The sequence below is a fragment of the Schistocerca piceifrons genome, chromosome X, assembly GCF_021461385.2.
Source record: "Schistocerca piceifrons isolate TAMUIC-IGC-003096 chromosome X, iqSchPice1.1, whole genome shotgun sequence".
Classification (NCBI taxonomy): domain Eukaryota; kingdom Metazoa; phylum Arthropoda; class Insecta; order Orthoptera; family Acrididae; genus Schistocerca; species Schistocerca piceifrons.
Window position 1 is genome coordinate 369,128,852 of NC_060149.1, and position 121,896 is coordinate 369,250,747.

Here is a 121,896-nt window from a genome sequence, read left to right on the forward strand (position 1 = left end):
TGGACATGTAATGGCATTATACTTTTGTGAAGAAGACATAACTGATGGCTGTATTTTATTCTGAAATATATTTAGATTGTGGTATAATTTTATTTTTACTCATTCTTGCTGCATATTTCTTTACACAGTGTATTGTATTTCATCAGGCTGACTTTCTTTATTTATAGATGGTACAGAAACGTTCGAAACGTCATTATCTTTACAGAAGAAACTCTCTTCGAATTTTCTTTTTGTAGATATTGAAGAGACTAGAATCGTGCCTACAAGAAGTTCTTGATGATGATATGGAAGTAATTGTTTCTCAGTCTCTAGATTCTATTCATTTGAATTCAGCATGGTATGCAAAGCTTCACTTTCTTGCTTGATGTGCTCAGCAGTAATTTATAACTGGTTGATCATTTTTTTGAATGTCTTGTACTTTGTCTTACTCAATACCATATCCTTCCCTTTCATGTTGATCATCATATTTGGGTTCATATTCGTGTTTATTTTGTTGTGTTAAAATAATTTTAATCTTGTTATGACATTTCTCATTATTATATTTTCTCTTCTGGTTTATTCTAAGCAGTTCTAACTCATCTTTCTAGCCCTTACTGTACATATTCTTTAATTTTCCGGATGATTTATCAGCAAGTAAAAATTTATTATAGGCATAATTCTGGTTGATCTAATCTTGCTTAAATATGTTACGTAAATGGAGAATCCCCAAGTAAAGTTGTTTCGCACAATGTCTTCCAGAACACATTCATCGAGCGAATCATTATACGCTGAAGGTTTCATATTATCATGATATTTTTTTTTATTATTTCTGTCTTTTGTCTTATTTTTAGTCTTTTATCTTGACGATCTAATCTCTTGGAGTTTACGCATAGGTGTTTAATTTTATTCCAAGTCAATGAAACCAGAGTTGTAATCGCAATTGAGTTCCATCCATGCTGTCTAATTATTGCCAGCTTACTGAATACGTTTCGATGGATAGTTCTGCCATGGACCTCAATATCTGACCTGCAATGAAAGTTGTCTGCAATAGCTGTCAAGTATGCCAGAATACAACACACTGAAGGCTTCGAAGGTCACTACCAAATAATTTCTTATGCCTATCAGACTAGTGATTGGCTTTAGTACCATCTTCACATTTCCCTGTCAAAATAACATCGTTAACTGTGGAACTAGGCATACGTAAGTTTTGTTAACTCCGTCTGACGGAATGCCCGAACTGACATACGAGTATCCTTACCGCTTTAGCTCACTCAGTTTTTCCCGCTGATTCATTGCGACAGAAATTTTTATATGACGTGTCTGCACTGATATTCTCTCAAATACAAAGGAAATCACATCGTGTATGAACATTGGAATAGCAGGAATTGTGTATCCACATTGTGAATATGGACACCCAGTTTATTATCAAGTGACATTCGAGAGCCTGTTGATGTTTTCTGCCAGTATGTAGGATTGTTTCTGAACCTCGGATGGGAAAAAAACTGTGTTAATATTAGTTTTTTTCACCGTACGTTATCAGTGGCTACTTCTCTGTTAACAGACTGTAAATTTAAAACTATTTCATGCAACGTTTTATTTTATTATTTGACACTCTAATGACTGTTAAAATTTAGCCATCATGTTGCGAAAACCCTTTACTCATCTTTTTTATGTCGTTATAAAATGTTGTATCTAGAAACAAGTTGTCGATGGCTGTCTTATCTAGTTTTAATTCAACTATTTTTTTGAAGAACTCGGCGAAGGAAGATACCATTAAATCCAGTTTCTGTCAACAGTGTTCAAATAGTCTGTCACTGTTTCTCATGAGATACTCGAGTACTTTTCCAGACTACGATAGGCACACACATGAAGATGGAGCTCCACAGTTCCATGGCTAACATTCCACATAGAAAACACAGATTATCATATAGACGAATCCTTACATAAGCAGATCTTTTGCAGACGGCATTACATAAAACATTCAGTCATAATGGATGCCAGTTGTTCGAATCACTATACTTCACTGTAATAATATTCGTATTGTATTTGTTGTGGTATTTACTAAACCCTGATAGTGTCAAACGTAGATAGTTTGCTAATGAATAGAAGTCTGTCATTCCTAATCCACAGCACAATAAATCAAATCTTTTTGTCCCTTTTAGTGCATATATGTGGCGAAGCTATTTCAGTAAGACAAAAGTATATCTAGCAAAACCTGGACCCGCTAATAGGTTTAATGAAATTGCAATTTAAAAAACGAGGCTCTGGCAACACTGTAACTGTGTACAGCGTGGCCAAGATCAGGTAGCATGAACTCTGCGCCGTGTTGGAGCTGTCCCTTTAGCTCAGCAAGGCGAGGCAATGCCGTGCGCAAAGTGCATGCAGATTCGTAAATACTCGAGTCTTCTTCGCGTTAATTTTTTTTCAGTTAAAGCATGAAACTGTATCCAGTTTACACCTCCACAATGCGGTGTCTTGTGTATTTCTTTCTGTTACTGTCGCCTTTACTTAAACATAAAGAGTCGGCCGATGTGGACGAGCGGTTCTAGGCGCTTCAGTTCGGAACCACGCGGCTGCTACGGTCACAGGTTCGAATCCTGCCTCGGGCATGAATGTGTGTGATGTCCTTAGGTTAGTTAGGTTTAAGTAGTTCTAAGTTCTAGGGGACTGATGACCTCAGATGTTAAGTCCCATAGTGCCCAGAGCCATTTGAAACATTCAGACATAACATGAACTTCTTCCAGAAGTAAACGACCATTTTGTTCCGTCCATAACACAAATAAAACCAATAGAAAATAATAGTGGATACAGCAACATTGTCTGTATCTAATGAGGTACAAAAAACACAACAGGTAGGCTAGATCAGATTGTACATCATGCTACGCATAATATTTCCATTCGGTACATCTGAGGTCCAGCCTTATCGTCAAAGGACTGGTATCTATAAGTAAAAGCAATACTCACTTTAGAGAATATGTTCATTTGCAAACACTTCGCCACTCACTGGATCATACTTTGCTGGGTCCTATGCAACACACCTGCATCCACCCTTGCAGAAGAGGCATGCATGCGATCTATTAGGCCGTGTACATCCATGGGTGAAGTACTATAAACTTATTACTTTTAGCGTCCCCATAAATAAAGATCTTGTGCATTTAAATCCAGGGAACGTGGAGGGCAAAACATTGGACCTTCACTACCAATCCATTTCCCTGGAAACGCTTCAAAAAAAATGGTTCAAATGCCTCTGAGCACTATGGGACTTAACATCTATGGTCATCAGTCCCCTAGAACTTAGAACTACTTAAACCTAACTAACCTAAGGACATCACACAACACCCCGTCATCACGAGGCAGAGAAAATCTCTGACCCCGCCGGAAACGCTTCATTTAAATAGTTACACAGATTCATTCCAAGGTGTGATTTGCAACATCATGCTGAAACCATAGCTGTCGCCGAACACCAAAGCGTTAGGCAAAGTGTTGCAAAGAAACGTACCATACATGGGCACATTCAACTCGTCCGACGATAGGTAAGGGCCCTAAACACTCCTCCCACGATTCCAGCCCACAGGTTTATGCCAAAGCGTGCCTGAAAGCCACGTTTACTGGTAATTTGTGGCTTGTGTTCCAACCGATAATGGCTATTGCGTAGATTGAAAATACCTTCGTGGATGGAGCTAGATTTTTCAGTCCATATCACGTTATTTATAAAATATCCGTTATCTTCCATTTGATACTAAAGCCATTCACAAAATTGTAGTCGTTTTAGACGGTCTTCTAGCCGCTGGCGTTGTGCTAACGGCGTATAATGACATGGATGCAGTTCTTCGCCGTGCAACATTTCAAGAAACAGTCTTTGAGGTATTTAGAATTGCCCTGGAATATCACGGGTACTTCACCAAAGTGACTGGTGAACGGTTTCAAGAATCACGCCATCTGTTTGTGGAGTGCGCCTAGTACTTGCACCTCCTCTGTCCATTACTTGCGAATGAAGACGTTGCTCCAGGCGACGAAAAACATTCTTATCGTGATGGCAGCTTTCAGGGCACCGTGCAGCATTCGCACGAGCAGTAGCAGTTGCAGCAGCAGCAGCAGCTTGATTATCGGAGGAGGAGGAGGAGGAGGAGATTAGCGTTTAACGTCCCGTCGACAACGACGTCATTAGAGACGGAGCACAAGCTCGGATTAGGGAAGGATGGGGAAGGAAATCGTCCGTGTCCTTTCGAAGGAACCATCCCGGCATTTGCCTGAAGTGATCTAGGGAAATCACGGAAAACCTAAATCAGGATGGCCGGACGCGGGATTTAACCGTCGTCCTCACGAATGCGAGTCCAGTAAGTTAACCACTGCGACACCTCGCTCGGTTTGGTTATCGGATGCACCCAGCACCAAATGCATATCGACGTATTCATCGTTTGTGTACTCCATCGGGAAGCTGCTTTACATCAACTAGACAGGACTATATGTGGTAGTGCATTGCGCAGTTAATAGACACATGTATGCAGCTTAATGGATCCCACTGTCATGTGACAAAATTATGTCCTGCTTATAAACTAAGAGTGCTACAGAACGGATATTAAAAAAGTAACCTGACGAGGATTTGAACCATAGCACCACGGTGGAACTGGGTTTGTTGTCTCAGCAGTCTACTCAGTGAGCTACGACTGCCGGTACAGTAGTTTTACGGAGTAAGTGATTCATGTTACAAAAGTACATACAAATTAAAATCAGCACTCGCTTGATTGGGTTTGACCATGCAACCCATTGACTAGTAAGACAGCTAGCCTGAACAAGAACAGCTTATGAAAACGACTCGCAGTCCATACAAGGTTTATAAATAATGTATGAACTCCATGCGTTTATCACATCACTGTAGATGTTTATAAGTAGCTGGCGTAACCGTGGACGCATTTTTGACGTTATCAGCTGATAATAACTTCTTTCACACCGAACAGCCTGATGCAAAGTACACAATAGCCATGAGCGTTCGTGTTCGCAGGGAGCAATGAACATGTTCCACGTCTATCAGTTTTATCAGCGCGGGGATAACTGCTCGAGTACCTGTCGACCAGGTATGATGGACAACGCTCACCCCTCTGTAATTGTTATTTACGTCAAAAATCCCTACGCTAATGTCTCAGCTGCATATCAATAGCTGCCCATCAACGCTTTGCAGTTTATATCGCACGCGTGAGTTTACGGTTATCTTTATTCAACATCTTTCATTGTTCCATAATGCAACAATTGCTCAGCTTTATCGCTGAAAACGTAAATGTCATGTAATCGTTCGATGTTCTAAACGAAGAGGACATTAGTTTACCGCCTGACAGATCAGACTAATGGCTGTTGAGGGGATTTAATATTCTTGGACATACTAACTATCTCGTTCGACGGATTATAAATACACTTCTTCAGAAGCCAGCATGAATCTCATACCGAAATTAGAATTCAGTCTTGTCTAGCGTTACATTTTCCTGTTCCCGTTTTCGCTTTAACTTCTCACCGACACCGGGGTTTTTAGAAACGCGCACTAGCTCAGTTAGAAGGGAAGTAGTAGGGGCTGATTGTGTAGTTTTTTGACACAGGAGCTCGGTTAAATTATTTCGAGTAACCAGTCATCTTAATCAAGATGGGCGGAAGGGAATTCATTCCTGCTCCTAACCAATATGAGTTCATCGTCTTAATCAGTCATCTACCTACCTCGTTATAAATCTTTTCTCCCGGATCAATCTGTTTCTGGCTTTAAAATTACTCAGAATACGTGTATAAATAGGACAAATTCTAAAACCATTTCATCAACTCTCGACACAATGTCTCATCCTTCGAAGCCACTTATACACTCCTGGAAATTGAAATAAGAAGGGGAAACTTTATTGACACATTCCTGGGGTCAGATACATCACATGATCACACTGACAGAACCACAGGCACATAGACACAGGCAACAGAGCATGCACAATGTCGGCACTAGTACAGTGTATATCCACCTTTCGCAGCAATGCAGGCTGCTATTCTCCCATGGAGACGATCGTAGAGATGCTGGATGTAGTCCTGTGGAACGGCTTGCCATGTCATTTCCACCTGGCGCCTCAGTTGGACCAGCGTTCGTGCTGGACGTGCAGACCGCGTGAGACGACGCTTCATCCAGTCCCAAACATGCTCAATGGGGGACAGATCCGGAGATCTTGCTGGCCAGGGTAGTTGACTTACACCTTCTAGAGCACGTTGGGTGGCACGGGATACATGCGGACGTGCATTGTCCTGTTGGAACAGCAAGTTCCCTTGCCGGTCTAGGAATGGTAGAACGATGGGTTCGATGACGGTTTGGATGTACCGTGCACTATTCAGTGTCCCCTCGACGATCACCAGTGGTGTACGGCCAGTGTAGGAGATCGCTCCCCACACCATGATGCCGGGTGTTGGCCCTGTGTGCCTCGGTCGTATGCAGTCGTGATTGTGGCGCTCACCTGCACGGCGCCAAACACGCATACGACCATCATTGGCACCAAGGCAGAAGCGACTCTCATCGCTGAAGACGACACGTCTCCATTCGTCCCTCCATTCACGCCTGTCGCGACACCACTGGAGGCGGGCTGCACGATGTTGGGGCGTGAGCGGAAGACGGCCTAACGGTGTGCGGGACCGTAGCCCAGCTTCATGGAGACGGTTGCGAATGGTCCTCGCCGATACCCCAGGAGCAACAGTGTCTCTAATTTGCTGGGAAGTGGCGGTGCGGTCCCCTACGGCACTGCGTAGGATCCTACGGTCTTGGCGTGCATCCGTGCGTCGCTGCGGTCCGGTCCCAGGTCGACGGGCACGTGCACCTTCCGCCGACCACTGGCGACAACATCGATGTACTGTGGAGACCTCACGCCCCACGTGTTGAGCAATTCGGCGGTACGTCCACCCGGCCTCCCGCATGCCCACTATACGCCCTCGCTCAAAGTCCGTCAACTGCACATACGGTTCACGTCCACGCTGTCGCGGCATGCTACCAGTGTTAAAGACTGCGATGGAGCTCCGTATGCCACGGCAAACTGGCTGACACTGACGGCGGCGGTGCACAAATGCTGCGCAGCTAGCGCCATTCGACAGCCAACACCGCGGTTCCTGGTGTGTCCGCTGTGCCGTGCGTGTGATCATTGCTTGTACATCCCTCTCGCAGTGTCCGGAGCAAGTATGGTGGGTCTGACACACCGGTGTCAATGTGTTCTTTTTTCCATTTCCAGGAGTGTATAACGATTTTTTTCAGTATATTTAGATAGTTGGTCATATTAAACGTCATCTGTGGCAAATTGGCATCCAGTCAGCTGCGATTTCGTTTGTGGAAACAAGACACGGTGTTATTGCACTGAGTAATAAAGGAGCATGTTCAGTACTTTAGGGACTACCACAGCGAAATGTTCAGTACATTACTGTCTTAATCTATATACAAGACACAGTGCAATTGCACTGAGTAATAAAGGAGCATGTTGAGTAGTTTACGGGCTACCACAGCGAAATGTGCAGTACATTACTGTCTTAATCTTTATTCTGGAGCCTTGTCTAGATCAAAGAACCAACTGTCGGATCTCGATGATGGGTGGTTTAGTCATGTGTACAACTGGAAATGGATATTCCTCCTAGTCACTATTTCTAGAGACCAGAGAACCGCATGTTCCATTATTTCTCTTACCTCAAATTTAAAAAAGTATTCTATTGACAGACCAAGATTTTCTGTCAGTGACTACTGCACTCTCCTCGTCATACATTAACACTAATAGTCTAGCAACATGGTTGGAAGACTGTACTAGTGAATTTAGGTATGGTACCCACATCTGTAACAATTCCTATCATATTGCGAGATGTGCCACTTCGATTTTATTTTTTGCTCCGCCAGACAAGACGCAGCATCAGCTCCTGCGCCAAGAAATGTAGTAACTTCAAATAATAGAACATTCTAACTTAAAATGAGGTACTACCAAACGCAGATTAAGGCCTATAAACCGTAGCTTCACTCACATCGGTCATCCTCCACTTGTTTCAACGTCGCAGTGCAACTCTTTAGTGGACGATGAAATATTCGAGCTGAGCGGAGAATATGCTCAAAAATGAGTTACCCTCCTGAAACATCTGAACACGATACGACTGATGCACCCAGTCTTATCCACACACCAGGAGACTTTTCCTGGAACCACTGATCCACTGTCAGCCCTCGAGAAAAGCTGTGCTGCAGTAATGATCGCCGCTCTCGTTCCCTGCACTACATTTCTTATCCATGTGCACTTACGTACATACACAATATTTCTTCCCCTCCAGTAGAATGAAGCAAGAGAAAACTGTTTGCTTGCATGCCTTTGTGCGAGTAGATATTAGTGTAACTCACCTTCACAGCTTCTATGGAAGCGATATGTTGACTGCTGATGAATGTTCGCAGATTCAGTTCAAATGGTTCAAATGGCTCTGAGCACTATGCGACTTAACTCTTGAGGTCATCAGTCGCCTAGAACTTAGAACTAATTAAACCTAACTAACCTAAGGACATCACACACATCCATGTCCGAGGCAGGATTCGAACCTGCGACCGTAGCGGTCGCCCGTTTCCAGACTGTAGCGCCTAGAACCGCACGGCCACTCCGGCCGGCGCAGATTCAGTGTTGCAAATCTGTTCTCAGATGATATTAGGCGTATTTCTCCAATTGTCTGCCAGTTGCAATTTTTCAGTATTTCTGTAGCACTCTCTCGCTGGGTAAGATGCCTGTGACCACTCGTTCTGCATTTCCTTGTGTAAGTTTGATATCCCCCTTCAGTACGTCGTGATATACACGGTGAATACCGGCCGTATTTCATTGGTGCTAACATATGTACTTTTGCTTTCGCAGAGAAAAAGCGTATTCACAGTATCTGCACGAATGGAGGAAGTAACTGCCATGTGTGATGGGACACTAATGTATTATGATGCTCAAAACTATCTGGACGACTTCAATTGCATTCCTCCTGATATGTCTGCAACCCACATAACATAACTTCCTTGTACTTCCTGCAACCTCTTTTCGGTACAGTTGTTTGACTACACAAAATGGCTACTACAAGAAACCACAAGAGAACATTAGTCTATATGCCAGTTAACCCAGATGCAAACTAATACGACGATACAGCAAATATCTGGATACATGTTATTAGAGGTGACACAGTTTTTAACTCTCGTAAAATCAAATTTATTACTAAACTGACATACTGAACCAGAACTCGGGACTCCTATCCAGCAACTATTGTCAAATGGTTCAAATGGCTCTGAGCACCATGGGACTTAACATCTGTGGTCATTAGTCCCCTAGAACTTAGAACTACTTAAACCTAACTAACCTAAGGACATCACACACATCCATGCCCGAGGCAGGATTCGAACCTGCGACCGTAGCAGTCGCGCGGTTCCGGACTGAGCGCCTAGAACCGCTAGACCACCGCGGCCGGCAACTATTGTCCCTATTAATTAAAACCAAATACATTAAATATTGTTTCATTCACAAATAACAAAGCGTGTGCATGTTTAAATTTGAAATGATGTGACATAAACAACCGAGTTGGATGGGGATTCGAACCCATCACCTAATCGGATTGTTAACTTAGCACAGTCAAATATTAGATAGCATATTTTTTCACCAGTAGCGACGTCACTGAAGCAGCAATGATGAAACGAAAAATCGTTACCTTAACGAGATTCGATTCCGGCATCTACCGCCCTTGTTTTCTAGCCACAAATAGACGATAAATATCAATTTATTTCATCAGTAGCGAAATGTGCGCATGACTGAACCACAATTCACGTGATTGAAAGTTCCGTGCTGACTTGGAGTCGAAACCTGTATATGTAGTCATCGTTGACTGCACACGAAGAGACTTTAACTATTGAATTATTTTTCACCAGTAGCTAGGAGTAGCATGTATGAACCTGAAATGATGCAATGAAAAGTTTCGTGTTTGACTAGGAATCGAAACTGGCACGAAGAGACATTAAAAATCGTAATTATTGAATCTTTCTGGCAAATTAAAACTTTGTACTGGAACGGAACTCGGATTCCGAGCCTTTGCGGTTTGCGGGAAAGTGCTCTACCGACTGAGCTACCCAAGGATGACTCAGGACAGGCCCCCTCTCACTCCCCCGTTCACCTCAAAGCTTATTAACTTCCAAAATGCCTTCTTAATCATAATTATTTGCACCAGTAGTTTGGTGTTCTGATACTACAGCTTGAAATTATATAACGAAAATTTTCATGCGGCACCAGGATTCGAACCCAGAGACAATCCTTTCGTGGATGTCTGCCTGTTAAAATGGTTGCGTGGAGTGGGAATTGAACCCAGCTCTTAAAACATACTAAAAATACAATTACTCCAACCACCGAGCTCTGTGTACGGCTCACTCATGATTTTATCGCAGTGGAGTACGCGCAACAATGGCTCAGAATCCTGATTTTCCGGAGGTGGATTACAGCCTGTCAAATATACTGTATGTCATTCCTCGTTCGACCACATCGCTATTCACCAGCTGCCTCGGCGACCAAATGCGTATGTTGCTGCAACACTCCTGTGTGCAGACTTTACAACTCATGGCGAGTTGGGCAAACGAGCTGCCTATGAAATCCTGCTGCCGGAGCTGGAACATTCCCGACTCGCCGCAGTGGCGAGCTGAGTTTGCTCATACTGTCGCCCAACACCTAAATGACCGAAGGTGGTGCCCTATCACAAAAAAAGCTGGGCAGAACCAGTATAAGGACACGCCACTCAGATCCTGGCAGTACCTTCTACATCTATATCTACGTGATTACTCTGCTATTCACAATAAAATGTCTCGCAGAGGGTTCAGTGAACCACCTTCAAGCTGTCTCTCTACCGTTCCACTCTCGAACGGCGCGCGCGAAAAACGAGCACTTCAATTTTTCTGTGTGAGCCCTGATTTCTCTTATTTTATCGCGAGGATCATTTCTCCCTATGTAGGTGGGTGCCAACAGAATGTCTGAAAATCACCTTTGTTTTAAAGATTGTCACTCCAATTCACGTATCATGTCTGTGGCACAATCTCCAAAACGAGCCGCCCTTCTTTGAACTTTTTCGATGGCATCCGTCAGTCCCACCTGATGCGCGTCCCACACCACACAGCAATATTCCAGAATAGGGCAGACAAGCGTGGTATAAGCAGTCTCCTTAGTAGACCTGTTGCACCTTCTAAATGTTCTTTCAATGAATCGCGGTCTTTGGTTTGCTCTACCCACAACATTATCTATGTGATCGTTCCAATTTAGGTTACTTGTAATTGTAATCCGTAGGTATTTAGTTGAATTTACAGCCTTAAGATTTGTGTGACTTATCGCGAATCGAAATTTAGCGGATTTCTTTTAGTACTCATGTGAATAACTTCACACTTTTATTTATTCAGGGTCAATTGGCACTTTTCGCACCATACAGATATCTAAAACATTTTGCAAATGACAGCATCATCTGCACCAATCTAATAGGGCTACTCAGATTGTCTCCTATGTCGTTAACACAGATCAGGAACAATAGAGGTATCTATAACACTTCCTTGGGGAAGTCTCGATGACTTTCCATCTATTGCTAAGAACTGTGACCGTTCTGACAGGAAATCACGAATCCAGTCGCACAACTGAGGCGATATTCCATAGCCACGCAGTTTGGTTAGAAAACACTTGTGAAGAACGGTGTCGAAAGCCTTCTGGAAATCTAAAAATATTGAGTCAATTAGACATCCCTTGTCGATAGCACTCATTACTTAATGAGTATAAAGAGCTAGTTGTGTTTCACAAGAACGATGTTTTCTGAAACCGTGCTGACTATGTGTCAATAAATCGTTTTCTTCGAGGTAATTCATAATGTTCGAATACAGTATATGTTCCAAAACCTTACTGCAAATCGACGTTAGTGATATGAGCCTGTAATTCAGCGGATAACTCCTATTTTCCTTTTTGTGTATTGGTGTGACTTGTGCAAATTTCCAGTCCTTAGGTTCGACTACTGCTCAACCTGAGACATACTCCGCGCTAGCCGTCGGTCCTATGTGGCCAAACCATCTTTTTCTACATCTAGCCACATCTTCCACTAGCTGCTCGTCTACGAGACAGTGCTTGACCAGTTGATTCTCGGGCTTGGCTTGATCAACAGGAGCCACCTCCAGGAAGACTTCAGTCGGCCCCTGGACATCCCCAAGGAGTCCTGGTATTGGCGAATGTGCACCGGCGTGCAATGTGCCTGATCAACCACCGAAGTGGCCAGCTGTTCAGCACACACACTTGCCGGACACCTGGCTAAAGTCTCGCATCTGCATGTCACGGCAGCCGCTGTTAACTCGCTGAGTAAGCAATCCTGTCCGGTGTCCGCGCACTGTCGCGGACAAGCACGTCGCTTTGTGCTATGCTGAAGTAGCAAGTGCAGCCCGGGGGTCTAGGAATACCACAAGACGCTACCATCAACCCCTGTATGAGCGTCTCACTGAACAACATAGAATGTTACTGCTAACTGAACTCTTCTGATTCCAGGTTCAAATGTGTGTGAAATCTTATGGGACTTAACTGCTAAGGTCATCAGTCCCTAAGCTTACACATTACTTAACCTAAATTATCCTAAGGACAAACACACACATCCATGCCCGAGGGAGGACTCGAACCTCCGCCGGGACCAGCCGCAAGGTCCATGGCTGCAGCGCCCTAGACCGCTCGGCTAATCCCGCGCGGCGGTGTCAGAAGAAAGCCAGTGACTACAAGCTACATCGTACAACAGCAGTCAGCATTGTCATCTCAACGTGGTAATCAGAATTACCTGTATTGACTTTTTTCCATCCGAGTGTATTGGTAAATGTTTGATTGTTTGGATTGGGTTGGATGATTGACTGGAAGGTGCGACTGGTGAAATAGATTCATTCAGCGATTTGAGTTACTTTACGGGAAGCACTAAAGAAACTGATGATCCAGTTAGGTGTGAGCAGTGTCATTTACTGGGCAAAGTGCACTGTGCGCCCAGTCTATAGCAGTGGCCTGTTTTAAATACAGAGGACCTGAGTATTAAGCCACAGAACGTTCAAAATGCGCACAATTAGCCCTCAGGAGAAGACACTAGAACTGTCTGTAGCAGAAAGTGTTACAATGATATTAGTATTAAGAAATTTCCTGTAGTACTTTCTCTATTATAATTTTCCTATTGTAGACACAGGCTTTACAATGAGCAACCCAGGCAAACTAGGAATTACCACCACTGAGGCAGTTCAGGCTTTTCAAGAACAGATGGTACAACTGTGGGCAGATAATAAGGATTTGCAGAAGCAGGTAGACGCATTAAGAACTCATAGATCCTCGTACAGTATGTCAGTACCCGTCCTAGATGCCAGTACCACTACCCTAGCTCCTCCTTTTTCGGGTAAAGCAGGAGACGATGCGTTAGCGTTTGTGGACATCGTGACAGCTACAAAGTTGAGATGTTGGTCAGAGAAACAATTATTACAAATGACCAGCTTCTGGAACTGTCATCTGCTACGTTGATGACGAGTCGATCAACAACACGAAGACACCCAGGTGCCGCATTTTCTTCTCTTTTTTATGACTTGCCGTTCTATATCCCGCCAGCGTTCGGCAGTGACATGTGTAAAAGCCGTGTGCTTTAGTTCCAGTATGTCTGGCAGCTTAACAGTCTTGTCATTTCTCGCGTCAAAGCCCTTAACTTGACTCCAGATCAGTTCTGTTGGGTTCATATCGTAATGGTACAGTGGCAAATGTAAAAATGCAGCATTTGTGTGGTGCGCTCGGTGCTGTGAAAATGAGTGGAAACATGCCGCAGACATGTCACACCTGTGTCAAATAAAACGTTTATTTCCTTCCATCCACTAAGTCAACTAAGTGAAGTTCCGCCCCGGAACAAGTTTTAGTTGTGCTAAAATTTAATGGGCGCGCCGCTCGCCGTCTCTTAACAGCAGGCTACCATTCGCATTCTTTGCCTTTCTATCAGGCCCCCTATTCGGTCTAGAATTCTGTTCCTCTTGGCTAACTCTTGAACACTTCTTACACTGCAGCCGACAGCAGTCTAGCTGTACGTGGTGTGACTCTGCCTCGTGATGGCTGGGTGTTGTGTGCTGTCCTTAGGTTAGTTAGGTTTAAGTAGTTCTAAGTTCTAGGGGACTGATGACCTAAGATGTTAAGTCCCATAGTGCTCAGAGCCATTTGAACCATTTTTTTGTACGTGGTGTGACTGACCACATCGATAACATCGATGTCATTGGAAAACATCTTCCTCTTATTGCAGACTCCGGTCACCATATCGATCTCCTCCAATGCTGTTGCCATTCCCATGGCTCTAGCAAAGTTTTTCTTAGGAAATTTTGCCGTAAAATTTTTAGACACCGGGTTCCAACCCCCGCAGATATGTGTCTAACGTTCTCTGTTCTGTTACTTGAAGAACGACCTTATTGGGTGGCCCGAGAGAGGTGGCGCAGTGGTTAGCACACTGGACTCGCATTCGGGAGGACAACGGTTCAAACCCGCGTCTGCCCATTCTGATTTAGGTTTTCCGTGATGTCCCTAAATCGCTTCAGGCACATGCAGGGAATAAGCAAGTCCTCAGTACTTTAAATGTCTGAGCACTCCTTAACTCCTCATGATTCATTACATGTCACAGCTTCACGCTGGCGGGATGTAGAAAGGCAAGTCACAAAAAAGAGAAGAAAATGCGGCGCCTGGGTGTCTTCGTGGATTCTGTTGTTGATCGACTCGTCATCAACGTAGTAGATGATAGTTCGAGAACTGAAATGTATTTCTCGGATTCGGATAAGGAAGGGGCTAAGAAAAAAATGTTCAAATGTATGTGAATTCCTAAGGGACCGAACTGCTGAGGTCATCGGTCGCTAGACTTACACACTATTTAAACTAACTTATACTAAGAACAACACACATACCTACGCCCGAGGCAGGACTCGAACCTCCGGCGGGAGACGCCGCGCAATCCTCACATGGTGCCTCAAACCGCGCGGCCACTCCGCGCGGCGAAACAGCTAAGAGATTACCAGATTAACATATTCAGTGCCTTCAGTATTCAGCAATACGGTGGAACACCTGCAGTATGCTTTTGCATCACACATAGTGCGCTCAGAAAAATCACCCTACGTTTAAGTCAGGAATTTTCATCACTCTTGTTTGTAATTAGACTACTGTGTTAGATCAGAATGTGAGCATTTTATGCTTTCCGTCTGGTGACCTAACAAGCGTGCGGTAGTGCTGGAGTTTTTCTGAATATTATTTCATTCTCTTTAAAAATTAAATGATATTCGAAGCTATATTGTTTTTCTGCTCGTCTCTTTTTACGTCTGAACTGCAACTGCTCACATAAATTGCAGGCTAGTTGGACCAGCTGGCAGGCCAGTGTTGTCCAAGTTAAATACGCCAATGATATTCAAGCAAAAGCGGAAGAATACATGGTGTAATGTTTACATAATGTTTATTCTTGTGATAAACGGAGTATAGTAAGCCGTTGGAAAAATTTAGATGAACAGTATAGATCCTTTTCACAGACACCAGCAAAAAAACGTTGTGTGCTGATAACAGTACATCATTTTTTACAGTACTTAGGAATGGTAACTATCTCAAATCATAAATACGATACAGTGGCTCAGGTTCCGGCAAATAATTGGTTGTTGAAGTTAAGTGTTCCATAGACTAAGGTTATGGCTCAAGCCATCAACTTCATTTCACAGTTAATGAAACAGTTTTGTCTTTTACTGCGTAATCGTAAGTTAAGGACAAGCGCGTTACATCCAAAGATGAATGGGAGATCAGAGCTACTTCATCAGCGAATAGGGGAGATGTTCAGTCATTATGTTAAACAGTCATCATAACGATGTTACCATACTTTGTCACAGCATATAATTCTAAGGTTCACGAAAGTACCGGCCTATCACAGTATGAGGTAGTAAATAACCTGAAAATAGGATCACCATTAAAGGTAGTGAAACCTAAAGTAGGGAAGAATTGAGAGTCAGTACGGAATTCCTCAAAAAATTTGTGGTTCGTATGGAAGCGAGTACAAATTCCCAATACAAAAGCCCTCGAACGTCAGGAATGGATAGGACAGTAAAATGCGGAGTTACCTGAATACTGCACAGGACAGTAGTTGATGTTAAAGAGCCCATAAACCCTGGAGGGAGAGAGAAAGAAATTCTTCACTTATTATCAGGGTTCACATGAAGTGATTGAAACTATTTCACCAGTCAACGTGAAGCTACAACTTCCTCTGTTGTACACTTTATTTCGATCCGAAATGCTGTGGTATTGTATCCCAATACATGTGAGCTACTAGTAAAGTTATGGAGATAACAATATAAGAATCGTTTGTAGAGTTTAAAAAATTTGATGGAGTAATAAATAGTAACAAGAATTCGGAAGCTCTCCATAGCTGCCAACAGTCATATTCCAGTAGAGAGCATCTCTGAATGCACAAAAAATTGCCAATATATGTGTGATGTATTAATCACTTTTGGGACACCTCAGACTCTTTACCACCATTACCAGTGCCACTCTCAAAAAGAGAGAGGAGGTAGAAAGAGATAGGCAACATAGGAAGAAGAGCAGTCCATCCCTACACAGTCTATGACACGCAGTGCCTTTTGCATTAAGAACTAGGGCTAGGCCAATGTAAGGAGAAAGGTATAGAGGATTAGGACTTTTAGCGTTTTGTAGTTTCATTCTTTCATGAAGAGTTTTGTTGTTATTTGTGTGTATTTTGGTTGAGATGTTAATTTACAAGTTACAAAGGCTGGATGAATTTCATTCCTGTAATAAGTTAACGGTTATTTGTAGGATATCATGTGTGCTGTTTACTTTAATTAATTTATCGTGTTAGTGTTGCAATTTGGGAGTTTATTTTCTTTTGTAATGAACTCTAGATGATACGAGATGGTGTTTGTTTATTTTTGAATAATTATAGTCCATGTGCTAGTACTCTATGTATACCAATAGTAGGTACCAACACGAGATATGAAAATTATGCGATTCACCTGTATCCCGTACGAAGGGGGCTTTTACGAAAATTCGTAAATATTGGGATGAAGGAAATTTGGATGATCACAACTAACAGGAAGAGCCAGGCATTGATGTCAGCAGAAGGTATGCAGCAATGCCACAGACAGTAGGTTACGGAAATTTTGGAAATTTGTGGTAAGGTACTATGGGACCAAAGTAGAATACGGTATGCCTTTCCAGGGCAGTACAAAGTGTCATGGAAAAATGCGAAATAGAATTGTTTCTCAAGGGGACTAATATAGATTTCTGCCTGTGGGACAACCATGCAATCTAATCATATTTTCAGAAGACAGGACCTCACTGGGTATACTCATTATATGACCCAGATGTAGTTATCAGCACTTGCTACGAGCAGGAATGTTCAAAGCGAACAGAATGTTCAGTACGAGCAGTGGGATACTACTGAATGGGGCAAAGTGTTACATCTCGGGACCTAGGTTTCTGCTTCCAGTAATAATAATGACTACAGTTGTAAACCTAACACATAAACTATCGTATTTGCCCAATAATCCTCTACAAATACTGCCAACTAGGAACCTGACCTACCTGAACAATATCTGGGATCCCACCACACTTGGTTCTCTCGACTTATAGCTATACAGAAGTGGCACATAGGATGGAACAGATGTTCCACCATATTCAACAATACCACAGCACGCACCAGCACAGGGTCATGGTAACAAGAATCTCCTCTTCGGGTACCATCTTAACCCTGGTCTTCACTTGCGCAGCATATGTCTATCAGTGTCAGAAAAGTAGTCACCCTACTGAGATTCCAGTCTATTACATACCGACCGAGTGGATCACCGCTGATGTTTGAACAGTGTGAGATACCAGTCTACATGCATCATGTGATGGAGTGAACAAAGAAGAAAGGTCAGTCAGTATGGAAAGTGTAAATAAGAGTGTAAGAGACTACAAACAGTACTATGTTACTTTAAGTACACGTTACGCAGCGCCCTGGTATTTGATAAGCTGAATTCTCATATGGAGGGAGGAATGTGGCGGCTGCACCCCTCCACGCACAGTTAACAACCCATGGGGAGGCGGGCTGAGTTTCCTCACGTCAAGGCCCAACGCTATGCTACCTTGGCCGCCTACGTGAACGAAGGTGGGACCCTGTCACAAAAAGCTGGGCAGAGCTACTGTTAAAAAACCACCACTCAGATCCTAGCAGTACCTCGTCTTCGACCACTGCTGATGCTAACACATACTCCCCACCAGCTGTTGATTCCATGTGGGCCAATCAGCTTCATCTACATACACCCACATCAACAGCTAGCTGTTGGTCTATGAGTCACTCCTAGATTATTCCGGGGCCCAAGTGGGTGCCACTGTTCGAGTGTGGCTTCACCTATTCTCTGGGCGCCAGCATCTGTGCACCAGGGCACCACGTACCTGGCCGCCTGACGGAGCTACCGGCTGTCCAGCACACACCCATCCCTGCCTCCTGCTGACTTAAACTTCACATCTGCAGTATCGCAACAGCCGCTGCTTATCCACTGAGGCAGCGATTCTGCCCAGCATCCTCAGGCAGCTGTGGCCAAACATGCTGCCGTGTGCTATGCTAAGGTACCAGATGCTGCCTGAGGGTCGACGGATACCACCGAGTCACTGCCATCAATCTCTGTGCGAGGGTCTTACTAAATAAAGACTGTCGTTGCTAACTGAGTTCTTCTGATTCCGTGACAGCCGGGGAGCTGACAGTACGCAAACCATCGTCCTGCACATGCATCCAGAGACGACGATCCTGCCATTAATGCTGTCCGCTCGCCCGACACTACTACAAGTACTTCCGACTTTATTTTGTAATCACTGAGCCGGCCGCGGTGGCCGTGCGGTTCTAGGCGGTGCAGTCCGGAACCGCGGGACAGCTACGGTCGCAGGTTCGAATCCTGCCTCGGGCATGGATGTGTGTGATGTCCTTAGGTTAGTTAGGTTTAAGTAGTTCTAAGTTCTAGGGGACTGATGACCTAAAGATGTTAAGTCCCATAGTGCTCAGAGCCATTTTTTTTTTTTTTTGTAATCACTGAAAAAATCACTTAATGGTCATTTGCATGAAATAACAACTATGAGGAGTGAAAATTTCTACAGAAAGTGTTGCTTTCCACTTGAGCTGTTCAGGTATTGTATCTGCTCGTGGTCTATTGGTAAACGATGCGCAATTTAAATGCAATACCCACGATATCGAACACATTCCTCTCTTTAAAACCGTAGATTATCGGATATACTTGCATAGGCAACAGCGTAGTGACCATTTCTCATGCAGCATTTTATTGTTATGGTCTTCAGTCCAAAGACTGATTTGATGCAGCTCTCCGTGATACTCTCTGCTGAGCAAGCCTCTTCATCTCCGAGTGACTACTGCAATCTACATCCTTCTGAATCTGCTTAGCGTATTCATCTCTTGGTCTCCCTCTACGATTTTTACCCTCCACGCTTGCCTCCAAAACTAAATTTGTGATCCCTTGATGCCTCAGAACGTCTCCTACCAACCGATCCCTTTTTAGTCACGTTGTGCCACGAAGTTCTCTCCCCAATTCTATTCAGTACCTCCCCATTAGTTACGTGATCTACACATCTAATCTTCAGCATTTTTCTATTGCACCACATTTCAAAAGCTTCTGTTTACTTCTTGTCTAAACTGTTTATAGTCCATGTTTAACATCCATACATGGCTATACTCCACGCAAATACTTTCAGAAAAGACTTCCTGACATTTAAATCTATGCACGATGTTAACAAATTTCTCTTCTTCAGAAACGCTTTCCTTGTCATCGCCAGTTTACATTTTACATCCTCTCTACTTCGACCATCTTCATTTCCTAATATAATTCCCTCAGCATGACTTGATTTAATTCGACTACATTCCATTAACCTCGTTTTGTTTTTGTTGATGTTCATCTTATATCCTCCTTTCAAGACAATGTCCATCCCATTCAACTGTTCTTCCCAAATCTTTGCTGTCTCTGACAAAATTACAATATCATCGGCAAACCTCAAAGTTTTTATTTCTTTTCCCTGAATTTTAATTCCTACTCCAAATTTTTATTTGGTTTCCTTTGGTGTTCAATGTACAGATTGAATAACACTGGGGATATGCTAAAACACTGTTTCACTCCCATCTCAACCATTGCTTCCCTTTCGTGCCCCTTGACTCTAATGACTGCCTTCTGGTTTCTGTACAGATTGTAAATAGCCTTTCGCTCCCTGTCTTTCACCCCTGCCACCTTCAGAATTTGAAAGAGAGTATTCCAGTCAACATTGTCAAAAGCTTTCTCTAAGTCTACAAACGCTATAAGCGTAGGTTTGCCTTTCCTTTAGCTTATAAGATAAATCGTAGGGTCAGTACTGCCTCACGTGTTCCTACATTTCTACGGAATCCAAACTGCTCTTCGCCGAGGTCGACTTCTACCATTTTTTCCATTCGCCTGTAAAGAGCTAATGTTAGTATTTTGCAGACGTGACATATTAAACTAATAGTTCGGTAATTTTCACACTTCTCAGCACCTGCTTTCTTTGGAATTGGAATTTTTATATTATTTTTGAACTCTGGGGCTATTTAGCATATCTCATACATCTTGCTCATCAGATGGAAGAGTTTTGTCATGGCTGGCTCTCCCAAGGCTATCAGTAGTTCTAACGGAATGTTGTCTACTCCCGGTGCCTTGTTTCTACTTAGGGCTTTTAGTGCTCTGTCAAATCCTTCACGCAGTATCGTATATCCCATCTCATCTTCATCTACGTCCTCTTCCATTTCCATAATATTTCCCTCGAGTAGATTGTGAGTTAACGAGCATTTCGCTCTCATTTAAGTATATGGCCGAAAGGGTCAGCCCTCGGGAATTGTGAAACGAACCCTGTCGTCCAGGACCGTGTGCCACAAAGAGCGCAGATTCGCTATGAGATGGGGAAATTCACAGACGTCTATTGTGCTGAATGAGGCTTAAGCACTGTAGTTTGCGAGAGGGACAGACGAGAACCTATGTCATAGGGAAATGCCGTAGAAGCCGCTTGTGGCCACGGGACGTAGCAGTGTGAAATATGGCGGACCTAAGATCAGCCATAAAGGGAAATATTCATGAAAAATATTTAATTCTGTAGTAATTCAGTGAATGAAGCGACAGTAATTTTAATCCACCATCTTTCTTAAATTTTCATGGTGATCCCAAAAACTTTATTGATCATATTGATCATATCTATGATAGTTTAGGATTTACTATTAAAATGAAATTTACAAGTTTTGTAACAAAACCTGAATGCTAAATTCTGAACGCTTTGGTCGATCTTAACGATCGACATATCATATGGAAGCTCATCATTAAATTGACATGTTGTAAATATCAACTCTGTAACATCATTTGTTAAAAAGATATAAAAAATTTAAATTATCAGTATTTTCAGTTAAGCATCAGATCATCATTTCCTCCACACAAAACACATTGAACGATGACAGCATGACACCTTATTGAATCATTAGGTAATAGAATATTTGTTGTAAAGTTTAGTGCATAGTAGTTACTTTTGTTCTTTATTTATTTATCAGAAAGCACATTGGTGCAAGACTGCTGGCCGTGACATTCAAAGTTAAAAGGAAAATGTATTGGTTTTATGTAAAAGAATTTGCAGTTTATTAAGTAATGAATATTATTGTTACTTTATTTAGAACGTGAAAGTGGTCAAGCTTTGATTATTTAAATATGTAAAAATGTAAAATAATGTAGAATAAGCTGTAGCCTATCAGATGGACAGCTTCAGAAAAGGGAACTGTCCTAGTCAGTTGAGCGAGGATCTTCGGCGCGCGGGAAACGCGGCCGTAGACGGGCAGAGGGACAGTTCTGGTCTAGACACCAAAGATTACAGTGCTGGTGCAGACGCGAAAGCGGACAGTTCGGCTGGAGACACCAAAGTGGACAGTGCTGGTGGAGACGCGAAAGCCGACGGTGGGACTTTCGGTAACTAGGAAGTAAAACGACTTAGAAAATTTCGCGTTGTGTGGTATCGCGGGAAATTGTCTCTCAGCGGTGAGCAGCCGCGCGCCTGGTGTGAACTCAAACTTTTCGCGTAGATAACTCGTATTTCGCGATGAGATTGTGAACGATCGAACTGTGTCAAATAGATATGCGTTCGAGTGTAATAGTAATTCTAAATACGACCACTTTCGCTATTATTTTGCTTTTTGAATAGACATTATTCTAACCAAATCGCAACTGTATGGCCTACATCATTTATGGGTCGTTAATTTAGTTCCAGATATTATTATTACACTTATTATATGTTATATTAACTTTGTATTTCGCAAACTTGCCATCAGCCAGACAATTTAACCAAAGGGTCACAAGTGTCTAATTTAGGGCGTGTAATACGACACGTTCGGTTCAACCCCTAGACAAGTTTCACCCAAGACAATACGACGAAGGGGAACCATACACGAGCCCGAAAGTATTGCGACAACACCGCTCTCACCCCGAAATACCGTTACCCAAGATGGCGGCGAAGATGTCATCCAACCTCAAGGGCCGGCATCACACCAAAGTAGGTCACTCCAAAGTACCGATATCCAAGATGGCGTCTGTGACGCCAGATAAGATGGTGGATTTTGGTGGTAAGTTTGAATTTTGGAGGGAAAGTGCCACGCCCCCTCCCCCAGAAAAATGGCGCGAAGTTCAAATTCCAATATGATGATGTGTCACACCACACTTATTTCTACCAAGCAAAGAAAATGGCGGGAAAAAGGACTTGTCTTTATTATTTAACCAATTTCAAGCTTGCGTGTTCTCCACTGGGTCTGGACTCCAACTGGCTTAGTTCATATCGTCGCCACCAGAGGTCGCTCTCCTGATGTCAGATCATGACTCAAGTACCGGTATTCAAGAAGACGGCACCCACTGCGTTCGCCGCGAGCTCCAGAGCCCAACTGACTTACTTCATATTATGCCCACCCGACTGCTTACATCACAGCCTCAAGACCGCACCATTATACTCGCGCCGGACATAGTCTTCTGTAAATATGCTAACTAAAGTAACACCCACAGAGCACATCTAACCTATCAATTACACAAGTACTTAATTCCATTTCAATTTCGATCATATTCAATAAGTCAATTTTCAAGATCAAATCAGTGCGGTGTTCATTCATGACCTAGAACCCCCCACCCCTACAATGCTGCACTCCTATTGGCTACTGCATTAGTCACGTGATTCAACTTCATATACGTAAGAAAAGGGGTTCACTATACTTTCAACTACCTAGTCTCAACTACTTTTCAAGGTCCAGACAGCCACCTCTTCCTAGGAACCAGTGCCGAGTTTGAATTCTGGCCATAAAGAAAGGTCACTTGGGCTTTCGCTACCAACCTAAGAAAACTGTTGCAAACAAAGCTCACCCCCACTAACCTAGGGGGTGCTGGTAAAAGGACTCAGCGCGCACTAGGCTGATGGAGAGAGGAAGGAGTATACTTTCTTTATTTGGGATGGAGTATATGTATCACAGCATGGAGTATATGTATCACAGAACACACGCTCTGACATGCCCCACATCATACAGACCTGCAAACTACTCCTACATAACTCATGTATAAAGCTCCACACACACTCTTGCTAATTGTAAACCGTCAAAAATAACGCATTGCACAGCCTACAGACATGCGAACCACTCATAAATAACGCAATACATTTACATCCAGAGAGCCCAACAACTCGTAAATTGTCAAAATAATAATCCATCTAAAAGACTCTACCTGCTAATCGTCAACTGTCGAAATCATACACCAGTCTTTATTTAAACAATTAGAGGCAGCAGCACCACCAAGTATATTCGCCACTGAGTCCATAGCCCAACTGACTTATTTCATATCGATGCCACTAGAGGACGCTGTAGTTACGTCAGGTGATGTCGCAAGTACCGTAATCTAAGAAGGCGCCACCTAGTGAGTTCACCACGAGATTTTTTTTTTTTTTAATATAGTGTGGACTGAAGAGATCATCCTTGATGACTTATTCTTCTAGGATGGGATGTAAGGATAAAAGGAAAACACTTTATTTATTACACATTCAGTTAGGCTTGGGCACGCAATGGGTCCATTAGCCTGCTGTCTTTGATGATGTCTATCTCCTGTGGAGGGTGAAATGTGTCAAGGCTGTTATGTGTGACTGCTTCCTCGTATTATGACAGATTGCCTATGGGAGGTGAAACGTTATTGACTACGGTACTCGATACTTGTGCCATCTTGCATGGTTTACCGTTCCTAGCGATTCTAATTGTCGAACTTCGTCCCTAAGGGCATCGATCTTGTCAAAAACTCGTAGAGCCTTGTCATGGACCTTCTCTTGCATAGTGGTCTCGTGGAGTGCGCTGCTGATGTTGACGTTTCTTGTCCACCACGGAGCTCCTGTGATCCATCGATAGCAAATATTTTGCAGCGCTTGGAGTTTGTTGTAGTTGGAGACGCACGTAGTTCTCCACGAGGTGGAGCCGTACAACATTGTGGTTTCCACCGTTGCCTTATACAATTGGAGTTTAGTCTTAGGGTTGAGACCCTTACTCCTCAGGAACGGAATCAATGACCTGGCCATCTTCTGGGCTGCCGTCTTCTTGTCGTCAATATGCTGCGTAAAGAGTAATTTTTTGTCAAGGTAGACACCGAGATACTTCACTCCCGGCGACCATGGGATAAATTGGTCAGCTATTTGGAGTCTGTCGTTCAGAACTGGTTTCCTCCGTGTGAACAGAACGTCGGGTTGATCGTTATCTTATTTTGCAGCGCCCATCGTTCCATTACAGCAAGTTGCCGTTGCATCCTAGCGATCAGCTGGTCCAAGTGTCGTCCAGTTGTCAGAAAGGCCGTATCGTCCGCATAAAAACTCGCCGTAACAAGGGGGACTGTTAGGGTGTCATTTATATATAAGTTGAAAAGCAGAGGCGAAATGACAGAGCCCTGCGGAATTCCTGCGGAGATCAGTTTCATTTTGGAGTTTTTATCGTCGACTCGGACATACAGTTTCCTGTCCAGCAGAAAGCTGTCTATGAGTCTAATGTAACAATCCGTAATAGGGGTATTGCGATGCAGTTTGACGATAAGGCTGGGCCGCCACACCTTATCGTAAGCTTTTTCGATGTCAAGGAAGACACCAATCGTGAAGTGCTGCTTGTTGTATCCTTCTTGTAGCCGTTCGGTGATCCGTAGAAGTTGAAGTTCGGCAGATAACTTGTCCTTGGAACCGAATTGTTCGGGTCGTATAACATCATGCGCTGTAAGCGTGTCATGGAGCCTCTTCACTCGTGATGGCTGGGTGTTGTGTGCTGTCCTTAGGTTAGTTAGGTTTAAGTAGTTCTAAGTTCTAGGGGACTGATGACCATAGATGTTAAGTCCCATAGTGCTCAGAGCCATTTGAACCATTTTTTGAGTCTCTTCAACAGCACTCTCTCGAGCACCTTGCCAAGGGTCGGCAAGAGGCTAATTGGCCGGTAACTGTTGGGTTCTGCTGGATCTTTACCTGGCTTGGGTATTGGAACTACTCGAGCCGTCTTCCATGCCGTAGGAAAATATCCCTGCAGAAGACAGCTGTTGAGAATTCGGGTAAGGAGCTCAGTTGGCTTCCTGTTTCAAATCGGTGTTGCTTATGGAGTCGTTGCCCGGCGCATTATTCCGAGTCTTCCGGATAATTTAACGGATCTTTGCTGGTGTGGTGAGTTGTGAGCGGCTCTGCACAGGCGCAGCACGAAAAGCAGTCCAGTCTGCTGTAACGACGGCTTTCTGTTCTTGCAGGCGGACGTCGTTCACGGGAGTCGCTGGTGTAGACATCTGTTCTTGGTAAGTCGTAGCATAGAGCTCCGCCTGGGCGAGTTCGTCATAGAGGAGGCCGTCTGGTCCTCTGATGGCTCGTTTAGGTGGCCGCTGGTGTCGTATGTTCTTGATTACCTGCCATTCGTTCTTGGTTCGAAGTAAAAATTCATCCATCTTATCTTCCCAGACCTGCTGTCACCACTCGGCCACTCTCCTGTGCAGTTCTCGTGTTAAGACGTGTGTTTCTCGTCGATCGATCGGGTTTCTATAGCGGAGCCAACGTCGCCTGCTCCTGTTTCTCTGTGTCTTCAGTTCTTGGAGTAGAGGCAGGAACTCGTCGAAAGCTACTACAGGGTAGACCGTGTGAGTAGTTGCCCTCCGTTTGGCTACCTTTATCTTCTGCATCAAAGTTTGTACCGCGATGTCGATGGCTTCCGGTGTTGAAACGTCCTGCGTCGGGCAGATATTGTTGTCAAGATATGTCCGAAATTGACCCCAGTTCAGAGTTTGTGAGGTTGGGGGCGGAAGGTTGTCCGTTGCGTTTTCTACTATGCTGATAACAGGTCGGTAGTCAGACGAAAGATCGTCGACGGCGCGCAGCTGTAGGTTCGTCTCAATATTTTTGATGATAGCAATATCTAGGACGTCTGATTCTTGCCGATCGACGTAAGGAATCCGTGTGGGCTCTCGTGGCCCACAGACTGTGATGCCCAGTACCACGAGCTCCAGACCCCAACTAGCTTAGTACATTTCGTCACCGCCAAAGGACGCCACTGCGACACCAGCTGATAATGCAAGTACAGTTATCCACGATGGCGGCAAACAGTGTGTTCTTCATGAGGTCTAGTACTCAGTACCACCAGCAGAGGACGCTATCGTCCGTTTGAAGACGTAAACCAAGATAGTTACGGAAAATGGTGGCAAGACGACTCAGCCTGCTCTGGGCTGCTGGGGAGAGTAGGGATTGACTGCACTCTATTTATTTTGAAACATCTTATTTAACGATAGAGTATATCTATCACACTCATACAAAAGATCCACCCTGATGAGTCTGTGGCCATGTTGCACAACCCACCCCGCGCCCGGGTTCCCGGGTTCGATTCCCGGCGGGGTCAGGGATTTTCTCTGCCTCGTGATGACTGGGTGTTGTGTGATGTCCTTAGGTTAGTTAGGTTTAAGTAGTTCTAAGTTCTAGGGGACTGATGACCATAGTAGTTAAGTCCCATAGTGCTCAGAGCCATTTGCACAACCCACAGACACGCAACCAACTCCTAATTTCAGTACACAATAGCAAACTGCTCCTAAATAATTCTTCACACTGATGTATACACACGCTCAGTACTCGTAAACTGTCCAAATAGCGCATAGCATAGCCTACAGAGCCGCTCGCGAAATAATGCAATCAACGCGTGAAAGCACAGTCCACCGCCCCTTTCCAGTAGAATACACAGGAGGTAGCGATAAGTGACACATCTCTCAGATGTCAAAGCGTGCACAGCACCTGCTTGGCTTCCGCAAGCATGAGGTGGCGACACCCCCATTGATACATAACAGATGAGAAATTCCTATCCGCTGGACACCAATGATGACCGCGATCCCACGTATGGTCAACGAGGCCACCAACGCACAGGCCCCGCACATGTCCCACAAGCAGCGCCATCCAAATACGTGTTCACGTGCTGACGTGATTGGGCGAGATCGCAGCCACGAGCTGTCCCTGCAAGCAGGCGAAAGTGGTATGTAACCATCGTTGATGACATGACCGGACAGGGGCGCGGGCTTATTTTCATAGCGTGCACTCCAAGCAGAACCACATGCATGGGGCTTTCCTAGCTACCCTCACTCTAACTGCGGTCCGACGAGGACGCTGCAGAATTCCATTCCACAATAGCAAAACCTGCTTTCCCCTTAGCGATTCTAACGGACCGTAAGTGACGTTTGACTGACACTGCACCGCGCGTAGCTACATACCACCACGACTTGAGGCAGCCACAGCTCGGGTCCTCCGTGCTCTGTCACAGTCCCAGAGCCGGCGTTGTCGAACACCAGTGAAAGTTGCATGCCTCTATACAGTCACCGTTATACTGTCATAGCATTCCAAAGCCCGTTCACGCCCGTCTCATATTCGAGGCATCTTCGCATCTCCAGGCGCCACTTGTCTTTACCATTGAAGGCAGAATAGCACAGAGCATGCTGACACACGCGTTCAACCGCACGTACCTGCCCAGAGTGACTGACACGTCGCCATCTAAAACATTCTCAATGTTATTCCTACGTCACAAGTCCAGCTCTGCATAATTTTATAGTGCCCCAGAAATAGTTAACGCTCGCTTTCTTGTTGTCTCAGCTTCTATGTGCCAAAATTCCTACCCTAACAGAACCTGTTTACCAAAATATCGCCTAATCCAGTCTTTCTCCTGGACATAACGTGATAGCCTTCCTGCTCTCAACATACGCAAATGTTCTCACCGTTCCTATATCCCACCACAATCAATCGAGCATTCTCATTGGCTCTTATCGAATTTACCTGTCGAATTACTAACGCCGTCTGTATCGAAGCACCATCCACCTTTTCTTTCTGGGGCTTTCTGTCGTTATTTTGCAAAGATTGCTAAATTGCACACACAGTTCCCTCAATTTATACACCCCCAACCTGTTCTTTCTTTTTACAGACGCTACACTCAGTGGTAATAAACTATTTTACGCTGATCACCATTTTGCACCGACAACTAAACATCGCAAAGTTGTCTACAGGTCATCAAATACAAGCGATACTCGCAAGAATATTGGAGCGTCAAACCGATCTCCAACCAGAGAATATATCGCCGAATACCGTCTAGATCTAGTAAACATGCAATTCATATCCCCCAACATACCAAATCATCTCCTTTACATCAGCAAACCGAAGTCACTCTCAGAACTGATGTGAAAAGACAGGCACAAACGCGTTACTGTTTCCGCTTTCTTGATCGCATTTCTGCAGACATCTCCAGACTCGTCGATTACAAGAACATCTGTTTTTTTGGCCATAATATTAAAGAATTTTCGCCGTACTTCTAGATATCAAGAACACAGCACTAGCATCCCCATCGCTAACGCAACATAATGTACAAGATATAGACTGTAAATTATTTCTCCACAAACGCCAAACTTTAGTGACGTGCAGCGTGCTGTAAACCATTGACTAATTAGAAACAAGTAGAGTAAACTGACATTCGCACTCTCGAATACCGAAGTCGGTGATGTAACATATTCCAGATGATCAATATTATTTACAAACCAACTATGGTCTTTCCCACCTCTAGAGAACAGGCAAACGTGTGTCCAACACACCACAATCGATCTTCCCTCAATTAAATAAAGGTACCAAATGTGCAGAAGCAGTCGACCGGACAATTTACATGGGAGGGAATAACGCTCCACGGCAAACGCACCATCTTCTCAAAGTTACACTTGATCACGAAAGCCGCCCAGCACATATTAAGTATTAGTTCGCTATTCGGTCGACTAGAAGATGGTAAAGTTAACTCTGATACATTCCTACACTCCTAACAGGCCTCTACATTCGGAAGGCAGCAACCATTAACATGGGAACCCGAATCAATACCACCACAGACTTTGCATACACGGACACATTCTATAGAACCCCTAACATATATCTTCTATCATTATACCTACAATTGAATCTTATGACCGCGGTCTCAACTGAATGGTATTCGGCAATGACCGAAATATCGGAAATACACTCTGTTGACCGCTGAAGCTCTGGAAACACCTGTACCTTCCTTACGACTGGACATACTCTTCCCTTCGCTACCACAGTTCTCCAAGTCAAATCCTTACCTTCCCTACAAGAGCAAATCGACATTTCCTTTACACAAACACATATACTTCATAAACCTGGTGCTCAAATGCGAACATATCACGCACCCAGCACTAATACTAAGTATAATATTACCTCGTCAATAACTGGATGCATACGATACCAAATAATACTGACCGAAAATCAACGATCCGTGTGCATGTCTCTTACGTTCTTCCTGCGAGTCATACCACCGTGGCATAGACGTAATCGAGCAGATGTTGAAGAAAAAATCCCGATCCCAACAACTACTGCATGTTACTCTCACAAGCGCTCTTGGTTCTACAGGTGCATCCAAGTATCCATCTTAAAACCTATAACCGCTTTACGAATCGAGGGACGACATTACCTCTGAATGAGGTGGTGTTTTCCGGACAAATACTGTGACGGCGAACGTAGGAATACGTATTATCAGCCAACGATGCAGCCGAGGGATAAAATCACTGAACTTTGAAAGTGATTTGGCTAAGGAACGTGGTATCCACGCGGTATTTGCGACTCCATCAAACCACACCCAACTAGATAATTCATTAGTTTTTGCAACGCATTCTGTCTCGAGACCATATCAGAGGTTCCGCGATATATCCACCGAGTTATAGGCGATGACAGACAGTAGTAGTAGATGATGTGCTGATTGAGGTTGTAAGGAGAAAAATATACACTAACTTCTCAGATCTCTAACGTTACGCTATATGTTAAAAATTACGTCCATTCAAACACATACTTTCATAGGCTCACACCCACAAGTCAATCATATTTCACGCACTCTCATATCTCAAAACGAGTCGGCTTCCTCGAACCTGTTTGCTACAGTAAAACTACAACCTGGTTTTAATCACACCCTACACATCTTGCAGTCACGACCATTTCTACAGCTTTCCACAAGTGCTCATTCCAATTTAAGTCCGAACTGAGCAGAAATCGGAGAAAGACATATCCAACTCCTTCTGCAACCCCTGTAGAAACAGATCGAGCTGATTTACTGCAACAGGACCGTGTTTTGACCATTCGGTGGAAATCCGTGCAATGTAGTACGCCCGCAAACTAGATACAAGCACTGCAGATCCACGTCCGTTCAAATCAATCAGCCCAAGAGATAAAAATTACGAACTATAAAAGCTCATGCGAATTAGAAGACACCAAGGCAGCGATGCGGGGGCAATGACACATAGCTGCGGTCGGCCTCCAGCGCGAAGAGAGAGATTTCACAATACGTCCCCAGAATAGCGTAGCGTGTTGCCATCGAAGCATTCCTAGCAGTATAGCCCCTTCCTCGCCGGCTCTCACCTCAAACTGCTACTGCTACTCCTGCTGTGTCTATGACACGAGTCTATTAAATATACAGACACTGCATAGACCACTTTAAAGTTTCATCACCCATACTCTAAGCGAATTATCGTATGAGACGCTCCCTCTGGTCCTGATTCAAACTGTTTTCTAACGCGCTTTTGTACATTGCCAAACATTTCGTTTTCCGCCACGACTTCGAGGTCTGTGTCACATACTAAACTCATATTAAGATGCTCTGATCCATGACCTCTCACAGAAAACTAGACATCGCAGGGTGTAAATAATATTCTTACGGCCGATAGCATAAGAATCGATCATTTTTAAATGAAACACACTTACAACATGAGGAAACTAGAAGAGGTTGGCAGCGTTGTGGAGAGTTTCCAAACTACTGTCCGAAAGTGATAGATGACCTCTACATTTAAACTCATATGCCACAGTGACGGAATAGATGATGGCTCCACGTTCCATTTCCACTCATACCTCCTGTTGAACTCATGTACGCGATCACTGTTTCGCTGCTAACAAGCCCCGGTAGTTGCCGACAATCCACGAAAACTTTTTCCCCAACTCAAACAAGCCATATCAGTCAATCATTGTCTGCTAACCAATGCAGGGATGCGATGGAAAATACACCATCCATGTACTCTAATAATAAACATGAAACTTGATAGCGTGAACAATTTTAAACTAACTTCAACACCGGCCAAACATGTGACAGCATGTTTCCTCAATTTCACTATCATAACTAAACCATCCGTTCTCTACTTGACGGGTATCATTGCAAACATGGATAGATGACTACTCAGCACGCCCATTCACAGTTAATTCTCGAACACTTAAATCATCAAAGTATACAAAACGGCGCTCTACATATTTCTAAGACCTCGAGCATAGTACTTAATTTACGATCCATCTCTCTGCGTATGGGAGTAACAGAGCATTCTCAACTCTAAATTATTGTCCTCGAGTCTAGGATCTGTACGTGGAAGGTATTGGTAAGAGAGAGAGAACATAAATACACGCACTCCTAATACTACAACGTTCTGCACTTAAAAACCGGCTATAATGTTAGATCGAATACCTTTCCGACCTATCAGACATACATCCTTCTTCACAGTTTCTCTACACTGAACTATCTTATCGAATGGTAAAACGAAAAAACTACTTCCGTAAAACATTTACTTTGCATCATACGAGCACAATATAGCTTTGCGTAGACCTATAGTGGCCGCTGTTCACATCCGACCACAGTTCAGAAACTATACCACGCCTGCATCAGGCCTATATAAAATGATAGTAGCGGTGGATACATCCTACAAGGAAACAGATAAATGCATAGCAGCAGCGTCCGGCATGTGAAAATTACAAGTCATTCCGCCACTAAATCTGTAAACAAAACATATGTCAGGCAAACGTATACACAGGGATTGTAGCATGCCACAAGCTCATACCGATAACTCAGTTATGACGCTGAAGTCTCGATTTTACACACACAAGATGTGACAGGGGCGACTGCATAAATCAAAGCTCGTTTAGAGGAGTGTGTCAAATTTCTTCATACATGAGATGGAAGTCCTCTGATGACAGACAGGTTTACCGTTAACGATCGCAAGTAGACAGTGCTTTAAAACACATACGGAACGGCGGCTCTGCCGTGGTCTAATGGGAGCAGCATTGGGACAACAGGGGTATGAGCGCAAAGTACCGTTATCCAAGATGGCGGCGATGACATCATCCAAGATGACGGCCGTGACGTCAAAGACACACTGCCTGTGACGTCATCCAAGATGGCGGCGGTGACGTCATAGACACACACCGAGTTCGAGCCATATTCAACAGATCTCAATCTATCGGAGGCAGAAGAAGAAGAGCGCATTACGATGGCAGCAACTGTGTACCACCACATGAGACATCCTTCCGGGCTCTTTGGTGACGATGGCCAAGATTCAAACAAGTGGCCGAAGGTATATGAGCGTAGAGCCAAATTTAACAAATGGGATGACACCATGTGTTTGGCTAACGTATTTTTCTACTTGGAGGGCACTGCCAAGAAATGGTATGAGAACAACGAGGAGAAGTTCACAACCTGGGAAGTGTTCCAGGCGGAACTGCGCAAGTATTTCGGCGACACACAACGACAAAAGTGCATGGCTGAAGATAAATTAAAGTGCAGGGCACAGCGTCCAGGAGAAACTACAGCATCCTACATTCAAGACGTCTTGGAGCTGTGTAAATTAGTGGATCCTAAAATGAAGGAGGAAGATAAGGTTGCACATCTCATGAAGGGTGTTGCTGAGGACATGTATCAAGCCCTATTCCTGAAGAAGGTTCCGACAGCAGACGACTTCATAAAACAGTGCCAGTATATCGAGACAATGCATCAAAAAAGAATTACATGAAAGAAGTTTGAACAGCTGCAAAAAGTTGTATCGATGTCTGTGATGGAGGAAGCAACTGATTTCACAAGTGTTCTTCGTCAGATAGTGAGAGAGGAAGTTCAGAAGGCACTTGTTTTGCACGGCGAGCAAAAAACCGAGACATTTCAAGAGGTCATAAGGGGGGAAGTGGAACAGTCATTGAACCCAATCCCTCGCCCTTCATTTCCCTTTAAACCGGTGAAAAAGTCGAGACCCAGGTGGAGTTACGTTCCTACAATGCCCCATGAGAAACCTGTTAGGGCACCAAGGCAGACTGACGTTTGGAGGACCTAGGATAACCAACCAGTATGTTTCCACTGAAGATGACCGGGACATGTGCTGCGCTATTGTCGAGAAAGGCGGCGGATATTTGATGACGCCCGCGCCACAAGACAGCAGACCGACGCCAATTCCGGGACGACGAAGATGAACAAGAAGATGTGGATGCAGGACGATGTAGGTCACCATCGCCGCAAGCTAGCCGCTGAGAGGACGCTCCCCAACACGTCGATCAAGGTCTCCATCGCCGTTTAGAAGCTCCAGCCGATCACCTAGCCGCCACAACCCGGAAAACTAAAGGGTGCGACCTTCCTTGGAGGTGAGGCCGCCGAAGAGAGAAATCCTCCGCCGTCGATCAGTACAAAAATGATAGGAAACTACGTCGATATCCTCATGGATGGCTGACCAGCCGAAGCTCTTGTGGACTCTGGAGCATCATATTCAGTCATTTCGGAGAAGTACCGTCGCCAGTTGCAGAAAACCGTATTCGTCGCCAAAAAACATCTCTGCTGAAGGTGGCTAATGGGAATATGTAAAACCTACAGGAAGATGTACCATTCGTGTGGGTATAAGTGGCCATACACAGCCCTTAAAATTCATCGTCTTACAAGAGTGTAGTCATGACGTCATTCTCGGATGGGACTTTCTGAAAGCTTCTCAGGCAATTATAGATTGTGGTCACTCGAAGATTATGCTAGACGAGATGAGATACTGTGGACAGGAAGATGCGCATCCGAGTGTGTGGAGACTATGTGTGCTGGATGACGTGATCATGCCTGCAGTCAGCGCTTGAAAGGTAACTGTGACGTGTCATGCCATGCATCAACCCATGGATCTTGTAGTGGAATGTAAGAGAAGCATACCACTGAAGAATAACTTGGTCATCCCAGGTTTTGTCGTCTCGTTTAAGAACGGATTCGGTGATTTGTGGATCGTTAACTGTCGCCGAGAACCTCAGATCTGTCCAATACGCATGTGCGTAGCAAACGCTGAGCCGTTAATTGAAGAACAGCTGAGAGTCATAGAAACCTCCCATGCCGAGTCTGTGGGTGAAATTAGTGCTACCACTACGAGACAAGACCTTCTAGCTCGACTATCACCAGATCTCACTAAGGAACAACAGAAGAAGCTACTTGCCATTCTTAAAGAGTTCACTGAATGCTTCAATCCACAGGTGAAGAGCAAATTAGACAAATCGACGGTGAAGCACCGCATTAGCACTGGAGACCATCAACCAATAAGCCAGAGAGCATACCGTGTGTCAGCAACGGTGTGGTATCAACGCTCGATACCACACTTGTTACGCGTTGCAGTTATCGACCGCGGTCCTTATTAGTATCGTTCGACCCCCGAGTCGCGATCAGCACCGCTAGCGCCGCTCCGCGGCTTGTATCAAGTTACTAGAGAGCTTTCGTCCACTCTTGCTCGAGACATCAAGTAGTAAAGTAGCATAGCCTTGAGCTGATATGAAGCAACCTCTAACAAGGCGTTTAGTAACGTATGGCCTATGTGAGGCCTCAACAGCTACCTGTTTATAAATTATATGTATGCAGCCAAGAAGAATCCTGTATAACCAATAAAGTACAATATATATTATTTTTTACCAACGACTTCTAATTATTTTAGTCGCTGCAGATCCAGACCATGCAGCCAGCACCTTATCGACGTTACAGACAAACCTGCTGTGGTCTATGTGTTTCTATTTAACATTGGCCACCAGTCAACATTGGCGACGACTAGTTCGTCGTCATCACAACAAAAATAGAACGTCGAATAATTTCCGACGAGGTAGAGAAAATGATGAAGAATGACAATCATTCAGCCTTCGCAGAGCCAGGTCGTCACCAGTGGTCCTCGTCAGAAAGAAGGATGGCATTTGCCGCTTTTGTGTTGATTACAGGAAGCTTAAGGGGAAGTTTACTGTCTTTGGCCCGAAAAAAGCATGTTCTTTGAAAATTATTTTCTCGGGACGTGTTATAGATATCAATGTCAAACTTGGTCAAAATGTTTACTGATATTTCCTCTACAAACTGGATATTTTTCGACCGGAAATGTGGAAGAGCAAAGGCGGAAGTGCCGTCGGAACGAAACAAAATTTCCATGTAGACCTCCACGCGCGGTATGTCACAGGTCAGCCGGCTCGTCTGAAATCAAAATTGAGTTGACGTTAGCGAAGTATATAAGATTCTTTAAGAGTTGTACCTCGCTTAAGTTATTTGGGCTATAGCAAACAAAATGGCGGCCATTTGAAAAAATAGGGTTTTTTTTCATCGATTTTTCGACTTCGTCGGCCAAGTAAAAATATTTATAGTTGATGGATCGGAATAAAAGTGGTACAAGTCCTAGACAATTTAGTTAGCTTTCTCGGAAACAAAGAATCATCCCAGTCGGTTCAGTATATTTGAAGTTACCATACCGCGCGATAAAAAAAAAGTCATTTCGAGAAAAACGCGTTTGAAGTTTTGACTACATATAAATACAACTTATTTTCAATCTGCTATTCCGGGTCCATTAACTAGTCCTTCCTCTTCCTCGCAGAGGGAGTTCTGCTCGATCTGGACCATCTTGCGCTGCTCCAGAGCCGCTCGTACGGCCGGTGACCAACGGTTTTCGGCCGCTTGAATCCGGTGGTCGTCCGAATGCTTGGCGAACTGCGTCGAATAGAGTCCCAGGGTGACGTCCATCGTTGACATGGTCTTCAGAATTGCTGAATACCCTTCGTTGAAGCTGCTCACTGCCAGGAAAGTCGTAATCTCCACAGTCTTCGCACCAGAATGCAAATGCTTGGGGGCTAACTTCCAAACACACGCGTTCAAACTTTCATTTGAATTTTGTGTGTTTCCTCCCAAACACCGGTACAATAACTCGTCCTCCGATAGAAAAAAAAATGGTGAGTGGAAAAGGACGATTTCAGGCAGGTGCATTTTTTTGCTCAACCGCGAATAACAAATATTTCCGTTCCGTATTCGGGAAAACCGTTTCAGAGGTGGTTTCTAAACACTTTTATGGATTCAAAAATGCAATTTAAAAAAATCTATTTTTTGAACCAACAGATAGTAAACCTCCCCTTAATAAGATGACTAAAAAGGACGTTTACCCTCTTCCACGAATTGACGATACACTAAGTTGTCTGAAGGGGACTAAGTTTTTCTCAACCATGGACATGTACGCGGGATAGTGGCAAATCGAAGTAGATGAGGCTGATCGTGAGAAAGCTGCATTCATCACACCTGATGGCCTGTATGAGTTTAAGGTAAGGCCGTTTGAACGGATGATGGATAATCTTCTAAGGCACCTGAAATGGACGATGTGTCTTTGTTATTGAGATGACATTATAGTGTTCTCAGAGACATTTGATGAACATATAAAAAGACTGAGGGCCGTTCTTAAGTGTCTCCAACAAGGCGGACTGAAACTTAATCTAAAGAAGTGCCTCTTCAGAACAAAAGAAATCAAAATATTTTGACACCTTGTGTCAAACGAAGGTGTGCGGCCACACCCAGAAAAGGTGAGATCTATAATGGAATTTCCTATTCCTAAAAGTATTAGAGATGTGAGAAACTTCCTCGGATTATGTTATTATTACCGTCATTTTATCAAAGACTTTTGTATCAAAGCCAGGCCACTCCAGAGTTGTTAAAAGCTGACGCTAAATTTATCTGGGGTGGTGCTCAACAAGATTCTTTCGATGTGCTGCGAAAATCTCTGACGACTGACCCTGTACTTGGTCTGTATGATGAGAGAGCACCTACATAACTACACATAGATGCCAGCGGGTATGCGATCGGTGCTGATCTGGTGCAAATTTCGGATGGAAAAGAGAATATTATAGCCTATGCTTCTAGGACACTTACAAAAGCCGAGAGAAACTACTCAACTACAGAAAGAGAATGTCTTGCTGTGATCTGGGCCATGTGCAAATTTCGACAGTATCTCTATGGAAGGCCATTCACAGTTGTTGCAGACCATCATTCACTTTGTTGGTTGACAGATCTTAAGGATCCAACAAGACAACTCGCCAGGTGGGCACTATGCCTTCAAGAGTATGACATTACCATAGTGTACAAAAGTGGAATAAAACACCAAGATGCCGACTGTCTCTCAAGAAACCCTGTGCAAGACCATCCAAGACTTTGATGAAGATAGTGACTGTCTCGCTGCACTCCGGGATGTCTCTGCCAAGCAGAAGAAGGACGCAAAGAGATCTCAAATTATGCTTGCCTTAAATCGGTCGGAGGATGTGAAAGGACAATTTAAGGTAGCGAATGGAAAGAGGTGGCTACCAGTGATTCCTAGACACATGCGGTTAGATGTTCCGCAGAAATTCCATGACACACCTGAGGCCAGACATTTAGGATTTGTTAAGACATACGATAGAATCCGCAAGAGATTTTTCTGCCCATGTTTATTTAGGAGAGTCCGCCACTCTGTGTCGCACTGTCGAGAGTGCTAGAGGAGAAAGGCAGTTCCCCAGAAACCACCTGGCCGACTAATACCAATTCCACCAGCCGAAACGCCTTTCCAGCGTGTTGGGATTGACCTCCTCGGACGATTTCCAACGTCTGCTAGTGGCAACAGAAGGATTATTGTTTGCACTGATGATCTGACACGCTATGCCATTACAAAAGCCGTGAAAACAGCAGAAGCATCCGAGGTAGCCAAATTCATCGTGGAAGACATTGTATTAAAACTCGGTGTCCCAGGGTCGTCAATTACGGATCGAGGGAAAGTTTTTCAGTCGAATCTTGTGACAGAAATGAACTGTCGGTGCAACATTACTCATCACATGACGACTGCCTACCATCCGCAAACTAACGGGCTTAATGAACTCCTTAATAAGACCTTGGCAGACATGCTATCAGCGTTCGTCAATGTTGAGCAGAGCAACTGGGATGAGGTGCTACCTTTCGTGACGTTTGCCCACAACACCGCCAAACAAGGCACCACAGGATTTACGCCATTTTTCCTGGTGCATGGGAGTCAGGCGACTACGACGATGGACACTGTGTTTACGTTACATCCTGATGACGCGGACGACGCCTACATCGGCCAGGTGTGTCAATCAGAGCTGAGGAAGCTCGGCAGTTAGCTCGACTCCGCACCCTGCAGGCTCAAGAAAACGATCGCCGAAGGTATGACACCAGCCACCGCCCTGTCGTCTACCGGCCTGGTGACCTCGTTTGGATCTTCACTCCTGTTCGGAAGGTTGGTCTCTCTGAGAAGCTCCTCAGGCGCTACTCTGGACGTTATAAGGTTGTAAGACAGTTGTCTGATGTTACTTATGAAGTTGAAAATTTCGATCCCGACACAAGACGACGAAAGATCAGAGATACGGTCCACGTCCTTCGAATGAAGCCCTATAAGGATCCTGTAACCCAGAGTAAATTCGAAGCTCCAGCGACAGGCAATAAGCGGAAAGGTGACGAAGAGCGTAGCGACAAAGGAAGTTCTAAGAAGATCACCGCCAGGGCGAGAATCAGTCATCGGAAGTCAAGAGTATGCAAGACCGATGACTCGTTCCCGGACTAGGACGACGTAACACCGAGACGCTGTTTTCTCAAGTAGGGAGCAATGTCGCAGAAGAAGCTGAGTAGCACCATGGTGTAGTGGTTATCTGTTGGATGGAGGGTCGTGAATACGAAACTCACGTAGACTGTACAATTTTAGTTTCTATATTCGGTTCGAGTACATTATAGAAGTATCCACAAATGTCAAGAATCATTGTACTGGAATGTTCTGTAGCTGTATATATACTGTATGAGTTCTGGCCGGAGGCAGTTCGCTCCGTGCTGTTGTACGTGCAACTGCTGAATAAATCTTCGTTAAGTGACGTTAGCGATCGTCATTTATCTAATTACACCTTTTTCTACGTGACAATTTTCTTCCTGCTGCTGGTCTAATAGAGACTTAGCAACATTGTAGAACATGTTTGGCAAGTATGTGACCATCGAATTACAGACTCGCGGGGTAGCCGTGCGGTCTAGGGGCGTCTTGCCACGGTTTTCACAGCTTCACCCATCGGAGGTTCGACTCCTCCCTCCGGCATGGCTGTGTGTGTTGTCCTTAGCGTAAGTTAGTTTAAATTAGATTAAGTAGTGTGTAATCCTAGGGACCAATGACCTCAGCAGTTTGGTCCCATAGGAACTTACCACAAATTTCAAATTTTAATCGATTTATTTCCTGGAGTGGTTAAGAATTAAGCTATTACATTCAGTTGCTATTTTCTTGTTCTTTTCGTGAACTAATCTGAATGATTCTCACTTATGTTGTTACATTGAACTATCAAATTTATGATTTCATTCCAGCAATGTCGTATCACACAGAAACTACACTAATCTTATATTTTACATTGCAAATTATCTGTATCATCAATCACTAGGACAATAAGAGTTTATTGCAGGCAGCAATGGCTCCCTTTTCAAAGAAGACAGAGACACTTCGTAGTCTTGTTTGCCTTTTCTCTTACCAATTAGAAGCTCACAGATCGAAAATCCATAAGTAAATATTAACTTCTCTACCTCAAGTCTTCTCGCAATCCCAGTTTAGTACCCCTAAGTCTAAAGATGAAAAACTTTAGAAATTGTGACTTTTACTGTGTCAAAACTTACAGCCTTCTGCTTTTTAATCGAGTTTCTTTTTGGGCATAGTCTCACTGCCAAATTCACGTTCTCGCGTGCTAGTCCTAAAATCTTTCTTGGGTGTGACACAGGACTTCAAATAGACAAAGACCAATTGACGTCTTACCAACTGCAAAGTTTTGGGCAGCCTCATATTACAATACTTTATTTGTCAAAGTATACTCTTCATTTATTGAAGCAAACTTTCATGGAAAGGTTATCATGGTAAGTTATAATTGATATGTATAGAACAGAGCATATTTTGTTGCATTTCTCGTTGATTTATTGAATATAAAGGACTATTAAATAGGAAAACGTTTCCTAGTGTTCAGCAGATTGTATTTATTTGTTAACAAACCGGCTTTCGACTCCTTGGGCCATCTTCAGGTGACAAATGAATGTCGCAAACGGAGACAAAAATGGTGTGTGACTTACACAGATATTATTTGTACAGAACAGGCAAAATTGACATAGATTGTTTGTATAGGAAAACATTACATTTCTGTCACACAGCAATGGCTGTAGCTATGCCCTGACCGATAACATGATACGAAAAATATGCATAAAATTACTCCACGTCTGAACGCTGCGCAACAGCAATCAGTCTGTAGTTACAAAGCCTGGTGCAAAATCCCATATATTGGCCACATTTCAGATAATCTTGCAAAAGAAATTGAAGTCTCGCAACTACAGACCTGCATTTTATCATATCAACAACATATTAAAAAATTTTATTCAGTTGTAAGGACAAATTGTAACCCTTAGCTCAGAGTGGTGTGTACAAAATCACATGCGATCAGTGCGAAAAAGTATATATCTGTCAGTCAGTCAAGCAAAACTATAGCAGTTAGGTTATCTGAACGAGACAAAAGCTGTAGATTAAGAAATATTTATTCAGCTCCTAAATATTTATTCAACTTTTGCTGATTATTTTTTTTACAGAAAACCATTCATATGATGTAGAACGTAAAGTTTTACATTCTGTTAAGAAAATCAGAAGGTGACCCTAGTGGAAATTAACAAACACATGACACAGAATGCCAGTTTATTTTTAAATGATCGGACTCAGTTTCCTTTTTTTTTATCTTTGTTAAGTTTTCGTTAGAAATGCTAGCTTCAGATTTTAAATTCGTGTTAGTTCTCATCGGTCGTTGAACTTATCTCAACTTAATAACTTTGTTTCACGCCCCCACCCCCTCTTTTGTATAATGTAATTATTTCTAACTAAGAAAAATGTAATGTTTTCCTATGTAAACAAGTATTATCTATACAAATAATATCTGTGTTAGACACAAACCATTTTATCTGCGTTTGTGACATTCACTTCTCACCTGAAGATGGCCTAAGAAGCCGAAAGATGGTTTGTGACGAAATAAACATAATATTGCAGAACATTAGGAAGCGTTTTCCCATGTAATATTATCAAGTTCGGCCAAGCACCGACAGCAGTTAATATTAAGAATATAAAAGATACTAACTAAAACAGTTTCATGATCCTCAGATTGTTTATGGATTCCAAGCCCTTAGAAACCAACTGATTCGGAGATAAAGATTTTGTAAGTCTAAGTTTAAAGCGTATTTTCGCCAGCAGTAAAATACTGTTGATAATTGTCCGTTAAGGAGCGAGAAAGATACCCGTTTGAGGCTGCACACTTAGAGGAATAAGTATGACAGAAATAGCTCTCCAGTCAAGTTTCGGGACAGATTCTTTTGTGAAATCAGCAGAGTGCAGACGAGCGTTTTCTTACAATACCAAAGTTTGATTCAATTTCTTTGCTCCTTTTTCTTATATTGCGACTGCAAGGCATCTCAGTAGTTGATAACAGGTGCCAACTGCTATGGAAACACACCTATGATGCAGGTCCTAACACAAAACAACTTCTTTGTGACACCAGATGTGTGACATTACATTTTGTGGAGTCATGCTTGCCTTCGCTTCAGGTACTTTTAGATAGTGCTGACCATTATTTTCTTTTTATGAAGTTAACTCACAGTAGTTCATATCCCTGTCTAGCCGTTCTGATTAAGGTTTTCCATAATTTCCTTAAGCCGGTTAAAGTCAATGCTGCGATCTTACTTTTAAAAACGCACGATTAGTTTGCTGCTCCATTCTCCCCAGTCCTCGCTTCTGCTTCGTTTGTAATCATCTCGTCGTCGATAGGATGTTTAACTCTAATCTTAATCAATTTCCTTTTTCCCTAACATTACTCATTGACTGCAAGCGTGTTACAAAGGTAAAATCATCACACTTTGTTATATTTTCCATAGTGGTAAACTGCAAAAACCTCCTTCATCAAAGCTCGTTGGTCTTTTTGAATGTGGGGCATAGTTCACATTAAACAATACTACTTCAAACGAGAAAACTATTTTCTGACGTGATTTCTTCGACACACGTATCCCATAAACGGCACAAATGTTTGCAGCTACCTCCGCTACCTGTATCACAATATTAAATGAAAAGGGAACAAAATGTCACAGATGTTAGACTTTCTCCTTTCCGTTTTCTAATGCTTAACCAACGTTCCCGATATCCTTCAAATATGAAACATACAGTAAGTCAATGCAAGAACACTTCTAAAACCTCAAATAAAAATGGTAATTGATAAATACAGGGTGGTCCATTGATAATGACCGGACCAAATATCTCACGAAATAAGCATCAAACGAAAAAACTACAAAGAACGAAACTCGTCTAGCTTGAAGGGGGAAACCAGATGGCGTTATCGTTGGCCCGCTAGATGGCGCTGTCATAGATCAAACGGATATCAACTGCGTTTTTTTTTAAATAGGAACCCCCATTTTTTTTATTACGTTTTCATGTAGTACGTAAAGAAATATGAATGTTTTAGTTGGACCACTTTTTTCGCTTTGTGATAGACGGCGCTGTAATAGTCATAAACGTATAAGTACGTGGTATCACGTAACATTCCGCCAGTGCGGACGGTATTTGCTTCGTGATACATTACCCGTGTTAAAATGAACCGTTTACCAATTGCGGAAAAGGTCGATATCGTGTTGATGTATGGCTATTGTGATCAATATGCCCAACGGGCGTGTGCTATGTATGCTGCTCGGTATCCTGGACGACATCATCCAAGTGTCCGGACCGTTCGCCGGATAGTTACGTTATTTAAGGAAACAGGAAGTGTTCAGCCACAAGTTAAACGTCAACCACGACCTGCAACAAATGATGATGCCCAAGTAGGTGTTTTAGCTGCTTTCGTGGCTAATCCGCACATCAGTAGCAGACAGATTGAGCGAGAATCGGGAATCTCAAAAACGTCGGTGTTGAGAATGCTGCATCAACATCGATTGCACCCGTACCATATTTCTATGCACCAGGAATTGCATGGTGACGACTTTGAACGTCGTGTACAGTTCTGCCACTGGGCACAAGAGAAATTACGGGACGATGACAGATTTTTTGCGCGCGTTCTATTTAGCGACGAAGCGTCATTCATCAACAGCGGTAACGTAAACCGGCATAATATGCACTATTGGACAACGGAAAATCCACGATGGCTGCAACAAGTGGAACATTAGCGACCTTGGCAGGTTAATGTATGGTGCGGCATTATGGGAGGAAGGATAATTGGCCCCGATTTTATCGATGGCAATCTAAATGGTGCAATGTATGCTGATTTCCTACGTAATGTTCTACAGATGTTACTACAAGATGTTTCACTGCATGACAGAATGGCGATGTACTTCCAACATGATAGATGTCCGGCACATAGCTCGCGTGCGGTTGAAACGGTATTGAATAGCATATCTCATGACAGGTGGATTGGTCGTCGACGCACTGTACCATGGCCCGCACGTTCACTGGATCTGACGTACTCGGATTTCTTTCTGTGGGGAAAGTTGAAGGATATTTGCTACTGTGATCTACCGACAACGCCTGACAACATGCGTCAGCGCATTTTCAGTGCATGTGCGAACATTACGGAAAGCGAACTACTCGCTGGTGAGAGGAATGTCGTTATACGTATTTGCCAAATGCATTGAGGTTGACGGACATCATTTTGAGCATTTATTGCTTTAATGTGGTATTTACAGGTAATCACGCTGTAACAGCATCCGTTCTCAGAAATGATAAGTTCACAAAGGTACGTGTATCACATTGGAACAACCGAAATAAAATGTTCAAACGTACCTACGTTCTGTATTTTAATTTAAAAAACCTACCTGTTACCAACTTTTCGTCGAAAATTGTGAGCCATATGTTTGTAACTATTACAGCGCCATTCACAAAGTGAAAAAAGTGGTCCAACAAAAACATTCATATTTCTTTACGTACTACACGAATATGTAATAAGAAATGGGGGTTCCTATTTTTAAAAAAACGCAGTTTATATCCGTTTGACCTATGGCAGCGCCATCTAGCGGGCCAACCATAGCGCCATCTGGTTTCCCCCTTCAAGCTAGATAAGTTTCGTTCTTTGTAGTTTTTTCGTTTGACGCTTATTTCGTAAGATATTGGGCCCGGTCGCTATCAATGGACCACCCTGTATACTTATAGTTACCAGGATGAGAACACGACAAACAAAATCTCCACAAACTCACGAAAGAACCAATTTTTTCGATAAATTTTACCCACAGTGGTAGATTAATACTCCAGCATTCTTTGTGCCATGCGCTGCGTGAGCAATGGTCACTATGCTGTTGCCTATACAGTTACATCAGCCGAACTGCGCTTTTAAAATGAGAAGTGGGCTCAGTATCTTGGCTTTGCATTTGCACTGCGCAGTGTTTACCTCTACACCACGAAAAGATACAATAGCTGAAAGTGGCACTTCCTGTAGAAATGTTCGTATCCCATAGTGTTGTTAGTTGGTGCAGATGCCCATTATGTGATTATATTTCGGTGATTACTAAATCAAGTCAAAAATATTCACTGAGTATCCGAGGCAGCTGGTGAAAGCTGGCCAGTCGAAGAAGGAAATGAATGTTTTGGACAGCCTGTAATCCTCTGCCAGGGAGTCAGAATTCCAATATGCCCAAACTGCCACGTAACCTATTTTTATAGTGTAATATGCAAAGTCGTCTCCTACACATCTCCTGTGCAGCAAGCTACGTAAATTTAAGTATTAACTGTGTTTTTCTTACTTGTCACTTCTTTTTCCGTGTGTTTTTGCTGTTAGGAAGCTTTAATTTTCGAGTACTAGTAATAGTGTTCCATAGATTTCGTGTTCATTTTAAATACAGTCCAGAGACAGTTAGTGCTTATTTTCATTGTTTCCAACAAGAAGTGTCTAGTAACCACAGTTTAGTCAGCTATCAGCAGCCTTTAGTGAATTAGAAGTTTGGAAGGTAGGAGACGAGGTACTGGCAGAAGTAAAGCTGTGAGGACGGGGCGTGAGTCGTGCTTGGGTAGCTCAGTTGGTAGAGCACTTGCCCGCGAAAGGCAAAAGTCACGAGTTCGAGTCTCGGTCCGGCACACAGTTTTAATCTGCCAGGAAGTTTCAGTCTAGTTAAAAGTTGATTACTTAACTCTCTTCAGTAAATTGTTGATTTCTTAGGATGGATAGAATGTGTGACTGCTGTGTACGGACGCAGGAGGAGCTGGCCACTGTTCGCGAACAGCTGAACGTGCTGATGGCCACGGTCAGCCGTCTTCAGGCTGCTGCCTCGGAGTGTAGCGGCAGTGGGGAGTCTGGTGCGTCGCATGGTACACCCCAGGTGTTACATGCTTCACTCACGGTCCCTGCTGTCGAGACATCTTCGCGGGTACCGGGCGCCGTTGGGCCACCCTCTCCCCAAGAGGAGTGGCGGGTTCAATGGCGTTCGCGTCGCACGAGGTGGAGGGTCAATGTGGAGGCTGGCCGTGTGGCGTCTCCCGCTCTGCCCGTGAGTGGACATGTGGCTGCTCCTTCAGCAAGGTCCGAGCAGGCACACGGGGGGAGGGGTTTATTAGTTATTGGGAGCTCCAACGTTAGGCGGGTGATGGAGCCCCTTAGGGAAATAGCGGAAAGGTCGGGGAAGAAGGCCAGTGTTCACTCTGTCTGCTTGCCGAGATGTGTAAGAGGCCCTGCCGGCGGCGATAGAGAGCACTGGGTTCACCCGACTGCAAATTGTTTCTCATGTCGGCACCAATGACTCTTGCCGTCTGGGTTCGGAGGTCATCCTCATTTCATACAGGCGGTTGGCGGAGTTGGTGAAAGCGGAAAGCCTCGGTCGCGGGGTGGAATCTGAGCTAACTATTTGCAGTGTCGTTCCCAGAACCGATCGCGGTTCTCTGGTTTGGAGCCGAGTGGAAGGCTTAAACCAGAAGCTCAGAAGATTTTGCGGAGATCTGGGTGCAAATTTCTCGACCTCCGCTATCGGGTGGAGAAATGTAGGGTCCCCCTGAATAGGTCAGGCGTGCACTGCACGCAGAAGGCGGCTACAAGGGTAGCGGAGTACGTGTGGAGTACACATGTGGGTTATTTAGGTTAGAGAATTCTCACCCTAGGCCCAACAAGACGCCTCCTGAGACACGACAAGGTAGCAGTAGGCGAGACGCAACAGGGAATGACAATATTAATGTGGTAATAGCAATCTGCATGAGCGTCTGTAGAAAGGTCGCAGAACTGCTCTCATTAATAAACGGTCACAATGCCCACATAGTACTAGGGACGGAAAGTTGCCTGAAATCAGATGTAAACAGTCATGAAGTTCTAAACTCAGATTGGAATGTATACCGCAGAGACAGGCTGGACAGTGAAGGGGAAGGCATGTTTATAGCGATAAAAAGTACAACAGTATCGAAGGAAATTGACGGAGATCCGATATGTGAAATAATTTGGGTGAAGGTCACTGTTAAATTAGGCTCAAACATAGTAATTGGATATCTCTATAGGCCCCCTGGCTCAGCAGCTGTTGTGGCAGAACACCTGAAGGAAAATTGGGAAAATATTTCGTGTATATTTCCCGACAATGTTATAGTTTCGGGTGGAGACTTTAATTTACAGGATATAGACTGGGAGAATCAAACGTTTATAACGGGTGGCAGGGACAAAGAACCCAGTGAAATTTTTCTAAGTACATTATCTGAGAACTACCTCGAGCAGTTAAACAGAGAACCGACTCGTGGCGATAACATATTAGACCTTCTGGTGAAAAATAGACCCGAACTATTTGAAACAGTTAACGCAGAACAGGGAATAAGCGATCATAAAGCGGTTACAGCATCGGTGATTTCAGCCGTAAATAGAAATATTAAAAAAGATAGGAAGATTTTTCTGTTTAGCAAAAGTGACAAAAAGCAGATTTCAGAGTAACTGGCGGCTCAACACAAAAGTTTTGTCTCAAGTACAAATAGTTTTGAGCATCAGTGGACAAAGTTCAAAATCATCGTACAATATGCATTAGATGACTATGTGCCAAGCAAGATCGTAAAAGATGGAAAAGAGCCACCGTGGTACAACATGCGAGCTATAAAACTGCTACGGAAGCAAAGGGAAATTCACAGCAAACATAAACATAGCCAAAGCCTTGCAGACAAACAAAAATTACACAAAGCGAAACGTAGTGTGAAGAGGGCTATGCGACAGGCGTTCAACGAATTCGAAAGTAAAGTTATATGTACTGACTTGGCATAAAATCCTAAGAAATTTTGGCCTTATGTCAAAACGGTAGGCGGATTAAAATAAAATGTCCAGACACTCTGTGACCAAAATGGTACTGAAACAGAAGATGACAGACTAAAGGCCGAAATACTAAATGTCTTTTTCCAAAGCTGTTTCACAGAGGAGGACTGCACTGTAGTTCCTTCCGCAGGGGAGTGTCGTAGGACCGTTGCTATTCACAATATATATAAATGACCTTGTGGATAACATCGGAAGTTCACTGAGGCTTTTTGCGGATGATGCTGTGGTATATCGAGAGGTTGTAACAATGGAAAATTGTACGGAAATGCAGGAGGATCTGCAACGAATTGACGCATGGTGCAGGGAATGGCAATTGAATCTCAATGTAGACAAGTGTAATGTGCTGTGAATACATGGAAAGAAAGATCCTTTATCATTTAGCTACAATATAGCAGGTCAGCAACTGGAAGCAGTTAATTCCAAAAATTATCTGGGAGTAGGCATTAGGAGTGATTTAAAATGGAATTACCATATAAAATTAATCGTCGGTAAAGCAGATGCCAGACTGAGATTCATTGGAAGAATCCTAAGGAAATGCAGTCCGAAAACAAAGGAAGTAGGTTACAGTGCACTTGTTCGCCCACTGCTTGAATACTGCTCACTGGTGTGGGATCCGTACCTGATAGGGTTGATAGAAGACATAGATAAGATCCAACGGAGAGTAGTGCACTTTGTTATAGGACCATTTAGTAATTGCGAAAGCGATACGAAGATGATAGATAAACTCCAGTGGAAGACTCTGCAAGAGAGACGCTCAGTAGCTCGGTACAAGCTTTTGTTGAAGTTTCGAGAACATACCTTCACCGAGGAGTCAAGCAGTATATTGCTCCCTCTTACGTATATCTCGCGAAGAGACCACGAGGATAAGATCAGAGAGATTAGAGCCCACACAGAGGCATACCGACAATCTTTCTTTCCACGAACAGTACGAGACTGGAATAGATGGGAGAACCGATAGAGGTACTCAAGGTATCCTCCGCCACACACCGTCACGTGGCTTGCGAAGTATGGATCTAGATGTAGATGCAGATATTCAGTGCTTTAAATTTGCCCGAAAACTGCAGACAATATTCACTACCGCCTATGATTGCACTGCTAATTACTTCTTCACCTCTTTTCATCTTCTTACAGGGCGTTTCAAAACGATTATATGTATTTCGAACGAGTAGATTGATTAAAATGTAAGGAATACAGCTGTGTAACTTTGGACGCATATTTACGAATCTCTCAAGTTTAGGTTACAGGCGTTCAATATGATCTCCACCGGTGACACGAACAGTACCACATCGACACTCGACTTCCACACACCGGGAAGCATTTCCGTCGTCACTGATGTTCAGCCCCGGATCTACAATATTTCCGAACCGGGGCAAAAACTTGATAGTGGCGCCCCCCTCCCACTCGAGCATTTGAGATAGGACGTCAAAAAACAACAAAAAAAATTGCAAAACTATTTTCATTTTGTAGTGCACATCTTTCTGAAGAGTTTGATGTATAAAACGTTCTGCTGCATGAAAAATCAAAATGTCGTTGTATAATACTGAAAAAGCTGTTAATACGAATAGTACCCAAGACTGATGTCGTTTCTCGATTTGATTACGTCTGTTTTGTCATTGTCTGTTAGATAAAACGAAATAGGCCTTTCTAATAATGCAGCAACTGTAACAGACGCCAAATAAGCGAGACTCTTTTGGCACAAATGGTTATTTTTATCTACCTCATTTACATAAATAGCACGCCAGAATGTAATTCACGAAGTACCAATGTCAAATGCTTGCTAGGCCTAGTACAAGCAAAAAGTTTTATGTTAGGAAATAGTTTCACATTTCATTTATATGCTCCAGTTTCTCAAGCATAAGACCGAAAAATGGTAGTAGTACAAATTTTTTAATATAAATTAGGAATCGTCACATTATTCCATATAATTTGTTTGATATCCCCATTTATTCTTCTTCCTCGTTCTCACAATCATTCTTGTCATTACTAATTCTGTAACTATTCCTGCCGTTGTCAAAACTTATTCCCCGGTTAACTTCACTGACACTGTCAGAATCACCGGTTTAGTTATCCCACATTTATTCTCTGGTTAGCCATTGTTATGTGTTCATACAATCCGTTTTCCGTACTATTCCGATATCCTCGGAGTAGTAAGCAACTTAAATCACCTAGTAAAAGCAAGTCTTCCGGTCAAGATTGTATATCAGTTAGGTTCCTTTCAGAGTATGCTGATGCAATAGCTCCATACTTAACAATCATGTACAACCGCTCGCTCGACGAAAGATCCGTACCCAAAGATTGAAAAGTTTTTCAGGTTACATCAATATTCAAGAAAGGCGACAGGAGTAATCCACAAAATTACAGGCACATATCATTAACGTCGATATTCAGTAGGATTTTGGAACATATATTGTGTTCGAACGTTATGAATTACCTCAGAAAGAACGGTCTACTGGCAGGTAGTCAATACGGATTTAGGAAACATCGTTCTTGTGAAAGACAACTAGCTCTTTACTCACACGAAGTGTTGAGTGCTATCAACAAGGGATTTCAAATTGTTTCCATATTTCTAGACTTCCAGAAGGCATTTGATACCGTACCTCACAAGCGGCTTGAAATCAAACTGCGTGTCTATGGAATATCGTCTCAGTTATGCGACTGGATTCGTGATTTCCTGTCATAGCGGTCACAGTTCATAGTAATTGACACAAAGTCATAGAGTAAAACAGAAATGACGTTTGACGTTCCCAAGGTAGTGTTATAGGCACTCTGCTGTTCCTTGTCTATATAAACGATTTAGGAGACAATCTGAGTAGCCGTCTTAGATTGTTTGCAGATGATGCTGTCGTTTATCGTCTAGTAATGTCATTAGAAGATCTACACAAATTGCAAAACGATTTAGAAAAGATATCTGTGTGGTGCGAAAACTGGCAGTTTACCCTAAATAATGAAAAGTGTGGGGTCATACATATGGGTGCTACAAGCATTCCGTTAAACTTCGGGTACAGGATAAATCAGTCAAATCTAAAGGCCGTAAATTCAACTAAATACCTAGGAATCTCAGTTACGAACAACTTAAATTGGAAAGAACACAAAGAAAATGTCGTGGGGAAAGCGAACGAAAGACTACGTTTTATTGGCAGAACACTTAGAAGATGCAACAGACCTACAGTACTAAAGAGACTGTCAACACTACGCTTGTCCGTCCTCTTTCGGAGTACTGCAACGCTTTGTAGGATCCTTACCAGATAAGATTAACGGAGTACGTCGAGGAAGTTCAAAGAGGGGCAGCACGTTTTGTATTATCGAGAAATAGTGGAGAGAGTGTCACGGACATGATACAGCATTTGGGGTGGACATCATTAAACTACAAGCGTTTCTCGTTGCGGCGGGATCTTCTCGCGAAATTTCAATCATCAACTTTATCCTCCGAATGCAAAAGTGTTTTGTTGACATCGACCTACATAGAGAGAAACAGTCATCATAATAAAATATGGGAAATCAGAGCTCTCACGGAAACATATAGGTGTTCGTTTTTTCTGCGCGCTGTTCGAGAGTGGGATAATAGAACCTTCTGCCAGGCACTTAAGCGTGATATGCAGAGTAGCCATGTAGGTGTAGATGTAGATGCTACTCAGGTGACATTCAGTGACTGATACCCATTGCATAATGATTGACCCCTGACTTGGAGCTCACATTCTAGTTACTCTGTGTGACGAACACCGATGTGTTGTACCTTGCCGGAATTTTGGAAATGCCTAGTTTTATTTGGTGTATGAATACTACAATTTAGTTGAAATTGGGTTAACATGAGCTACAGTATTAAAGAAAAAGCGTGCTTTTTCGAGAATTTTATGGCAAGCGTCAACTTTGGGAGTCATAGGAGTCAGACAGTAATTAGGAGGAAAATTTTCTTTGCACAGTTTAAAGGTGCAACTATTCTTAGCTTGCAGGCGAATTTTTGTTGCTTTACTGTTAGTCATTTTGACCTAACAATTGTGGATGTATATTACCGCACTCCGCCTAACGGTGATATGTATTAACAAAGATGAAAAGTGTAAATGCAAGCTCTGTTGTTACCTTTCGCAACTGTTATATTTTTTTGCACACAAACCTACCTAATGCGCTAATGTCACATTTTTAATTTATTTGCTTTTGTGTTTTTATGCTCCGCGTGTTTGCATATGTCCTGTTGCCGGATCTCTGAACATTATTCCCATTTCACTGTTCATTGTTGCAGTGTTTACATCGGGGCTTTCCGTCAGATAGAAAACAATCGTCCACCCATTCGTTGTTATGAGCTCTCGTGAGACAGTCATCATAACATAATCTCTTGTCTTTTATGTGTGTTAAACCATGCAGCAGTTACGAAACTGTGAAAAGCCCATGGGCATTGTGCACGTGATTACATTGAGGCTGAAGAGGGACATGGTGCGAGCTGTTCCATATCACAGCCATTAAAGAGATCTTCCGAATTTTTCGGTATTATTGAAAGTACTGTGAGGCCAGTTTTGAGAGAATATAGAGAAACTCCATGTTTTCTATCACCATAAAAGAGTGCTGGCAGGCGACAGATAACACAGGAAGTCATAAGAAGAGAAAACCTACGACTTCTATGTAGAAAAGTAGTTTCCAACTGTAGCAGCCGTATTGGAAAAGTTGAAGACTAAAGTGGAAGACTTTCCTGATATGAGTGAAACAACTTACTGGCGTGCTGTTCGGAATTTGGGGTTTATATACAAAAAGTTTAAAAAAACTGTACTGGTCAAAAATAACCGGATAGCGGGAAAATGATAAGAGTTCTTGCGGAAAATAAGACACTTGCTAAACTGTGTTGTGCAAATAATTCCAGAAAGTTTAGATGGCAGAAATAAAAAATGCCTTACGGATCTACAGTCTGGAACCGCGCGACCGCTACGGTCGCAGGTTCGAATCCTGCCTCGGGCATGGATGTGTGTGATGTCCTTAGGTTAGATGGGTTTAAGTAGTTCTAAGTCTAGGGGACTGATGACCTCAGATGTTAAGTCCCATAGTGCTTAGAGACATTTGAACCATTTTTTGCATTAACACTTCAACATCACGTGTTTACATTATTCCAAAACAAAACAGAGCCCAACAGACAATACGTACAGGACAGTACTGATGCATTACAACAGCGGCTCGATGTGGTGACCATCAGTGTTGTTACAGACATAGTAACTACGAAGCATGTTCTGGTGCACACTCTTCATCCCACCTGGTGTCCCTTAAATTTCTAGTTCCGTGGCTATGCCAGCAGATCTTCCTCTGTCTCTACAGGAGTATCCTAAATTAAACTTTGCATACGACGTAGTACACGTCATCTTGTCTACCCTATTCCATATCACGACAAGCAACTCAGACCTCTCTCTTTCCCTCAGCGGACGTGGACGCGTTACACATCTGAACTGAACCTGTCGAAGAACGGAAACGGTACGTCTCCGAAGATGGGTTCCTTTTCAAAATACGCTGAAGAGCCAAAGAAACTGCTACACCTGCCTAATGTCGCGAGCGCGCAGAAGTGCGGCAGTACAAAGTGATATGGACTCGACTAATGTCTGAAGTAGTGCTGGAGAGAATTGACGCCATGAATCCTGCAGGGCTGTCCATAAATCCGTTAAGAGTACTAGGGGGTGGAGATCTCTTCTGAACAGTACGTTCCAAGGCATCCCAGATATGCTCAATAATGTTCATGTCTGGGTAGGTTGGTGGTCAACGGAAGTGTTTAAACTCAGAAGTGTGTTCCTGGAGCCACCCTGTAGCAATTCTGGACGTGTGGGGTGTCGCATTGTTCTGCTGGAATTGTCCAAGTCCATCGGAATGGACATGAATGGATGCAGGTGATCAGACAGGATGCTTACGTACGTGTCAGCTGTCGGAGTCGCAGCTAGACGTATTAGGTGTCCTACATCACTCCAACTGCACACGCCCCACACCATTACAGAGCCTCCACCAGCTTGAACAGTCGCCTTCTGACATGCACGGTCTGTGGATCCATGAGGTTATCTCCATACCCGTACACGTCCATCCACTCGACACAATTTGAAACGAGACTCGTCCGACCAGGCAACGTTTCCAGTCATCAACAGTCCAATGTCGGTGTTGACGGGCCCAGACGGGGCGAAAAGCTTTGTGTCGTGCAGTCATTAAAGGTACACGAGTGGGTCTTCGGCGCCGAAAGCCCATTTCGGTGATGTTTCGTTGAATGGCTTGCAAGATGAAACTTGTTGATGGCCCAGCATAGAAATCTGCAGCAATTTGTGGAAGGGCTGCACTTCTGTCACGTTGAACATTTCTCTTCAGTCGTCGTTGGTCCCGTTCTTGCAGGATCTTTTACCGGCCGCAGCGATGTCGGAGATTTCACGTTTTACAGGATTCCTGATATTCACGGTACACTCGTGAAATGGTCGCACAGGAAAATCCCCAATTCATCGCTACGTCGGGAATGCAGTGTCCCATCGCTCGAGCGCCGACTATAACACCACGTTCAAACTCACTTAAATATTGATAACCTGCGATTGCAGCAGCAGTAACCAATCAACAACCGCGCCAGACACTTGTTGTCACATATAGGCACTGCCGGCCGCAGCACCGTATTCAGCCTGTTTACATATGCCTGTATTTGAATACGCATCTCTATACCAGTTTCTTTGACGCTTCAGTTTATTGTTTAGTCACTCCGCTCTACAAGTCCCGCAAGTTTGTAACGGGATTTCCGAACATACTGTATATTGCAGCTACTGACGGAATTGCTTTACGAACTCTTAACTGGCAAACACGGGGTGTATTCATTAGTATTACATACGATGTAACCAACAAAAGCTCAAGTTATATACCGATGCTTTCTCTTCCGCAGTAACTACAGCAATAAGCTCAATCTCAGCGTCTTTCATTTAACTTCATAGCGCTGAAGCGGCTAATCAGAAAATAACGAAACTCCTCCTGCAAGTAGAACATGGTTGTATCTTTAAACTGAGTAAAGGAAATTCGTCTCGTAATTACGGTATGACTTCTATGACTACTCAAAGCTGACACTTGCCAAAAATGCTCGAAAAAGCACGCTTTCACGTAAATATTACCACGTATGTCGCTCCCATTTCAAATACGTTCGCAGCCACTGAGCTTTCCTGTCTGGCCAATTCTACTGTTCTAATTCTCTACTGGCGACACAACGCAATACTCCCAGCCTCCCTTTATAGTTTCGAATCCGCAACTCGTGACATCTAGCGAGCGATTCCGCTTTACGTAGGTTCGCTGGTTGATTCGGGGAACAGGACCAAACAGTGAGGTCAACAGTCCCATCAGACTACGGAAGGATAGGGAAGGAAGTCAGCCGTACTTTTCGCAGGAACTATCCTGACATTTAAATGAAGCGATTTAGGAAAATCAAATGTGTGTGAAATCTTATGGGACTTAACTGCTAACGTCATCAGTCCCTAAGCTTACACACTACTTAGCCTAAATTAACCTAAGGACAAACACACATACCCATGCCTGAGGGAGGACTCGAACCTCCGCCGGGATCAGCCGCACAGTCCATGACTGCAGCGCCTTAAACCGCTCAGCTAATTCCGCGCGGCCGAAGCGATTTAGGAAAAACACGGAAAATTTAAATCAGGATGGCCGGACTGGTGTTTGAACACTTGTCCTCCCGGATGCTAGTGCAGTGTGCTAAACACTACGCCACCTCGATCGATTATTACGTAGGAAGTGTCTGGATACTTTTGACCGGGTAATGTACTTGTAGCTGGGTCAGCACTATTGTTAAATTTATTCGGATTGCCTTTTACGAATAACAAGTATCTGTATCACAAACTGGAATAAAATTTTTGAACCACTACCTATTTAGACTGTGTATGCACAGGAACTGATCAAGGTGTCCCTGCTTTTGTTGAGGGAAGAGTAAGGTAAGGTAAGGTAAATAATCTTCCAGGTCTTTTTTATTTGTTTATTTATATGCAACATGCGCCAGTACAATATTTGTCATACTACATGTGTGTATTGTGTGTGTATGTGTGTGTGTGTGTGTGTGTGTGTGTGTGTGGAGTGTAGTGTAATGTTTGTGTTGAATGATGATGAAAGAACGGAGAGGGTGAAACCCGGTGCAGCTCGTCGGCTATTCCTCGTGAAAAGCACCAAGGGGGCCGTCAAGCTTAACGTCTCCATCCGACGGACCGACCACCATCAATTGTGTCACATGCCCTCACTTGATGAGACACTGCGGAGGGGTTTGGTATTAAAACCATGACATTGGCGCAAGGTCTGGTGATCAGAAACTATACGTTGCCACCTCTCATTCCCTTGCCGACCAAATACAGGCAGTGAAAATTTTTTTCTGCCAACAGCATTCGAACCGCCTCATCCGCGGGTCGAGCGCCAGCGCACAAATGTGCGTTACCGATCCCGAGTACGGAGACGGATTTTTCCACGCCTTTCTCTTCTTTCGAATTATCCTCATACAGAACTCGCCATTTGAGACGCTAGCGTGTACAAACGGTCTCCAAATTGCGGAGTCTCTGAGACTGCGAGGCTAGCATATGCTACGTCGATAGATCCCTACCCGTTTACGAACACGTGCCTGGCACTCATGGCTCATACAGCCATGTGTAGCCCGAAATATTCGTTTCTGACTATTCGTTCCTGATATCCAGGTACTCTGTTTAAGATGCTCTATCATGTATAAAATTTTGACCTAAAAGTGAGGGACACGCTATATAATAAGACAGATGACGTAGCATATTTTAGTTTTCCATAATCGTCGTTCTCAGGTAGTTCTCTAGTGACTTTTGCTTTCGCTTGTGAGTCATAGGCATTTCCAGGATACGATAAGCGCAGTTCGTGTTTTTTCATATTTGCATGACTGAAAAAAACAATTTATGGCTTTCGCTCGGAAGCGTTGCAGAATTATTGTTGATGGTGGTTTTAGAGACTTGAACTACCCTGATTACGAGTTGCAATCACAATTATGCTCAAATTTTGAATACAATACATTAGTATGGTAGGCTAGTGAAGGCACTGAACTAACAATGCGTAAAATAACGCTTCAGTGAAAAGCTACCGTATCTATTTCGTTCACTTTCCGTATCTTCAGTTTTGAAGTACTGGAAGACAAGATACAATTGCTTGAAAACGACGTGTCAGTTATCAGTATTTTAAAATGTCGCGCCTGTGGCAGGGACTGGTCTGTTTAGCGAGGACTATCTTGCGCTTATCGTCAGTCAATTGTTTTCACTGCGTGCCGGGTTTCGTAGCAGCCGAATTCTGTTGCGTTTATCGTCAGTCAATTGTTTTCACTGCGTGCGGGGTTTCCTTGCAGCCGAATTCTGGCCCCGGGGCAGTGCTCCCGTAGTGTGGCAGCACTGCGTCGCACCTACTACACGTTGTAGGCTACCGATGCGGTCAGTTGTCGTCTGTCACAAGATGATGATTGCGGTTGTAATAGTCCTGCTTGCAGGCTCTTGCGCTGCCTATCACTACGAAGTAAAAAGATTCACCGTACCGGTATGAAATCACATGCAATCAATAAGTTTCGCTAACACTGTTCGCGTTACTGTACTGATCTGTAATGTGAATTATTTACTATCCTAACCTCTTTTCTGTCTGCCTTTTGCACTCGGATCAAATATGTATGTCAGCTGATTCTTTGCAACAGTTCTAACTGTTCTATCCTTACCTGTACGAATTTTACCTTTGTTAAAGAAAAGAAATGCATTCATTATCAAGTACTTATTCATTTATGAAGAGGTTGACAAGGATGATAGAGTTTGTCTAAGTGTTTATTACATATAGTAAACTGGTAGTGCTAAACCACGAGTTGTAGCTTATTGTCTTGTGCGCATGTCACATGATTGTGTGTTTTACAAGAAAACCATTGTGAGTGTTACCAACATAACGTGATGTGGGATGAAGTCCATGCGTAAATCGAATATTATAAAACATTTTTGCGAGCTGCTAATAATATAGAAACTTCCAAAAATATGTTCTGATAAATCCCTTCAGCATTTCATCGAACTTTTGATGGTCGAACTTCATACCGTTACTGATGCCTTTTTTACACAGACTCGATTAATTTTCTTCTGTTTCCCATGGATGCGAAGTTTACTGATTTTAAGATATATGTGTGTCAGCAATGAACGTGACACTATTTCCCGCGTTAGTGCAATGCAATGCTTCAATTTTTTTCTCTCCACACTTATTTTTCCAGTAACTTGAACTAGTAAGTTATCTATAATTTTCAAACATTGAGAGGCAAGATAAATTTTAACTAAGTACTCTTAAAACTCAGTCCAGAAGACAGCCCGGAATTCCGAGGGCGAACACAAAGTAACGAGAAACGATTAAGATGGTAACTAGATACAGGCTTTCGAAAATTGATGCGTGAAGCAATGTGCAAAAACTGTTGAACATTCTGAAAGGACAGATGTTCCTCAACAACTAGTGGATTTTCAGTTCCTCAATGTTGATACTGCCGTAATAGCAATATTGCCGCTGCTGAATATCGAAATCCAGTGGAACCGAATGAAAGATTAAAGGTACAGTAAGAGAATGCTGCTCCTCACGGAGGTGGCGTTGTATGATGTTATGCAGCGGAGTAATTTTTGTGTCATGCATTAGTACAGAATTAAATCAAAGCAGACAATGCAAATTGGTAAGGGCGCGTAGCTTACACCTACAGAGGACCAAGGGGGCATTCATCTAGCATTGTTTTCTCTGCCAGGGGCTGGGTGTTTGTGTTGTCCTCATCATTTCATCATCATCATCATCATTATTCGTGACAGTGGTAGACTGGCTTGAATAAAAATTGGACTCGTCAAAAATTGGGACTTTGTAAGGGCGCTGATGACCGCGCAGTTGAGCGCCCCACAAACCAAACATCATCATCATCCTCTAGCAATGTCCGCCCTTTAAAGTGCGTGGTACGTCGACTCGGTAGCTCAGTGTGTTCCGTCAGAGGGCTACCTGCCGTCTGCAGCAAAGAAAACTGAGTGAAGTTCTTCCAATTCATATATGGCATACGGCAAACCAATGCTTAACAGTAGTTGCAACCAAGACTGTTTTTAACCACTACTGAGTGAAGTATTCAACGATGAACTTGAAGGGGGTGTCAAGTGACGTCCACCCAGACCAAATTCCGATAACGCTGAGGAGAAAAAAAAAAGGGTCAGCGCGTCAGGCTGGCATGCAGCAGGGCAGGTTTCGATTGTGGGTCTGGTCGGACAATTTTCTCCACTCGGGGACTAAGTGTTGTGTTATCCTCATCATCATTTCATCATTATTGACGCGCAAATCACATAGTGTGGCGTCAACTGAATAGACTTGAAATTCGGCGGTCGAACTTCCCCAGATGGGGACTCCCGGCCATCATTGCCATACGATAAATTCATTTCATCTAGTGAATGATCGCCATCGACGACATTCCCACATTACATGCGATATTGCAGAGAGGATTACGATATAACCCAGACAGTGGCTTACAACCTGGTGTTCAGGAACTGTATGCCACCACTGCTCGTTCCCCGTGGCAGTCAAGTAGGTACTACTGATGACTTTTTTTTTTTTTTTCCGCGAAGATTCGAATTAGGCTCATTAGGGCCGACAACTCTGAATGGACAGGGTTCTCAAATTGCATGCGTGTTGTTCACAATGGTATCAGTAACTGTTTAGCTAAAACAAGTGGATGTTTTCATGTGTGTGTTTCTTGCACAGTGTGGTTCAAATGACTCTGAGCACTATGGAACTTAACATCTGAGGTCATCAGTCCCCTAGAACTTAGAACTACTTAAACCTAACTAACCTAAAGATATCACACACATCCATGCCCGAGGCAGGATTCGAACCTGCGACCGCAGCGGTCGCGCGGTTCCAGACTGAAGTGCCTAGAACCGCTCAGCCACTCCGGCCGGCTTGCACAGTGTGACAAGTTAATGTACAGGGTTCAAGCCCGTGACAATCCTTCTCACTTTTTAAGTTAATGAACCAGTCAGAGTCATTTGTGCCTGCGAAAAAATTTCAAACTACACTGTGGTAGGTATTGCGCACTGAACTGCAGGTCCTGTTAATAATTAACTGGCTGAGTAAATCAGCACTCAGTCCTCAAGTAGGTGAAAGTTAAGGACATGTTATTTCCAAGAGGACCACACTTAGTAGTTCAGTGTGGTGCGTTCAACCAACTCACAATTTGAAGCCTATCTTTACTTATTCCTAATTCAGTCAGCGACACTGTTTTCAAATTGACTGATACAACAGTGTTGCTAATTTGGTTGGCCAGATATTCATTCTTAGGAATCTCCATACTCAATGAATGATGTATCGTGGATTAGATATTATGATCATATTAGTAAATTGCATATGAAAACTTCAGAGAGGACTACTCAAAATGCCAAACTGAAAGACTATACATCACATACCTAGTATCCAATAGCCTTGCCATGTTGGAAACGCTGGTTCCCACCCGACCATTGAAGTTTAGCAATGTCGGGCCCAAACAGTATTTGGATGGGTGACCACCTGATACACCAGGTGCTGCTGATTGAGTGTCTCTGAAGTGATGTCTTTTTGGAAGTCTTGCACCGGGCCATTGCTCCATACAACATTTTTATCATTATATAACCTAGTAAAAGACAATATTCAGTAGAGATAGAATACAAGTTGAAGAAAATCATCCATGAACTTTTCAAACGAAACATCCCCATATTGCCGTAAGTGACTGAGGGAAGTTACAGAAAATTTTAATACAGATAGCTGGATGGTAAACTAAACCACTCTCCTTACTTGACCACTGCACAGTCTTAGTTGCAGGTTAGTTTTTCTGCTAATTATTGCCTTACTGCCAACATAAAATCATCTGAGATGAATTTCACAGTCATTTCTGGTAATAAGGTCTATGAAATAATTACTGGTAAACACCTGTTGAATCACAATTATAATTTACTGTTGTTGTGCAATTATTACAATATAAGTTTGATGATCATGTTGTTCTACATGCCTTAATTACAATTATAATGAACCACCACTGGCTGCGGCCAGCCCAAAATCATTTTTCCACACAAGCTATTTATCATTGGCGCCACCCCCTGCCCCCCTCTTCCTTCATAGACTTTCACCCATGTCAGTTTTTGTTACTATAATTGGGATATGCACAGTATACAAATCTTGGACTTGGCCACCCGTCTCAGCTTGGCGCCCCAAGCAGCTGCTACTAATTGTAATTCATCCTGTATAGGAATTTTGCAGTTGTGGTGCTTCTGGCAACCCACTCAGCATTGTGCTCCAAGCAGCAGCTTGTCGCTTGTGCCTCAAACAGGCCATGGTTAGAGCATTATACAGAAAAGAAAGAAAAGAAAATTTTCTTGTCTAATATGATGGGACATATATATGTTGGGATACAGCTCTGGTGGCATGTTTTAATATGTGACGGCATATCAAAGAATTGTTACCAATTCTGTTTAGGCAGTTATGCACATAATGTCAGTCATATGTTGTCTACTTGGTTTAATACACACAATGTTTTTATTTTATGATTTATTGCATGACAAATATACAGCTCCTTGGGGCTCATGCCATCTGTGGAACCTCATTCTCTTGCACTCCCTCCCCCTTTTATTCCTTACGGCTCTAGTTCCTTTGACCTATTTGGATGTAAACTGCTGCTATGCAGATGTAATGGTCCTGCTACTCTCCTGGGGTAAAACTTGTCTCTGTCTTCCTGTTTCTTTTACCCTCTTAAAACTTTTGCAAATTTGCCTCTCCACCCATATCTTTCACTTCTGCTTCTTTTAATATGTGTCTTATTGTTTGTTCTCCAAATTCTCATTTGGGTCCCAATCTTTCTGCTTGCTCTCTTTTGTTGTGTATCTTTTCTCCCTGACTCAATACAGATTCTGTACTTAATCCAAAAAAATTTGTTTCAAGGTAAACTTCTTGGAAGCCACAAGAGAAAATCATGGAACCTGTATTGATAATATTGTAACAAATTATAAATTTGATGATGCAAGGAAGCTATGTGTAGACTTATGACTTTCAGACCACTCTGCTCTGTTTATTGAAACAACTAATGCAAATTAACCAAGCACTAAAAATCTTATAGCAAAAGACGTTTTACTGCTGAAAATTTGAAATTGTTCTGCTGTAAATAAGAAGAGGTGGTGTGGCAAGTTCAAGATGATATTCCTATCTGTGTGTATTTTAATGCATTTTTAGAAAAAAATGTTCATGTATTTAAGTAAATATTTCAACTTAGAGTACGCCACACAGAAGTTTCAAGTAAACTAAAGTGTATCATTCTTGGAGTAAAACTGTCCATTGGAAAAAAAAGACAACTGTACAAGGAATGGAAATACAACAAAGACCCTGTTTTCATTAATTGTGTTAAATAGTACAAAAGCATATTTAAAAGGACAGTGAAAGCAGCAAAAGAAATTGTTAACAATAAATTCGTCTTGGCTCCTGGACACAAATCAAAGGCATTGTGGCCTGTCATAAAATCAGAACTGGGAATTAGAGCTGACAGCAAAGATATTTCCAAAATTAAGAAGGGAAATAAAATGGTAACAAATCCTGGTCAATTGTCAGAATCATTCAATTTGTTATAAATGTAGCAAAACCAGATGTCAATGTAGATGCTTATACAGAAAAAGTACATTTAGGTCAGAGGACAGAAAAATACTTAAACAAATTTGACAAAATTTCAGCCAAAGATATAGAGAAAACTATATTACAGCTAAAAAAAAGGAAGAAAACACAAAGGAAAAAAAAGAACAGAAATTCTACAGGCTGGAGTGGCATACCACCCAAATAGTTAAAGCAGCGGTCAAGATAATAGCTCACCCCTTTTGCTAAATAATTGATAAATCACTTGAAGAAGTTCACTTTCCAGATGCCCGTCTGCCTGCTTAGCTGAGTGGTTACATGTTTGCCTTCCCTGCTGCGGGCCCGGTTTCAATTCCCAGACAGGTTGGAGATTTTCTCCACTCGTAGACTGGGTGTTGTGTTGTCTTAATCATCACTGACATGCAAGTCTCCCAGTGTGCCATTGTCTGAAATAAAACTTGCAACTCGGCAGCTGAACTTCCCCGGATGGAGCATCCTGGCCAACAGTGCCACATGATGATTTCATTTCCAGATGCCACAAAGTACTCAGAGGGTAAAACCTTTATTTAAAAAAGGCTCAAGAGAAGATATGGGGAATTACTTCCCAGTCTCTATTTTTCAAAAACATTTGAAAAAGCTATGGTAATGCAAATTATATAGAAAAATCAAACATAAGAGTTCAGAAAATCAATATGGCTTTCGAAAAGGCAAAAGCACAATGGCAGTCATTAATGCGTTTGTGAAAAATATCAGTTCTGCCTTAGACAAGTCTAGAAAAGTTGCAGGATTATTCTGTGATCTCACAAAAGCATTTGATTGTGTAAACCATCACTTGTTCCTGTATAAAATGGAAAGATCCGGAGTTGGAGGTTGCGCTTTAGAGTGCTTTAGGGCATTCTCACAAACAGAAAATGAAGCACAGTTGTATCATCGAGCAAGGGAAATTCCTTCTCTCAATGGATTATTTCACAAGGCGTTCCACAAGATTCAATTATAGGTCCAATGTCATTTCTACTTAATATGAACAACTTGCCCCTAAACATAAATTCACACTCAGTTTTATTCACCAATTATACTTCTGGCCTTGTTGAAAGCAGTGACTTGGAACAAATTCCCTTAACTGTCACAATTCTACCAGATAGTTTAGAAAATTAATTCCAGCTAAATGGATGGAAATTGAATTTTTGGAAAAACACATATACTGCAATTTAAAACTAGACTGTAAGGTAAAAGAAACCCACATTAATCATAGAAACCAAGAACTGAAAGAATTGGGCTTTGTTAATTTTTTAGGAATGCATCTGGATCTAATTGTATCCTGGTCTTCACACAAATCAATTAAACAGCCTGACCCTTGCAATGTCATATTCAACTAGCATGGAGATGGGAAAAGTAGTTTACCACAGCTATTTTGAACCATTTATAAGGGGCGGCATTATTTTTTGGGGTAACACAAGCAAAATGATCATAATATTTCAATTACAAAAATCATTTGTTTGAAATATGTATAATGCAAAACAAAACAACTACAGCCACCCACTGTTAAGAAATTTAAAAATATTAAGTGCCCACTGTTTGTACATTAATGAACTGATTATTTTTGTATACAGTAACCCCAAGTTATTCATAGACAATAATTTTAAACATTGATATAACACTAGGAACAAGGGCAATTTCATGCTTCCCACTCACAGATTAAAGCTATATGCATAAACCTAAGAATACATGGACATGAAAATTTACATCATTCTCAAAAAGAAACAAATCCACAGCTTGGAACTAGGGCACCTGAAACAAAAGCTACAAAAGTTGTTAGTACAGAAATTCTATTATTCCTTAGAAGAATATCTGAGTGATACTGTGAAAATCTGAGCAAGAAATCAAATGGTTGATGCATTTTGTTAATTAAGCTTAGCAGTTTTATGTCAAATAAACGACTGTAATAGTTATGTTCTTTATACTAAAGCTACTCAACAGTTCATTTCTGATGTTAATGGTTCCCTGCCATAATCATTTTATTTTTCTGTCCAGAAATTTCTGGATTATAAGAATCTTTTTAGCTGAGCTTCTACAACTATGTTTTGCCATTCCCCTGTTTTACTTGATTATGTTTCTGGATTCTTATGAGTGTTTTATTCTGCATCATTATTTCATAATACTATTGCTTTCTGTGCCTTTACAGGTTGATCATTTCAGTTTTGATAATTCAGACACATTCACAATACGTTACTTAGTGAACAATTCATACTGGGACCAGAAACGAGGATCCATATTCTTCTACACTGGAAATGAAGGAGACATTGAAATGTTTGCAAACAACTCGGTGAGTTCAGTATAAGTAATTTTTGAAACAGAATTTCATAGTACACACACTTATTCCAACCACAAAAACATTGTATGTATCTGGATAGAGAGAAACCAAAATACTTAACAAAATGGTGATAGTTAAAATGATGATTACAGTATTAAGATACATCATAAAAGAAAGATACTTCTTAAAAGAAATATTAAAACTCAAGTTTCCAGGTGTTATTCTAAAGTATTCAGAGTGTCTAACATGCCATAGGAAGAGAAAATGACTCAGAAACAGTTAATTGTAGAATGCCAGTCATAGGGAAGTACATGATACCAGTGGCACACGATACTTTTACTTGTATTCCTTCTTACTAATTTTAAACTGGACACATACACACACACACACACACACACACAGAGAGAGAGAGAGAGAGAGAGAGAGAGAGAGAGAGAGAGAGAGAGAGGGGAGGGAGGGAGAGAGAGAGAATATCTCTGTCCTTTCCTCGTGCTGCAGCCTTATACAGTAGACAGTTATTTGTAATAAATAAAATTTAAAAAATAGCAAATAAAGCTTTAATTGTGTCTCACTTGTGTACTCAGCGAATCCAGTAGTACATAATACCAATACCAATCCTCACATGATTTGAGGAAGGTTACAGAACAAAGTTATGCTTGTGCTTGGCAATACAGAATAGTGGAAGATGTACTGAACAGCCTTCATGTGCCATATTTCCTAAACAGATACTTTCCTTTTAGTAGTAATAAGAGTTCATTTGTAGCACAAGTGCAAAGTGGCACATGAACTAGGAATGTAATCAGAAACTGAAGTAAAAGATGCCATCTAATTTTTGTCACAGGGAAGTTCTTGTTTCAGAGAGACTCAATTTGTTATTGATTGTTTGCCACCATGGTCTAGGACAGGTAGTGTGTCTTACTGTGCCCATTCTTCTTAAATGTAATGTTTAGATGTTTTTGGAAGACATAGCTATTCTGGAAGTATGGGGGCTTTGTATGCAAGTCTGTTGGTTGTACTGTATTTCTGTGGCAGATAATGACAGCCGGAGACATGTTCATACATATTGGCTTTTGTGGGCTGTCTTTGAATTCTAAATTCATCTAATCCACTATTCTTTTGTTTAATCAGAAAGTCAGTAAATGGTAGTTGTCCATATTTTTCTTGATCAATGGTGAACCCGATCTTACACTGTGTATGGTTAAGATAATCTAAAAACTTATTGAGTTCCTCTTGCACCAGTGTCCACAGTACAAACATATGATCTATAAACAAACAAGTCAGTTTCAGTGGAAATGACTGCCGTCAAAATGGTTTGTATTGGCAACCACAGATAATGAAGCTAATGAAGCTCAATTTGTTGGTAATATGCACCACTGAATAGAAAATAGATGGATGTTAACACATTTTTGAAGAGATCAGTAATATATATTCCATTCAGTTGTGGCATGCATCAACAGTAGATACGTGATTCAAATGAGCAAAAAGTCTCTGTTGCAATTATGTAACTATATTAATTCCAAGTATGCATCTCACATGGTTAGCACATCATAAGACTGGAACAGTAAGGAAATAAATTACAGCTCAGACATGTGAACCTAGTAAGCAGTGGATACAATATCGTTAAAAGTTCAATGAGTTTTAAGAAGAAGCTTGGTTAGACACTGGAAATTTTTTGTATGGGGCCATGTCATCATATAAAATGGCAGTGGGGAACAGCCTTGTCATAAACTACAAGTTAACGCAGGGGAACCCTAAAAAGAGGCAAAAAGATAAATATAAAAAATATTGAGTATAACAAGTTGGGTGAGGAGTGGTAAATAAAATATAATCATAATAAAAAGAAGATGTCATGTAATTAAAACTCACCATGGTAGAAAGAAGATCTGGTGACAGTGGTAGATATGCATTTACAACCATCAAACTGAATAGGTGGAACTGCAGTGTCCTGCTGCCCTCACTGACTGTAAACACAGAAGTGGTATAGCATATAGTGAGATTGCAGATGGGGAACTGTGTGAATTGAGGGCCAGCAAGTGGAGACGCTGGAGGAGCGGGAATATAGAGGAGGAGGAGATTAGTGTTTAACATTGCCATTTTGAAGGATCCATCTCAGCATCTGCCTTAAACAATTTAGAGAAATCACGGAAAACCTAAGTCTGGATGGACTGATGCTGCTTTGAACTGTCATCCTCCCGTTATGAGAATATGAATGACGTGTGAAGGCATGGGGAGGAGGGGCAGCGGGGGAGGAGGATGTAAAGGGGATGAGGTTAAATACACAGGGAACATTATGTGTTAATATCAAAGAAAAGAGATAAAGGAGGGGGGGGGGGATAAAAGAGGGGGTAAAAAGAGGAAATGGTGTGATAGAGGTTTGTGATTAAGGAAAGGGAAACTTATAATGCTGTTACATAATTACAACAGAGACTGTTTACTCATTTGAAATCTGTAATGATCATATCAAATTTCTGCGGAATTAGCTGGAATGAGTCTACCACAGCAGTTAAGTGAAAAGTGACACAATGTCAAAACTGAACATGACAAATCTCTTCTGAAGCTGTAATCCTTGCAAATGTTGTACAAAGTCAGTGGAGTCCCATTTATGGTGTTCACATTTCCTAATGGTTGAACTGAGAACACCCATAAGGCATTTGACCAGGTGATAACTGGGAGAACCCAGATTGATGACTATCTCATTCTCATGTATCTTATGGAGACCATATAATCTTGGTGAACTTGGGCCAGTCATTCTTGTTGGTTGCTTTTGTAGACAACCTCCTTGAGGTGCCTTAGTGGCTTCATGCTTCAGTGAAAACGTGGAGAACATAATCCAAAAAGTTCCTTATTGTGCTGTGATAATAAGGATAAATTTCAGCTTACCAGTTATAAATGCAAGACACATATGCTTAGAACATATGGTACAGACAGGCATAATGTAATTCCATATGTCATTAATGCATGTATGTAAAGTAAGCAAACTTCCAGATGCTTTCAGCACCAAAATCTAGTCTCGTGCAGAGCACATTATATGTACAAGGTGTACTACTTTGCTTCCGCCATTTTTTCCCCAACATTTTAGGCTTTAATGAAACAAATTGGTTACACGTGTATCATTCAAAGTATTTTCCATTGCTGGCCACTACTTTCTCCCATATTTCGGGCAGCATACAAATCCCACGTCAAAAAAATTGTTCATCTTTTGAAGCGATCCACGAATCGATCCAATTTGTGACTTCTTCATGAGATCGGAAGTGTTGGTCAGCCAGGCCATGCACCATTGATCTAAACAGGTGATAGCCAGAGGGAGCAATGTCTGGAGAATACAGCGGGTGGGATAGGACTTCCCATTTTAACGTCTCCGAGTACATTTTGACCTCTTTCACAACGTGGGGTCGAGCGTTGTCATGTTGCAAAATCACTTTATCATGCCTCTCGCTGTATTGCGGCCGTTTGTCTTTTAATGCTCTGCTCAAATGCATTAATTGCATTCGATAATGAGCACCTGTGATTGTTTCACTTGGTTTTAACACCTCATAAGGCACGATGCTGAGCTGGTCCCACCAAATGCAGAGCTTGATCTTGAAGCCATGAATATTCAGTTTGGCCATCAACATGGAAACATGGCAGGGATATCCCCATGATTTTTTTGCATTTAGGGTTATTGTAATGACCCCATTTTTCATCCCCAGTCACAATGTGACACAGATATCCCTTCCGTTTTTGCCTCTGATGCAACTATTTACAAAAACACAAACGCTGTTCAACGTCTCTTGGTTTCAGCTCACATGGGACCCAAGTTCCTTCTTTCTGAATCATGCCCATAGCCTTGAGACATTTTGAAATGACTTGCTGTGTCACTCCTACTGATCGTGCCAATTCTTCTTGGGTTTGATGCGAGTCTTCACTGAGCAATGTCTCCAATTCTGCATCTTCGAAAACATTCTCTCTTCCACCACTATGCCAGTCTACGACATTAAACTCGCCATTCTTGACACGTTCAAACCACTCACGACACATTATTTCACTAATAGTGTCCTTACCATACATACTTGAGAACATTCGATGAGACTCAGCTGCTGTTTTCTTCATATTGAAACAAAACAGTAACACCTCCTGCAAATGACGAGAATTAGGCTTGTAAACCGACATTTTCAATAAAGAACAAATTTATGATGCAGACACAAATTGACTAATGTTTGAATGAGGTTAAGTTGACCGAGGTCCAAGCTAACTGCCTGACGTCTGCGATCAGTTTCTTTCGACCGCTACATACCGTTGTCGCCACCTATCAGCAAACAGCGGAAGCAAAGTTATACACCCTGTAATATGTTTTATCATGAATAATACAGGACAATTATCCAATGAAGGAATAAAATATTAATGCCCTTGACACTTTATGACATTAAGTTTCTCATCTCTTATCAATCCTTGTTTTGTTACAGGGATTTATCTGGGAGTCAGCACCTGACTTCAAGGCTCTTATCATCTTTGCAGAACATCGTTATTATGGTGACTCCCTGCCTTATGGCAATAAATCTTTTTCTGTAAGTGATATGTTCATATGTGCAGTGCCTGTAAAATTAATGTAACCTGATCCTGTGAAGAACATTTTTGTTAGATATACAGTTTTGGTGTGTTACTTAGTGACACATTTTTCTGCACTACAGGACCCGAAATATTTAGGCTACCTAACATCACAACAAGCACTGGCTGACTATGTGGATCTAATACAGCATATAAAATCCAAACAATTATCAAGACCATTTAACCGGCAGAATCCAGTTATAGCTTTTGGTGGGTCATATGGCGGAATGCTTGCAGCGTGGATCCGCATGAAATATCCACATATTGTTTCTGGGTAATTATTTTAATATTTAATCTCTTGTTAAGTGAGATATTGCTTGATTTTTAATTTAACATTCATTTTCATTAGCCTTTAAATAGTTTTTTTGTAATTTTCTCTGAATTTTTTTTTTTTTTTTTTTTTTTTTGTCTTACTCATATTTATATTGTTTGTTTAGTTATCCTAGCAAATCTCCTTAATAACTTAATTTCCACATTTCTTTGTCTGTTTCTTCTTGCAATTACAATGGTTCCCATGTCCTGGGTAACTGATACTGATTATCAGATAATGATCCAATACAATAATATTTTTTTTAATTTCTAGTCCAAATTCTTCTCATGTAACATTTCATCAGTGCAGCTAGTCTGAAATGTGCTTAAACATAGTTTTAAAATATTTTCAGGGATTGTTTACATAGTCATTCTTTGCCAGGCATGGACCCAGGAGAGGGGTCATTGGGATCTTGAACCCCCCCCCCCCCCCCTGTCTTTCCCCTCCCTCCCACAATCACACTAAAAATTTTTTTTTGTAGACAAATTTTTATTTTTACATAAACTACTATTCAGAGAAAAAGCGGCATGAAAACTAAGAAGTCTTGAGAATGGCAAGAAACTCCGGAACTCGCTACATTTTTAACACAGGATACTTTTCAGTTGACTGTACGAGTGCCTGATCACATGGGTGGCCTTGTTGCCTGACCACTAACATTCCAGTTAGGTGAAGGCTGACTGCTCTGCTGTCAACAAGAGATCAGATATGGCTCATGAATCCACAGGTTGAACTGGCAAACTACATAAGGGTCTACGGGTTGCACGCAACTGTACGGTACGTTAACTCGCGCTCACCAACCGACCTGTCTGGAATGCTGACCATTTGCTTGGTCAGTAGACGCACGTCCGGCCACACTGTGACGGAAAGTATGCAACTGGCCGCTGTCCGCAGTATTAACTAGTGCGGCCTCGGGCGCGAATATGTCTCTTTTCTTAGCTCACCATGGAGCCTTACAATATGACCGTAATTAGCCAGTGTTAGGATGTCAGACACAGTGATGATGGGTGTGTGTAGCGTGCGTGTTTTATAATCCGCGTTTCTTAATAAAACTGTTTAAACTTACTTCTTGTGTTCGCGTATTGCCATACCTCAAGGACCCACCGCTTATAAATCCTGACAAAATATTCGTGTAATCATCATCTAGGGCAACAACACAAACTACCACCTTATTGGAAGTTTAGCAGTTGGAGACAAAATGAGACATACCCCACTAAGAAAAAAATAAGAGGAGAAGCAACTGAAAGAAATGGCATCCCTCTCATTTACATGCTTGCATAACCATAATTTGTAAACAGTCATGGTGCTTAATGAAATACTGATAATTTTGATTGCAAACATGTATTTTATATTGTTTAAATTATGAAATCACTGAAGTTGTGAGAGTTCATTGCTATTATAGTTCATAAATTAATCATGTGACACATATACTTCTATACTTCTCAGATTTTCAGATGTATACCTTTCAAAGGATGCATTTTTCTGAATTGCAGTTTCTTGCACATTATGGTAAAGCAATGATTAAATTATTATTATTACAGTAAAATATTTTATGGTAATTAAGCTATTTATTATCATTCAGCTTGTATTCAGAGACAGTAACAAACCATAATCACCACAGAACCTAACCCTGGATCCATACCTGTTCTTTGCTTCACTCTAAATACATTTTGTTCCTTAACCTCAAGTTATTTTTCCTTGCTAACATACTTCTATACTTGAAAAGTTGCATTGCTGGTCCACATTTGACATCCTCATTTCTCACTTCATATTCTGTGGTGGCTCTGAACTGACATAATTCTGTATGTTCTATTTTCCTAATTGTTATTCACGCTTGTTGTTCTCTTCAGAATTTCTGATTGCATTTGCTTACTCTATGATGAAAAGCAATTCCCAATTCCATGAGTATAGTATTCTACAGTTCATGGCATTAAAATAGTCACTGCAAGAATGGTACAGGTAGCTGCTCAAGAAATTGTTTCAATGTATTTTTCTTGACACAATCCTTATATTTACAGAAGTTTTCTTTCTAAAAGAAGTTCACAGAAATCAGAAAAAAATCACATTCCATAAAACTGTTTTGTAAGAGGGGTCAGGATGGCAATGATGTAGTGAGCAGGTTGGCAGGGCAGCAGGTGTATGGGAGACAGATGGTCAACAAACAACAGATTGCAGAATCAGTATATAGTAGTGTGTTTATTCAATGCATAAGGTACAGCAGCCTGAATGTCATCTTGCTGTGGTCAGCACGCAGGGATGTAAGCTGGCCCTGGAGTGTGGGAAGTTTGCAGAGATCAGTGCGCGGCCTTCATAAACACAACCAGCTCACAGTGTCGCCCCACGTAACAAATCGTAGCAGTGCGGACTCAAGTGTCAACACTCTGGTGAGCAAAGTGTGGCATCATGCCCCAAGCAGAAGCCCAGCACACAGGGATGACAGGCCCTGTAGAAGGAGGTCATGCCAGCTTATGTAGAAGTGTGGCTAAGCGCAGATAACCCCCGAGTGCAGAGGCGAACCAGAGGCCCCAGCACATTATACAGCAACAGTGGCCCACAGAGATAAGCCTGCAGTATTAGGATGTGCCCACAAAGAGCTGATGGTGGCTCAGCAGCTAGTTAGGCCCAGGTGCACATTACGGACTAGAGATCTGAAAAAGAATGAGTATGAGTCCAATGTTGAGTGTTGCATACATTAGAAACCAAGGTGTCACTGCAACATCATTGTTATGCTGCCTGTCTTCCTTCCTTGCTTGCTTCCTTTCTTCCTGCTGCAGTTCTACAAGTGTGATGAGTCTGAGAATGGTGGCACTGTGATCTTTTACTACTTGCTGACCATTTCCTCTAACTGAATCATGCTGCACTGTAAGGATATTCGTGACTTAGTAAAAATGTTGATTGCACAATATTGCTGTTGTAGTGTAGCACTGACAGGGCAAGAATGATCGATAGTTGCTATCAGATGGCCTATAATTAAACTGTGTTTTATAAGACTGTGGAGGGTGTAAGAAGAAAATTAAATGATGCAGTGTATACAATTGCAAATGTGCCCCATAACAGGAAGAGTGAGGCCCAGAAAAAGTTCGATGTTATAGTCCATGTTTCAGACGAGAAACATAGTGTTCATCCAGTGTAAACAAAATGGTTGTGTTCTTATTTATGCCACAGTCACCATGAGAAAACATTTGTGCACTGACAAATGAAAACAAGGTACAGAGCAGTGTCACTGTTCTGTACCTGTGACCAAAAAACTTGTTATTTGTGCATTCTGTTGCGTGGCAACTTGCGTTTGTGGACTAATAATGAGTTGTGTAGCTTATCATTCATTTCTGTAACTTTTCCAAAGACTTTTACAAATTTATTTTAATAATTAATCACCATTTAGAGACTACACTTCATCCTCAAATTCTGTTTTCATTTACTGTCAACACAGACCCAGTAATGTGTTGAAAGAGTGTGTATGTGAACATAATTGTTTGACATTGTCTGAATAGAGACTAAATATTAAATTTACAGCTGTCTTCAAAACAGTTTTAAGCATATACATACATACAAACATAAACATAAATACATACAGGCATAAAAACATATATAAATATATATAATTTTTTATATATTATATATAATTTTTCCCACGTGGAATGTTTCCTTCTATTATATTTATATAAATATATAGCCATACATATGAATCCATCCATACATACATACATACACTTAGGTGACAAAAGTCATAGGATAGTGATATGCACGTACACAGATGGCAGTAGTATCATGTACACAAGGTACAAAAGGGCACTGTCATTTGTACTCAGTGACTCATGTGAAAAAGTTTACGGTGTGTTTATGGCCACACAATGGGGATTAACAGACTTTGAATGCAGAATGGTAGTTGGAGCTAGGTGCGCAGGACATCCCATTTCACAAATCATTATGGAATTCAATATTCGGGGATCCACAGTGCCAAGAGTGTGCCGGGAATACCTAATTTCAAGCATTATCCCTCATAATGGACAATGCAGTGGCTGATGGTCTTCACTTAACAGCCGAGAGGTGTGGTGTTTGTGTAGAGTTGTCAGCACTAACAGACAAACAACACTGCATGAAATAACCACAGAAATCAATGTGGGATGTATGAAAAATGTATAAATTAGACCGGCGTGGTGACATTTGGCATTAAAAGACTGTGGCAGCAGATGACCAATGTGAGTGCCTTAGCTAACAGCATGACATCACCTACAGCAGCTCTCCTTGGCTCATAACCATATTAGTTGGGCCCCAGATGACTGGAAAACCATGGCCTGGTGAGACAAGTCCTGATTTTCGTTGGTAAGAGCTGATGGTAGGATTCGAGTGCTATGCAGACCCCACAAAGCCATGGACCCAAGTTGTCAACAAGGCACTGTGCAAGCTGGTGGTGGCTCCATAATGGTGTCGGCTGTGTTTACATGGAATGGACTGGCTCCTCTGGTTCAGCTGAACCGATCATTGAGTGGAAACGGTTATGTTCGGCTACTTGGAGACCATTTGCAGCCATTCGTGGACTTCATGTTACCAGACAACAATGGAATTTTTATGGATGACAGTGCTCCATGTCACCGGGCCACAACAGTTCATGATTGGTTTCAACAAAATTCTGGTCAGTTCACGTGGATGATTTGGCCACCCAGATCATCTGACATTAATCCCGTCGAACATTTATGGGACATAATCGAGAGACCAGTTCGTGCATAAAATCCTGCATCAGCAACACTGTCACAATTATGGATGGTTGTAGAGGCAGCTTGGCTCAATATTTATGCAGGGAACTCCCAACAACTTGTTGAGTTGCTGCAGTATGCCGGGCAGAAGGAGTTCTGACACAATATTAGGAGGTATCCCATGACTTTTGTCACCTCAGCATATACACCTACATCTATATACTTATGAACAAAATAACATTCAGTGCTAACCGATCATTCATTGTGTTGGTATATAATAATCATCAGACTGAATGTTTGCATTGTAGGAACAATGCCGTGAGTCCTTGGTTATACTAACTAACCCTTGTACTCACTACCTCTTCCACGCTGGTATAGTACACTTATCCTTGATAACAGACCCAAGTGATGAGTTTTTGGTTAAGTGGTCAATGGTGGAGTCTGATGAGTCAAGGCTTTGAGCATATAGAGATGGTGAATTCTGAGGTGATGTCATAGGACCCTCTGGGGATATAAAGCAAGTTTACAGAGCTCATTCCTGCTCTCTACTGTGGACCCCAAGGTATATGCCCTCAAGTTGGCAGTGGTCAACCAGCAGGTGGCCATCCAGCTGGGAGACACCATTGTAGCTGCTGGTAGCATCTGGACTGAGGCATAGCTGTAGTTCCAAAGTTATCAGAGGTTGTGTCTAGTAAAAGCAGGCTGGATGACCCACATCAGGTCAATGACTGACATGGAGTACCTCTCAGAGCTGACTGCAGATGATGACTGACACTGCATAGCGGAAACAGGCAGTATTTATTGTGGCTCGCTACACCCATGTTTTGACATGACCTCATTATTCATCACATAGGCCGCAATAGTGGTGCAGCGTGTGGTAATCCAGGTCATTACTACTGCAATCTTGTTCCTGTACATTGCTGCACATTGTTGTGTCAGCAGTATAGCAGCCTCAGCAGTGGTGTCAAGGCTGAACATGTGCTTACTCTTCCTATTGTAAGGCCCAGGTGGCGATTCTTACTGTCAGAATAGCCCATCTGTACGTTCTTGCAAAAGAACATCAACCAGCACCCCATCTAGTTGGCATCTCTAAAGCTTCTTGCATCAGCTTGCAATGATAGCTGCCTCATGTGGAGGCATATAGACAGTTGTTTTTCTCTCACACAGGAAAGGAAATGAGTAGTAGCAGTACAGGGTACCCTCTGCCACACACCGTATGGTGGCTTGTGGAATGCATATGTAGATGTAGATGTAGATGTAGATATAGAAATGAAGGAACCAGTTCATGTAGCTGAACAATTGATCAGTCAAAGTGCATCTTATTAATATTTATAAACTTGAGAAATTTTATGCTGTGAACCTTACTTATATTTATTATTATTAATATTTACATTTAAGAGTCAAAACTTCTGTGATTCTGTGGACCTTTAGTGTCAACACCTGCCATAAGAGAGATCTACCAAAGAAGAAGAAGAAGAAGCATAGTATGTGCTACATTGGCTATATAACAGAAGAAGCCTGCTTTGGCACTGTGTGTACTTTTGTAACGCACCATATGTCACACTTTATCCTGGCCTAATCTATAAAATACCATTATTTAATAAATACATTCATCAGCTCAGACAGAAACAAAACTATCAATACAATAATACATAATCCTTTTCAGAATATTTAATATGTTCATATTCTTTACAGGAAACATTAAAGTATTAATATTAACAACTAGAAATATTAAATTTATCCTAGAAGAACAGAATGAAACTACTTTTTATCATTAATGGATTCATTTGATTCTTCTGTTGTATTCTCATTTCACAGAGCAATTGCAGCCTCGGCTCCTATTTTGCAATTCCCAGGGCTTGTTCCATGTGAAGCATTTTATAGAATTGTTACATCAGATTTCAGCTCAGAATCTAAAGAATGCTCTAATACAATACGAAAATCATGGGATATCATCAGAAAGCTAAGCAAGACAGGTATGAATAGACTTTACTTTTTGTGATTGCATCATCGTGAACTATTATATTGCTGAAATAAAGTTTAGTTTCTGCATTTTATATGTGTTTTCTGATTTTTTTGATGTCCTGTTTCTTTAGTAGTGGTCATATCATTAAAGTAACAGTGTTTTAGTTAACGCAGTGTTATAGTTACTGGTACAGCAAAATGAGATCATTGTATGACTTAATTAGTGACAAATTTTGCTCCCCATAAATATAGTACACCTTGTAAAAATGATTTATATGACCAGCAACATGTGTAAATACTACACACACTGGTGACGCAGTGGTTTGCACACTGGACTTGTATTCGGGAGGACGACGGTTCAATCCCGCGTCCGGCCATCCTGATTTAGGTTTTCCGTGATTTCCCTAAATCGCTTCAGGCAAATGCCATGGTGGTTCCTTCGAAAGGGCATGGCCGACTTCCTTTCCCATCCTTACACACACACACACACACATACACACACACACACACACACACACACATACACACACACAGTTGTATTAAAAACCTCTGGGAGTGCACACCATGAAATACATCTCCAGAATGAGGAATAATCAGTAAATGCATACTGCAAAGATAGATATTTGGCAATCACTCTTGTTTTTATTATATAAAAATAATCTTCCATCATATATCCAAGAAGCAAAAGTAGTTCTCTTTGATGACATTGTAAGTATTATAATCAAACCTAAGGGAGTAACTGCAACACTTGAAAATGTAAATAACATTTTCTTGAAAATTAATAACTGGCTCTCTGCAAACTGACTGTCATTGATTTTATCTTTGGCAGTGAGGATGCAAAAAAATGTTACTTACTTTCCCTGTTTTCATTCACTAATGTCTTATGGCATCATATTCTGAGATAACTTGTCATTTAGGAAAAATGTACTCGTTGCATAGAAGCACGTAACAAGAGTAATATATAGTGTCCCCTGTAGAGCCTCTTGTAGACAGCTCTTTAAACAGTTAGGCATACTTACAACACTACTACAGAGTATTTACTCCTTTATCAAGTTTGTTGTCAACAATCAAGCACAGTTTGAAAACATTATCATTCATAAACATAACACTGATTTACACTTTCCATCACTTTACCTTAGTGTGACACAGAAATGAGTGAGGTATTTATCTATAAAAATCTTTGGTTGCCTGCCCAGTGATATAAAGAATTTAACAGATTCAAATAAAAACTGAAATTATATCTTCTTGACAATTCATTCTACTCCATAGAAGAGAGAGAGAGAGAGGGGGGGGGGGGAGGGGGAAGGGAGGAAGAGAGAGATATATATTGAACATAGTTAACTATAAATTATGCAGGGAAAAAATAATTTAAATCATTGAGATTCTCACCATAGTGCCATATTTTTTGTTGATAAAGTGTACTATAATTGTAAAACTGATTTGTTCCACATCTTAGCAAGGTGTTGCAATTATGGTCAACAGAATAATCACAGAACTATAACTCATGGCTACACCGCTGCAGCCCACTGGTGTGAAGGTTTATGTCAGGTAAAGTGGGTGTGAAACAAGGAGGGGAAAGAAGCATGAAGAGAAGAGAGAGTTATAGTTAGGGATGTATAGATGACAAAAGGTTGTGGCACTGATGAGAAACGATATTGCAGTGCCTGTGTTGTTAAGAAGAATGATGCAATGTTCTTTCTGACATGCATCCATGTGCAAAGGAACATTGCATCCCTGTTCTTAACAACACAGGCACTGCGATATTGTATTTATTGGCTGATATCAGGCAGTGACTTTTAATCAAAATGTCTTCCGCTGAATGGGAATGACATAATGTGTGTATTAGTACAGATTTATGACACAGGAATGAGAACATATGGAAGTTTGGGAATGGCCATGGGTCATGCCTGGATACCCAAAGCAGTTAAGGCAACCACTTGCATAAAGTGAGAAATCCAGGTTTGAGTCTCGGTCTGGCACAAATTTTCACTGTCATCATTCCATTATAGAGCTCATAGTTGTCAGTATTTGCAACTGTGAATACATTTCATGCACTGTTGAGATAGCATTGGTGTAAGGAGGCAAGCTGTACATGGTACCAGATGAAATAGGAGGAGTGGACTAGGGGAGGGAGGAGGCAGGATAGAACAGGGGGAAACTGCGAAGAAAACAATGTGGGCATAGTTTAATAGATAGATGGATCAGCTAGTGTGAAGTACGGCAAGGGGAGAGGGGGAGTATGGTGATAGTGATGGAAGTGGATGTGGGACAGGGTTGAGCAGAGACTGAGGCCCTTTTTGCATCCCCCTTCTGTCCCCTAACTACCAGCCTCCACTCCCTTCATCCCTTCTTTCCCCTTCGCTCTTCTTCATACTCATTCCATCTAAGACAACACCTCACCCCAGTAAGGCTGCAGCACTGGTTCAATGTAGCCCTGTGTGTGTGTGTGTGTGTGTGTGTGTGTGTGTTTTAGCTTCAAAGAAAGTCATTGCCTGAAAGCTTAGCTTAGCTAAGTGTTTAATTTATTGTGCATGTCTACCACTCAACAGTTCAACAATTCTGGTGAGTCATTACCTTTATTCTTTCTGTTGTGTCCAGTCCATTATTATTTAACACAAATATGAATATGAAAAGTTATCAAGATCCTTTTCTAACACCTCTACTGTTACCTTTCAGGAAGTGATTAGGAGCGGTAACTTTTCCAGTATAATGGCCGCATCTACCTTACTTACCTCTTCTGAGTGTTTATTTTGAAAGCAGCCAAAGAATATTATCACAAGCATGTTTCCACAGTTTCTTACACTTTATATCACAATCTGAAAAATAAATGTCATTTGTTGGTTGTGCATATTTGTACCTCAGTAGTGAGTAATTCAATTTTGTGTGGCACACTTGATTTGTAACCTTACACACTATTACGTATCAACTGCCTTTAACTAACTTATTTATTAATATGGAAATGGAAAAATATTTTTGAAATATGGATAATGGATAATGGAAGGAACAAAGGTAACTACTCACCCTACACACACACACACACACACACACACACACACACACACATTGCCTTTGTTGAATGCATATTGCAGGTACTGCAGCTTAACTGCAGTGTGTGTTTATTTCAGATAGGATGGGAGGCGAGAGCCAGAAGAAAGATTGGGATTTAATGTTCCATTGACCATGAAGTCATTAGAGAGAGAGCTCAAGCTCAGATTGAGAAATGATGGGAAAGGGAATAGGTTGTGTCCATTTCAAAGGAACAGTCCATCAGAGGCAAACCTCATCCTAACAAAGGCAGGGCCACCTATGAGAGCAATCACATCATGTATCACCTCTGTCACAACTTTTCCACAACCCTTTATGCAGGCAAATCTACCAACCAACTGTTCCAAATAAATGGACACCACCAAACTGTAGCCACAATGAGAGTTGACCAGCCGTTTGTGGAGCGCTCTGCTGAGCACACTACGCTCAACTTAAATGGACGCCTTGCAGTCTGTGTCATGTGGATCCTCCCACCCCATCCCCAATATCAACTCCTTCGTTTTTTCATCATTTCCATCATCAATTTGCCTTCATTAGTTTAGGGAAATCACAGAAACTCAATCTGCATGACTATATAGGGAATTTGAATTGCTGGCTTCCACAGTACAAGCCTCGTGGCTTACTGCTGTGGCACCTGTTTTGGTGCAAGGAAGAAAGGTGGCAGAGGGAATGTTAGCAAGCATATGAGATACAAAGTGGGAGTTGAGTGTGATGCACAGTGACATGAACTGAATAGAGGGAGATTGAACAGAAGAAGAGGGAGTGAAGTGGGGAGTATGGAGACAGGAGTGAAAGGGGATGTTGCACAGGGCATGTGGAGATTAAGGCCAGGAGGATTGTGGGGTACAAGGATGTGTTGCAAAGACAGTTCCCATCTACACAGGTCAGAGGAGTTGATATTGGGGATGGAGTGGGAGGATCCACAGACTGCAAGACGTCCATTTAAGTTGAGCGTATATTGCTCAGCAGAGCGCTCCACAAACGGCCGGTCAACTCTCTTTGTGGCTACAGTTTGGTGGTGTCCATTTATTTGGAACAGTTGGTTGGAAGATTTGTCTGCATAAAGGGTTGTGGAAAAGTTGTGACAGAGGTGATACATGATGTGATTGCTCTCATAGGTGGCCCTGCCTTTGTTAGGATGAGGTTTGCCTCTGATGGAACTGTAATACACTCCTGGAAATGGAAAAAAGAACACATTGACACCGGTGTGTCAGACCCACCATACTTGCTCCGGACACTGCGAGAGGGCTGTACAAGCAATGATCACACGCATGGCACAGCGGACACACCAGGAACCGCGGTGTTGGCCGTCGAATGGCGCTAGCTGCGCAGCATTTGTGCACCGCCGCCGTCAGTGTCAGCCAGTTTGCCGTGGCATACGGATCTCCATCGCAGTCTTTAACACTGGTAGCATGCCGCGACAGCGTGGACGTGAACCGTATGTGCAGTTGACGGACTTTGAGCGAGGGCGTATAGTGGGCATGCGGGAGGCCTGGTGGACGTACCACCGAATTGCTCAACACGTGGGGCGTGAGGTCTCCACAGTACATCGATGTTGTCGCCAGTGGTCGGCGGAAGGTGCACGTGCCCGTCGACCTGGGACCGGACCGCAGCGACGCACGGATGCACGCCAAGACCGTAGGATCCTACGCAGTGCCGTAGGGGACCGCACCGCCACTTCCCAGCAAATTAGGGACACTGTTGCTCCTGGGGTATCGGCGAGGACCATTCGCAACCGTCTCCATGAAGCTGGGCTACGGTCCCGCTCACCGTTAGGCCGTCTTCCGCTCACGCCCCAACATCGTGCAGCCCGCCTCCAGTGGTGTTGCGACAGGCGTGAATGGAGGGACGAATGGAGACGTGTCGTCTTCAGCGATGAGAGTCGCTTCTGCCTTGGTGCCAATGATGGTCGTATGCGTGTTTGGCGCCGTGCAGGTGAGCGCCACAATCAGGACTGCATACGACCGAGGCACACAGGGCCAACACCCGGCATCATGGTGTGGGGAGCGATCTCCTACACTGGCCGTACACCACTGGTGATCATCGAGGAGACAGTGAATAGTGCACGGTACATCCAAACCGTCATTGAACCCATCGTTCTACCATTCCTAGACCGGCAAGGGAACTTGCTGTTCCAACAGGACAATGCACGTCCGCATGTATCCCGTGCCACCCAACGTGCTCTAGAAGGTGTAAGTCAACTACCCTGGCCAGCAAGATCTCCGGATCTGTCCCCCATTGAGCATGTTTGGGACTGGATGAAGTGTCGTCTCACGCGGTTTGCACGTCCAGCACGAACGCTGGTCCAACTGAGGCGCCAGGTGGAAATGGCATGGCAAGCCGTTCCATAGGACTACATCCAGCATCTCTACGATCATCTCCATGGGAGAATAGCAGCCTGCATTGCTGCGAAAGGTGGATATACACTGTACTAGTGCCGACATTGTGCATGCTCTGTTGCCTGTGTCTATGTGCCTGTGGTTCTGTCAGTGTGATCATGTGATGTATCTGACCCCAGGAATGTGTCAATAAAGTTTCCCCTTCCTGGGACAATGAATTCACGGTGTTCTTATTTCAATTTCCAGGAGTGTAGTATGTGCTGGGTAGGTGCATAGAACAGATATTGCATCTGAGTCTTCCACAAGGGTGTGACCTATGTGAAAAAGGATTTGGAGTATGGTGGCATGGCAATGGTAAGAATTTGAAGCCTGGCAAAGAATATAGTTAAACTTTTCCAGTTTGTGGTGATATTGGCTTAAAGGGGAGCAAGGAGTTTTCATTTGCAACTGGTTCATGGGGATGGTTGGAATATTAGGGGCATGTGTGGATGTGGCACAAGAGATCTGTTTGCTGACTAGGTTTGGCAAGTAATGCCTGTCTGTGACCTTTCTCATTCTGGACGAGGGATTGTCCATTATTTCAGATGCACTGTCCACAGGTGACCAAGCTTTTTGAGAGAGACTTTTCATTATGGATTGATGGATGCCATGAAAATGGAGGTACTGTTGATAGTTAATGGAATTTATATTGACACAGAGGTTAACACCCAGGAAGATGGCATAATGGGCTGAGAAGGACCAGTCAAGTGAATGGGAGAGAATGTGTTAAGTCTGTGGATGAACAAAGATAGATTGTCTTAATCTTGTGTCTTCATAATAAACCTGAACCAAGCAAATAGTTTGGTTATCTTGGGTGGTTGGGAAGGTTTCCTGTGGCCCAGTAACAGGTTTGGTGTTGGAGTGTGCCAAGCAGATGTCCATGGCTGTGCCATCTATTCATCTGTATGTCTTCACCTCAAAGGAGAAGTAGTTATGGGTAAGGGTGTAGTTTGCGAAGTGTGTAAGGAATGAGATGATGGGTATGGAGTCAGTAGGACATTGCTGGAGGTTATGAAGGGGACATGGGCATGGAGAATATAGGTGCATAGAGATCTAGTGTCAGGTGTTAATGGGGTAGAGGTGGTCTCTCAAATGGCATTCTACGACCCACCCATCTATAAAATATGTGAGGAGATCCTGGGGGCACAACTACTCCCAACCTCCAAACTGTTGTCAAGATCAGAGTTCAGCACTCAGTAGCAGAAAACACTGCCGCACACAACATGCTCAACTTCAATAGTTGCTTCACAACCCGTGCGATATGGGTCTTCCACTTCTCTCCCCCTCCCCCCTCCCCCTCTTCCTCTTCCTCCTCCCCCCACTCCCACACCCATAACATCAGCTTCTGTGACCTACATAGATGCGAATTGTTCTTAATACACATCTTTCCATCTTCAATCCCACAATCTTCATTGTCTCTATGTCCATTAACTCCTGTTCCTCACCCATCTCCACCACTACCCCATGGCTTCCCCCCTCCCCCCAGCCACTTCACTCATTCTACTCTGATACCTTCCTGTCTGCAGTCTTCCTCCTCTTCTGTTTTGTCTTCACCTCCCAGTCACTTCTCCAGGCCATTGTGCACCGCACACACCCTCTGCTAGCCTCACACACCCTCTGCTAGCTATGCCAGAGCAAGCTCACCAACACCACATTTCTATCCAATGGGCTTGCTGCCTCTCCCTGCCAGCTATTTGTCATCCCTTCGTACATCCCCCACTCCCCCTCCCCACATCCTTTCTCACCCCAAACTGAGGGAAGTGTTGCAGTGATAAGACACTGAACTTGTATTTGGGAAGGCAGTGGCTCATATCCCCGTCTAGCCATTTAGAGTTGGTTCTTTGTGATTTCTGTGAATCACTTATGACAAATGTCAGCATGGTTCCTTTGAAATGGGCATAATCTATTTTCATTGCTATCCTTTCTCACTCCAGTTAAGCTGCAGTGCCAACATAGTGTAGTCAGTTATAGCTGTGTGTGTGTGTGTGTGTGTGTGTGTGTGTGTGTGTGCGCGCGCGTGTAAAAGGTTAGCAACATTTCCAGTCTTGTATATGTGCCTAGTGGCCACTCAGCACCTCTACTTTGTCTTGTTTCATTACTTTCACTCCTTCCATTTATAGTACCCCCGAGTGTAGGGAGGGCAATGAGCCAGAATGGTGCAAACAGGTATTGGAGGTGTGGGGGAAGCCCAGGAGGCTCCAGAGAAAGGTGGCTGCAAAGTTAACAGAAGTTCTCTATTGAAGCATTTGCACTGTGTAGCACACTGGGCTAATGACCAGCTGACCACTAAGTCCTGCTGGGCTGGCTGCTTGAATTCCCCATGGTACCGAAGCAGAGACTCCGCTGTGCGCTTGCAGTCTCATTATGTAACCTGGCAGCAAGACTTCCATGCCAGCTGCATGTACACTCACTGATGCCATATCTGTTGCAGCCCCTGGTGGCACCTCGGCTGCATCACAATGGGGAAACTCCACCACAATGAGGCACTAGTCCTGCAGTGGTGGAAGATGGCTGGTGTACACAGGAAGTGACCCAAGGAGTTGGATGTGCTACTGGAGTAGACCTGGGATAGCCTGCTGTGCCATGACACTAAGTCCAGATAGTTCTTAGAGCTGTTGCCCCATCATAGCCTTGAATCAGTGACTTCAATTGCAGTTCCGTGTGTCAACCTTGCCTGGCACAGCTCCTTCATCTTGGTAGAGTTGTGAGACTGAGGATAATTTTGTTACAAAATGGTCACTATTTATGCACTTGCTGCGCATATGCACCACTCCCAGTCACATAACATTACCGCCACTGCCATCGTGGAAACCTGTCTTGCCTCTTGCTGCACACATTTATGCAGTACTGCTGAGTCCACTGTTTCAGCCAGCTCACATGTCTCACAAAATTGTGAAGGGCTCGTTGAATTATTACGGTAACATCATCCCATGCTCCGTTGCTGTCAGCTGCTGCAATATGCCACCCGGGCTCACAATAATATGCCCATATATGGTCGGTGTGCAGAACATTATTTAACTTACTAATTATGCCTTTTTGAGTTATAATATTTAATTTTTGTTTGCGTGTTTGCAGGTACTGCATTATTTGATTGCTATGTATTCATATATAACTCCTGCTGAAAATTAACAAATATAATGTTCAACTATGTTAGTGAATCACAGAGTATCACCTCTAGATGACTGTCATTCCAGATGAAGGTCGAAAATGGCTGTCAACGAACTGGACACTTTGTAAACCACTTCAGTCTGAAGCTGACGCAGATCTTCTAATGTCTTGGCTAACTGATGTGTACACAAATCTAGCAATGCTAGACTACCCATATGCCACAAATTTTCTTCTTCCTCTTCCAGCTTACCCAATAAAGGTAATTCTACATTCAGTGTACATTCTGAAAAAAAAAGTTAAGTTTCTATTCATTATATATTTAACATGAGCTACCATGTAACTGATTAACACAAATTAGTTAAAGTGTTTGTGAAGAAGCAAATATGAAAACCATAATATACTCTCAACAGATTATGCCTTTCCTCTTTCTGTTCCCCATTGTGTTTCTTTGGTCTGCTTGCATGTTATTATTCCAACATTTTTGCTTCCTTCCCTTATGTCACTAACTGGTTTTATTTCTTTTCTCCCATATATTTTTGTTACCTGTCATTTTATACTTCCTTTTTATTTGTCATCTAAACACCACTTCCATTCTATTTGTTATTACTATTATTATTATTTTATCCAACTAATGACCACATCAAAATAACTATTCATTTCTCTTTTCTTTCTTCCGTATATAAAACACTTTCATTTTCTCAGAATTAGCTCTTTTCTTCTCCTCTGACCATTTGACTCCAGTTTTTCTTCTGTTTGGTTTGTCTTCCTGTCTTGACTTCTGGTCTGAATTTGTCTCTGTTGAATAAAGTCTCCTGTTCAGTCTGTATTTCTTCTAAACCCTCTCTGGTCTTGCCTCCCCACTCAATTTCCTTTCCTGTTTTCCTGTTTTGGGAGAATGTGAAGATCTTCTTTGTTAACCTGTTAAGTGGTTAGTTCATGTGTGCGCACCTCATCCTCACTGGGTAATTTGCACCAGCCCATACTGTCATGGTGGTGCTGTGTACTATTCTCATACATAAAAGTTTTCTGTCATGTTTTCATTTTTTAATTTAAATTAATATTGGTTGTGAATGAACAAAATATATTGCAGAAGTGAAAAAAAATTATTTTCATTATTTCACAAGACATTTTCAGTGTGAAACATTTTAAAGGAAACTTAGCTTTCTGCACACCAGTGTGAAGTCTCTTTGTGAATGCCTTTTCTTGTGGACATCATACACCTCCTTGTGTGTCTTTTATTCTTTGTGGGTGGCAGAAAATCTAGAAAATGCCTCACTGTAAGGCATATTGCTTTCAGTGTTAGAGATGGGCATCATACTGATGGCCCTTGTTGTGGTGAAGATATGGCGAGTTGTCCACCAAGACTAGCCATGTAGCTCATTTTACTTTATTTGCCACCATGCATCTTGTACAGAATGTCTGCATTGAATCATGCAGTGTCGAATGTGTGGTGGAAAACCTTCTGATAATATTTTTTCAGCCTGCTCCTGGCCATCTGGTAGCTGTGCAACTGAGAATCGCAGTTATTGAATGATACCATTCTTTAGGTTTACTTTTAAAAATGTATCATCATGGAAAGTGCTGACCATAACAACATATCTTTTGCCCCATTTCATTACCATCTGCTTTCATCTGTACCCTGTTATGTACTCTCCTTTCTTCAGTTTTTCATTTTTTATGAAGTTAGGGAACCCCTTCCTGTATTGTCCCATTGTGCCAACATTAGTTTGTCCACCATATCTTGACTGGTGTACTAGTTGTCTAGATAAATGCAGTGACCTTTCCCAAGTAGATCATGTGCAAACTCAAAACAGGTTTAGAAGTTATTGTTCCTTCTGGATAGTGGCTACCATAATTAGCGTCCTTTCGAATGTAAACAATGAAGTCCCATACATACTCGGAGTTGCTTACACAGCAGTGTAGAATCTGCTGTACTTTGTTGGACTAAATTGCCTCCATCTAAGCCATAATTTCCAAAGTAACAACAATTCATCATTGGTGATGTTCCTTTCTGGTAAGTATACTGAAATGAATTTATGGTGCAGATACTCCATAATCGGGTGAATTTTTAGTAGTTTTCTGCTGACAGTGTGTAATTGTCTGAGGCTCTGGTTTGTGGCGAATTCCTTGAAGTGTGAGTGTTCCAATAAGTGTTTTTATCTCATCTCTTGTAGTATTGTGCGAACTGCAAACCCTGAAGCATGCTGCTAAATTGTGATAAGAAGCTATGAACTGTTGTGCATATAAGTTTGTATGTTCATTTATTACTTTGCACAAAGCACCATCCACGAAACACATAAAACAACTCATCACATCATATTGTTTTAGAAGCATGCGTGAACCACTACTACCACTGAACAAATATTGATCACAAACTGAACTAGCATGCACAAATGCACTAGGTACCACGTGCGGCAACGGTGTCTTGTCGTCTAATGTTTCTGAATAAAAATCACTTTCTGTAACGTCAATGTCCATATCTTGAAAACTTTCAGAACTGTCACTGAAATTATCACCACGTCCTAAAAGCAGCTGTCTCTCTCCAAATATGCTAAATGATTTCTTTTCACTATTGCAAAATGTAATTCACTGATGCACTGGTAAACAAAGACAAAAAAGTGGAAAATATTGTAACTAGCCCAGAATATGCTTTAGTACCTGAAGAGAGCTATGATATAGTATACGAAGCTCAACTGATACCACAGTTTCAATGGCAGGCCAATAACTCATCATTCCCCATCAGCTACTAGCCACAGAATCCAGCGGATGGATATATCCATCCAACCCACTGTGAATTTGCAGTGTGTGGATGGATATATCCATCATTCCCACTTAAAGGGTTAATATGTCTTCCTTCATTCTCTCTAGATGTTCATATAGTGTACCATGACTTTTCCTGATCTCATCTGTTACTTTAGAGCAAAATGAGTTTATTTCTTTATTTGATCTGAAAACACAATTGCCATCTTTGTTCTTGGCTGTACAAATTTTTTTCTTTCTTTTCCAAATCATCATATGGAATTTTGTATACAGATAAAAATAATGTTTCCAACTCAGAGGACTCCCAGTTCTAAAACAGTAATATGATGCCTTAATTTAACATCTCTAGAACATAATTTTTTTAGTGTGCAGGTTTCTCACTTTTAAGTATGCTCTTTTCAGTTTCTCAGTTCTGATTTTAATTGCTTCTTTTTACTTTTTTTCCCCAAAAATTTGCAGTGGTCTGTCTTCGTGATATTAACATACTTGGTTTTTTAAAAATTTTGGTGAGTTAGTGTCATTGGTCATGTATTCTGTCTTTTCAAAAGCTATTTGTAGACCTGCCTTTTCAACTGTCTTCTTCAGAAGTTCTAGTCCTTTCTTTGCATTCTCTAAGGTCCCTTCTATTATTATGAGGGTATTGGCAAAGCCCAAACAATTTATTGCTTCTTTCAATTTACTCAGCTTAAAGTAGTTATTAACTTTTTTGTTTTTTCCCCTCGGTTTTCCATTCTCTTACAGCGGTTTTTCCAACAGACAATTGAAAAATAGAGGTGACAGACTATCTCCTTGTCTGACTTCCGGTACAGTTTTTAAGGAACTGGAACTTGTTCCCAAAAATTTAATTTTAGATACTGTGTTTGTAAAAGTGTGTTTAGTTATTTTCAGAGTTTCCCTGTATGCTCTAAATTCTTTCATGATTCTGAGGAGAGAGTCTCTGCCTGTCAAAACATAAGCCTTTTTAAAATCAAATATTGACCCTTCCTTTTTATTTGATATTTTCTTCATGTACTTAATTATTTGTCTGGGGTTTAGAATTTTCTCTGGACAGGATCTGCTATTACTAAATCCAGTTGTATGGTCTCCAGCTTGTTTATTTAATTGAGGCTTTAATATGTCCAGAAGAACTTTTGATAAGATTTTATATTCTGATGATAGTAATGAAATTCCTCTGAGATACGGGTAGTACCATTTCAGTTTCTTCTGAAATAAAGGTAGTAATTTTCTCAAGGCTTCTTCTTTCTGTTTGAGGTACTGGAAACCTATTTTGTCCTCTTTTTGGTGAATTGTATGTGTATTATTATTATTGTTATTATCGTTACCATTATTATTATCACTGTTATTATTGTTAACTTTGTCATTTTATTTCTTTCCCTTTATTGTTCCAATGACTCATTGTTGCATTTCTTAGTATATGTTGCTACATTTTCCTTATAATCAATTGATGTTCTGTGATTAGTTGACTTCATTCTTTTTACAATGTGGTGCCCAATTCTCATGATTTTGAATTTCAACTGCTTAATTTCATTGCATGCTTCTTTCATCCTCTGAGCTTAGCCATTCTGCATGATTTCTCCTTCCATTTACCATCTATTATCATTATAAATTTGTATGTTAAAAAACTAGAATGTAGTATAAAACAAGGTTAGTGCATTGTGTCAGATATATGTAGCTGATACATCATCTAGCAACAGAAAAACTCATGAACCAGCCATTCTGTGTGACATGGTGATGCAGAAAAGGCCTCTTAGAACAGAAAATTTTTAAAAATGGTACCCATTGTTTTCTCTTTTGTTATGGTATAAATGCATTCAGTTAAAATGTGAAACTTTGAACAGGTATGTCACAGCATTATGAAATGAGATAAGGGTAGTACCATATCAGTAACTGTGTTAAGACTTCTTTCTATTTGAGAGACTAAAAAGCTGTTTTTAACTATAGAATAACATTTTACCACTCATTCTCCCATTGACACACCAGCTTTATTCTCAGTTGCAATGAAATACAAGCATACAAGTTACAGATAGTTTTTTTTGTTGTTGAGGGCAATTGCACCTGAAGTATCCATGCTTTAGAAATAAACTGCTTTAGCTGTATATGATCTTTTATTTACAGGAGCATGACTGTTTTTGTGATATCAAATCAAATCTACAAGATACTAAACATACAATCAACATTATGATAAAAAAAAACAGATACCTATCCTAATAATCTAAGCTCTGTGACAACCAATATGAAATACTCACATGCCAATAAAACATTAAGCTCATGATGCAGGAAGAAAGGGGAGTCAACCTTCTCAAAATAAAATACTGTTACCCACAAAAAGCAGGGCATCAGATTGGCCAGTTGAAAAACTGACGTATTAAAAGCATGTTAACCTACAATGAAAAGAGCAAAATAAGACAACAACAAAAAACCTAAAAACGCCCAGCTAGTAATGCTGAAAGCCCAATGGTTAAGAAAACTCACTTCATACCAGGGATCAGTGCACAGCAAGCCTCCAACCATGTTGCTGTGCAGGGGCACACTGCTAGCCAGTATGCTCATGTGTGTCTTGGAGGGCACTAGTGCCACCCCACACATAGCAGGGAAAGCTACAAACATTTTTGTGCATATTGAAGTATGATGGAAATGATTGAGGCCCCCATTATGCAACACAACCATATAAACTATAGAATACTTGAGCATATAAAATAGATAAAACCAAATAGACCAGACACTAGAGTGTATAACATCAAACCTAGGATCAGTAACCAAGCAGACAGAGAACTATGACATTATTCCTTGAAAGGCAAAGTTGGATAGTACATTGTACTGTCTTAACTCCACATGATTATTAAGGGTGTGTTAATGGTATAGCTTTAGACTCTGTATAGTTCCAATCTCTTCCAGAATGTTTAAAGTGCCCCTTTACTTCTCTGGGTAAGGCTTTTAAATTATTAGCTAACCTGTTATGGAGTATCCAGAATCACATGAGTGGTTACTTAAAGTAGAATTTGAATTCCTCAGACTTTGGTGTCCTCGGAACTTTATGCCAAACCCTCTGTCAGTCTCCCCCACATGCCTGGCAAGACAGTTGTTGCACTGATGCAATATACACCAGTAGCATTATACTTTTTACAAGCTACCTTCTCTTTGTGTACAAGTCTTTGGTCAAGATTCTGTGGAATAAAGAACACTGGCTTCATCTTTTTTGTCATTAGCTTTTTGTCTACTTTCTGTGAAATCATGCCAAAGTATGGTATCTTGTGGCAACCAATGAATTTGTCTTCCTCCTTGTCCAACCTCAGTAGTTTGAATTCATTACCATTTGACCTCTGCCTATTCCTAGCAAATTCTTTTTTGCACAGTATACATTTATTAATATTTAATTATATCATTAGAATCACATCTGTTGACATATACAACATGTAGAATACACTAAAATTCTCAATCATACACCTTGTGGCACAAGGGTACACTGTGAAGGCATTGAAACATTGATCTAAAAACTGCTATCTTGTATGCAAGTTGGGGATTATAACTACAGTGTATGAGAGTATCCATCATTGTAGCCTTTCTAAAACTGTCATACCCAATCCTTGTATCCTGTAAGGAAATTTTGAAAAATAAATAAATAAGTGGAGGGTCTCAACCAAAGGCTTTGTCAACTCTGTGATGTTGGCTGCAGATTTCTAGATCTGCATTATCATGTGGGGATTTGCAGGACTCCCCTTGACAGGTCAGTGGTGTACTACACAAAGGAAGCAGCTACTCACATAGCCAAGTACTTGTGGAATGCACATAAGGGACTTTTAGACCAGGCAATAGTTTGAGGTGCTCTGATGAACACTCGCCAATCAATATGCAGCAAGGGACGTCAAAAGACACTTGGACTGCCATAATTTTATCAGTAAACTGTTGGAAGTATTCGTAATAAATTTCTTGGGTCTGAGAGCTGTAAGAACCTGAGTTGGAAAGCTATGAGATATTTAGTGAGTCATGAAATGTATATTGTAAAGACCATTTAGAGACCATAGGAGGGGGAGTGTTTCATTACATTTCACAAAAATATTGTCTCTAGTGAGGTCAAAGTTGAGTGTGACAGTGAAGTTATCTGGTCACATACAGCAGGTGAGGTGAAACCAAATTAATTGTTGTAGATTTTTACCGGCCACCCAGTACTGCTGTGGCAGTTCTAGAGTCATTCAAAGAAAGTCTAGGGTCAATAGCATGTAAATACTCAGAGCATTCAATACTAGTTGGAAGCTGCTTTTACCTACTGAGTATAGACTGTGATGTCTATGGATTCATTGCAGAGGGTACAGGCAGACAGTCATATGAAATACTTTTGAAGGTGTTTCTTAGAACTGTCTTGAGCAGATAGCTCAGCAGCCCACACGCAATGGAAGTATATTAGACCTTGTAGCTACAAATATGCCAGACCTTACCAACAATGTCAGAATAGAACAGAGTTAGTGATCATGATATCATTATAGCAACTATGATTATGAAAGTTAATATATCAATTAAGAAGTCTAGGAGAGTATTTCTGCTAGATAGAACAGATAAGCGGTTATAGTATCTCACTTAGATAGGGAACTGGTATCACATGGTTCCAATAAGATGGACCCAGAAAAATAATGGGCAAAGTTTAAGCAGATTTTAAATTCTGGTCTGGAGAGTTATGTGTCTAGTAAGTGGATAAAGGATGGAAAAGACCCACCGTGGTTTAATAATGGAATTTGGAGGATGCTGAGGAAGCAGAGGCTGTTGCACTCTCGGTTCAAAAGGGAATGCACAAATGATAAACGAAGCCTAGTAGAAATTCAGGCATCTGTGAAAAGTTCTATGCGCGAAGCATATAACAACTACCACCGTCACACCTTAGCAAAAGACCTGGCAGAGAACCTAAGGAAATTTTGATGTCATGTAAAATTTCTAAGTGGTTCTAAGGCTTCCATTCAATCCCTTGTTGACCAGTCTGGTGTGGCAGTTGGAGATAGAAAAACGAAAGTTAAAGTTTTAAATTTTATATTCAAGAAATGAAAATCATACAGGCGTACCATCATTTCACTATTGGACAGACTCCCAGATGGACAACATAGTAAGCATACCTGGTGTAGGAAAACAACTTGATTTGAAAGTAAATAAAGTCTGGATGGAATACCAGTTCAATTTTACAAAGATTGTTCTACAGCATTGACCCCTTACCTAGCTTGCATTTATGACCCCATGCCGCTCCTATCTGCATTCTCCACCGAGGATGACACGGCGGTCGGATGGTCCCGGTAGGCCACTCGCGTCCTGAAGACGGAGTGCTTTTAGCTTGCATTTAGCGTGAATCTCTCACCCAGCACACAGTCCTGAGTGACTGGTAAAAAGTGCAGGTGACTCCAGTATATAAGAAACGTAAAAGAATGGACCCGTGAAATTAAGACCAATATCCCTAACTTCTCTTTGGTACAGAATCATTGAACATATTCTCAGTTCAAATAGAATAAACTTTCTTGAGACTGAGAAGCTTATGTTCATGAATCAGCATGGTTTTACAAAGCATTGCTCATGCGAAACTCAGTTTGCCCTTTTCTCACATGATATACTGTGAACTGCGGATGAAGGGCAACAGGCAGATTCCATATTTCTAGATTTCTGGAAAGTGTTTGACAAGGTGCCACATTGCAGGCTGTTAATGAAGGTGTGTGCATGTGGAATAAGTTCACAGGTATGTGAGTGGCTCAAAGACTTCTTAAATAATAGAACCCAGTATGTTGGTTTTGATGGTGAGTGTTCATCAGAGACAAGGTTATTATCAGGACTGCCCCACAGAAGTGTGATAGGACTGCTGTTGTTCTCTATACACATAAATGATTTGGTGGACAAGGTGGGCAGCAATCTATGGTTGTTTGCTGATGATGCCATGGTGTACGGTAAGGTGTCGAAGTTGAGTGACTGTAGAAAAATACAAGATGACTTAGACAAAATTTCCAGTTGGTGTGATGAATGTCAGCCAGCCCTAAAAGTGGAAAAATATAAGTTAATGCAAATCAAACCTATAATGTTCAGATACAATATCTGGGCATAGTGTTGCAAAGCGATATGAGGTACAACAAGCATGTAAGAACTGTGGTAGGGAAAGTGAAAGCTCAACTTTGGTTTATTGGGACAATTTTAGGAAAAAGTGGTTCACCTGTAAAGCAGATCACATATAGGACTTTGGTGTGACTTATTCTTGAGTACTGCTCAAGTGTGTAGGATCCATACCAGGTGAGATTAAAGGAAGACATCGAAGCAATTCAGAGGTGGGGTGGTAGATTTGTTACCCGTAGGTTCAAACAATACATGAGTATTACGGAGATGCTTCAGGAACTTGGATATAAATCCCTGGAGGGAGGGCGACTTTCTTTTCGAGAAACACTGTTGAGAAAATTTAGAGACTACCACCAACATACATTGCGTGTAAGGACCATGAAGATAAGATACAAGAAATTAGGGCTGATACGAAGGCATATATACAGTCATTTTTCCTTCGTCCTATTTGCGAGTGGAACAGGAAAGGAAATGACTGGTAGTGGAACAGGGTACCCTCTGTCACGCACCATATGGTGGCTCGTGGAGTATCTATGTAGATATAGATGTAGATGTAGGTTAGTCAACCTCCCTCACTGTATTCTATGATAAACTGTACCTTCTCATGTACAGCATTAATTTTATCAACAAAATCACAGCATTCCACCTTAGAACTGTTGTACAGTAGAAATTTGGCATGAAGATATGTGGATCATAGGACAATATTATTGGCATAGGTGGGAAGCAAAGCACCAATGTCACTTTCAGATTTAGTCATAAATATATTAGCACTGCCATATGACAACAGAGAGCCCATGCTTCTGAATGTAGGTATGATCCCTAAACATCCCTAAACGTGAAATAATGATAGCTGAGCACTGCACTCAGTAGCTTGGGGACATCATCAACCTCATCTTCAGGCCATGTTCTGTAATGCCTCAAGTTTTGATCAATGTACAATGTTGACCAGAATGTTGGTATACATGTTTTTTTTATATCTATTATGCCATATGCTTATCGATTAGCTGTTCTCTATTATGAATACTAAAGTTACTCGGGTGAGAATAATGTTCATTTATGTATTTTCCTAGTGCTTGCTTACTCTGATACCCAACTCTCCCGGCCCCCCTCCCTCTTGTTTTAACAATAGGTCTTACTGGAGCCCACCACTGTGTACCTTAAATGTGGCTCTCGGCCTAGGTGGTCCAAGGTTCATGAGAACTAACTTCTTCATTTTAAACTTCCGAGGGAAGACCTTAGGTTCATGGGAACTAACTTCTTAATTTTAAACTTCTGAGGGAAGACCTTAGTATTCTTAAAGTACTTTTTTTAATACATCAGAATGTTTAGCAGTTGGGTCCCTAACACATTCCTCAATCTGATTGTTCGTGAAGAACTTACAGGTTTTCTCCACATACTGCCTCTCTTCTTTTTATCATAATATCTATTATATGTTTCCTATCTTGTAGATGTACACCTGAAGATATGACCTGATGTACACCTGAAGATATGACCTGATATCATGAAACCAGTCAGGTTCCTGTAAATAAAAGTTTGTATATTGCTGAAAGCAGTTTATTTCTGAAATACAAACAAACAAGTGTTGCATAATTGAAGATTGTGGTTCCTGCAAGCATATTTTACTATTTCTGTGGTTTGTTCATTTGTGTATGTTTCCTTTATGCCCTGGTATGGAGAAAAATAGAATTTATTTCCTTTACGACAGCCTAGGTGGTCCAAGGTTCATGGGTTAACTGTCACTGTGTATATAACTGCCAGACAATAAAAGAAGTATGTACAGGATTCTGTGGATTGTTTTTATTTATTGTGCCTTAGGACCTTTGTTCAGCAGGTGTGACAGCACATATCGGGATTGAAATAGCCAACAAAATACCCCTTGTGAGCAACATTTATTCCAATGCTTGTAAGACTTTGATGAAGTATACTAAATATTATTCTTACATCATTCTGGATTACTATTAATGGAAGTGACAAAGCAGACTAGGGTGCCTCATAATTATAACCATCATTGAAGATTACAGTAAAACATAACTGTTCGGTTGACTGTTACAAAATTAGGATTTAGAGGAATATTTGGTATAGATTGCCACATTCTTTGCTAATTGTAAATTTAAAATATGCACTTCCGAAAGTAATGAACTCTAGCCCTGTTCCATTAATTTTTGTTTTGTCAGGATGTCGACTTGCCACAAGATGAGAATGATTGACTTGCTAGCCTAAGTAAAGGTGCTGGAAATAGTCAGTAGGCCAGAGGTGAAAAGCACATGTTAAACTGTCATATAGACAGTGTGTCTGTCCAGTACTTACCTGCATGTTATGCAACGAGTGAGGCAGCACTGCAATTGAGGCACTGGACTTCCATTCAGGAGCAGCAGGATTACAGTTCTAATCTTGTCATCATAGTTTTCATAAATTAGTTATGGTGATGGTTCATTTGTAAGGGATGTCATTGATCTTCTTCCTCATTGTAATTATATCCAATCTTATGCCCTGTGTCTAATAACCTCAATATTAACCAGACATTAAACTGTATTCTTCCTTCCTTTCTTTCCTCCAGGAGGCCCATCTTCCCGTAAATACTAAAATTTTTGTCCATTGTGGTTGTGGAACACTGTCACTATGACAAATAAAGGTTTTCAAAAATGACTTCAACCAGCTACCTTTGGTGATGGTAGAATTTTTATTTTCCCATTACCAATGTCAAGGTGCTAGTGACTCATCATCATACAGTACAATTCTTAGTGACCATTTGTAGCATTGTGGGTGTCACTGTTTAGAATTATTTGATTCCATTGGATTACTCCTGGTGCATAAATAACTTTGAAAAACATTGTTTACGTTCTTCAGTTATGTTAATTATACAACACTACAGACACCTTGCCACATTCAACAACTTCAATTTGCTGCAACAGAAATTTAAAATAAAATGTAATCAACAATTTTTTGTACTTGATAAAATATCATGGTATTTTTTCATTGTTTATCCTATTTTCTGCTGAACTGTCTTTTTGTTACCTTACAGACTATGTGTAGCAAGCTGTATAATTCATCTTTACCAGATAAACCACTTCTGCAAATGCTATTCAGTGGTTTGAATGTGTATACCGGTAAAGAGAAATGTTTAAATATCAGTGTAGATGCTTCACCAAAACTTGGCGAACTTGGCTGGGACTTTCAGGTATGAATTATTTTATATTTCCTGTTAAGTATTTTAAAAAATAAAAACAGATAAAAATGGCTAAATACTCTTGTTTTGAAATGTATCTTTCACCACTGCTACAATGTTATATTATTAAACTATTACCAAGAACAACTTCATGTGTGCTTTTAAGGTAACACTCACTAAAATTTGAAATATACCAAACAATATTACATTTGTACATATATAAGAATCTCTCCCATTTCCTTTTCTAATACTATTTTTCTGATATTCTGCTGATGAGATCTGTTGTCATATAATATTTTTTAATTTGGTATTTGAAAGCTCTGAACTTCTGTCCAGTATATCTGCCAGCCTCATTCCCCCTTCATTTACCTTTACTCTCTTGTCAATTGCTAATATCCTACGTTTCTTTCCATCATTTGCATTTTGATATAAATTCCCGTCTCTCCCCAGATGAATATAAAAAATTTTCTCCCCCATTTTTCTGAGCTTTTAGCTGATTTTCATGAACAGATGTTTATGGAGTGGGGTATTAACAGAACTATCATGCAGCATATTTTATGGTTGTGAGCTTGAGAACAAGCATATGCTCATTTTCAAAAATCCACTGCTCAGCTATCAAAATACAAGGGCATAGGTGAGCTGAAATAAAACAGTTTTTAAAAACAGCTGAGTTTTTTGAATAAATTCAACACATATTTCTTGGCATATCAGTTTTGGATGTAATACCCAGCTTTTGATGACTTTCTCTGTTGTCATCATCAGGAAGCCACGTGGTACTTCATTAGTTGCTCCAATTATATCATGGAGCTGTCAAGTAACGGAACTTCCATATGCTACCAGAGATTTGTCAATGTCTGTGATGGAGGAACATTGGTAGTGATGCTGATTTTGTTAGATGATGCATTAGAAACTTCCTGGCAGATTAAAACTGTGTGCCAGACTGAGAATTTGACTCAGGACCTTTGGCTTTTGCAGGTAAGTGCTCTACAACTGAGCTAGCAAGACCCACCCTCACAGCTTCAATTCTGCAGTATGTCATCTCCTACCTTCTAAAATTCACAGAAGCTCTTCTGTGAACCTTGCAGAAGTAGCACTCCTGGAAGAAAGGATATTTCAAAGACATGCAGAGCACTTGCACACGAAATGCAAAGGTCCCAAGTTTGAGTCTTGGCCCAGCACACAGTTTTAATCTGTCAGGAAGTTTCATTTCAGTGCACACACTGCTGCAAAGTGAAAATTTCAGTCTGGAAACATTCCCCAGGCTGTGGCTAAGCCATGTCTCTGCAATATCCTTTCTTCCAGGAGTGCTAGTTCTGCAAGGTTTGCAGGAGGCTCCTGAGAAGTTTGGAATGTAGGAAATGAGGTACTGGCAGAATTGAAGCTTTGAGGGTGGGTCATGAGTCATGCTTGGGTAGGTCAGTCAGTAGAGCACTTGCCTGCAAATGGCAAAGGCCGCGAGTTTGAGTCTCAGTTAGGCACACCATTTTAATCTGCCAGGAAGTTTCATATCAGTGCACACTCTGCTGCAGAGTGAAAATTTCATTCTGGAGATGATGCATACTTTAGGTTATTTCTCTGTAGCCTTTTGGGATGAAATGTCCACTTCCATACACCACTAAAGATATAGCTGCTGTCCTGGCTAATGTGTTTGTTACACATTCTGATCTCAGTGGCTTCTTTGCTGACAGAATGTCAGTAGGTGGGTGCATGGGATAAACATAATCATATGTTTGTTATTGTGGCTGTCTTCAGCAATAGCAAATTTGTTGAAATTGTGATATTTAATGTGGTATTGGTGTTCTGTGCAGCATTCTGAAACTGCTTGTATTGGTTGACCAATGTAACTGCTTCTGCATTCACAAGGAATTTTAAAAATTCCAGGAACACTGCCTTTTACTGGTACAGCACCTCTTTAACTCTCATGGGTGGTGAGAAAATGGATTGAATATCTTATCTGCTGAGGACTCTGCCTTTTTTATTTGTTACAGCTCTAAAGAAAGTAATAAACATTTTAGGCTGATCATCTTGTGATGATTAAGTATTTCCATGTTTTCATTTCTTCGAGATGACTAAGATAATAGCTTGTTCACAGTAACAAAGACAGAGGGACTCTGTACTTTCAGGAGAAATAAAGATCACATTGTGCTGCCTGCTGACAAGTGAAATGTAATGTTCATCATTAATAACATAACATATCATGGTAGGCATCACTACTTTTGGCAGATACTGCATACAAAACTACAAAATTGTGATCCTACTTTATCACTTAACACAAAAATGGTGAAAATACTGACAAATGCTGGCCTACTGGACAATGTGATAATCTGCAAACGTGATATCCTAGGCTCTAAGGCTGTATGGTTTGCCTGAAATCCACAAAGATGACATTCCCCTGTGACCTATCGATATTATTGTAGGTTTTCCCATGTATATGCTAGTAAAATATCTTACCAAGTTACAAAACTCATCATATTAAAAACTCTTAAATGTTTGTAGACATAATTAAACAAATCATTACAAATCCAGACGAAACTATGGGCAGTTTGGATATGTTCTCTTTGCTCAAAAACATCCCTGTCCGAGATACATTAAAGCTATCAGCAGGCCACTTCTCTCCTGAGAGCAGCAAATTGTTTCACCATACTTTGACAACCACCTACTTTTTGTAAAGTTGTAAATTTTATTAAACAGCTGATTACATAGTCATTGTCTCTAGCAGTGGATAATTTCTTTATACAGAATTTCAAAGAGTGCATGTTAAATTCAGCTCCTCTTCATCCATCTTGTGTCTGTCATTATGTTTTCTTCACATTTGTGGTCTGGCTACATGGGATCAAGACTCTTCACCTCTTCATTAATCATATATACTGTATGTACACTAATTACACAAGAAATAAGCATCACTACCAATGTTGTTCAATCATGGAAGTTCTGTGACTTTGTGATTTTCCATGATATAATTTGGCCAATTAAATAAAGTACCACATGGCCTACAGATAACTCTTGATGATTATGACAGAGAAAGTCATCAAAATCTTGAGATTACACACAAATCTGACATGGCAAGAAATCTGTAAAGCATTTATCCAAGAACATTGCCACAAAAAACTACATTCTCGAACTGAGTTAATTATTCAACAGCAATAATCAACACCCTGTTGAGCCTAAAACTTAATTCTTGGATTCAGTACACATTACACTGGCTGATACTGGGATCTGTGTCTGAAGATGTAACAACATTCACTACTGACTTCCCACAACATTTAATCACAACCAACAATGAGATTAACATTACTTGGGATGCAACACTGTCAGTTAGATTATTTAGGAAAAAACCCTCACTCTTTTTCAAAACACGATTTATTACTCATTAGCCTAAACACATTCATCTCACCAACATCAGACTTCTGAAAATTTTCCACAAAAACCAGTACTTTACCCACTTGTGCATCAAACTGTGTGTGCATACTCAACATCTCTGGTGTCAGATAAATGTACAGAACATAAAGGGATCAGGACTTGGGAGAGGGCTTCCAAAATGGCTATTTCAAATAATAAGAAAAGGATTTGCGATAAAGAAAACATACATTCCACAGTAGGGTTACACAAGGCACACCCTGAGGAGAAAATTTCAGGTTGAAGACCAGTCTAGCATATCTGAACCAAAATACAATCAAATAGGAAGAGGGAGAGATGGCAGCAGTTCATTTCGATTTCTGCTGGTCACAGAGTGCAGAGCCACAGACTCTGTCTCCCGAGAGAGGCATCTGGCCTGTTTGAAAGCTGGTTACTAAGAGTTCCACAGTTGTGTTCTGCTCTCGAAGACTGCCCAGCAACCACATCCATGACTCCTCCTCAATCTTCCCATTGGCTAGGTGGTAATGTGGATATGCAGTGAATCCAGCAGAGGGCTGAAAGGATGGTGTGATACTATCTTTGACAACTGACAGGAAATGTGGTGTGATACCAGTTCTACAGTTTTTGGCATGTGGGCGTTGTAGAAACTGACATTGGGAGTATGTTTGAAAGCCTCAAAGGAAAATGTCAGTCTGAAATTAAAAGAAAAATAAAGTAACCACAAAAACTTTGTTGTTCCTAGTTGTTGGAAATGTCATGGTAGATGTCCAAAAATCTCATTTCACAATGAAATTGCTAATGTTTCAGAACTTTTCAGTCTAAAAGGTGATTATAATTAAAGTTCCAGTTTCAAAATGCTGTTAAAAATAACCACTACTCAGAATGATATTCAGTTTGCGTGGAATATTATTGAAGGGGAAACAGTATGGAAAAAAATTAATGAAAATTGTACCACTAGGTGGTGCTGTAAGCAGAAGAATATGCAAAACAAAACTCACAGGGTACATGACTAATCCTCAGTTGGCATCTGAGATGCTCGGCATGATTGTATCAGTGCAGATGTGCTGCTGGTAAAGCTCTTTTACAGGAATGGTGACCATGCACCGGTAGTTCTGAAATGATGACTGTGCACCAGTAGCTCTACAAAAGTTCTGGACACTCGAGAATATGAAGAGAGGCACTGGTCCGATGTCTGACAAGGGTCTGAAGAAAATGATTAAGAAATTCAAAATACAATGTGGCAGAGGGAGGAAAACAACTTATCCGCTGTCTGTAGATGTTGTCACAGCGTTTCAGGAGGTGTCGAGCAGTAGTGTGCAAACTTGCAGTGCGTGGGGAATTGGCTCAACTATGGACATGCCTTTGAGCATGGTGCATAAAATTCTAAAAAACATACTGCATTACAATCCATACAAAATTTCCCTTGTTCAGCAGTTGCTTCATGCTGACCTGCTAGTAAGACAAACATTTGCTCTAAAATTTCTGGCTCACATGGAAGTGGACAATGAATGGCCATGGAACATTTTATTGACAGACCAAGCCCATTTTCTATTTCCAAAGAGGTGTCAGTACACACAATTGCAGAATATGGGCAACAGAAAATCTGCTCACACAGCTTCATTTTGCAAAGGTAACTGTGTGGTGCAGATTGATGGCATCGTTTATCATAGAGCCATATTTTTTTGAGATGTGTCTTGCAGGTCCTGTTACCAGCTGGTACTATTAACCATCGACATGATTCTAGGTGCACATTAAACAGAATAAGACATTGTTGTTTAAGAGGAGATCAAGTGTAAATCCTCAAAACTAGAACAGCTATTAGTTGAGGTGGAATAATTAACACAGTAAAATTGACATTGTTGACTGGAATACTCTCTTTCAAATTCTGAAGGTGGCAGGGGTCACATACAGGGAGTGAAAAGCTATTTACAATTTGTACAGAAACCAGATGGCAGTTATAAGAGTCGAGGGGCATGGAAGGGAAGCAGTGGTTGGGAAGGGAGTGAGACAGGGTTGTAGCCTCTCCCCAATGTTATTCGATCTGTATATTGAGCAAGCAGTAAAGGAAACAAAAGAAAAATTCAGAGTAGGAATTAAAATCCACTGAAAAGAAATAAAAACTTTGAGGTTTGCCGATAACATCATAATTCTGTCAGAGACAGCAAAGTATCAGGAAGAGCAGTTCAATGGAATGAACAGTGTCTTGAAAGGAGGATATAAGATGAACATCAACAAAAGCAAAACGAGGATAATGGAATGTAGTCGAATTAAATCAGGTGATGCTGAGGGAATTAGATTAGGAAATGAGACACTTACAGTAGTAGATGAGTTTTGCTACCTGGGGAGCAAATAACTGATGATTGTTGAAGTAGAGAGGATATAAAATGTAGACTGGCAATGGCAAGGAAAGCGTTTCTGAAAAAAGAAATTTGGTAACATCGAGTATAGATTTAAGTGTCAGGAAGTCATTTCTGAAAGTATTTGCATGGAGTGTAGCCATGTATGGAATTGAAACATGGATGATAAACAGTTTAGACAAGAAGAGAATAGAAGCTTTCGAAATGTGGTGCTACAGAAGAATGCTGAAGATCAGATTGGTAGATCACATAAGAAATGAGGAGGTTCTGAATAGAATTGGGGAGAAGAGAAATTTGTGGCACAACTTGACTAGAAGAAGGGATTGGTTGGTTGGACATGTTCTGAGATATCAAGGGATCACCAATTTAGTATTGAAGGGCAGTGTGGAGGGTAAAAATCATAGAGGGATACCAAGAGATGAATACATTAAGCTGATTAAGAAGGATGTAGGTTGCGGTAGGTACTGGGAGATGAAGAAGCTTGCACAGGATAGAGTAGCATGGAGAGCTGCATCAAACCAGTCTCTGGACTGAAGACCACAACAACAACAACAACAAAATTTCATCTTTACACTTGTGACTCAACAGGCAAAACAAATAGTATGAAAGCCTCAATTTGAAACAGCAGATGATGGAAATAAGGTGACGTATTGTATCTCTGTTTTAAGTTCTGTATTTTGGATCAACAATATCTATTTCACATCAGTTTGAAATGCAAATAATAGAAACAGAGTGCACAAATTTTAAATTTTATATGGTGCCTTTGCACTCCTGTGTGTTGAATTTCACAGACCAAGATTCAAAAGATAAGATGCTGGCTATCTATCTTAGAATCCGTCATCTGCATAGAAAATGCAACAGGTTTGTTCGAGATGACAAAAATTTTATAACGAAAGAACCAAGGTGCACAGATAGTATTTTAACTTAGACTTCCAATAAATTTACACTAATTAGAGCAGCAGGAACAGAGTGCGGATTAGTTATAATGAACACCAGGCAGGAAAATTTTATAGAAAAATGCTGAAGGGAAACAGTCAGTTCAGCGGATATACGACTTAAAAATGCACAATTATTTTAACTCGTGACTGATGCCTTGAAAGAAAAGAATATAAATAAATGAATCTAACATAAGATAAACTTAGCTCATCTGCAGATCAGTGCAACATTAGTTACAAAGAATAACATGAAATTTTAAAGTACAATAGTCCACTGAAAAATAAAAGCAAACAGAATAAGGAAGAAAAATTGTAACACATAGTACCGTAGAATTACTTGGGTAACAATGCAGACTTGATACATTCTGCCATTTCCCAAAATAGTCAAAGAATTATTTCCCTGTGGAGTTAAACTTTCAGTATTGACTAAGAAGCCACCTCTAGAAAAAGACAAAGTCTTCTGTTCATTCTCAGTGTTCACAGTACAAGGTAAAACAAATAAAGTAACAGTTATCGCTGCACAGAAATCAACTTCTAAAAGATTTCTCCTCATTAGCAGTGCAAACTGGAATTCTACACAACTGTATGATGTGACTGCTTAATAGAACAAAATGGCAAACTCCTCCCAAACAGGCCATGAAGGCCCAATAGTACCGACCAGCCACCATGTCATCCTCATCCCATAGGCTTCACTGGATGCGAATATGGAGGGGCATGTGGTCATCACACCACTCTCCTGGCCCTATGTCAGTTTCTGAGACCAGAGCAAACTACTTCTCAATCAAGTAGCTCCTCAGTTTTGCCTCACAAGGGCTGAGTGCACCCTGCTTGCCAACAGCACTTGGCAGACCAGATGGTCACCCATCCAAGCTAGTCCAGCCTGACAGCGCTTAACTTCAGTGATCTGACGGGAACCAGTGTTACCACTGTGGCAAGGCCATTGGCAAAATGGCAAAGACCTATACAATAAGTGACAGGGGGGTTACCTTTTCACATCTAAAAACACTTATGAATTGATCCTTCATTCCAAAAAGATTGTTAATGTTTATAAACATTTAAAATCTAAAAATATAAGAACAGACTATGTAAGTTCACTGATCTGTATGGGTTCTTAAAGCTGGTTTCTCAACACTGTCAGCTACTAACTGGGTATTGCACAGAAAGTTAACATTCAAAGCATTTCTATTCATTAGCATGAAACACCAAAAGTGATCCAACTGAATCAAGAGGAGCTGAGTACAAGTTGGAGATTTCAATATGTAATCAGCATTTATATTTACAAAGTGGGTAGTTGCGTTAGTTAACATCAAAAGTAAATTCATTTTCTCAGTTCTGGGGAATCACTAACACAGAGCTAGCAAGTGACTTGGTAGATCTTTGCTGTCCTCTGTGGTAAAAGTGGAAAATAATTCACTTAATAATATTCAATACAAGTGCACTTACATGTCTCACAGACTATATAATCACGCGTCACCTTAACGTATGGTAGTAGAGGTATTCTTCTCAGCTAAGGCCATGTTCCAACTAAACATATCTTTATCTATAACATTAGAACTGCTTGTTGCTTCAGGATATCAACATTTGACCCTGACGTGACTCAGGTAGCAATCAGCACAATTTGACTTTTATACATTTCAGATGGTACCCTGACTTGTCACCTGGCAACTTCAACTTTTACCTACATCAAGATCAGTATACATCATGTTTTGGTTGGCAGGAGAGCCAACACCGTGTTACTAGAGGAAGCCGAAAGGCAAGCATTTTAGTTCACGCAGTCTGGCGTGAGGTCTGGAACAGGACAAGGACAAGGAAATTAGAATTTAGAAAAAATGGACGTAGCTGGTGGAATACTTAACTTTAATCCATTAATGGTGAACGTCGCTCTTGACGGTACGTGATTTAGTATCAATAGTAACTGGTAATGGCGCCTTGCTAGGTTGTAGCAAATGACGTAGCTGAAGGCTATGTTAACTATCGTCTCGGCAAATGAGAGCGTATTTTGTCAGTTGAACAACTGGGGCGAGTGCTAGGAAGTCTCTCTAGACCTGCCGTGTGGCGGCGCTCGGTCTGCAATCACTGATAGTGGCGACACGTGTGTCCGACGTATACTAACGGACCGCGCCCGATTTAAAGGCTACCACCTAGAAAGTGTGGTGTCTGGCGGTGACACCACATTCCTCCCCCGCAAATCGGCTTACGGTTGTGGTATAAGGCTTCCACCCGCCATGGGGAGGACCCCATGTTGATGTATGCGACGAGGTGGGGAGCCTAACAACAGGCGAGGCTGTGCCACCCACATCCTGCCATTCGGACCGTGGGGAGCTAGGAAACGCCTGAAAACCTGCTCCAGGGTGCACGCCAACATGTGGTGTATGCGCCCGCAGAGAGACAGGAGAGGCCGAAGGGTCGACCTCCATCGGGCCGGGGCACCCGATGGGCGAAGACGACATACGGTCCGGAGCGGGCAAGAGTTCCATGTCGGAGGACAACTGGTCATGGGAAGCGATCGGCGGCACGTGACCCAGGGAGGTGCCCGACGGTTGCAGCGACGCATCCACTGCGGGCGTCGCCGGCGGGAGAAGAGGCGGCGGCGGTGGGGGCGGCGGCGGCGCGTCGCCATGGGGCAAAATGGAAGGCAGCATCGGCAACACCTGGGGCCGAGGCAAGCCAGTAGATGGGTCCCCAGGGCGCTGACCAGACGGCACCGTCGCTGAAAGCAGACAGGGAGCAGCAGATCCCATGCGACGACAGAGGCACAGCTGATTGAGATACCGACGCACCTCACCAGAGGCCCCCAAAACCAGATACATAGCGCGGCTGAGGCAGCGAAGAATGCGCCCTTCGAGCTACGCCATGAACCTCAATAGTGGCGGTAGTAGACAACGTCGCCTGGGGCAAAAGCAGGTGTCTGCCGCTGCACAGGAACCTAATGCGGCGGATGTAGCAAAGACATCAAGGTTTGATGAGGACGACCGTGGAGCAACTCAGCCGGCGAGCGACCATCTTGGGGCTGAGAGCGATACGAGGACAAAAAGAGCAGTAACGCGTCCTCCCGAGAATGCAACTCTTTCAACTCCAACATCTGTGACTTGAAAGTCCTGACCAATCGTTCAGCGGCACCGTTTGACTGTGGTGAAAATGACGCGGACGTCAGATATTGAATACCATTGGCCTTGCAGAATGACTGAAATTCTGTGGACATGAATTGTGGGCGGAAGCAATAGTCTGTGGAAGACCTTCAATGCAAAAGATAGCAGATAACGCTTGGATGGTGGCAGATGGCATCCTGGAAGACATCCGGACAACAAAAGGAAAATTACTGAATGAATCTACCACAACCAACCATCGAGCATTCCAGAATGGACCAGCAAAATCGATGTGTAAGCGTTGCCAAGGGGAAGTGGCTTTTGGCCATGCAAAGAATGTCCGCGGTGGTGCTGATTGTTGTTCGGCACACACCATGCAAGAAGAGCACATATTCATAATCGCGGCATCAATTCCAAACCAAGTACAGTGCTGACGAGCAAGTTGTTTCATTCTCACTATACCCCAATGTCCTTGGTGGAGAAGCTGTAAGACAGAGGACTGTAACGAACGTGGGACCACGACCCTGGACTGATCATTATCTGAACGCAACAGCAAAACACCACGTCGTACAAAAAGTCTCTCCTGGTGAGCAAAATATCGGCGAACCAACGGATCCCCGATCCATGACTTTGACAAGGGCCATTGTGTAGCAACAAAACGCAGAATGGTAGCAAGGAGAGGGTCAGCAGCTGTGGCTGTAGCTATCAATCGGAAATGATTTGACCACGTCATCGGTTTCTGAATCAATGATCATGCAAGCAAGTTCGGAGGAATCGAATGCTCTATCCTCAGCAACAGGCAAACAGGAAAACGCATTGGTGTTTACGTGCTTAGCAGTGGACCGATACAAGATATCTTAGTGGTACTGCGAGAGGAAAATAGACCAGCGAATGAATTTCTGCGCTGTACTTGGAGGTATAGGCTTGTTCGGATGAAAAAGCGATGTCAAAGGTTTGTGGTCTGTGATTATGGTAAAGTGACAACCATACAAGAAATCATGAAACTTTGTAACACCAAATACGAGAGCCAATGCTTCTTTCTCGATCTGTGAATAATTTCTTTGTGCAGATGAGAGTAATTTGGACGCAAAGGCAATAGGGCGATTGTGCGATCCATCTTTGTGCGCAAGCACAGAACCGATCCCGAAATCCGATGCATCCACCATCAACAAAAGGGGCTTCTGGGAATCGAATGGCGTAAGGCAAATATTGGAAAGCAACGCCGATTTCAACTGGCGAAAGGCGCATTCGCATGCCGTCGTCCATACGAACGGAACACCTTTACGGCGTAAGCGATGAAGTGGAGCTGAAATGGAAGAGGCATGTGGAACATATCGGTGATGATAGTAGATTTTTCCCAGCACATTCTGTAGCTGCTTCAAATTCTCCGGCGAAGGCAAGTCTTGTATGGCACGGAGGCGCTCGGGACTGGGATGTATGCCTTGAGCATTGAAGTACATGTCCCAGGTAGGGCAAGTCACGAGCAAAAAACACACATTTGTCCTTCCGCAAGCGAAGACCATTTTGTCGCAAGACCTGAAATAATGTTCTGAGATTGGCGAAATGTTCTTCTGCTGTCTTTCCGGAGATCACAATATCGTCCAGATAGTTTGCTGCAGTAGGGAACGACGCACAAACAGTTTGTAGATATTGCTGAAACAATGCAGGGGCGGATGCACACCCGAATGGCAGTCGTTTGAATTGATACAAACCAAGATGCATGTTAACCACCAAAACGCGCTGGGATTCTTCATCCACCGGTATTTGCAAGTACGCATCTGCTAGGTCCAACTTTGAAAAATATTTACCCGGGCACAGTTTGTCAAAAAGATCTTCCGGGCAGGGTAAAGGAAAAGTTGCAGGCACTAGTTGTGGATTCACTGTTGCCTTGAAGTCCACACAAAGTCTCAATTTTCCGGAAGGTTTTGGCAAAATTACTAAGGGTGATGCCCAGAGAGAAGCCTGCACACGTACAATTACACCTTGTGATTCCAAATCGTGTAATGTTTTTGCGACCTCATCACGCAGTGCGTGGGGAACATTGCGTGCTCTGAAAAATTTTGGTTGCGCGTTTACTTTCATTTCCAAATGTGCTTTATAGTTCTTAGCGCAACCAAGGCCCGATGCAAAAATGTCTGCAAATTATTCACATAGACGAGAAACACTGTCTGAAGGCACAGTCTGGTTCACTGATAGGACCTGATTTACTATAGACAAGTTAAACAACTGAAATAAATCGAAACCAAACAAGTTCACTGCAGAAGAAGAACGAAGGACGTAAAATGACACAAGTTTTGTTTGTCCTTTGTATGTTGCAAGAAGGCTGCACTGTCCTAATACAGGGATATCTTTACCTGAATAACTAGTTAACTTAACATTTGCAGCACGCAACGGAGGTGTGCCCAGCTGTTTGTACGTGTCTTGATTGATCAGTGAAAGTGCAGCTCCGGTATCGAGCTGGAATGGTATCACTTTGCCGTTAATGTCCAAGTCTACAAAAAGTTTATTGTCCTGCTGACAAGAGCGACTGTCTCGTGCAACGTGAACTGACACTGGCACATAATCACTTGCGACTTGACGGGATTTCCGGCGATGTCGACGCACACTATTTGTGGGACGAACACAGTCACTGTTAGAGAGAGTGGCACTGGGCGGAGTGGAATGAACTACATGAATTTCCATGGGCGAAGTTTCATGAGCCTGAGTATCCTTGGTTTGAATTCGGTGCAAAGCAAAGGTTGTGAGTGTCCGATCTGAGCTTTTTCTGGCAAACACTCTGAACATGTCCTTTTTTGTTACAGAAAAAGCAAATAGCTTGGCGTGACAGGCAATTCTCACATGAATGTCTAGTAGCGCACCACGGGCATGATTTTAGCACTGCATTGGCTTGCCTGCACGACACATGTGGCTGAGAGCCTGGCGGCAGCGGCACGGCCAGGCGCGAGGGCTGTTTACTGCTCTGTGCAGCTCGCCCAGCGGGCCAGTTAACCTGACACATGGCTGGTCAAGTTTCAAATGATTCCTGAGCAAAGTCAAGTGTGTCCTGCTGATCCAATATGTCCATCACCTGTTGAAGGGAGGGATTGACTTGTTTCAAAATCTGTTTCCTTGTATGAACATCAGAAACATTCTGTGCAATTGCATCACGTACCATTGTATCTGTATAAGGGAGTCCACATTGACACTCAAAAGTACAATCCCTAGTAAGGCCTTGCAAGGTTGCAACCCACTCCCGATTAGATTGACCTGCCGTATGTTTTGTATGAAAGAAGGTATACCTTTTCGCAACTACATTGACTGATTCTTTGAAACACGCATGTAATGCAGACAAAATTTCGTCGTAGGACAGAGTTGCTACGTCGCGTCGGGGAAATAATTTGACTATCACACGGTACGTTTGTACGCCGACCAAAGACAACAAAAATGGCTGCCACTCGTTACCTTGAATTCTGTAGGCGGCAAGATGGAATCCAAATTGGCGTGACCACTCCGTCCAGCTTTCCAGTGCAGCATCAAAAGGTCGAAAAGTTGGTGCAACAGGGTGTTGTGGCTGCGTTAGCGGTGGAGCGGTGGCTGCCGCATCATTTTGCATTGCCCGTTGACCCTGGACGAGCTGTCCGAGGGCATCCAGTAAGGCCTGCATCTGCTGATTTTGTAAGCGGTAAAATTCAGACAGTACATCTGGAGATTGTGGTGAAGCCATTACACAAATAAATCGGGGCAATATCAATAAGAACGCGGTTGTGCCTCGTCGCCAATGTTTTGGTTGGCAGGAGAGCCAACACCGTGTTACTAGAGGAAGCCAAAAGGCACACGTTTTAGCTCACGCAGGCTGGCGTGAGGTCTGGAACAGGACAAGGAAATTAGAATTTAGAAAAAACGGATGTAGCTGGTGGAATACTTAACTTTAATCCATTAATGGTGAACGTCGCTCTTGACGGTACATGATTCAGTATCAATAGTAACTGGTAATGGCGCCTTGCTAGGTTGTAGCAAATGACGTAGCTGAAGGCTATGCTAACTATCGTCTCGGCAAATGAGAGCGTATTTTGTCAGTGAACCATCGCTAGCAAAGTCGGTTGAACAACAGGGGCAAGTGCTAGGAAGTCTCTCTAGACCTGCCGTGTGGCGGCGCTCGGTCTGCAATCACTGATAGTGGCGACACGCGGGTCCGACATACACTAACGGACCGCGGCCAATTTAAAGGCTACCACCTAGCAAGTGTGGTGTCTGGTGGTGACACCACACATCACATATTAACCTTTCATATGAAATGTTATAGCAACCATTACAAACAAAACCATCACCTTTTCTCAATGACATGTGGACAGGTATGCTGAATGTTAAGATGCAGAAGGAAAGACCATCACAACAGGAACCTGTATCTTATATCATGTACTTGTAGTACTCTACTCAATACAAGGGCACTTCATCCTTATGATGTGTATTGAATTAATCAGTTTACAGTCAACTACCAATTGAGAAGAAAAAGTACAGACAGAAAAGGAATACAGCCTGGGGAGAGCAAATGTAGTGAGATGCAGAAAGAAGAGAAAGGGAAGATGGAGGAAGTTTAATACTGTCGTCTTACAAGGTCGACATTATAAAGCTTTCTAACGTTCTCTATGGCAGTAGATCCTAATTACCTTTTAGTGGCTGTGTACACATATGTAGGCCTAAAGTCATGTAATCCCATTATCAGTCTGATAGACACAGTGGAGATAGAAAAACTTAATCATATGTGGCTTTTCTTCCAAAACCTAAACAAGAGATTCACATCTGTCTACTCTGAAACAAAAACACACTCCTGCCAATGTTTAAAGCTTCAAGCCACTCACTGTCAAACCATTACTGATATTTCTGATTCTCTGCTAGAAGTGGTTCAGTGGGAAAAGAAGGGTAAAACCCTGTAGAACCTCACATCAAAAGGAACATTCTTCCATCAAAGACAGTGGAACGGAGTTAAGTCAGTTTACCCAGCACGGTGCTGAGTTCATTAATGTTCCTAGGAGCTTGGACGTCCTGTTTGACAGTGAAGTGTGACTGCAAAGGTTGGATCCCCTGATTTTTAACCATATGTTCTAAGTATTCAGTATGGAAGAAGGAGAACTTGACTTTATTACACTTTAATCCAGCATCTGAGAGCACTTGACACAATTTCCTGAGATCGGAAAGATGTTCATCAGGAGTACAACCCAAAACCAACTATGTCATCAAAATATTTTGAACAAGAAAGAACTACAGTAGTCAACTGTGATGAATAACATTGAAAAATTGCAGGTGCAGATGCACTGCTGAAGGGCAGCCTCAAAAACTTAAATAACACCATATGGGTATAGATCACAAAAACTTGTGACTGTTCATCCAAGGGAAGCTGAAAAATAAGCATTGTGAAGATCAATTTAGTAACAGAAGCAACGTGTTTCAGGTTTATCCATAAGCTCATCAGGCTGTTGCAAAGGAAAAGGGTCAGTCACAGTCTGTGGATTTATTGTTGCCTTTAAATCTGCACATAAACAATCTGCCTGAAGGTTCCTTTATTATCACCAATGGTGATGTCCACTGACTAGCTGCAACAGGGGAAATCATACCATTGTCCTTCAAAGATATGAGTTCGTGTGTCACCTGATCTCTGATAGCATGAGAGACTGGCTGTGCATAGCAAAACTGTGGTTGAACATTGTTTTTCGTGGTAATGTGAGGCTCATAATTATTATCTTTGCTTAGGCCATCTTGAAAAAGTCACTAAATTCATCACAAAGTTGAGCTACCTTGTCTGTAGACCAGAAGAGTTCACAGAGGGAACATTATCTTGAGTGTGCAAACCAAACAAATCAAATGAATCCATACTAAAAATATTTTTACTGTCACATGAGCACAACATTGTGAATGAAACTGTTTTTGAAATGTCGCAAAAAGTGGCAGGTAAGCTGCAAATACCTAGCACAGGAATGTCATTCCCACAATAACCGGAAAGAGATGCCTGTGACTGATGTAGAGTAGGCTTGCCTAACAGTTCATAAGTGCTATTGTTCAACAAGGTCATTGACATACATGTGTCCAACTGCATACATGTTTTGCCACTGGCAATCTGCGAGAGTGACAAACAGCATATTTGCCTGACACTGAACACAAAACGTGTGTGAGGTATTCACTGTTGCACTTGATTTGAACTGTGTAACACTGGAGTACGAAAAAATTATATTGACATCCATCCATTGACTGAAATTTGTGACAAAATGTGAAGTGAATGTTGCACTTGCAATTTTGCAGACAGCTTGAAGGTGACTTCACTTGCCACAGTGATATTGCTTAGCATCATGGCAAGGACAAAAAAATGGCTCTGAGTACTATGGGACTTAACATCTGAGGTCATCAGTCCCCTAGAACTTAGAACTAATTAAACGTAACTAACCTAAGGACATCACACACATCCATGCCCGAGGCAGGATTCGAACCTGCGACCGTAGCGGTCGCGCGGTTCCAGACTGAAGCACCTAGAACCGCTTGGCCACCCCGGCCGGCCTGGCAAGGACATGCCTGCTGCTTGTGAGCCATAAAACAATGAGGACAGGATTTAACACTACTAGTTTTCTGCATAGCACACTAAGTCTGTTTACATTTCTGCCCTTCCTGAGACTTGGCATGCTGCAGTGCATGAGCTACAGTCACCACCTGTTTATTACGACTACTACTCTGTAGTGCATGAGTAGGAGTGAAATCAAAGTCTACTATTGCACTGTCATATGAATCCTGATGCTCCACTAGTTCCAAAATCTGTTGCAAACTAGGTTCATGATTCTTGAAAAGTCATGAGTTGTAAGCCCCTATAAGTCTGCTACCCACTGCTTATAGGTGTGATTATGTTGTCTCCTCACCTGAAAAAAATTGTTAACATTAATCTGCTCATCATAGTACTTGTCTAGAGTGGCAATTTGTTTGTCATAAGGAAAATATTCAGGGCAAATGGTAGGGAAGAGTTTGCAGGCAAGCTGGTAGACAGACACTCTGACTGTCGCAAGAAAATGAGATTTCTTGTCCCTACCTTCAATATGACGTGCCTTCATGAGGTTGTTGAACTGTGCACAGTACTAAGATCATTCCAGTACTGAGGAATAGGTGAATGCTTAGACAGTATGCAGAAATGATTAGAAGCACACATGATCTGAATGGTACTATAACTTTACTTTACTTGAACAGCAAGTCTGAGAGAGGGTCTGTTGATCAGAGCCTAATCCTCATAAACAATCCCAATACAGAAACCCTACTATAAACTGTTGAGGCTTCAGCTGACTCTGCTTTTAGACTGGTAGTCAACTGGGCTGGCCTTGTCGTGGTGTCTTCTTATTCTGGACTGGTGGTGGTTCTACATGCACATATAGGTGGAGGTGTGGCTTCAAGGTGGCTGTGGATTAGTGAGGGCATCATGCAGTTTACTACCAACCTTGGGATGTGTTGTGACTGGTGTGGTATTGATACTGTATGACACCACAATTCCAGCTCTGTGATTCTGGGCTCAAAGGAACTGTAGAGACTGGTGCTCTAGGAGTGTGTTTGAAAGTCTTAATGGAAAATGACAGTTTGAAGTAAAAAAAAAAAAAAAAATTGCGACCAGTTCCCTAAAGTATTCTTCAACTGCCTGGCATTCTGTACATGAGAGAGCATTTAGATCACAGGTTGGTACAATCAATATCAGCTCCCTTACAGCATTATGTCAGTTTTCAAAGTTTGTAATTTCAGTTTTTAATGAGTCTCATGAATCTTAATCATTTTGTTTTTTTTTTACAGTGTATTTGTTTGTTACTTTATCTGATTTTTCTTTAGATTTGTTTTTATTATACTGCTATTCAGATTTTTTCTTATACATTAAAAAATCTAAGCATACACTTGATTTTCTCCATTTGTTTATCAACATGAACCATGCTTCTGTTCAGCAACTGCAACAGGCAATACATCTTTCTCATTCTTTGGCACACTACTAAACCTAGTTGGAAGACCATGCTTTGAAGTTCATAGGCTATCTCATCTACTTCAGTTTTGTCACATATTACCCCAGTTGTGCATGTCAAATTATGCATTCTCTTCTTTTTCTCTTGCTATTAATTAGCTCTCAAAATGGATTAATTATTTGGATAATCATTTCCATTCTATACTGAGCTTTTTCTTTAACACATCATGTTCTCATATTTCATTGAGCTCTATATTTTGATACTGACTATTGCATTTTTCTTTCCAAATGTTGTCCTATTATTCCACCTGTGACATTCCACACTATCACATTTTGCTGTCTTGTAAGAAACAGTTAATCGGAAGCTCTGAACTTCATATTTTCAAATTTGAAATTTCTAATCTTTCATTGAGTTCTTTAATTGATTTGTCATACATGTTACTGTTGTGACAACAATAAAAATTCCTTCCGTGTGTTTCTTTAGCAAGTAAATGCAACCTGTTCAGTCTGTGTTTCTCTTCCTCAGGCATGTACAGAAATGGTGATGCCAATGTGTTCCAATGGAGTTACAGATATGTTTGACAAAGTGAAGTGGAATTTCACATCATTTTCACAGTCTTGCTACAAGAAGTGGAAAGTATATCCCCAAGCAGACTTAGCTATAAAAACATATGGTGGAAAGGATATATCCACAGCATCAAACATTGTGTTCAGGTAGCCTTATAATGTATTTCATATCTAAAATACTTCTATGTCAATGTCTTTTAAAACATTTCGAGCATGTCTGGAAATTTATATCATATCCTTCTGCTTATACTGATCAAAATTTATTTAGGTAACTGAGTATTAATAGATTTTTATATTAGTATTTGACCAAGTAGTATTTGTTAAAATTTGTTAATAAAAATTTTTTCTGTGGAAAACAGCAACGGTCTCTTGGATCCATGGTCAAGTGGTGGTGTTCTGAAAAATGTCTCAGAGACTGCAGTGGCAGTTCTTATTCCAGAAGGTGCTCATCATCTTGACTTGAGGGGATCCAATGAAGCAGATCCTTCCTCTGTGAAGTGGGCTCGACGGTTTCATCAACGCTCAATTAGTTCATGGATAACTCAACATTATAAGAGTTGAAAACCACTTTGTACTTCTGTTTTGTGTGTTAATCCTGAAAATTAAAGTGATTTACACGCACATTAATTCCATTATGTGTCATCGTTACTCATTGTACACTGATCGTTGCTGTAGTGGACTTTGTAATCGATGACTTAAAACATCTTAATTAGTTATATCTAAATGATACTATAGATTATATAAAATTAAGACAAAATATTATATCTACTGCAAGTAAGAAATGACAGTGTAACAATTAACAGCATCAGTAAGTTTTCCAATCTCTTCCTTAAGAAACAACTTTTTATTTATCATAACATCATTCACAACTTTTGTTTTTACATGAATGTAATATTTGTTTGAAAATTTGGTAAATTCATAAAGTCTTTTTTTAGTTTATTGTTAATAAATCCTTTTCTAAATGACAATCAATTTGCCCCACACTTTTTTGATGGTGATCAACAACAGTGCCATAAATGAGATTGCTAACACATGCCAGTGCAATGGAACTTGGTGATTCCAATTCCGGTAATGTTAGAAACTTTCATCACCACTATTTGGCTGGCAAAGGGAGAAGAGATGATAGAGTACAGTTCTTGATCACCAGGTACTGTACTTATCCTTGATTAGATGGTTGAATCCCAGACCACTCCACAGTATCTCAAGGAGTGAGGCATGTGACACTCTTGATGGTGATTCATTCTTCAGATGGGATGTTTAACATCATGTGTCCATGATATTACTCGAGAGGAGCTAGCTATGTGCTAGCATCAACATTCACCCATTATCTTTCTTTCTAAATCAGCAACATAAACTCAACATTACACTCAACGTACAGTCACTATAGTGAGCTGCACTAAACAGCTACACTTGTAATGCATTTCTACGTTCTGTGGTCTGTGTTAAATGAAGTGAGAGAAAATGCAACAAAGAGCAAACTTAATAATGTAGAGTTGAGTGTTAATAATCATATTACTGAATGAAATCTGTTCCCAGAGTTAGCCAAACCACTGTTTCTCTTAACAGACAGTATTCTGGAAGAAATAATTTTTCCTCGTGTGCTAATACTGGTTGTAGTCCAACTTTTGGAAAAGAGAAGTGGGGGGGGGGGGGGGGGGGTTAAGAATGTTTAGAACTGTCGTTCTATTGCCTTGCTTTCAAAATGTAGCAAACTGATTGAAAAAGTAGTGTTTAAAACGCTCTTTGACAACAAAAGACGTGCTAATATTTTATGATAATGTTGTTGTATAATATATTATATTATCTAACAATATTATGAGAAGGAAAGGTGCTACTCACCATATAGCAGAAATGCTGAGTCGCAGATAGGCACAACAAAAAGACTCTCACAATTGTAGCTTTCGGCCATTTAGGCCTTCATCAACAATAGACAGACACACACACACACACACACACACACACACACACACACATATGCAAACACAACTCACACATACGACTGCAGCCAACTGAAGCCACACTGTGAGCAGTGGTAACTGGGTGGGGTTGAGGAGGAGGCTGGAGCGGGGAGGGGGAGGGGGAGGGATAGTATGGTGGGGATGACGGACAGCAAAGTGCTGCAGGTTAGACTGAGGGCATGGGAGAAGTGGGGATTGGGGGGGGGGGGGGGAGGAGTAGCAAAAAAGGAGAGAAATAAAAAGACTGGGTGTGGTGGTGGAATGATGGCTGTGTAGTGCTGGAATGGGAACAAGGGAGGGGCTGGATGAGTGAGGACAGCGACTAACGAAGGTTGAGTCCAGAAGGGTTACAGGAACATAACGTACACAGTACCTCCATGCATATCAACCCTACTAACCACCAGCATTACCTCTCCACTTCAACAGCTGCCATCCATTCCATACCAAGAAGTCCTGTCTGTACAGCCTAGCCACCTGTTGTTGTCGGATCTGCAGTGACAAGCAGTTGCTCTTGAAATATACCGAGGTTCTCACTGAAACCTTCACTGACCATAATTATCCTCCCAACCTTGTACAAAAACAAATCTTCCATGCCTTATCTTTCCAGTCTTCCACCACCACCAGAGTCCCACTGTCCGGCCACAGAGGAGCATTCCCCTCATAACTCAATACCACCCAGGTCTGGAACAACTGAATTACATTCTCTGACAAGGTTTTGATTACCTCTTGTCGTGCCCTGATATGAGAAGTGTCCTGCCCATTATCCTTCCCACCCCTCCCACAGTGGTATTCCACGGTCCACCGAACCTACACAATATACTTGTCCGTTCTTACACAACCTGTGCTCCTAGTCCCTTACCTCATGGCTCATACCCCTGTGATAGACCTAGATGCAAGACCTGTACCATACATCCTCCCACCATCACCTACTCTAGTCCAGTCACTCACATCACTTATCCCATCAAAGGCAGGGCTACCCATGAAACCAGTCATGTGGTCTGCAAGCTAAGCTGCAACCACTGTGCTGTATTCTATGTATGCATGACAACCAACAAGTTGGCTGTCCACATGAATGGCCACCGACAAACTGTAGCCAAGAAACAAGTGGACCACCCTGTTGCTGAACCACTGTCAAACATGATATCCTTCATTTCAATGACTTCTTCACAGCCTATGCCATATGGATCCTTCCCATCAATACCAGCTTTTATGAATTGCGCAGGTGGGAACTTGCCCTGCAATATATCCTACATTCCCATAACCCTCCTGGCCACAACCTTCATTAATTGCTGTCCTCACCCATCCAGCCCCTTCCCTTTTTCCATTCCAGCACTACACAGCCGTCATTCCACCACCACACCCAGTCTTTTTATTTCTCTCCTTTTCTGCTACTCCCCCCCCCCCTCCCCCATCCCCACCTCTCCCCTGCCCTCAGTCTAACCTGCAGCACTTTGCTGTCCACCACCCCCACCATACTATCCCTCCACCTCCCAGCTCCAGCCTCTTCCTTACCCCCGCCCAGTCACCACTCGCATCATACGCTGATGCTGCTGCTCACAGTGTGGTTTCAGTTGCCTGAGACTGCAGTCGTGTGTGTGTGTGTGTGTGTGTGTGTGTGTGTGTGTGTGTGTGTGTGTGTCTATTGTTGATGAAGGCCTTAATGGACAAAAGCTACATTTGTAAGAGTCTTTTTGTTGTAGCTATCTGCAACTCAGCATCTCCGCTATATGGTCAGTAGCATCGTTCCTTCTCATAATATTGTTACATTCCATCCTAGATTTTCCATTGTTTGATATTAGATTATCTGTAGCACAGTTTCAAAAATTCCTGGAATACTATGTCAACAGCAGTTCAGCCGATCATTATGAAACTGAAAGGACTTACGATAAATGCCCAGCAACAGAAGTGTCCTTAAACCTCTCAAAAATGTTTGATATATTTCACTGTTGTGTTCTGTTATCTAAAGCTGCACATAATGATGACTGTAAAAGTCATGCTATTAATACAATGATATTAAAAAGTTATTAAACAGTACTCAGAAGTTAGATATGATGATGGAGAAGTAATAGAAAGGATAAGGTTCACAATAAGAAACATACATTTTAGGATTAGATTGGATTCAGTTTTCGTTCCACAGGCCCAAAAAATGAGATGATTCTCGTGGGTGTGGAACATGTCAGAAAGAATAAAATAAAAACATAAAACATTTGAATATAGTACTTACTACCCTGATCATTTATCAGGAGATTGTCGAATAGGTGAATACAATGTGGTAAACTGGAACAGCTGATATTTACAGAATTAACACGCTGCCAGAATGAAACACTGTTACACACTATTAATAAATTTATCATAAACAAAATACCTAATCTTGTCTGTTGTGACCAAGTGTTGTCAAAACTGAAATGTAATAGACATTTTTACTTAAGCTGGTTTAACAGTCTCTGTTAAGATATTCATCTATAGAGTTGAAGGAGTTGCATACCAAAAAGTTATTCAGACTCTGTTTAAACCGTGCTGTATCTGAAACCAAGTTTTTAATGGTTGTTGTCAATTTATTGAAAATGTGTGTTCCTAAATATTGGACCCCTTATTGGACCAAAGTAAATGATTTTAGGTCTTTATGTAGATTGTTCTTATTCCTAGTATTGATACTATGTATTGAGCTATTGGTTGGAAATAGAGATATATCACTTGCAACAAATTACATTAAGGAATAAATATACTGAGAAGCAGTGGTTTGAACACAAAGTTCTTGAAGAGGTTTCTACATAATGTTCTTGAATTTACACTGTAAATGATTCTTATCACAAGCTTTTGCACCCTAAAAACTTTTTCTCAGTTTGATGAGTTACCCCAGGATATAATCCTATATGACATATTAGAATGAAAGCAAACAAAGTATGCTAGTTTTTTTTATATTTTATCTCCTACATCTGACATCATTCTCACTGCAAATACAGACTTGTTTAGGTGCTTAAGCAGTTCTGTGGTATGCCCTTCCCAACTGAATTTATTATCGAGTTGAAATCCCAGAAGTTTAACACTGTCAACCTCTTCGATCTGCATGCCTTCATATGTTATACATGTGCTGGAAGGAAATCTATTACAGGTTCTGAACTGCATATAGTGGGTCTTCTGAAAGTTTAATGACAGTGATATTTATTAATGTCAGTGAAAATTTGATTAGCAGCTATTTCTAAATCTGTACTTGACTTGCTACTTATTGCAATGTTTCTATCATCTGCAAACAAAACAAACTTAGCATCTGGCAATATAACAGATGAGAGGCCATTAATGTACACTAGAAAAAGCAGTTGACCCAAGATGGAACCTTGAGGAACACCACATGTGATTAATTCCAAAGGTGAAGACTGACTGTTACTGCACAGGTATTTTGCAATAACACCCTTTGTTTCCTGTTAGACATATGAAACTCAAACCAATTCGCAACATTGCATATTCTAATTTATTTAAGAGAATGCTATGGTTCACACAGTCAAGGGCTTTGGACAGGTCACAGAAAATGCCAATAGCCTCTAATTTATTATCTAATGAATTAAGTAATTATCATTGCCAATGTAAATAGCTTTTTCTGTATCAGAACTCCTAAGAAATCCAAACTGTGACTTGGACAATATATTATTTCCAGTCAGAAGCTTAAGGAGACACTGGAACACAGCCTTTTCAAATATTTTTGAGAAAGCCGGCAAAAGTGAAATTGGTCGATAATTTGATGGTATCTCTTTATCACCCTTCTTGTAGAGAGGCTTAACTTCAGCATATTTTAACCAGTCTGGAAATGCTTTGCTGATAAGAGATTGATTACACAAATAATTAAGATAGAACGCAGCTCACATGAGCACTCTTTGATTAACTTTGTTGATATGTTATCATACCCACTGGAATTCTTAGATTTTAATGATTTTTTGATGGATGCTACTTCTTTGGGTGACATATCATTTCCATTTTACTGAAGTTATTTTTAAAAACTGGTCTCAGATACTCCATTGCAGTGTTCTTTGAACCTGATAACGCCAAGCTGTCAGTAACAGAAATGAAGTATTTGTTTAAGAGGTTTGCAACAATACATGCGCTTGTTACCAAAGTCTCATTTATTTTTAGAGATATCTGTACTTCTTACTTTTTGGCCCCACCTGTCTCTGCCTTCACCATATCCCATACAGTTTTTATTTTGTTGCCTGATGTAATTATCTTTTTCTCATAATAAAGCTGCTTAGATTTCTGGATCACTTGCTTCAATATTATGCAGTATTATTTGTAATGTATTACAATTCTAACATCAGAGCTGTTCTTAGATACTAGATACAGTCTCCTTTGTTCCTCAAGAGTCCATCTTGGGCTCATTCCTGTTTGGGGTATGCCAATTGTTGTTTTCCAGGTACTGTATGGCAATATACCCCTCATTATGCCAACAATACATCTGGCATCTACTTGGCAGATAGTACAGCTAATCAAAGTACATAACCGCATGGGTGTTTATAAATTATAAGAAAACATTTCAAGAAAGACTATTCAATAATTAATCCAGCCCAAACAAGTGTCATTTACATTAAACCAGATGCATCAAATAAAGAAATTGCTGTGAATGAAGAGATCACGGAATCCATCTGTTCAGTATATGAATATTTGAGTCTGTACAAAGATGAGAGGCTCTCATGAAAACAAGTTTATTTTTCAGAAGAGAGCCATAAGGATTGTAACAAAAACATATTATCTAAAAATATGTCAAATAACTATAATATTCCAATAATT

The 121,896-nt window shown here is 41.7% G+C and overlaps 1 protein-coding gene and 1 pseudogene across 1 annotated transcript; one reads left to right on the forward strand and one right to left on the reverse strand.

The window, feature by feature from the left end:
- The first annotated feature begins 57,272 nt into the window (after positions 1–57,272).
- Positions 57,273–115,789, forward strand: LOC124721961 (lysosomal Pro-X carboxypeptidase). The gene is made up of 9 exons (XM_047247125.1): positions 57,273–57,434; positions 64,705–64,845; positions 69,276–69,377; positions 69,501–69,691; positions 76,237–76,394; positions 85,001–85,173; positions 96,769–96,924; positions 115,122–115,309; positions 115,522–115,789. The coding sequence occupies exons 1-9, from the start codon at positions 57,327–57,329 to the stop codon at positions 115,721–115,723; spliced, it is 1,419 nt and encodes a 472-aa protein (XP_047103081.1). The 5' UTR covers positions 57,273–57,326; the 3' UTR covers positions 115,724–115,789.
- LOC124723800 lies at positions 104,391–104,506 on the reverse strand (annotated as a pseudogene).
- Positions 115,790–121,896: the final 6,107 nt, after the last annotated feature.

Bases quoted from the DNA above. Each gene is read 5' to 3' on its own strand.
- LOC124721961 (XM_047247125.1), top strand. From the start codon at position 57,327: ATGCGGTCAGTTGTCGTCTGTCACAAGATGATGATTGCGGTTGTAATA. The intron at 64,846-69,275 runs GTGAGTTCAGTA...GTTTTGTTACAG, and splicing joins AAATGTTTGCAAACAACTCG to GGATTTATCTGGGAGTCAGC. The intron at 96,925-115,121 runs GTATGAATTATT...TCTCTTCCTCAG, and splicing joins AACTTGGCTGGGACTTTCAG to GCATGTACAGAAATGGTGAT.